The sequence below is a fragment of the Mercenaria mercenaria genome, chromosome 11 (genome assembly GCF_021730395.1).
Source record: "Mercenaria mercenaria strain notata chromosome 11, MADL_Memer_1, whole genome shotgun sequence".
Lineage (NCBI taxonomy): Eukaryota > Metazoa > Mollusca > Bivalvia > Venerida > Veneridae > Mercenaria > Mercenaria mercenaria.
The window spans coordinates 15,648,872-15,772,379 of NC_069371.1; the positions used below are offsets into that span (position 1 = coordinate 15,648,872).

A 123,508-nucleotide genomic window follows, 5' to 3' on the forward strand; every position below is an offset into this window, starting at 1 on the left:
AAACAAAATAAGAACATAAAAGGAATTAAAATATTTGATCAGGTATTTTTACTGTCACAATATGCCGATGACACTACAATTTTGTTAGATGGTTCGGCAAAGTCACTGAGAAATACGGTAACATGTTAAAGTTCTATGCAGAAATTTCAGGTCTCCATGTAAATGTAGATAAAACTAAAGCAGTCTGGATTGGTGCTTTAAGGAACAGTAGCAACCGTATTTGTCCAGATTTATTGTTGCAGTGGGAAAGTACCTTTAAGTTGTTGGGAGTAAACTTTACAACAGACTTAGAAGAGATTGTACAATTGAATTTTGGCCCAAAAATTGAAGAAATTAAAACTCTATTGACAATTTGGTCTAGAAGGATTTTAACTCCTATTGGAAAAAATGTAGTTTTGAAAACATTAGCATTACCAAAAATTAACCATCTTTTTGCTAGTCTTCCTACCCCGTCCCGTGATATAATAAAAGAAATAGAAAATATGTTCTTTAAGTTTTTGTGGAATAATAACCCAGATAAGGTAAGACGAGATACAGTAAAACAAGACTTTAAAGGGGGAGGCTTAAGAGTAATTGATGTTGAAAAGTTCATAATGGCCATGAAATGTTCATGGTGTAGAAGGTATTTGACCAGTAACTCCTCTTATTATGATTTAGTTAGTAGCATGTATCCATGGATTCATTCTATTGAAAAATATGGCACACATTTTTTACAAAAGAAATTTTCAGAAGTTAAAAATCCATTTTGGAAAGATGTTTTCTCAGGAATACACCAGTTAATTTTTGTAAAGACCCCAGCAAATTGGGAAGATTTTCTTTCAGAACCCATTTTTAATAGTCATAAATTTCATATAGGCAGAAAGCCTTTCTGCTTTAGAAATTTTATTAATAAAGGTGTCTTTTTAGTAAATGACTTTATGGGCAAAGATGGAAATCTGCTATCATTTGATTTGTTTCAAGAAATATATGAAATAGAAGGAAACAATTTCTTGTTATATAATAATATTGTATTGGCAATCCGAGCTTACTTACAAACCTTGCATGTTTCACATAAGGCGAAGAAGGAAAACTTTCCATTACAACCTCTTTTGTCTAAAGTTATTCTTAAACAAAAACAGGGATGTAGGTTTATGTACGACTCACTCGTGGTAACAAAACACAAACCAATATCTCGGCAAAAATGGATAAATGAGATAAATATGGTTAACTTTGACTGGCAAAACACGTATAGTCTACCTTTTAAAGTTACAACAGATCCAAAACTACAGTGGTTACAGTACAGAATCAATCACAGAATCTTAGGAATTAATCATCTTTGTTTCAAAATGGGTATTGTACATGATAACCAATGCTCCTTTTGTCATAGAGCTTCAGAAACTATTTTACATCTGTTTTACGAATGCCTATTTATAAACACATTCTGGTTAAATGTTAGAAATTGGATTCAAAGTAAATGTTCATCAATCATATTAGGTGCAAACTGGACAAATACTGATATTTTATTTGGTAATAGACTGTTTCCAGATGTACTTAACCTTGTCCTTATCTCATGTAAATCATATATTTATTACTGTAAAATGAAAAATGTTTTGCCAAACCTGGAAGGACTGAAAAAATGTATTAAATACTTATTTAAAGTAAATAAATACAGTGCAGTTAAAACTTTTAAGTTACAAAATTTCGAAAGTCAATGGAGACATTTCCTCCCGCTGATAGATTAGAAAATCTTTGAAAAGATACTGTGGTTACTGTTATACCAGTTTTATATAAATGCTCCTTTTTATACCTTTTATGCGCTTATATAAAAAGATTGAAAGTTAAAGCGCTTCTATATTATTTGTACCAGTTTAAAAATATGTTCCCCACTCCCTCCAAATAAATACCTGTCACACAGATAGAAGACTCACGCGCTAAACCCCCTTGCCTTTCTACTTCCTTTTCCTTTATTTAATTTTTTGTTGTTGTTGTTTTTTTTCCTGGAGTAGTCCTATTATATTGTTTTTAAGATATTACAGTATCAAGTAACAACCTTGTCTTACAAACCAGATTCTGCTACCTTTTGCGGTCTTTTTCTTTTTTTCTCTCTCTCTCTTAAACTCGGCGAATATTTCTATTGTCTTAAACAAATTGAAGATACTGATATTCACTGTACTTTATAACCTGACCACTGTCAAAATATTCTTTCTTAGTACATAGTGTTAGAATGGATTAGGTAAATTAGAAAAGGCATGAGTAAATTGTTATTAAGAATTAAGAAATATTATAAAGAAAATTTAAAAGAATAAAATTAACAAATTTTGTTATATATTAATCTTTTAGCTTTTAACACAGCCCTACAAAGAGAAACAACTTAGTCAGAAAATATGTATCGTTAACAATACTAGTAGCTTTTATCTCCCTTCAGTTATCTTGTTTATAAGTAGGAATAACTACAGCATTAGATATCTTTGCTGGCATTAGAATATTCACGACTGTTGTTGTTGTTATTCACTGACTTTGTCACTATGTATTATGTGCAGTCATCTGTTTGTAATTCTACATATCATGCTATTGATTTACTGAAAAATTTATGCTGTATTATGCTAACATGTAAAAGGAGTTTCTCTGGAAATAAAATATAAATTACAAAAAAAATTCATAATATTGAAGCAAGTGTAAATTCATGCCAAACTTCTAATGACTATATACAACAAAAGTCTTCTTATGCAATGTTAAGTGCATCAGTTCAGTTCTTTGCAGACTTCTCCATTGACTGAAAATGCTTGAACTGGACTACATCTGTTAGTCACTCCAGCACACGTCGAATTCTCCGAGTAAATAGAAACAGCAACATCCTTGTTAGTGGGAAATTTGCAGCTTCCGTTCCAGTTTCGAATAAACAGAACTTTGACAGGCTCTTGGTGACCATCGTATTCAATTTCGCATCTTTTGATAAAATCTCCATAGTTCGTATGACAACTACAAAAAAAGGGATATTATATAAATAAAGAATGCTCTACAGTTAAACACGTACAGTGTACAGAAGGAAAACACCCCTCAGCAATAAAAGGCAAACAGTTAAAGGAAACCAAAGATTCTCATATTCGCAGATGCATGTGCATGTAAATACTTTTCTAGGAATGCCAGCAGGATTTGACCTTCGGTATTCTCACTTTGCATATCACTTATTAATATTAAACAAGAATTCAAAAATAATTTTCTTTATTGCAAAATGTTTACATGCTTACTTTACATTGATAAAGATCTACACTGCAGTGTTGGAGTAAAATGCTGATCCAGAACGGAGATAATTGGTGATACCCGTTTGTTGTCCTGATATCGAGTATCAGCCGTTCGTGCCAAATGTTGCTTTTGTTAAAAAAAACTTTTGGATTTAATTTAGATCAATCATCAGTTCATAATGAATGTATGACTGAGAAACCGTTTCGTTTTACCTTTTCTTTGGTGTTTCAGTGGATGTTGGGATAGGTGTTGGTTCCGGTATGCAAGCGTGTTTTGATGTTATTGCAAATTTCTGAAAGGCAAATGGCACGGTAAAGTAACATTTTACACCATAAGGCTAAAGTTTTTTTACGAAAATCTCTACACGTAGTCGAAAGCTCGCATCGCTTCTATGGTTTTGTTGATATTTTAAGATCCAATTTATACGCAGTAACAATTAGCGTTTATTTACATTTGTTTTGAAAGTTCAATACACGTAAACCTATACATTATGTTTTTAAGTATATGTACATTTTGAACAGCTGAAATTTGGGTGGCAATGTTTTTTAATTTTCATTTGAGTGAGACAAAAGTGTAATTTGTTTTTTCGCAACTGTATTATTAATGCAAGTGTACATCAAGAGTCTATAAATACAGCTGATACTGTCAAAATGCATTTTAGGAAAAGAAGATACATTTGTACATTAATAATTGTACGTATGTGTAACTGTTATAATACTTACGCTATTAAGGACATATCGTAAAGTTATAATCATTATGTTTTACTGGGACAATCTGGGAAATTTTGTCTCGATTATAATGTTGCTAATCACGCTGTTCAAAGTAGTAACACGTACGTATGTAAGCTCTGGTCCTTCCCCGAAAACCTCTAGTTTGGGTATATCTGCAGCAGGGTCACAGACAAAAGACACTATCGAAGTCCTATGAAAGAAAAACACAACAACTTTCGAAATTGCATCTGTATACGTACGAGTTAATTCGTAATTGTTTTATCTTGTCTAATGATAATCATTCTACTATTTTCATCTTTTAGTCAAGATGTCATATTCGCAAAGCGCACTCATAAGGTCGTAAAGTAATGTAACAGAATATTTCTCACAAAAGAATCCTGAAGATAGCATTTTTCTTCATTAACCTTACTGCTCGAGGCTAATACGAGGCCAAGAGTTATTAATAACCTAAAACAATTAAAGCAATTGTATCTACCTCGTTTTACCAAAGTCGCCCAAACTGGTGTATACGCCAGCTAAGATACCTGAGGAAGCAAAATACGTCAAGTTAGCGCTGCTGGCGTCTCCGATGGCATATACATTGCCGATCCCATCATTCTGACAAGCCTGAAATTAGCAACAGCGAACGTTTACAATAAAATATATTTTCTCTGAGTGCAGTTCCATAGAACAAAAACAATTTATTATCAATTTATTTTTTTGTTTCCGATATATGTGTTTTGAACATTACTTAATGTTACAACCAGAATTATACTGTTAGTATAAATGTTTATGATTAGGTTATTATTTAAGTTTCTTGTTCTTAAATCTTTTCACAGGTGTATATTCAAATAAATAAAAAAAGTTAAAATGCCATACAGAACCTGATTTAGTCATTGATACGTAATATGTAGGCCGAAATTACTTTTTTAACTTGGTAATGTAACTGTTCCTATTCTTTGCGTGTCGGTGACTGTAATCAGTCCGACTTTACGGTGACTGTCATCAGTCCGATCAGTCCGACTTTACGGTGACTGTCATCAGTCCGATCAGTCAGACTTTACGGTGACTGTCATCAGTCCGACTTTACGGTGACTGCAATCAGTCTGACTTGAACTGAATCCATATTTATAATATAATTATATTGTGACTATATCAAAACGTATATGAAAATGATTAAACTCTGAATAACCAATAAGAAGAAGCAAGGAATGTGACAACGGGGACTGAAAATACTCCATATAAAGCAACAATTGTACCAAAGTGAACTGTAGACAATGACTGCGAAAATGTGACTGCAAACAGTACACAGGAAGCAACAAATGCGACAATATAAATTGAAAATAGTCCTTTAGATGCAAGAATTGTCACATGTAAACTGAAAAAGTTGGTAGGAAGCAAGAATTGTGATAATGTTTACTAAACAGTCGTTCGAAAGCAACAATTGTGACAATCAATGCCAACTCAAAGGTCCGTTAGAAGCTAGAACTATTTTTCTCTAATCTGGAATATATATCGTACTTTGTTAGAAAGAAAAGTATTTTAAATTCGGTCGCAAAATAAACATTGGATTGTGCGTGAGAGGTGTTGCCCTTTCCATTAACTCTCTGGGACAAACTTCATTAAACCCAGTCTGATATTATTAAGCAAAGCTGTGTTCTATACATTCAAATGTCTTACTTTCTAAGTTTTGTTTATATACAGTTTTCAGTGAAGAAATATACATACCGCTACATTTATGCATTTATCCTCGTTAAATGGGTAGCACGGGTTGAAGGAATAACCATACTGTCCATATGCTATTATATCTTTGATTCTAGGAAATAAAACCGTATTAGGTTACACATGTAACTTATTATCAAGGGAATAATAAAAATAAACATTATAACATTTCATCGTAATTTATGGCTATAAACGAACAATGAATGTTATACCCTTACGATGTGTTGCAATTACAGAGTAGTACTTTAAAAAATCAAATTATATAAAAATCCGTCTTGAGTTTTGTGTTCAATTTTTAGAATTGTTATTACAGTTTTCACTACTTGAGTGGTGTGATTAAATTAACTTACAAAGTGTAAATATATGGTTACCTCGAAAAGTCAAGTTAGGTGAGTGAAATAAGTAAGTAAAACAATTATATATCATATATACTATTACCTTAATGAAAGAAATATAACATTTACATGGTTTATTCTTATGTACGTTTACGTTGCAATTTCTACCAACGAAAAAAAATAGACCTGAATTTCTTTTAAATAATACGAAAGCTTTAGGCATTAACGTTACACGAAAGAGAGTATCGAATGCAAATTGATTTTGTTTTCATTCAGTATGTATGAAATAAGTAGTACTAAAATAATGTTACTTACAGAGGTGTTCCATCTTTATTCCCAAGCAAGGATAAGTCTATCTTGCTTCCGTTTTCAAACACGCATGCGCAGACACCCTGTTGTTCACAAGTGGTACTCTCAACAGTTGCAACTCCACAAAGCAACACGTATACCACACAAACAGAAAAAAACATTGACATACACTTCCTACTGAAGGGTACCGTCGATACCTCATGACTCTCCATATTTTCTTGATTTTTTTCTCTTTTCTTTGGTTTCAATTTTAGTGCGACAATAGATTAAATCTAGAGTTTATACCATACATATAAATATGGATATCTCTTTATCGTATTTAACAATATCTGGTATCAGTTTATTTTGTCCTAATTATTATATACGATACAAGCTGTGAGATGAATAAAATTATTATGATAATGAAAAGCACATGATTTCGACATTACACTACATTTTACAGTATTACATAGAATAGCTGAAATATGTTTAGGACTTTACATGACTATTTGCACATGTTGATTTTGATTATTTCAATATTTGTTCAATGAAATTTATAAATCACAATATGAAACAGATCAAATTAATCTAGAACACACGTTCAATATCAGTGTAGTACTCCATTGTAAACGGGTTTTTCAAATATAATTCATCTCTAAACTCTAAATTAAAAACAATTTTGTAATAGTAATTTATAGGCTAAGGTAACTCCAAACTGTTAAATTTTTTATTCATTTTTACGAATATGCAATCATATTTCAATGTTTAAGTAAGACGTCAAAAATCGACAGTCAGTGCCCTACTCACTTTAAAGGTGTACTTGACCACAATTGCATATTTGAAACATGAACAAATACTACATTTTATGCAAACATAAAATATGAACAAATACAACAGTTTATGCAAACATAAAATATGAACAAATACAACAGTTTATGCAAACATAAAATTAACAAGTTTACGTGAATTAACAGTACTATGCGTTTAATTAAAAATAGTACATGTTGTATACATGTATGGCTGAACACAGTATAAATGTGTATTACCACTAAAATCTGGAATCTTTTTTTTACACGATCGACTGTTAATGCAAGATATTTAATTATGAATGAAGCTCCACATACACAATTACTTTATATATCCAGTAAAGTTTAATATATTTGATGAGATTTTCTACATTTTGAAGTAAATATCTAAATGTAAAATATTTTAGTGAAAGCCGTTGGATCAATAACTAGTTTAACATTTTTCAGTTCTATTAGGAAGTTCAGATTTCTTACGCGTATCGGGTGGTACCTTGACGTTGCCTTACATAAGGTAATAGCAGACCAAAATAGTGTGTCTGAAGGCGATTGTTCCTTCAAGGGTGATTATTGCTCCATGAAGCTACAAACGTTTACACTATATGTGAATAGCGCAAAACAAATGCAATCTTTACATTGAACCGGCTAATTAATATTCTAATATGGGCCGATTTATTTCCATATTAAACAATATGAAAATGATTGAAATTGACACACACACATAGGCCTATAATACGTCAAAATTATTACGTCATAGCGTCAAACGTCACGGGTTTAAAGGTAGGAAATACTTGCTTATTTAAATTTTCCTTGGAACAACTACGGATCCGGGATCAAGACAAGTTTAGTAACTGCACCAACATTCGGCATGGCGACCATCGGAGGTGACGATTTTGTTAATACGTATAAATGCGTTGTCCGTAGCGTCACGATAAATTGCCCGGCTGCCGATTACGAGGAGAATTCATTAATGCCGGTCCGTATGAAATATAGTAAATAAAACTATTCAAGTATATTGCTAACACCATTTTCTCAAAATATTCACCCTGTTTACCCTTAACAGAAACTCACTTTTCCATAACATGAAAGTCGCAGAGTAGCCTACCCTTGGTATACCATGCAGACATCGATACACTGTGCTATCAAGGACGTTTCTGGAAGCCACGCCCAGTCAGCATTTGTTTTGGGCAAAAGAAAGCGAAAAACATCACATAGACTTAGGTCGGGCGAATATGTAGGGTGCTTGACCTGCTTGTTCTGTAATTACTGCTACACAATATTGCTCTTGTGTGCAAAGGGAGGTGCCCCGTAAACCAGTTGTGAACAACATTAAAAGTAGTGTTTATTAACTGAATTTAGAACTTTGTCCCTGTAAAACTTTCCAGTAATAGATATGCCGGGTGCACTGTGTATTTGCAGAACAAGGCCTTCGGAATTGAAGAAAATTGTAAGAAGAATCCATCTGCAACTTAGTCCTCTCTATGAAAACTGGTCGTTTTTGCCCTTTCCTTACCCACATTTTGTTGTTTATCCGCCTTTGAGGTGCAAAACCATACCCTGTGAAATATTCATCAAACCTCTTCAGCGATATATGACCATTTTGTGTCGATTCGCCGTAAAGCCCAACTCACTCACTCACTTTTATTTTGCGTTATTATAGATTATTAGACGTTATAAATCTTACTATCGATTTATAAGCTAATTTGATATTTCGCCTAGAAATTAAGCTTTCGCACTAAGTAATTTTGGAACGTATATTAAATGTAATTGAGACATAGACACTAAAAATCTAGATCTCATGATCTTTATATAAGCAAATGCAAATAAATATGTAAAGCTTAAATAAGAGAGAGAGAGAGAGAGAGAGAGAGAGAGAGAGAGAGAGAGAAAGAGAGAGTATCTTTATATAAGCAAATGCAAATAAATACGTAAAGCTTAAATAAGAGAGAGAGAGAGAGAGAGAGAGAGAGAGAGGGGGGGGGGGGGGGGGGGGAGGGAGAGAGAGAGAGAGATTCATATATGTAGTCGGTATAGAAACGTCAGAAGGAGACTGAAAGCATATTGGATGAAGTAAAAGAATATAAAAGAATATAAAAGAATATGCATTATGAATAAATTGATTACGATTTTAATCACTGTCCAGATACGTTTCAGCAGAAAACGCTTATCTGTAATAAACAAAATACAATGTACGTGTCTTTCCACATAACATTTATTAAACTCGTTACATAGGAAAGAAAGGTAAAGTCTCACATTTTTTTTAAAGATTTATTCAACTCGTTTAATAAATTCAGTATAAAAAATCTCACGTATAATGTCCTCTATCTATATCACAGGACGCTAGAATATAAATTGTCATTGATATTAATTTGGAACATAGCGAGATATGTTTTAACAAACTGGTATGTGTGTCGTTTATCAATCACTAAAATCTGTAATATGTTAAATCTGAGTGGGTTTAAAAGTTCCTCTTCATGGTTTTGCACTTTGTTTTGGGAGAAATACACTGTGGGGAATCACACGATCAAAATAATCTCTAAACCAAAGTTATATTTTGAAGAACATGAATAAATTTCCTGTCATGATAAGATATGAAATTTAAACGTAGTCTATCATGTGACTAATGAAAATTTTTAAATTAACATGTAGTTGACAATAATGATAGATGTCCTGTAGTTACAAACACTAAGGAAAATAATAAGTATCAGTTTCTTGAAGTGTTCCAGATAATCAAAAGGCTATTGTGATTGAAATCTATGTAGTTTTAGGATACATGTATATTGGGATATGATAGGCTATATTTTAAATTTACAGCAAAAGATTCTTGAATATTATCCAATATTATTCATATTTTTATTTTGGTTTAGAGATTATTTTGATCATGTGATTTCCCGCAGTGAAATACCCCCATCGAAATCTTGTGTTTTTTTAGGGTGTATGAATGTCCAGTTTAAGAAACTACATAATCAAACGAAACTGTGAAAACGTCTTGCACGCTGTTTTGATCAGTCATATAAGGCTAGTATCATAACTTTTAGAACACCCCTCGCTCTTTTAACCGTCTTTCGATGACTGTGTCTTTTTTCAAATTAAAGTGCAGCTGTTTACTGTAAAATAATATAACACAACACAGGTTTTTCCCCTAAACTTTGGGTGTACAATACTAAAACCGATATGGTTCTTTATTTAATAATTTTCGATTTATAAACCGATTACTCAGTAATGTTGAAATATGTAACAAAATAAAATTAACATTGCTATTTTAAGATGGTTATCAAAACAAATGCCTAATTTGTTTCCATTCGAAGTATTCTTCCTTGGATCAGTCACCGCTTTACAAACGTAACCATTGACCGAAAAGGCTTGTAGAGGATTGCAACTCGTCATGACATCATCACATGTAGAGTTATCTGTATTGTAAAGACTCAGAGCGACATCTTCGTTAGCGGGAAATTTACAGCTGCCGTCCCAGTCGTCAATGATTAAGACTTTTATTGACCCATCAGTACCATCATATGATTTAGAACATTTCTTTGTAAAGTCACCGAAATTTGTTAAACACCTGTAACAAATATATGAACTTTTAAGCGAAAATATTTAGAACTTTTTTCACTACAGCTAAGTCAAATTACAAAAAATGCATATTAAAAAGTTGTATTGCATTAAAATTGTTATTAGATAGTATTGTCACAAAAATTAGAACATAGCAGGAAAAGGAATAAAACCGTCATCTGCGCATCTTTCGATGTGTACCAACGTTGAATATTTTTCTCATTCACAATTATTTCTGACTCGAATATTTCACTGTAGTTTTTACAGATGTTGATTGATATACCACAAGCTGACTTCGAATAACACCACCACATTCGAATTTCCGTTTCTGTCAACGATACATACTCTTAATCAAAATGGAGAAAAACAAACACAGACTGACACATAAAGTCTATAAGTAATCGTATCATATGAGAGAAGAATGCTGTGACAGGGCGCAATATATCAATCATTTTCTATATGTAAATAGAAAATACAATCAAATACTTTTCGTATTTCAATAGTTTTGATATTAAAGAATATGCATATGTATCTTTTGTAATACATCTACAAGTTGATTCATCCCATCAGGGCTTAAAGTTGAAAGTTCGCTTGATTGGTGGTAAAGACAATTTTTGACTAGCCTGAATGCTATATACTAACAAACCTTAATTATATTTTTACAAAGCGATGATAAACACCTATTCATTCTTTCACAAATGTAGAATTAATTCATTTTAGCCATTTGTCTCATTGTATAGTCGTGATGTTATCGTAAGAAAATTGTAATTGTGTGAATTGTTGAAATAATACGCGGTATATTAATAAAATAAACAGCGGTAAAGTTTGCGACTAATTAATGAATATATGCTTAATATAACTGGGACTACAGTCTACGACACATAAAGTGGATTATCTAATATTTAGAAACAAGAAAACATCGGTAAAATCAATGGATGCTATCTGAACTATGATTCATCTCCAGCAAGTAGTTGTTGAGAAACAGTGTGAACAAGATATGCGAATCTCCTCACCGGAATCAAGATTCCTGTGAAGTTTTGCTGAATATCAGCCCAGGGTTGCACAGGAATACTCCAGACATGGATGGTGCTAGAGTATATTATTTTTGAATAATCAAAGGGCAATAACTCAGTGAAAAGATTATCTGACAGGAATGTGAAGGCAATATGCTCATCTCCTCTTGAGAGTTAAGCTTCCTATAAAGTTTCGCTTACTTAAGCAAACGGTTGCTGAGAAATACTCAAGACAAGGATAGCACTATAGTATACTAATGTTGAATAATCAAAAGGAAATAACTCAGGGAAAAATCATCTATCCGGGACATACAGCCATTATGCAAATCTCCTCTTATCAGTAAAATCTTCTGAGAAGGGACAAGAAATGGTACTTTAGTGTACTGATGTTGAATATTTAAAGGCCAATAATTCAGTGAAAAAATCATCCGACAGAAACACGAAGAAAACATGCGAACCTCTCTAAGAAAGTAACTGAATTCTAGGCATATACTCCGGACAAGAAATTGTGCTACAGTATACGTATGTTGAAAAACCAAACTAAGCGAAACATTATCCGACCAGAATATGAACATAACATGCGCATCTCCTTTAAATAGTGAAACTTCCTATGAAGTTTCGCTGAATTCGAGTCACTGGTTTCTGTGAAATACTCCAGACCGTCTGAAAGATGACGACAATACGCGCATCTCCTCTTGCGTATGTAGTTTCGCTAAATTCCAGTCAGTGGTTGCTGAGAAATACTCCGGACAAGAATTGTGGGACGGAGGTATGGACGGACTGGCAGATGCACAAAGCGGCGACTATATAGCTTAAAAACAATGGAAAGATTTATCAACTTATCTTATTATTAAAACAAACTGTCGCAAACTGCATTTTTTTGACATATGCACCTTCAGACGAGCTCCATTAACTGTTGAAATATAACAATCTCATTAGTACAATTTTAAAAAATACAAATATATGTATCAGACCTTCACCTTTTACCAGACTTCTTCTGTCACCGTTCATGCCTTACGCATGACTCAATATACATAGGTTAATCATTTTTCCTACCTTTCTCTTGGTTTTGGTGTTGGTGAAAATGTTGGTGTTGGCGTAAAGGTTGATGTAGAGGTTGATAGAGATGATGGACATGCGTATTTCGAAGTTACTGTAAATGCCTGTAACAAAATTGTAAGCTTCATAGAATAGAAATGGTGTTCTACACAAATTGTATTGCTATTTATATTGTTTACATTGTTTCAAATATATTCAAATTCTCGTGTAGCAATTAAACTTGTAGTTTCAATTCTTCAAATAGAATGCATTATTTTACTGAGAATTTCATGTTGACACCAATTAACCGTTTCAAGATCCTTCTGTTGAGACTGTTCCATGAAATCATTAACTGAATAATATTTAAGAAGTTGAACATTCAATAATTTAGGAAGCATTTAAAAGTTAATCTTATTTTACACGGAATCATACTCACATATGTTCCAGTAGAAACTTCTCCCGCAGCAGTATCTGTTGGAGGGTCTGCATTTGGATCACACTGAAATGTTACAGTACTTGACCTGCAAACAGTAAAAAATTAAGAATGAAAATTATCAGTGCCTTTATGATGGAGTCATTCAGAGCTTTTTTCACTTTTATTATTTTAATTGCACTGACATAATATAATATTCCATGATTAAGTTCTTTAGTATCTTGATAGTCTGTATGAACGATGCTAAGGCCGTTTTTCCTACAAGATAAAGTAATTAATGACTTCGAAATCAGATGCCACACATGAAGCTCATTTTTAACCCTCATCATGTTCTTGAATTAATCCTCGTCAGGTGAATCTCTTGCGCACACAACAGTAGGTTTGTATTTTAAAACGACATAAAGAAAACATACGGATGAACATACGTACCTAGCCCTGTCGTCAGAAACGTAAGTCCCTATCACGTTAGTGCCATCATATGATAGTGTGACTTTTGATGAATCTCCAATGTTATAATAAATGTTGTTGCTAGAGTCATACTGACAAGCCTGTTAAATGTGCAAATACATATATAGAGTTCGGTATTTAAAGTGACGTGATTAGAAGTGGTTGACCTTAATCAATTGGAAAAAAGGAGGCCCTTTAAATCCGTGTGAAATTATATGACAATTATACAAATAGATACCATTTTGGGCTGATATCTTGCATTTCAACAAAACATGACTGCTTAACATTTTTTTTGCAAGAAATATACACATATAATTTGGCTTAATCATTTTTATTTATAAAAACCGACGACGTTCCGATATATATTTTATGAATGCCTATCGGTATGAATACTTTAAAGTTTTTTATTCTTACCGCTGCGTTGACACATGTCCCTTCAGTGAATGGGTAACAGGGATTGAAGGAATATGCGTAGTTGTCCGGGGCAAACTGATCTTGCATCCTGAAATCAATACATCGTTTTTTATGTTTTCTTTTGTTTTGTAGGGTTTAACATCGCACCGACATAGTTGTAGGTCATATAACGACCTTCCGTTAGCCAGCTGGATGGCTTCCTATTATGAAGAATTCAATGACCCGAGTGTGGCCCGAACCCACATCGGTGAGGGACAAGTGATTTGAAGTCGGCTCCCTCACCACTCTGCCATGGAGCCCCCATTTTAAATTGTTTTGCTTTAACATGAGAAATACCACTTGTTTTCACCTGAAATACAACGACGTATTATTCAAAACAAAATCCTCAATAAAATACAGTTTTATTCTAAGAACATAAGTCAGTTCATGCAGGGACATTTCAATCATTTTCAACGTGGTATTAGCAATATACGAACCCGGATCACCACACTGCACAAACAACGCTGTTGTAAATATAAATACTTCAACATTTTCATCAAGTTTATTGCAATGACTGTAGTAAAATGATCTTATGATAAAAATATTTTAGTGATGTTTAAGAAGTTTTGGCCTTACGGGCTCGGGCACCAGCCGATTTCTCGGAATTCTGCAGACGTTATAACACGAACAAAACATGCGTACTACAGTTTTACATGAACAGTAGCTGGCTAGAATATGTTGAAACGGGATGTTAGAAAAAAATGAAAAGCGACCTTCAGCGACTCTTCTAATGTTTTCATCACGAGCCTACTAGACTAAAATTGCCAGCCAAGGTGAGTGTGATTCTTTTATTATGCATTTCAGAAGTTAATGTTACATTGTTTAATTAAATTAAAACATTGTGCGAGAATTGGCGTCTTGACTAAAAAGGAGAGTGAAAACATAAAGTTAAACTTTATCAAGTAGCATAAAGTAAAACAGCATTCTTTTAAATATATTTATATAATACAATGAAAAAATCGCAGCTACAAATGTATTGATTTTAATATTCATACCATTTGCTAAACAAAAGAAATAATACTACGTAAATCTAATTGGATAATACAGCTTGTAATATATCCGGCTAGTACATCGATGCTATGTTAACGGCTAGTAGCTGTAAAACTGCGTAACGTTTCTTTTACAAAATACAGCTGTAAACTGCATAAAACCAGATTAAAAACGTTTCTTTTACAAAGCACAGCTGTAAAACTGCATAAAACAAGATTAAAAACGTTTCTTTTAGCTGTAAAACTGCATAAAACCAGATTTAAAAACGTTTCTTTTAGCTGTAAACTGCATAAAACCGGATTAAAAACGTTTCTTTTACAAAGTACAAGCAGTTAACATGTTGATTCATGTTCACTATCATGTCTTTGCTTCAACAAAACCAAAGTATTAACGTATAAATTTGAACTTACAAAGGTGTTCCGTCTTGTCTACCGATTTGGGTTAAATCAACTGTTCCACTTCCGTCATCAAATCTGCATTTACATTGTCCATCTTGTATACAGCTTTTTCCTTCAATGAGGTTACACGTAAGAAGCAGAAAAACACATACAAACAATCTCATGTTATACGATTTGAATGAAGTAATGAGCTATATGTATAGCGTATATATACGTGTATGTCAAGCAGACTTTTATCGGTAGTTTATTTTATCAGTGTACTGATACAGTAACATTGATAACAGTATAAATATAGTGCGATGTATATTTCAACATCCATCATAGTAAAGCCTTGCGCACCCCTCAGAAAATGCAGGAGGATATTTTAGAAGAGAGGAACGCATGGTAACTTCCATAGTTAAATACAGTATAGCTATTTGTCTATTACATCTTCATTCTTTTTATACGATTTATAACGTTATCCTGTTGCAAAGGTTCATATGTTATTCACTTACAGGTTTTACCCCAAGTAAACTACTTTTAACTCGACATTTTTATCGGACTAAAATGTATTGCCTTCACCCTTTTGTCGGCTTCAGCGACTGCATCTGTGTCAGTGACTGCGTGTAGCTGGTCTCTATGCAAGTAGTGCCATCTGCGGGATTAAATAGTTTTGCGGCCAATATTACAACTTTCAAGGGATAGAATATGATCTTATTCTGACATAGGGTATTATTCTGCAAGTGTGCATTAATAGATTATCAGATTTTTATTGAAAAATATGCACGAGTTCTGCAGTTGAAATTTTGCGCTATATTAGCGGTGCAATATTAATCTACGAAAACACGAGTGCATATTTTTCGATGCAAAGCTTATCATCATTTTGTTGCATATTTATTTTACTTATAAAATCATTCTTATTTTGCTTGTTTGGCTGAGAAAATTTGAAAATTATTGAGGTAAATATACTTTTTGATTCCGCGTCATCCATTAATGTGGTGTCATTATTGACATCACAAACCTGATTTCAAATTCTACTATGACTAACAATGCTTTAACAAATTCTGTGCCAAGGGCCGATTTTGGGCCGATATATAATATTGTTTACTACGTTGAGTGCCAAGGGCCGATCTGAACTGAACATTAACACCGTTCATTTGATGTAGCTGTAATCATCATTTTCGAGCTGACGTCACTTTAACGATATTTAAAGTATCTGTCAAAGTATTTATACTATTAGCAGAAAAATAAAAAAGAAACATTATCTTTGTGTGTTGTGTACGGTGCCCCTAAAGTGACATGTTACACACATTTTTTCCAATTAAGTAATGTGAGACTTTTTTTTATTTCGTTTAAACGAAATGATTTCGTTTAAACGAAATAATCATTTCGTTTAAACGAAATAAGTTATTTCGTTTAAACGAAATAAGTTATTATTTCGTTTAAACGAAATGATTTCGTTTAAACGAAATGATTTCGTTTAAACGAAATAAGTTATTTCGTTTAAACGAAATCATTTCGTTTAAACGAAATAAAAAAAGTCTCACATTACCTAATTGGAAAAAAAGTGTGTAACATGTCACTTTAGGGGCACCGTAGTTGTGTATTGATAACGGTTGTATATAAGAATGCGTTACTTCCAATAAAATCTGAATAGATCCTTTCTTTGAACCAGCATATTCACCTGAGTGCTCTTTATTTAGACATCCGGGCACATTTAAAAACTGCAGATATTCAATGAAATTGGCATGTTAGTAAGATAATAAATCAATGTTTGTAACCTAAGGTGAAACTTGAATCTTACAGTATGGTATTTAAAGGGTTCTTTCTAGTGTGTGTTGTATGCTAACATGCTTATATTAAAACTGTTGAAGAAAGATGCTTTAATCCCGAACGAACAAAATATCACTATAACGGTATCAACCAAGTGGTTTATAATTTGTACAAGTTCTTTAACGGGTCCCGTCTCCTCTCTATTCACATTACTAACATTTGTATTACGACTACATTCAAAGTATTTCGGTGAAACAAATTATTTAGTAAGAACATTTTGAGAGATACATTATTTTCTTGTCCCCATTTTTTGTACGAAGTACATGAATGTACTTAAAATGTGTGGATGCCTTCATGGGTTTCAAACCCGAACGTTAACCGACATTCGCCTCGGTAGCCTGGTACCACTAGCGTCCGCTTCGAACGCAAGTGGTGGGTGGGTTTGTTCCCTGACTGCCTTATACCAAAAATTATATACAATTCATGAATTAATAAAGTGATAAATGTAACAGTTAGACACTAGCGAACAGGACGAAGGAAAACAACAAGGCTTCTCACTTAATCAGTCAGTGGAAATCCCACCACTGGGCGAGTCTAAATGCTTAAGCGAAACGGATTTAGGTAAATGCTGGAAATTGTATATACAGACACAGAATTACTTTTATTGACAACTGGACATTATGTATGTACAAGTATACCAGAAAACGTGTTCCATAAATAGTCATTGGTAGCCAGGTAACTTTGATATATAGATTTTACATAAACGTTTTCATTAGATTTCAAGACAACAAATGTGTCACTCGAGTAACATGTATGAAAATCGTTGTCAATGAATCGTCCTCTCTTTACTTCTTCTGTACCAACCATGATAGCGTAGTACGTATTCTTGCCAGCTGGAACACATAGCTGTAACGAAAATATGTATGTCCCTGCAATGGGAGCTGTAAATACACCAGTTGAAATGTTATAGCCGTTGCCATCGTTTAAGGGTGCTGTCGTGAAAACGAGTGTTTCACCACTTGTTGGAGTTAAATTAGTCAGGTTTGTACTACGAAAAGCAACAGACGGTCCTGAAATAAAAACAAATTACACAGTGTAATATTTTTAAAAAATGGAGATAAAAATTATACACTTATAACGTATCGCGCCTGTACAACATGTTATATTGTATATTCTTATTAACGGGGCCTCCGTGGTCGAATCGTTATACCGCTGACTTTAAATTGCTTACCCAAATTCGCTACAGGTGCGAAACCTTACTTGGCCTTCAACTCTAGTACCGGTTCTTGCCTGTAATATCGCCGACTGACATCTAAAATACTTTATGTAGTCAGAAGGTATTCAAAGAGACGTTTGCCAAATTATTGAACACTTTTGTTCCTGTCATTCTAATGAAACATGTCTAGGTTCTTGACTTGTGCTGATTAACAATACCTTTGCATGCGTCATTACTACAAGCTGCAACCTGCATTGAATCGCCTTTACAATCCTGACCATGGGGTGATCGTGTAAGTTTGTGCATGTCCTTGATCTTGAATGGAACCCATCGCCGCAAGTAACACTACGGCTGCGCCAAGCTCCCCACTCTGACCATCCGCCCTCTTACGAAACGTAAAATAGTTTTATATGCAACAAAAACCTTGTTAAACATCGCGTCAATGTTTCGTGCCAAAGGTGGCCAAAAAGAGGATTATATTTTATAGATATCGCAAAATTTAGATAGATTCCTTTCAAAAGTTTCAAGTAAATTCACTTATGGGGTTAATTCTTACGTGAAAAAGTCGAGTTACGCTTCTTGTGCACTGCAATATCTGTCAAGGTCCCTTGTCATTTTTAAATGTTTTAACAAAATCCCTCCGATAGACTTGTGTTATGCTCCGGACAAAGTATTACACGTAAATTAAACGTAGGAAAATTATTCAAAAACGTAAGCCGGGAAGAAGATATTGAAATAGTAGGCAAGACATATGAGCGCTGTCATTGCTAAACATTTTGAAAGAAAACTTTTAATAGTTTTGAAGACGATGCAATGAGTAAATCAAAGATAATTGCAAAATGTGCAATACACAAATGTGCAATACACATTTATAGTTTGAACACACATCACTTTCTCTTAGTGGCCCCAGTCATTGTTTGAAATTTGAGCAAAATCGCCAAACAGCTGTGGAGCTATGCTCTAGACAAATGTGTTCATAAGGCGGCTAGCCCCTTTATGGAACATACTATTAACATGTACAAAGTCATTATGCTTCAGGCCTCAGTAGAAGTGTCATCTTTGTAACAATTACGAAAAATATTGGATTATCTAATGAATTTCAATATACAACTGTACTATTTTCACTGAAAATACCCTTTTTCAAAAAGATTTGTTATAGATTTTTGTACGATTTTGGGACCAAATGTTTGGGAGTTCAGAGCATTTGTTGTCCCCTAGGTCTACTCTAAAACTTGCTGCGAGACCCCCTCTCACTCCACTGCCTGCTCCTACGTACACTATTAACTAATTATGAAGTAATCAAGTATTAAAATTAAACATTTCACTGGATGTTCCATCAATGTCGAAACTAGAAGATGCTTTTGTAGAAAAATGACATGTCTCCCCCAAACCATAATGTTCTGAGTCAAGTGGTTCATAAATTATGGATCGGAAACGATTTTCAATGTTATAGCCCCTGTAACCTTGACCTTTGATCGAGTGACACCAGATGCTGTCATCTTCTACTCTGTATATCCAGTCATTCCATGACGTTTCAACGTTCTGGGTCAAGTGGTTCTCCAGTTATTGATCGGACACTAATTTCCATGTTCAAGCCCCGTGATCTTGACCCTTGCTCGAGTGACCTAAAACAATAGGGACCATCTACACTGTAAGTCCTATTACCCTATGCTGTTTGAAGGTTCTGTGTCATATGGTTGTCAAATCTTTGATTGGAAACCGCTTTCCATTTCTGTCCCCTGTGACCTTGACCTTTTATCGAGTGACCCCAAATTCAACACGGGTCGTCTACTTTGCAAGTCTAGTAATCCTATGCAATTTAAACATTCTGGGTCAAGTGGTTCTCTAGATTTTGACTGGAATTTTTTTTCCATGTTCATGTGACCTTGACCTTTGGCGGAGTGACGCCAAAACAGCAGGGGTCATCTACTCCAAAAGCCCTATCACCCTTTAAAGATCAAAGGATCAAGGTTAAATGGATCTCCAGTTATTGATCGGAGATGAAGAGTTTGAAGGACGGACAGGGAAATCAATTCTTTCTTGAGAAAAATCTTATGGTTTTTCAATAACTGTTTCAGGGGGTGGTATAGAACGCCATCAACAGGTGCACTTAACACTTCCCGATGCGGCTTTTTTTATGTCAAAACATCCCGCTTCGGTTAGTAAACTTGTAAACTTATTACATTGATAACGAATAGATTTGGAAATGACATATAATCTAAAGTACCCGCATGTGTCTCGAGTTTATCACTGGCGTTTGCATTTTTAAAAACGCCTTCCGTTTAAGAGAACATTCGAGCACAATGCACTTCGTGGAAACACTTCCTCATCCACTACAGTCACTACACCATATAATATCGCACAGAAATAGTTTTCATGCATTTCTAACGACTCAATGCCTTGACGGGTGTTTCTTTATTGCAAACAGAGGTCAGTGATACCTTGATTAATTATCGGAATCTATAGTTTCCAAGAAATCAGTAATATACAGGTCAGCCTTCCCGGTTCACCAGCTGAAACGATGCACTTCTCGGCTCAACGTGTTGGACATAATTGTACTTGAATAACTTTTCAATTCATTTTGACGCACGGTATCAGCAAAACTAATATTTAGCAATGAATGTTTATGTCAGTAATAAACACTGTTGGATGGAAGCATTTCATTTACCTTGCAAGGGCTATGTTTTGACACATTAACTCTTTCTTTTTCAGATCACAACGGAAACACCTGAAATATTCCGTAACTGTTTATCAGAATTAAATTATGAAGCTAAACACATGGGGTTCAGCAGTATGATATCCGTGGACAGATGAACATAAACTGCACATATTAATTCATTCATTCCTCGGGAATAAATTACACGTCAAAAACATCAGAATTATAGAAAGAACAAAACCCGCTTTTAGTGAATGTTTGTGAAAAATGTCAGAAATGAAGACCACAAAAGTAGATCTAGTCGTTGTTTGAAATTTACTCACTCCTGAAAGTATGTGGCAATATATGCAGACACCGTTTAAAACAGCTCACTGTTACGTTTGACCACTACCGAACCATATTACGCATAAACAGCTTTTGTAGACGAAACTGAATGTGATTTTGCGTGACTATGGTGCCCTTAAAACAATTGTGATTTTTCATAGAAACATTTTTGTCTCGTCTGTCTGTGTTGAAATCGCAGAGTCTTTTCAGTGCTTCTCCTTTCTTCTAAATACCATTTGACAGATTTTGATGAAAGGTAACAGCAGTATTAAACTTTGTATGAAATATAGTTGACAGCACATGCTCATAACGGATAAAACACAACAATGTAAATATTCTTGTTATCTGTATGTTTCGGTCAATAAACGTTCATAGATTATACTAAGACGTTGCCACTGTATCATTTTTTGTGTGATTTTAATGAAATGTCGGAGTTACCAGTATAAGAAATGTAGTTGCGCAAAACCTCAACATTTTCCAGTTCGATGGTTTCAAGAGAGTTATTACATTCTGATTTTTGTTAATTTTGAAGCATAGGGAGTGCATCTCCTCTTCAACCTTTTTATAATTTTCATAATACAAAATCATGTACATGGCAAGTTTACTCACCGAATCGAGGTGTTTGACATAAAAAAGCCACATCGGGAAGTGTTGCGAGCACCTGTTGATGACGTACTATATCACCCCTGTGTTTGTCGTACTTTGAAGAAATATAATGCAAACATACTAAATCTGTTAGCATTTCTTTACAGTTATCATAAGATAAAACTAACCGGCACATGGTCCAGGAATACATAATCTATCATCCAGGTTCACACCATAGCAGTGGTCCCCAAAACGTGCTGGTACAGGATTCGTACAGGAACGATGTCGTCTTTGTATACCCATACCACAGGTGACAGAACACGTTCCCCATGACAGCCATTCGCTCCAGCCTCCGTGGACTGTTAGAAAACAAGGCACGAGACAATGCATTATACTTTAAATAACATTTCATAGCAATGTCATTTCTCAGTGGAAATGCATAAGAAATAAAGAATAGGAAAGTCCAACATCACTGACGTAGTTGCTTTATCACAACTATACGAGTTATTAATTCTTCTGATAAGTTATGCTTAATTTTATGGCTCGGTCTGGTACACAAACTTATTATGTGATATAAATCGTCATTTGATAAAATGGTATTGCCAAATAAATTTACATATGTTTGTATTTGTCGCATTATTACTATATGTTATGGTTAAAACGTGTGCATTCTTAAATGTCTGAGTTTTATATACATTTTGTATTTTATTTTTTGTTTTATATACTTTAAAATATCTTAATAACCTTGTATGTATATGTTTCCATTTTTTTGAAACCATACCCTGTCACTGAATGCTTTCTTTCTTGATATATATCTATTAAATATTAGTGTGATTCAATTTTATACCCTTGCTGTATGAATTTCGAATTAAGCATTACCGGGACAAAGTAGCGACTTTTCACACTTCTCATATTCTGCGCTGGTACCAATACAATCCAATCCTCCGTTCTTAAGCTGAATATCAAACTTAAGTAATAAAATAGTAAAAGAGACGTTTTAGTGAATACCTTATTTAGAAGTTCATTGACATAAATGTACATAAAACAAAGTTAAGAGATAGTTTGAAAACTTACCCGAATTGGGAAAAAACAACTCTGATGATAAAAAGGTTTTGTAGATGTAATTGCAAAAAAACAACAATTCTTAAATAGATAACTTAACAACTCGTTCATTATCATTGATCTTTATAACATTTGCATAAAGAGTTAAATCTACAGACATGATTAAACGAGTAGTGATTTTGTTTGTATCGCGGTTAAAATTTACTTACGATGTCGACGGGCACACAAAATATCATTACAGCGATCTGTAGCGCAACATTCGTGACATTGGTTATCTTGTTGCTTGTTAATGTCCCGTCCTATCAGAGTGGCTTGGCCACTGGCTGCTACTGTGCATTGCTGAATATAAGAAGCGTATTTACTGCTTATTTTGATTACACATATCCACAGGCTATGAGTATCATAATTGTTTTATTCCTTTATCACGAAAATGTCAGAAATGAAGACCACAAAAGTAGATCTAGTCGTTGTTTGAAATTTACTCACTCCTGAAAGTATGTGGCAATATATGCAGACACCGTTTAAAACAGCTCACTGTTACGTGTGACCACTACCGAACCATATTACGCATGAACAGCTTTTGTGGACGAAACTGAATGTGATTTTGCGTGACTATGGTGCCCTTAAAACAATTGTGATTTTTCATAGAAACATTTTTGTCTCGTCTGTCTGTGCTGAAATCGCAGAGTCTTTTCAGTGCTTCTCCTTTCTTCTAAATACCATTTGACAGATTTTGATGAAAGGTAATAGCAGTATTAAACTTTGTATGAAATATAGTTGACAGCACATGCTCATAACGGATAAAACACAACAATGTAAATATTCTTGTTATCTGTATGTTTCGGTCAATAAACGTTCATAGATTATACTAAGACGTTGCCACTGTATCATTTTTTGTGTGATTTTAATGAAATGTCGGAGTTACCAGTATAAGAAATGTAGTTGCGCCAAACCTCAACATTTTCCAGTTCGATGGTTTCAAGAGAGTTATTACATTCTGATTTTTGTTAATTTTGAAGCATAGGCAGTGCATCTCCTCTTCAACCTTTTTATAATTTTCATAATACAAAATCATGTACATGGCAAGTTTACTCACCGAATCGAGGTATTTTGACATAAAAAAGCCGCATCGAGAAGTGTTGCGAGCACCTGTTGATGACGTACTATATCACCCCTGTGTTTGTCGTACTTTGAAGAAATGATAAATTTATCTATTTCCCTTGCGTTGCATTTCCCTTGCGTTGTTATGTGCATTGGTTCAGATGTAAAAAATGGAATGATTCAAAAGTATTGTAAATGATTAATTACAACAAAACATAAAAATATTGAATATGTTAAGCATTTACATTAAAGATCGTAACACAGATGTCAATTTGTCATATTTGGTTATGGGCGTTGTTAAGCCTGTCACTGCCAAACGATAACATAAGATGTACATAGTGAACTTTGTTTGTTTAGTTTACAATGGAACAGTTCCGTTCATATGGCAACTTTCCGGCATTAATGGTGACGGAGAACCTATATATTGCATTGTTCCAGAAATGGACCGTCACATGGGTTGAATAAATGACCTTCCATAAGCCTGCTTGATTGTTATATATATTTTATATTAAAAGATAAGCTATTAAATATATATAATGACCATTTACCTTGTTAGTAATACATCCCAGAGAAACCATTGTTATTCCTCCTGACAAAAGTGAATCTTGGTAACAAGACTGAAAAAACATGACAATCGGCACATGGTTGGGAGAAATGAAACATTTCAGATTAGTTTCTCCTTATTAGAACAAAACTGGAATTCTGAACTTTTCTCTGAAAGTTTCTGAAACGCAAGAAACAAATTAAATTATATTACAAAATCAGTATAATCTGTAATGACCGCTGGAAACACACATTCTACTGTTATATTAGATTTATACAGCTGCGTTTCAAATAACGTGTATATATGCGTTTAAAGCAAACTTAAGACGTAAGTCTATCGACACAGTTAGCTAAAAAAAGCAACTAGAATCCTTTCTGAGGTAGAAAATCCGGAACAGAAAGTTGTAACCATAAAGATGTAAACAATAAAATGAGTGTTAAAAACGACATAGAAACTAGCACGGTAGTCTAGCATTTACAAGTAGATCATTTCTTTAAAGTACTGGCTCATCAAAAGAAAGAAAAGTTAAAGTTACGTAATCTTATTACACTATGTACATACTTATCTAATTACCGTAATATTACGGATTACATTTCACATTTAAATACAAACAGGCATAGAAACAAATTCCGTATTGTACTTTGTCGAAAACCAATCCCGTATCATGCACCAAAACAGTTACCTGAGACTAGATATACCCATTTGCATATATAAGCAGTTGTACATTATTTTTTCTTGCATACCAAAATTACAAACTATAGTATAAGTAAAGCGAAACAAAATACTTCCTTTTAGCACCCTTTCTTACAGTAGTGTATTTAAACAAAACGCGTGAAATTAACATCGGACTCTGTAAACTGAAATACACGAAATTGTTTCAAAATTGTACAACAACAAAGTTTGTAGCGCAAATCTTTTTACTCGTAAAATAGCTGTTTTGATTCGTGAAATAATACAATAGTCAGAGCGCAACTATCTATCAACATTTACATAAACCAAATATAATTTCTGAACGAATCGTTAATTGTCTTTCATTAACAGCACGAGAGTCATCTTAGCTGGTAGTGCCAGATGGGGTTTGTTAACATGGGTTAAATCACTGGAAACGGCAGGCCTTTGCGGAACAAATGCATTTCCCAAACACACAGTGCTTACCTCGCCATGACTGCATGTTATCATGGAGTTGCACGCAGTAGGGTCACTTATGTTTAAACAGCTGAAACACTCAAGAGCCGCTGAAAGACGTATAAAGTATGTAAATATAAGACAAGAAATAAAAATCATGTACTACGTCATACCGTAATTGTTGTTGTGCAAAAAGGGATATTAATATCAAATATAGCAATTTTATAAATTTTCTTTCGGTATTTCTTTTTATATTTCTTTAATTTTTTTTTCTAATGTGGAGTCCATTTTCAGCAATTTCTTGCGATGTAGCACGACATGTCAGCTTTTCGTCTACGAAAAAAAAGCAACCCACAAAATCCGTAACGGAGCGAGGGTATGTGGAAGTTTTTGGAAATTCGTCAAATGGTTCAAACGGTTCTTTTTGGTGTTGTCTCAGAAGTGTCAGTATATGTTTTGGATGCAAGATATTTCCGTATTTGAGAACTGCAGAACAATGTTTTCAAAATAAATTTCGCTTGATAAATGTTGATTATACTGAAGCGTGAAAGGGTCATCGTACGCTAATTTAATACGTTTTAATACGCTACAGTCACGGAAAGGATATTAGGTGTACTTACCTATTTGATTGCATGTCTGTAACACCACCAGGGGTACTAAAACGAAACATTTATATATTTACATGGATTCATTCAATGCTCAATATCGTAGTCTTAAGATAAATAAATAAAGATTTTGTTGGCTATTCTAACGCTCTCTACAGTTTCTAAAACAGCTCGTTATTTTCTTATCTACAACTATATATTTATAGTCCCTTCCATTGGTTTAAACCGAAGTCAAATGATAAACTAGAAATCGTGTCCATAGGGCATAGGCCTACTGTCCCATACTGCACATCAAGCTTGTTCATCTGTGAACGTTTGAGCAAAATTAGGCTAATAGTGTGGGAGGAGTTGGACACACAAGATTTTTCTCTATATTCCATATAGCAAAAACTATCAAAGGGCCATAACTGTGGTTAAAAATCACTATAAAGTCCTGCAGGCGGAGGCAAAACAAATATTGTCCACAATGACAGCATAACATGCTGACGTCATAACAATATGACGTTGTAGGCAAATGCAGACCACAGTCCTGGAAATATTACGAACCGCTGCAAATGTTTGAATTGGATTACCTGCCAATTGCCTTTGATTAGTTTGATTTATTAATAAAACAATTTTTCAGGTTCGGTCAATATGATGGTTGGGACATCCTCATTATACACTTCTCGAAAGGAAGTATAATAATGATTAACATTGTTCTTTGATATATCATGATAGGCTTTCTTTATGGGACTTCACGCAATGCATGAACGCAAATATAATACACAAAATTTACCTGCACAAAACGTAAAGGACACCATCGAAGCGCTGACTGTTTTTTCACTGTCCTTTATCTTCTGTCTTTAATGACTATGGTGTCAATTTAGATAAGCATGGAAACGAACATATCAATGACCTTGATATGTTTACACGGCATTGCACTGTCCGCATACACACTCACAACAAAGCATCGTTAAATGCAGAAACGGTCGTAAGAAATAACTATTTATTGGTTCTGCTCACAATAATTGTAACTTCCACATATGCAAAAAGTTCAGGTAATTATAAAGATGTCGTTATTCTGCAACTAAGCTGGCTTTCAATTTGTTTTAAGAGAAAAACCAATAGCCAAGTACGTTGCAAAAGTGCATGCGTAAGACGGCCTATAATCTCTACAAAAGTTCAGAAATTGTAGTTTGCGACATTCTCTGTGCAAAGAAAAAAACTGCACAAAACTTGGTCAGGTGTGAAGCACCTTTAAAGGTTTGATTGGGCAATTAAACGCAAGAAAGTTGCTTGCAGCGAAATGTAGTTTTAAGAAATCATTATAGGAATATAACACATGTCGTCTAGTATATCAATACATTTTAATTATATTATTATCGAGCCAGATTGTAGAAAATACTATCCTTAATGTTGCCACCAGTTATAATTTTCACCAAATTTTCATTGGGGTTTTCCAAAACTGATGACAATAGAATATGCCTGATCGTAGTACTTAAACCTTTTTATACGCCCGTTTGAAAAACGGGACGTATTATGGGAACGCCCCTGGCGGGCGGGCGGGTGGGCGGACGGCGTCCACAGACTTTGTCCGGAGCATATCTTCTACATGCATGGAGGGATTTTGATGAAACTTGGCACAGTTGTTCATCATCATGAGACGGAGTGTCATGCGCAAGAACCAGGTCCCTAGGTCTAAGGTCAAGGTCACGCTTAGAGGTCAAAGGATACAAGAATGAAAAATTCAAGAATGACGTTGTCCGGAGCATATCTTCTTCATGCATGGAAGGATTTTGATGTAGCTTGGCACAATTGTTCACCATCATGAGAGGGGGTGTCATGCACAAGAACCAGGTCCCTAGGTCTAAGGTCAAGGTCACACTTAGAGGTCAAAGGATACAAGAATGAAAACTTTGTCCGGAGCATATCTTCTTCATGCATGAAAGGACTTTGATGTAGCTTGGCACAATTGTTCACCATCATGAGACGGAATGTCATGCGCAAGAACCAGGTCCCTAGGTCTAAGGTCAAGGTCACACTTAGAGGTCAAAGGATACAAGAATGAAAACTTTGTCCGGAGCATATCTTCTTCATGCATGAAAGGACTTTGATGTAGCTTGGCACAAATGTTCACAAGCATGAGATGGAGTGTCATGCGCAAGAACCAGGTTCCTAGGTCTAAGGTCAAGGTCACACTTAGAGGCCAAAGGTCAAATACAAGAATTACTTTGTCCGGAGCATTTCTTATTCATGCATGGAGGGATTTTGATGTAACTTTGCACAATTGTACACCATCATGAGACGGAGTGTCATCACTGGTCCCTTCTTTTGAATTACTTCCCTTTATTGTTACTATAAATAGCTTATATTGTAACTTTTTCATTACTAGTCGTAGGGAAAAATCGAGACCACTTTTCTTTAGTACAACATGCATGTTACATCCAATTTTGAGGTGTATTTTGAGCTATCTCTACCTGGTAAGGATTTTTGTACGGACTTGCAATTTTTTTTTCTTTAAGATTAACTTCCCTTAGGTGTTACTATAAATAACTTACATTGATATTTTTTATAACTGACCATAGGGAAAAAACCAAGACCACTTTTCTGTGGTACAACATTGATGTTACTTTCAAATTTTGGGTGTATTTTAAGGTATCTCTACCTGGTAATTTTTTTTTTGTGGACTTAGAAAAATAAAAGAATTACAATAATTTCTAAAAAAAACATTTTAAACAACTACAAAATTAAAATTCCATGTGCAAATACAGGTGCTAGTGTAAAGAAATTTGCTGTGACGAGCGTATATTGTGACATTCTGGCACTCTTGTTAGTAAATTAAAATGCTGAAACCCTGGCGGTTTTCTGTCTACTTTGCTCATTGGGAACATGAATAGATTTTGATTAATAGATAATGTTTAAGGTAGTTCGTCACGTTTGGTAAACACACAAAAAATGATGTGATTTCATTCATTCAAATAACATAGAATAAAGTCCATACGAAAAGGGTTATCAGACAATGCCTAACTGACAACTTGTTCGTAATATCTTTATAGAAATGTTGACAAATAAAAAATCAAACGAGATCCTAGTATCTAAGTTCTAGATCATTTCTATACGCGAAAATGTCTTCAATAAATTGAGATTTTCCGAAAGAAATTGCTTAAGGTAAAGTCTTGTAGCAAGCACACGGCCTGAGTTTTTATTGGTTTCATTTGGTTTATATATAATGAAATTTAAAAACTCAAGATTGATTCAAAGTCTACATTGTCGGAATATGTATTACGGCACATTTCAAAGAATAGACCACGTAGATCTTGTACTGAATTCTACGTGTTCTACGTCGTTATTTTAAAAAGCTAGCATGTAATACATACTTGAAATTACATGTTGCTCAGATTGCGGATGTTTGCAAATTTAGTTCGAAAACTAGTGCAATGAACTAGAGTGTTACTTTTGAAAAATATGTTTGAGAATTAAGTCCGTTTGCTAAGTTACAGTAATTCCATTTTTCTTTATTCATCCTAAATGACCTGTAGATACGCATTTCGAAATTAGTACATAACTGATTACATCTGACCCATTTGAATGACGAGGACCGTGAGCTGACAAGACACGACTTTTTAAATCACGACTGAGCTTAGATGAAACGCGTGATTATTCTTTTTGCTGGTAAAAGTTTAGTTTCTTTTTCTATTTGTTAAATATTCAAAAAGTGTTGAAAAATCGTATTTGATAAATGTGTTAGATAAATCGTTTGTAGGCATAGTTATGTAGGAATTCGAGGTTCCTCTAAGAATACATAGGGACGTTGCTAAAATAATTAATGTATTAAAACGTTTATGCTTATTCTTCAATCTGAACGGGTCTGTTACTATTTTTTTTTAATATTAATTTTACGTCGTAAATCAGTATTGCAATGAACAAGTATGTGATATTTAATGTTTTATTTTAGTACATACCTGATTATGTCTCATTCAATACATGTATTTTGATGTTACAGTTTTAGGGCTGGTGTTGTTAAGCTTCGGTAGCACAGGTAAGTATCGTATTATCACTCAGTTGTACACGAACATGTCCTCAGTTAATATTTAGTTGTTATTTACCAAGAGGAACAGCCAACCTATCTGTCAGTCTTTTTTTTATTTTTTTATTTTTGCGTGAGGAAGCCATCCAGCTGGCTTACGGAAGGTCGGTGGTTCCACCAAGGTGCCCGCTCGTGATGAAATAATGCACGGAGGGGCACCTGGGGTCTTCCTCCACCATTAAAGCTGGAAAGTTGCCATATGATCTATAATTGTGTCGGTGCGACGTTAAAACCAACAAAATAAATAAATAAATAAATTTTATTTTTGCTTGCATCTACAAAGAGTGCGTATAACAAGTACAACTGCAAATTGTGTTCACGAAATAAATAGAGAAAATCAAGAACTTTCGGAGGACAGAAACGCTCGACTATTCAACAGCCTTGTTAACTGAATGAATATAAAAGTCGACAAAGGGGCATAATTTTGTAAAACATGCAAAGTAGAGTTATGAAACCTGTGCACTGCACACCAGATCATGCTAGTGAACAAGTGTGTGAAGTTCCAATCAATTTCCATAAGTGGGTACTGAGATACTAGCTTACATGCAAAAAGTAAGCCAAACTAAATAGTCGAGCTAAAAACGCTGTCAAAGTATGTCTGAAAAGTCTTTGTCATGAATAACTCAATCATATGGCAAATAATTCCCGGCAATGACGGCCATGTTCCCGTATGAATTATGATTTGTTGTTACTTCTCATATTTATTAACATGATAATGCACGTAGTGTGGGCCTAAATTCCGTTTTAATAATGCTTGTCACATTGAAACCTATTTACTTTCACTTCGCTGCGCTGATTGACATCGGGCACATTATCATTGGTAGAATTTAATGTTTCGCAGCTGTTCCTGGAAGTTATGATTTCAGGTGCCATTATGTTTGTTAATTTTTGTTAATTTTTGCGAAAACTTTAAAAAAAAAAAGTGAATATTACACCATCTACTGTAGTATTAATTTAAGATAAGATATTTTGTATAAGCTTGCTTTTAAATTTTTCAGAGGCGCTTGAATGTTTAAACTGCTTAAATATCAGTGACCCAAGGGTATGCAACACTACAATCACATGTGGCACGAACGAGGTATAGCAGTTACAATCACTAGTTTTCATTTATGGTTCTCATCCTTACGTCCTTCGTGTATAAAAGCTATCTAGCCAAATATGTTTCTTTTACCTAGTAATTTAAATCTGGTATAATTCTAGAAAACTGTTTTATTCATATCCTACCATCGTTTATCACCTAATTATCAAAGCGCGATTGAAGAACGGCAACATGATAGGATAGTAGGATAGCGATAACAGGCTGGTAGGATAGCAAGTGTAGGATAGCGGAAGTAGGATGGTAGGATAACGATAACATTGATAAGATAATGAGTGTAGGCTAGCGGAAGTAGGATGATAGGATAACGATAACAGGATGATAGGATAGCAAGTGTAGGATAGCGGAAGTAGGATGGTAGGATAACGATAACATTGATAAAATAATGAGTGTAGGCTAGCGGAAGTAGGATGGTAGGATAACGATAACAGGATGATAGGATAGCAAGTGAAGGACAGCGGAAGTAGGATGGTAGGATAACGATAACATTGATAAGATAATGAGTGTAGGCTAGCGGAAGTATGATGGTAGGATAGCGATAACATTGTTAGGATAACGAGTGTAGGATAACGGAAGTATGATGGTAGGATAGCGATAACAAGATGATAGGATAGCAAGTGTAGGATAGCGGAAGTAGGATGGTAGGATAGCGGTAACATTGATAGGATAGCGAGTGTAGGATAACGGAAGTATGATGGTAGTATAGCGATAACAAGATGATAGGATAGCGAGTGTAGGATAGCGGAAGTAGGATGGTAGGATAGCGGTAACATTGATAGGATAACGAGTGTAGGATAGCGGAAGTAAGTTGGTAGGATAGCGATAACAAGATGATAGGATAGTGAGTGTAGGATAACGGAAGTATGATAGTAGGATAGCGATAAAAAGATGATAGGATAGCGAGTGTAGGATAGCGGAAGTAGGATGGTAGGATAGCGATAAAAAGATGATAGCATAACAAGTGAAGGATAGCGGATGTAGGATGGTAGGATAGCGATAACAAGATGATAGGATAGCGAGTGTAGGATAGCGGAAGTAGGATAGCGCTAACATTGGTAAGATAGCATAACATCGATAGGATAGCGATTGTAGGATAAAGGAAGTAGGAAGGTAGGATAGCGATAACAGGATGATAGGATAGCGAGTGTAGGATAGCGGAAGTAGGATGGTAGGATAGCGATAACATTGAAAGGATAGCGAGTGTAGGATAGCGGAAGTAGAATGGTAGGATAGTGATTATAGGATAGTGGAAGTAGGATTTTAGAATAGCGATAACAGGATGATAGGATAGCGATTGTAGGATAGCGTAAAATAAAGTGTGTGTTTTATTGTTTTCTGAATGATGTACTCCTATATGGATTTATTAATAGTGGATTATTTTTACTTTGCTTACATAGATTTCTATTTCAGGCTTGTTTTCAAGACTCTGTTGTGTTGGGACAACAACTATCAGTCTCTTTGGGATGTACAAATCAAAAGGTAAGACAGGGGTTTTACTGCAAGAAATCATTAGTTTTTATACGTCCGTTTGAAAAACGGGACGTATTATGGGAACGCCCCTGGCAGGTGGGCGGCGTCCACAGACTTTGTCCGGAGCATTTCTTCTTCATGCATGGAGGGATTTTGATGAAACTTGGCACAATTGTTCACTATCATGAGACGTCATGAGTGTCATGCACAAGAACCAGGTCCCTAAGTTTAAGGTCAAGGTCACACTTTGAGGTCAAATGTCAAATTCAAGAATGACTTTGTCTGGAGCATATCTTGTTCATGCATGGAAGGATTTTGATGTAACTTGGCACAATTGTTCACTATCATAAGGCGGAGTGTCATGCGGAAGAACCAGGTCCTTGTCAAGGTCACACTTAGAGGTCAAAGGATACAAGAATGAAAACTTTGTCCGGAGCATTTCTTCTTCATGCATGGAGGGATTTTGATACAACGTGGCACAAATTTTCACCACCACGAGACGGAGTGTTATGCACAATAACCGGATCCCTAGGTCTAAAGTCAAGATCACTCTAAGAGGCCAAAGGTCAGATACAAGAATGACTTTGTCCAGGGCATTTTTACCTCATGCATGGAGGGAGTTTGATGTAACTTGGCACAATTGTACACCATCATGAGACGGAGTGTCATGCGCAGGTTCCTTCTTTAGAATTACTTCCCTTAGTTATTACTATAAATAGCTTATATTGTAACTTTTTCATTACTAGTCGTAGGAAAAAATCGAGACCACTTACATGTTACATACAATTTTGAGGTATAACTTATGTTGACACTTTTTTTTATAATTGACTGTAGGGAAAAACCAAGACCACAACATAGATTTTATTTTCAAATTGTAGGTGTACTTTAAGATATCTCTACCTGGTAAGGAGTTTTTTTGTGGACTTAGAAAAACAAAAGAATTGCAATAATTACATTGATTAAAAAATTAAAATTCCATTTGCAATACAGGTACTAGTATTAAGAAATTTGCTGTGACGGGTGTATATTGTGACATTCTTGCACTCTTGTTACAGTAGTGTATATTAACACAAGGGCCTTTTTACTATATTGCACAGCTGTATTACCTTATCTTGTAATTACATTATAACTTATACATAGAGACCACCTAAATAAAAAGGCAATAAGTTTTCTCTCAGCACAACTTGGCTTAACACTAAGTCTGAATGTAAGTATTGCATTGTATTGTATTATATTGTATTGTATTTCACACTTAACCTAAAATCAACTAGTTAAAAGTTTTTTTGTTTTTTTATCATCTGACGATAGAAACCAGTATGATACTTTATTATATGCCTATATAAATTCTGTAAAAAAATCGGCTTGTATTTCACAAGTAAATATGAACAGGCAGAAAAAATCCGGACTACTTTCATTAATATGCATGACTTGACTCAGTTATATAAATAGCGCACATTCAAACTTCTAACATCGATAAACATTGAAGACTTCGTTCAATAACAAAACACCAATCACAAAGGTGGAGGTATATAATAAAAGGGTCTTTATAACAGCAGCTCGATCTAGGATGTTGTATTCGGCTCTCATGGATTTTGCAAGGGTCGGATCACACTCTGCGCTTGCGCGCCTGCAAAAATCCCGGCATCCCAGATTAAGCTACTATTATAATAACTCAATTGCATTATTTAATATTATGTAGGCACGGCCTATTAAGTTTATATTACAGTTTTCGAAACCTATATATAACTTTCTTTGTATAAGTTGGAGCATTCACTTTCTTAAAACGCTTATGGTTTCGGTTCAAAATTTAATGAAAAGATGTTTTCGAATATTTTGTCGTTGGGATCCTAAATGTTAGAACGGTCGTGTGGGAAATAGGTTGTTTTTGGAGTTATGAGAATTACATTTTAGGTGTTCATGCATGTGAAAAAAAGATGAATATCTAACAGGGAAAGCCAACACAGCCTCCCCACTCATGTTTGACGGAGGCCGAGAGTTTAGCATGCATAACAAACCCTGACTGATAACAAATACATTAAACATTAAAAAAAAATATTATGAGAGAAGGAAGTGAACTTAATATCATTTGGAAATGTTTCATATCGTCAAATAAAATTTTACAAGTTTTTTTTCCTTTCATTTGTTTTACATGTTTTTGTAATTTCTCATTGTTACGATATACACTTTAGATTTTAATATATAAAACTTTGTTTAAACCAATTTATCATAGTTTAGTACAAAAAATACTTTAGCTAAAAGCCAAAATTAAAACACCTGAGGTAACGTTTTTCAATGTAAAATTTCATGAAAGGAATTTATGCATCATTTCTTTTTTACTTAATGCACTACTAAACTTTCTAGCAGGGCCTCAGTTGTATGCATAATTATATTCTTCCCAGTACAAGTCACTAGCGTATTTATTCAATGCAGTTCAGCTGTATCTCTTTCAAAATGACTGCCTAAATTAACTATTCGTATTTTTGTCTTACTTCAGCGCTGTAACATTGATTCGAATGGTGCAGGAGCCATCATAGGCCGGGATGTCACGAAAAGACAAGATACCCGATGCCTTGAATGCTGCGCGTCAGATCGCTGTAATGACATTCTGTGTGCTCGCCGAAATCGTAAGTAATAAAACTATAGTGCTACAAGAAATGTCTTTAAAAAACGGCGTAGAGGTAATATTTGAAAATTAATATTTAAACAGGATATGCAGACAGAAAAGATTTACATATATGATTCATTTGCAACTATTTCAACTAAGCAGAAAATTTAAATGATCAGTAGGTATCCTTTCAGTGATAGAAGGTCAAAATGATTTTACGCCCTGTGCTGATTCTGAAATAATCAATAATAGTAAAGTTCATGTTGGATCAGGATACCCCATAAGTAATCCACTAGCACAATATCCCGACTGGCATGTAATTAGTTGGACTAGAAGTAAAAATGAAACCTTAGAAGCTTTTGAATAACTAGTTACCTCAACAATTCTAATTACTCGATTTAGTTCTCAGTTACAATCAGCTGAACATTGACTGTGACTAAAACAGATCTGGCGCACCTGTGATATATTACAGACTCTAGTATATAACGGTATCGAGCGACTAGTATCTTTAATGTATATGCTTTGTAACCATGGTAATCCCAACACTAACCTTTAGTCAGTATATTATACACTAAATGCGTCCGGACGTGCAAACATTTGCGTAGTTTTGCCATGCGCTCAAATGGAAAGGATTTTATGATATGCACAGAATGACTCCACCTGATCAGTAATGAGAAAGACATGAAGGGGGCAATTCGCCGGATATGCCTCCGTGATAGACCATATCAATATATAGTGCAATTTTCCCGCCTAGTAAAGGCCATTTTCATGCCAGATATAAGCTTTATTTATGCTTGATTGTAAAAAGGAATGTTCGCAGATGATTTTAAGCTACGTTATATGCTTCAAAAGTTGATTGGAAGCTGCCTTGTAAAATAAAAGTGAAAGTAGGTATTTCCTGATGTCTACCTACGCAATATTAACGTTTTCATCACGTGTCTCAGTCACGTGACCATGGTTTCACTGCATTATGGCCACCCCCATATTTTTTGGGTATATTTTGATTGCCTAAAGACAGACCTTCAAGACAAGGGTAGTCTCGCAGGAAGTGAAAGGCTAGAAATCTTGATAAAAATATGTTATAAAATGTTAAATTTATATAGAAAATAGTAGCGGATGCATTTAATACCTTCATACCTAAAAAAACATCGTTGAACATTTGCAGGTTGGGAGAACCTCAATAACAGTGTTTTTTTTTTATTCGGGTAAAGTAATAGGAAAATACTTACATATATGATGGAATAGTGATTTTTCAATTTAATTTGCACATTGTTGTTTGCATAGCCATTATTTTCATGAAATTTGAATTTTTCAGCTTACCTATGCGAGGTACGCACGGGGGGGGGGGGGGGGGGGGGGGGGGGGAGGGGGGAGGTTTTCTTTCGATTTCTCTTGCGGTGATGAATTACTAAAGACTTAAAAATTAGAATAAATCATTTTAGTTTTGGGTAACAAACGTACTAAAAATTCTCTATTTGGTATGTCCCTTCTGATATCCAATGTCATTCAAGACTTAGTAAAAATGGTTTATCTATTCAGCGCGCACCTGTTCCGTCACTGATTACTATAGCATATAGGTTAAAAATGTTAACCTAAAAATCCATGTTATACAGCTTATGCCGAAAAAGACACAGATTTTTATTTATAGTCCGGTGTTAACAACATTTCAGTATTAGCTATGAATAGCTTTTGGACGACGTATCAAATAATACTATTAAGCATAAAAGACACATTATATATAATACAGCTGCAGAACTTCAGATGTGAGATGTATTTGCTTATCTTGACCAAAGTCAAAATACTTTGTAGGATACATTTAGAAAATTGTAGAAATAAGACTGAACTTTCAAAGAGGATGTGGTGTAATGGCATACTTTGAGTGAGATATCATGTTAGTTACTAAATCGTAATTTGTAATAGCTCATAATGATAAAAACTAATCAAATCCTATGCAATAATTTCAGCCGCTTTGTGCATCGATGATGAGTCAATTGATTGTCCAAGGTTAAACTCTCTGTTTGGAGTATGTAATGATATACACCATGCAAAATCGGTTTGTCCGAAATTCTGTGGACTTTGTGATGTTGGTAAGGAATCGTTTGTTTAAAGATTATAAAAAGTAATTGATACATAGCGGTAAACAGTTAAAATTGCTTTTTTGACAGCAAAGAAAAACTGAATTTGTTATTGAAAGAAAGATTGTTTCAGTGTCTAAATGAAGCCATGCTAAGAGCACACCCTATAAACGACTGTATTCTCCTCTTCCAATTGCGACTGATCAAGTACAATAAACTGACAGATAAAAGTTGAAAAGTACCATTTTAAAGTGGCAGATATGCTTTGATGGTATGTATATTTAAATTATATTGGAAGCTGGACATGATTTGTTCCTGTATATAATGTGTTAGTCTGATTACAGGTAAATGATATATAATATATATATATAAAATATCGGCTTTTCCTATGCTCCTGTAGTATTTCGTTATAATTATAACCCGCAAAGTTAACGAAGTTGGAAGGAGGGCGGTATATAGGAGTCACCATGCGGTCTGTCTGTTCGGTCTGTTTGTGTCATCGTGCAATTACTTGAATACTATTACACCTACCTCTCTCAGACTTTACACACAAACATCGGAAATACGTAGTTAATGCCCGTCTTATTGTTTTCCTTTTCTCTTTAATGTGACAATTAAAGGCAAAACAGGGTCTATTTTTCGTGCCCGTGCCATAAATTATTTATGCATTAAGGAATTCTGAAATAACTTGGCACAAATGTTCGCCATCATGAGACGATGTGTCGCATACAAGCCTATGCTTTCTAGAATTAAAACCTATTGAAACCGATATATCATCGCAAACTACAATTGATAAGCTGTCAAAATATGAACAGTAAACGGGGTGATTTGTAATAAAACGGCGCCAGATTGAACCCACTAACTCTTTGTGGATCGCTTTCTTGACAGTGTCGCACAGTAAACTCCTCTATTTTAGTTTTGTCTTTGCCATAAACACACGAAATTTAACATGAAACTTGTATTTTACTGAAAATACATTCTGCGAATGACATAAACCCCCATTGTACAAGCAGAAGTGCCAAAAAAGAAGAAAAACTGAGGGTTAATCTTTTAGGTACTTCTTTCAACGGAGGCAATTATGATGAACTACTACAGGGGGTCCTTTTCCTGAAACCTTTATGTAGTGTATTTTACACTAATTTACGTTTTTACCATAATTAATAATACTTTTACTGTTCTTCATGTGCATTTTAAGGGGGTCTGTGATACAATCTTACTAAAGTGCACAATCTTTTTGCTACACGATAATTTAGGATATGATTCTTAAGCAGATTGCAGGGGGACGGAAGCGCGCATTCCTATAGTCACCGAAACTGGTTTTTAACCAGTAGGAGAGTAACAAGGAGCCCAACAGCGGGGAGGGGGCAAATGTTCCATACCCGTTGAATGTTTAATACGAGTACCACATAAGTGGATATATGGGCCCGAAGTGTATGCTTGTTAGCACAGGAATGGGTCCAGTGTTTATTGTTTGTTTAAACAAAAAATAAACACTGGACCCGCGCCTGTGCTTGTTAATGGACAAGTGCTTTACAGTCGGACATCTTGGATATGATCCAGATAAGAATTACACGAACATTAACAACATGCTGCCGTCTATGTGTGTATCGAGTTTGAGAGGTAGGTGCAATAGTTTTCAAGAAATCACAGGAACATATTTGTATCCAAAATGGCTGCCAGTAGGCCATCTTCAGTCCCACCGAAAAAATAGTTTACGTGCGTTTAGTACATATTGCCCTCTAATGTGAGTGTGAAGTATCAAGGTACATACAAATACAAGTACCATCGCTGCGCCTGGACATACAGCCGCCATGATGACTGTCCACCATGATTTGACCCATTTATACTTACCAAATAACACACAGCTTTCGATTTAAATGATTTTTTAAAATATTCTGAATTTGCCGATGATATTAAAACAAATACGAGGTAGAACTCGCCATTTTTAAACCAAACATGAGAAATAACGGTCAAATCACGACAGGTAGTAAACACGACGGCTGTATGTCCAGCCACAGGGTACTTGCTGGTGCAATACTTTTTAAATCAAAGCCTTGAAATGTCTGATGGTTGCGGGGTTTTAATAGATTTATTTTCTGTTTAAATGCCAGTCTTTGAATATATATGAATGAGAAACAAATACAAATATAATGTGCCTCATATCTAAGATGAACTCTGCCTGACCCAGCTTGTAACTGCTTGTTCTTTGATATATCATCCGCATTGCTCATGAATGGGACTATTTTGTGTAGCACATGAACATCCTTTGGATGTGATTTGAAATCAAATAAAGATGCTATGATTGTCAGAAATACACTTTAACTTTGGTAGCGGGATAAACCCGCAACCAAAAATCGGATGATCATTTGGTTGGCAGACGGACAGACAGACACACGGACAGACGGACGGGGGTCAACCCATAGCCCCTCCTGTCTCATCTCATCGACATTTTGAAGTCGTCAGGGTAACATTTCTTCGCGTGACTTCCATAGGAAATCGACAGACGGTTAATTTCTTTCAAATTTCTTGACGTAGCAGGGACCGGGACCATCTGTATACTTTCAGTTTCTAATTCTGCATTTTGTGTTAGTATATGTCTGTAAAACCAACATGGAATACTTGCATGTAAACGATTCTGAAGCATTCAATTTATTATATAATTAGCTAGGATAGCGAGCCATAGACCCCCACCCCCCGCCGCGCCCCCTACGGATTAGTACATTAATTGCACGAGGAGTTCGAGCACACAGCCCGCCCGTTAAGCTCAGTTGGAAGAGTGTTGGTCTACGGATCGCGGGGTCGTGAGTTCGATCCTCGGGCGGGGCGTATGTTCTCCGTAACTATTTGAAAAACGACATTGTGTCTTAAATCATTAGTCCTCCACCTCTGATTCATGTGGGGAAGTTGGCAGTTACTTGCGGAGAACAGGTTTGTACTGGTACAGAATCCAGGAACACTGGTTAGGTTAACTGCCCGCCGTTACATGACTGAAATACTGTTGAAAACGGCGTTAAACCCAAAACAAACAAACAAAAACATATCGCCTACTGTAGTCGCAAAATGGAATACAGTGTCAGTCGCCAATATGAGTTCAGGTCAAATATCAAAATTTGCAATCAGGCACACAGTGAATGTTTTCTTACCGACTAGATAAAAAGTAATTTCTTTCAAAAACTCAACAGATAAGCAAAATGTTATTTACATATAGTTATGGAGTATACATGCTTATTTCAAAATACATTGTCGATTATTGGATTGCAAACTAATTTGACGTGTTATTCATCAGTTTCGAGACTTGGTCGAGTGAATTTTCATGCAATTAGTGTGTTACATTTCTGTTTCATCTGTTATATCACCATCCACACATATTTATGTTAGACTTATCGTTAAACTTAAATACACATACCGAGTAAAGCAAAATAATTATTTTTAAGACGATTTCTTACCATCGGCCCGTCTGTTTATTGTTTTGATCAGCCGCAAGAGGAAAAGGGGGCGTACAGTCGTTTATGGGATTCGAAAAGGGCAAAACTTTATCGTAATGTAAACGACACATGTTCTACCAATTCGAGTGGTAATTTTTGTGAAAATTTTGTCTCCTGATATAGTGAGAAAAGTGATATCAAATTAAAAGTTTGCCCAATACTGTAGATTTAAACTCGGATATTTTCTCCGGAAAGGATTGCGATTTTCGTAATTTTTAAATGTAAATAAGGGACTATTATACTTCCCTGAATCATAGATAATGTTTGTCTAATATCAGACGTATTCTCCTGGTAGAGAATTGCATTTTATAAAAGAAATAAATCAATGTCAGTAACTGAGTATTAAACTTCATAGAAATATAAAATGTCAGACTAAATAAATTCCTTGTTGTACATTTTCTTAGACAATGCTCATAATAAAAATCGAGTAATAAATTTTATTCATACTTCATTTATACTTTTTGTACATTCAATATGCCAGTATTTGCGGAAACTGCAAATTGTATCCGATTGTCTTAAACATGGCTGCTGTACACGATCGATTACCATACGTGTTCTATATTTCCTGTTTAAATTCTGTTTAACTTTAGGTTGAACTAAGTTTGCAAGATAATGACAAACGCGAATTTTGCAAAATCTAGTCACTCGGGTACTAATGATTTCTTCATATAAAACAGTGGATGGTGCTTGGGCAGAATGGTCATCTTGGTCTACATGTGACGTGACTTGTGAGGACGGGACCCAGTCACGGTCAAGAACGTGTACGAACCCGCCACCCGCACATGGTGGTCTGGACTGTGTAGGCGACAAGATGGAAACAAAGCAATGCCACAAACAACTATGTCCTGGTAACATTAAATTGTTTTAATATGTAGACAAAATAAGTGGGTGTGCACGTATTTGTATGGTGCGTATATGTATTTGTATGGTTCGTGCAGGTCTTCATGTTTGTGAGTGTGAGTGTGAGTTTGAGTGTGAGTGAGAGAGAGTGCGAGAGTGTGTGTTGACGGGCGGGGGCGTTAATTAAAGTGATAATGAATTCGTTATACTTTATATCTATTTAATTAATGCGTATGTATATTTTGCATTAATAAATTATCTAAAATAATCATTCTACAGGAAATCTTCTCAATGTGTTTTCGTAAGAAAAAATGGCATGTTAATTACCAATATATATATTCTCAATGAAAATTAAACAGAGACTTAGCTTAGTTCGTGTTTCTGTAGTTTGTTCCACTTAAAGCATGATGGGATTTCGATTGCAGCAGCTGATTGTTACTTTTGCAAGGTCGAAATTTAGTTTAAACATATTCCGAAAAGCATGAAATATTTACAATACAACATTCCAGGAGATGGACAGAAAGCTATATTAGCTTACAGTTGTCCTCTCCTTATAACATAAAATTACATGTTTATTCATGGCACAATTATTTACCAGTTAATACAGTAGTATATATAATACATGAAAAGATGACATATTTCAATCTTTTGTAAATTTGATATACACATCATTCAAAGGGTCTCTGGAAGTGATAGCTGGATCATGTTGAGTTTTAATAAATATTTTTATAACGAAAATTGTAATTTTCCCTATGTCTCATTCTGAAAAATAAAACGTTTTCAATATACTCCAGGATATTTTTTAGTTTTTTTACGTGGTAATGTTATTTTTATGCTTACTGTAGTATACTGAAATTAATAGATATCCTTCGACAAATAAAGTCAAAATGAAATATTTTGCTACCAAACTGACTTAATTTTTCCTTGGAAAATACACTGTCAAAATCGTTTTGTGACGATAAATTCAAATCTAATCAAGATAATCAAGGTTCTAATACCGTTCTTATGAATGGTGGATGTTATGGTTGGTTTGGTTTCATTATGAAGAGAACTTGTTATCAAACAATTGGTTTATTCATTAACGCTACTAATAACATTCAAGCATTCAATGTTCATACTGGATAAGACAAGTTTATGCTATCTATCATAATTTAATAATTTGATGCCATAAAGTGTAAGTTAAAATTTATAGTCCACGGGAAATGGAGTGGGTGGTCTCAGTGGGGTACATGCTCTACCACTTGTGATGTCGGTATCCAAAACCGTCAACGTACCTGTACAAATCCGGCACCTCAACGGTTTGGCAACCACTGTTTTGGTGTAAACATTGACAATCGGCTGTGTATGCCCAGAGCATGTTCTAGTAAGTAATTTTAACTTTGCCCCTTAGAAATTGATCTTCTTACTTACCCTATAAACGTTACAATTACGTTTTACCGGGGAAAGTATTTAATCTGTTTACATGGTAGAGACGTTGGGTGCTTTACATTGATATATACCTTGCTTGCTATAAGTAATTACACATTGATGTTATAATTACACAACTGATACTGGCACGTGTGCCAATATAATAACATGTTATTAGCATAGTCTGATACATGGCGGAATTCAGGGCGCTTATACGTCAATTCGTCATGTCGCACTTCATATTATAACAATAGAGCCAAGCTATCACAAAATACGCTTTTCAAAGCAATATACCTTTGACTATGAAATAATGTAATTCAGAGCTACTAAGACTATCCTGCCGGTTATTGAGTTCGGCCAGACTAACATGCCTATAAACATTCTGACTAAGTTTGTGAAATACTGGATAAGAAGCGTTTATGTTATTATTCAGACACTGTCAATTTCCACATTTCTTTTTTTAATTCAGGGGTCATAACTCAATACTAACTGGAACTATCCAGTTGATTTTTGAACTTTTCAGGGTTGTTGTGCTAATTTAAAATTGCTGTGACTAAGTTAGTGAACACTGGATTATGACTATTTAAGTTAAAGAGCGGACACTGTCGTTTTAGCATTTTTAAGTAATTCAATGGTCATTACTCTAGCAATACTGGTCAGATCTGGCTAGTTATCATGACCTTTATTTCATAAAGCTTCACACTCTGTTACGTGGACTCTAAGAAAAATACTTTTTGACCAATTCAAGGTTGTAACTCAGAAGTTCGGAAGTGAGAGGAAACTGTCAATTATGTCAGTTTTAACCAATTCAAGGACATAACTCAAGACATACTTGTTCAAACTGGCTTGTAAAAAGTATGGTTGACATCAAAGAAATACTCTTGTTTTTATCGAGCGGACATTGTCACTTTTGGCAATTTGACATATTCAAGGGCCAAAACTCTGGAAATATTGAACCAATCTGGCTGGTTATCACTGAATTTTGCCTAGATTTAATCGAAATACACACTTTGTATAAGTTACGTATAGGTCAATTACAACACACTCTAGATTTTTAGTTTATAATGAATAACTTTTGTGTCTAGGGCAGTCAAACGTGGTCTAACATAACAATAATTTCATGAATATCTAGACATCTGTGCAAAGCATTAAATTGTTTAAAAACTTGGGAAAACACCGAAAGACACATCTGATTTTCAAAAGATATCTCAAATTTCCATTAGTGTTGATCGATTCTAATAACTTGATAAGACATAATGCAATATGTGTTATTAAATGTTCCGTGGGAATCTGTCTGATAAAGAAGATTCAGTTATTATAGCATTGACACCTGGGAATCAGACAGAGAAAGAAGGTTATTTAACATTGTTCCTGGGAATCTGTCTTTCTACATTCCCGTTAGAGGGTAATTAGTTTTGACCTTAACGGTTCCATGTGCACCGCCGTTTGAAAACATCTGTGGATGTCTCTAAATTGCGTTTATGTACTTTAAGCATGCGTAAATGTTGAGTTCTGCTCAACCCGGGGCTAGAGGGAGTGGACGGCAGCATGCATTTCCACTACCGTTCATGAACAGGTTCAATCAAACCGGGCTTGCAACGTTTTTGTCGTCTTGAGCGACCTGTGAAGTTTCTATTTTTTTCTATTTTATATATATTTGCAATGTCTACAGGCGGAACATAAAGTCAAAGGGTGTTCCTTTCCTTCTTTACGTCCTTGACCATCGAATGAAACTTTTAAAAATGCTTTTGATGAACAACAATATATAGCCTGGAAGCCTGTAACTTCAAGAAGAAAAGACTTGTATTCTCTATAATCACGAGGGATGAAAGTGTTCTTGTGTAAAGCCTTCACTTAGAGATTCAGAAGCAAAAACAAACATCTTCGCAGTCTGAATCCGTCATGCAAAGTTCACAGAACGCAATGTTATTACATGTTGAAGTCGATTACAATCTCATTTACACGATTTGTGTCTGTAATTTCATGATTTTTATTAAATTCAAGGTTTATTTCTTAAAATCAGTATTTACTATTCTTCTCAAATTTAAGTGTTCCTCAAACGCTATAAAGCGACAATTTTAAATACCATCTCGTTATTTCTGTATATTAGTACTGCGCAGGCTGAGACTCTATGATTCCCTTTTCTTATACCACTTCGTGGACGTCAACGCAACCTTCTTTGGCATTTTGCAAATTAACAAAATAAAAACCAACACGTTTTATCATCGGAAAAAACTGATCATTTCTTTTTTGTATCTTTTAATGGTGCAATGCCTTAATTGGATATGCGATAGTCTTCCGACGACGACAAACGTCTCCTCATGTCCGAATAAAGCTATTCCGAAAATGAGCTTCATGCGTGGTAGTCACGCTGCATTTAGCACATACAAAAATATTACGTTAATACCTTATTTATTTTGCTTACAATCCGTGTATATGCATTACGTAAATCTTCTTTGAGAACATTTTTCAAATGCATAGATGGGTCGTTTTAAAGTCCTTGAATGTATTTAGATGGACATTGGTCTACATGGGAAGCATGGGGAACTTGTAGTGTCACATGCGGTGGCGGTTTCAAGACACGGACAAGATCTTGTACAAATCCTAGACCTTCACTCACCGGTCGAGACTGTGTTGGCGAACCGTTTCAAGCTGGACCTTGTAGCAACAATGATTGTCAAGGTAAAGTTTAATGCATATTATCTTAAAGATTAATTATCTACAAAGAATAGCGATACGTTTACATAGGTTAATGTTACAAAGGAGAGTGTTTGCGAGGTTAAGATATACTTATTTTGTTTACAGATGTATCGTTCATGGCAACGTTTAGCTCTAGCGCATCTTGTATTTCCCATGAGAATCTTATTTTTAACGGTGTCAAAGTAAATGAAGGTCTCGCCTACAACAGCAACAACGGAAGATTTCGTGCTCCAATAAGTGGAATTTACAAGTTTAGTGCAACAATTTGTGGGAGACCAAACAATATCGTTTCTATCGCATTTGTTAAAAACATTAACACAAACTATTTAGGATATTTATTTATCGAAAACAGTTCTCATTGGTTCCAATCGAGCACTTCTGTAACAGTTCATCTTAATGCTAGTGACCAGGTTTGGACAACTTGCTTAAAACGTAGTTTAATAAGCGGAGGAGAATTTGCAAGTAGAGAACCTGCATACGTATATAATTCCCATTTTTCCGGATTCCTGATAAGAGGGGATTTAAATTAACCTTATTTACACTCTAGAAATGACGCGAAAAAATAGGAATAATAATAATCTTGTGGTTGCGGAGCAACAGATAAAAATGTATCTTAAATGTAGACTAAGAATAATGGATGACATTCACGTAAAGTAATCGCACTTGGATTAATAGTTTTTAATCAGTTATTTTGTTGTATATTATGTTATTGTCCTTAAGTATTGACCTGGCACTCATTAATGTTCGCCAATATTTTATGTGTTTTCGTTAATCTACGCAAGAGTTGTATTCTTAAGATTTCTAACTTGTTATATACATATCATTTCCTCTTATGATTTACTTTATTACCATTTTTTATTGATTACTAATTATTAACTGTAAAGCTTGACCTATTCTTGAGACATTATGCATGTCAATACGGTGTTTATATTCTATGATGTTCCGAAATGTTCTTCCACAATATTGATATTAACAGGGTGTTACAACAATTGTAGTCTTGATTGATTCCGGTTTTACTTTAAATAAGAAGCTGTCTGAGGACAGGGTGGAACCTGAAGAAAGATCAGATTGAAAACTTTTTCTGTCTTTCTTAGAACGAAATGTTACCAGTTTGGAATTTAACATTTGAAAGATTACATTACTAGTACTTCTGTGGATTTTAAAAATTTATCTTTGAAGAAAGGATTTATATTCTTTGGATGTACTAAATTCAGTTTGGACTGTGTGAAATATTTTGGAATTTATATTGATTAGATTTATATTTGACTAGGATAGGATTTGGACTATTCTTGCATATTAGATTAGACAGGGTATTTGAATTGTTACTTTTATAAATAGATAACTGTTGTTGTTAGTAATTGAGTAATTAGTGGTTTGTTTTTTTGTTATTTGGTATTTTAAGTTACAACTAAAATATCGTACATAGTTAATCGATGACGCCGTGGCATAGCGACAGTTTCTCCGGCTTTCACTAACGTAATCTTTGATTCGAATTCACTTCAAAACATTTTTTAAATTCAATTTAATGCGAGTTTAATGATATTCCGTTTATTCTAACGCAACTTTATGTCACGTATTTTAACTTTTGTTAAGTGTTTTCTCTTGTAGTACTTAAGATTTCTGTATTTTTTACTGCCGCTAGTTGCTTGAATTGTCAGTTGAATGAAGGAACACTTGTTTAGACTTGGATTGTCCTGAAAATAATTGAAAGCGGTGGTGAAAAGTAACTTGTCTTTAGATCTCATATGTTTCAACGATTTTTAATATTTTTGTAAATAATAATTTTTAAATAAACAATAAAAAATCATGATAAATGATAAGACAATTGTGGAAAAATTCTTGCCTGTTAAGATAGGGAAAATGTGTAAGAAATAGTATGGACAGACGTAGGACACGGGCCAAAAACCTCTACATCAGAAGCTAAACGTTTTTCCCACACAGCTTCCTGCACATACGACATGTTTTCAGTTAAGAAATATATATCAAAAAGTTGTATCTCTGTTTTGGTTTGGACAATGAAAATTTATATACGGAAATATACGGAATATTCTTTAGTGCGAGGTCAATACTTAGAACAATATCATTGTAATTATGACAAGTGTTATCAATACATTAAACCGTAGTCCCACTCCATAGTTTGTGCTATTGGCTGGTCTTTAGTTTAACACTAAATTTTGCTGTCCTAAGAATAAAGCTTAAAGAAATATAATTTATACATGTGTTTATGAGGTCATGTAGTAAAACATTTATTGAATGTTTACAATTGGCCGTTAAGCTATTCAACAAATGTATTCTTTTAAAGTTGCTTATGCATGTACCCTTTGTGTGACATGAATACTTTTACTCAATAATGAATACCAAATTAGGTATTTGCTATGTAATTTTATAAAATATCAAAGATATAAATCATTCAAAATTTGAACTGTTTGCCAGTTTATAACAGCTTAAAAAACATGTACTTAATTCCTCACCCCTTTTTCTGGAAAATCAGTTTTACCGCATTGTACTGATAGCTTCTATCTGTATGACCATAAAGACAAGCATGATAATTTGTGAATATCAATGGATGTATCTTAGTACTCTTTATACCAAAGCTTAGTTTTGCATAGTTTTTTAAAAGCATTTTTTTCTATTAACATGAGGTTATCTCTTCCCATATACACGGCTAAGGATGACTTAATTAAATGTAGAAATCAATTTTATTTTTGTATTTAATCTATGTGTTTCTCAAATTTACAGAGAAAATTTCCATATCATTCTTAGCAACATTACGATATTCCATCAATTGTTCATCACATCAGAAAGTTATTTTCGACGTGGTCAAATTAAATCAAGGTTCACCATACAACAGCACCAATGGGACGTTTATCGCGTCACGAAATGGAACTTACCAGTTTAGTGTAGCTCTCTTCACAAATCCAAACCATCATTTCAGCATCGTGATTACTAAAAACCGTATATCAAACATCATAGGATATTTATACGCCGAGAGCGTGAATCGTTGGCAACTTGCCAGCACAACTATCCTAGTAAACCTAAATATGGGTGACTACGTTTGGGTGTCCTGTCTAACAAATAGCTCAATATTTGGACAGGACACACTTGATCCAGTACACGTATATAATTCCCAGTTTTCAGGATTCCTCATTTGAGAGGAATAGATATAGGCATTTTATCAAAGTGTAAATATGTATTCTATGACATGCCATAATTTTCATGATTTTCATCAAGATATAACTTAACAGTTTAATTTCTAATCTTGATTCTTGATTTTAAGTAGACCAGCTTCAGCTGTCTTGTAAAATGTTATTATGTCTCCCCCAGGAGACATATTGTTTTTGCCCTGTCCGTCCGTCCGTCCTTCCGTCCGTCCGTCCGTCCGTACGTCACACTTCATTTCCGAGCAATAACTGGAGAATCATTTGACCTAGAACCTTCAAACTTCATAGGGTTGTAGGGCTGCTGGAGTAGACGACCCCTATTGTTTTTGGGGTCACTCCGTCAAAGGTCAAGGTCACAGGGGCCCGAACATTGAAAACCATTTCCGATCAATAACTAGAGAACCACTTGACCCAGAATGTTGAAACTTCATAGGATGATTGGTCATAAAGAGTAGATGACCCTATTGATTTTGGGGTCACTCCATCAAAGGTCAAGGTCACAGGGGCCCGAACATTGAAAACCATTTCCGATCAATAACTAGAGAACCACTTGACCCAGAATGTTGAAACTTCATAGGATGATTGGTCATAAAGAGTAGATGACCCCTATCGATTTTGGGGTTACTCCATTAAACGTCAAGGTCACAGGGGCCCGAACATTGAAAACCATTTCCGGTCAGTAACTTGAGAACCACTTGACCCAGAATGTTGAAACTTCATAGAATGATTGGTCATGAAGAGTAGATGACCTCTATTGATTTTTGGGTCACTCTGTCAAAGGTCAAGGTCACAGGGGTCTGAACATGGAAAACAATTTCCGATCAATAACTAGAGAACCACTTGACCCAGAATGTTGAAACTTCAAAGGATAATTAAACATGCAAAGTAGATGATCCCTATCGATTTTGGGGTCACTCCATTAAAGGTCAAGGTCACAGGGGCCTGAACATTGAAAACTATTTCCGGTCAGTAACTTGAGAACCACTTAACCCAGAATGTTAAAACTTCATAGGATGATTGATCATGAAGAGTAGATGACCCCTAATGATTTTGGGGTCACTCTGTGAAAGGTCAAGGTCACAGGGGCCTGAACATTGAAAACCATTTCCGGTCAGTAACTTGAGAACCACTTGACCCAGAATGATGAAACTTCATAGGATGATTGATCATGCAGAGTAAATGACTCCTAACGATTTTAGGGTGACTTTGTTAAAGGTCAAGGTCACAGGGGCCTGAACATTGAAAACCATTTCCGATCAATAACTAGAGAACCACTTGACCCAGAATGTTGAAACTTCATAGGATGATTGGTCATAAATAGTATATGACCCCTATTGATTTTGGGGTCACTCCATCAAAGGTCAAGGTCACAGGGGCCTGAACATGGAAAACCATTTCCGATCAATAACTAGAGAACCACTTGACCCAGAATGTTGAAACTTCATAGGATGATTGTACATGCAAAATGAATGATCCCTATCGATTTTGGGGTCACTCCATTAAAGGTCAAGGTCACAGGGGCCTGAACATTGAAAACCATTTCCGGTCAGTAACTTGAGAACCACTTGACCCAGAATGATGAAACTTCATGGGATGATTGATCATGCAGAGTAGATGACCCCTAATGATTTTGGGGTCACTCTGTGAAAGGTCAAGGTCACAGGGGCCTGAACATTGAAAACCATTTCCGGTCAGTAACTTGAGAACCACTTGACCCAGAATGATGAAACTTCATAGGATGATTGGTCATAAAGAGTAGATGATCCCGAACGATTTTAGGGTGACTTTGTTAAAGGTCAAGGCCACAGGGGCCTGAACATGGAAAACCATTTCCAATCAATAACTTGAGAACCTCTCGACCCAGAATGTTGAAACTTCATAGGATGATTGTTCATGCAGAGTAAATGACCCCTATTGTTTTTGGGGTCACTCCGTTAAAGGTCAAGGTCACAGGGGCCTGAACATTGATAACCAGTTCCGATCAATAACTTGAGAACCACTTGACCCAGAATGTTGAAACTTCATAGGATGATTGAACATGCAGAGTAGATGACCCCTATTGATTTTGGGGTCAGTCTATTAAAGGTCAAGGTCACAGTGGCCTGTTCATGTAAGGTCATTTTTTGGAAATAACTTGAGAACCACTTGACCTACAATGTTGAAACTTAATAGGATGATTGGACATGCAGAGTAGATGACCTCTATTTATTTCGAGGTCACTTGATCAAAGGTCAAGGTCACAGAAGCCTGAACAGTGACTTGAGAACCACTAGGCCAAGAGTGTTGAAATTTAGCGGGATGATTGGACATGCCAAGTAGATGATCCCTATTGCAGCCAACCATCAGTGTCTCTTTGACTTTCGCTCCTGACCCCTATTGACTTCTTGCCTATAGGACTTTGCATTGGGGGAGACATGCGCTTTTTTACAAAAGCATTTTCTAGTTATATTGTGCGATTGTGTTCAAATTATAGATTCATTGTATACGAGGGGTGTTCCAATAATAATGTCATTTGCCTTTGGTTTGCTAAACTACAAGTGTTTTCGTCATTTTAAATTTCTCTGGCCCTCAAAATACTCTCCACCTGCCTGAATACACCGTTTGAGTCGCTCAGTCCAACTTTGAAAGCAGAGTTCATACTCTTTAATGGGAACACCCATTAGGTACTGATAAACTGCAGACCCAAGGGCATTTCGAGACTTGTATCTCTTTCCAGACAGTTGGAATTTGAGTTTTGGAAACAAGAAAAAGTCACAAGGGGCCAGGTCTGGTGAAAATGGAGGATGCGGAAGGCCAATAACTTTTTCTGATGCCAAAAACTCGGTCACAAGTCTAGCCTTATGAGCGGGGTCATTATCATGCAAAAGCCGGACGTACTTGAGTCCTGTGCATGGGCGGCGGCGTTTGTAGCAGGACTTTTATTTTTTCAGAACAACATTTTTGTAGAACTTTGCTGTTACCGTTCTGCCTTTTGGTACCGGGATTTGCATTACTGGTCCCTTATTATCAAAGAAAATCACATACAAAACTTTCTTTACCGTGCGCTGTCGCTTGGCAATACGTGGACGTTTTGCATTTTTAGTGGCCCAAATTCTGTTTGAACATTTCCGCTTTGGCTCAAAATAGTATATCCATGTCTCTTCACCAGAAACGAGGTTGTCGAACGCTTTTTTGTTATATTCGGGATACATTTTGAGAAGCTTTTTAGCATTTGCAACACGGGTTCTCTTCTGTTCGTCTGTTAGCAAATGGGGTATCCATCTTGTATTTATTTTCCTGAGTTGAAAAATACCATGAACTCGTGCTAAAAAAATGTTCGTCAACCGTGCTAAATCCTCACGGTATATCGGGCATCTTTTTTCAACATATTACTGATTTTTTGTATGTTGCTTTTCGTCGTTGTTGTTGCAGGACGACCTGGACGAGCAGCATCTTTGACTTGCTGCTGACCGGCTTTAAATTTGGCAACCCACCTACAAATAGATCTGTGAGACATTTGACCCTCCCGACAAATGTCGCACACCTCACGATGAATATCCATAGGCTTTATGCCCAGTAACGACCGACCTTTTATATAGGCCCTAATTTCAAGCACATTTATAGCTCTTCTACCAGTCATTTCATGTATAGTGTAATGAATACGCTATAAAGCAATGTACACTGTATCAATGTTAGTGGAATTGTGAGCGAGATTTTCACCTGTGTAATGTTTCAGTAATTATTCTATCGTCCCGTTGTGGTTTAGAGTACATAGCGCACGATATTCACGAAATAATGCACAAATGACAATATTATTGGAACACCCCTCGTAATTGTTAACAATTACTTCATTGCACTATTCATTGAGTAGATATTGGTGGTTATGTTAATATTGGATATTTTGCAATCATGTTTCCTAACCAAGACATAATATTTTAATGTAAGAATAAATCATATATTGCCTTGAGAATGAAATATCTATATCATCATACTATTTGTATTTGTTAAACATTTAATGTGTCATTTATAGATGTAGAGTGTTTCGATAAATATACAGATTTATCATGTTAACGTGTATCAACATTTACTATGGCATATAGAATATGGAAATAACAACCTAGGTTGATTTTTTTGTTCAAAAAGCGATAATCTACTGAGGTTCTGAGATTCCAAACCAAGGATTAGATGCCTATTTCTTTTGTTATTGATGTGTCATTGCTGAACTTGGGCGCACTCAGTGAAAGGGCTTTTTTAATTCAAAATTATCTGTCTGACAGTCGAGAAAGGATTAATCCACCTTTTTTTACAACTTAGGTCTATTGTAAAGAGATTTTTAAGACGACTCGTATGTTTCATATGTTTGTCACGTTAAAGTCGTTATAAAATAGAAGATGAAATAGCAAGCTGTGTAAGATGTTGTGTATAGCACATGTTACAAAGTGTTTTAGGATTTGTCTAGTTGCTGCCTACGATTCCGAAGTATTTCCCCGTAGACTTTGCTGCGAAATGTAATGTGAAAATAGTTTTGAACTGTCTTAAAGTGTCGTTTTGTTTCTGCAAATGAGCATTGTACGGATACACATTTCAAAATAATTTCATAAGCCATATGATACGAAATCCAAACATATATATTATATACATGTAACAAAATCGCGTAAATAAAGTGTGATTTAGTCTGTTGATCTAGAATTAAGTGTTTAGTTATTTATTGTGCTTTGTATCTACATTTGATTGTATATCTATACACATATAATGTAGTTGTTTTAATCAAATACATTATAATTGGTGTTGGTAGATTTCGATGAAAGATACTGAAACCAAATATAAAATAATTGACTAACAAGTTAATTATTTGTGTACAAATAAAATATGCATTTTCACAGTGATTGTTAAATTTGAATTATAAATAGTTTTTACTAAATACTGATCGATGTTACAGAGCAATTGAAGTTCATACTTTTATTATTATGTTATGTGCATGTGTTTGTCAGCGACGCTACCAAAGTGCTTATCGCAATTTACAAATTTGTGTTTTTCTATACATGGCATATGTACAGTAACAAACAACATCAATATTATTACATGGTACTGGGGTATTACATTTGAATAAAGATATCTTTAGCATTCACGTGTTGTTGCATTTCCATAAACGCGCCAGAAAATGTTCCATAGAAGCTAGTATGATTTCATCATTATCATATTAATTGCCTTGTCTTAGTTTTACAAACTGATTATATTACAAATTGTAATAAAATTATGAAAGCCTACACGTATGCCTCCCTTTACACACACGAAATGCACAAGAAATATACCGCAGTATCTATATCAAACAGCCAACAATTGGAATGATCCAATGCGGCTGTCAACTGTAACGACTGCTTTAGTGTGATAGGAATCGGAACAAACTGTTAAATCGGGATGTTTGCTGAATATGACTACTAAAGGTTGCTCTGCACGGTAGTTCTGGACGTTTGAAAAAACGCATGTAATGACGTATCTTCTTTTATCCGGATATCGTAGAACAAAGCCCGGCCTTGGCACACGGAAATGGAAATCATTTTATAAATTAATGGCAACCCGTAATTAAACTTATGAAACTGCAACGTAGCTATCTTTATCAAGATGAAACATGATACTTAAACGTTTAACACGTTATATCATTACAATAAGTTCTTAAAATCAGCTTGAACATGCGGATATCTTTAATTATTGGCAAATATCTAAAACAAAAGGGCCAGTGTGACAATGAATCGCTCACCTGCGTAATCAGCCACATGTTTAAAATGGCAAACCGATGCTAAAATATTAGAAAGTAGGTCAGTAGGTCACAATCATGGTCACTGAAAGTCTGTTTTAAGACTGGTGTTCAAAACTGTACATGTCATCCAATTAAAAATCAGTATCTTAAAAAAAAACACAAAAAAACAGCGGAGCCATTAGGTCAAGGTCAAAATCAAGTTACCTCCAAAACGCTTGGGTTCCTCAGAAAATTATAATTAAACAGTCTAGAAAATATTACTTGATAATTTTGGAAGTATGTATTTCTATAGAATTCATATAATAAGTGACCCTCAGGGAGGGATCTCTTTCAACCAAGGGACATAATTTGAACAATTTTGAATTTTGAACTAGGCAAAACTTCATACCAAATATCAAAGGTATAGGCCCTGACCATTCTGACAGAAGACTTTTATATTTTCCCCTATATAAGTCTATGTTAAATTTTGGACCCCCAGAGCAGGACTTTTTCCCAACCCAGGGGCATAATATGAACAATTTTGGTAGACGACTACAAAGCAATGCAACATACCAAATATCAAATGCCTAAGCTCTGCAGTTTCAGGCAAGAAATTTTTATGATTTTCCTATACAAGAAAGTAGGTCAGTATGTCACATTCATGGTCACTGAAAGTCAGTTTTCAGATTGGTGTGCAAAACATGTCTTCCGAATTTCATGGCTTGAGGGCGTGGACGGTAGCATGCATTTCCACTACCGTCCATGAACAGGCTCAATTAAACCGAGCCTGCAACATTTTCTTTTTTGTCGTGTTGAGCGACCTGTGAAATTTCCATTTGTCTCTATTTTATCTTGAAAAACAAGAAAGTAGATCAGTAGGTCATGTCTCTCAGTGGAAGATATTGTTTTGGTGAATCGTTGCAAGTAGGAAAATGTAGTACCGGCCTTTGTGGTGGTACCTTTATTTTAATTTTTAGTTTTAATTCCGATCTAACTGCATATCTTGCTTTTAAGTTCCTTCGCATGTTTTAACTACCGTATTTTCCGGACAATAGGCTGCTGCACCGAATTGGCCGCAGCCGTATATTTTGACTATATCAGAAATAAAATTAATAAAATTTAACGTATAAGCCGCTCCGGCATATTGGTTGCGGCCTATACACCGCAATGCGGCGAACTTGACCATGTCGTATAAACACTGTCCTCGATAAATAGTCATTGAAGTCGGTTGTATTTACTGGTAATCACACTTGTTAATTCGCCGAGTTTTCGTGAGCTGTTTTCAAATGCCTGCTTGAAAAACTAAGCCACCATGTTTAGACTGAGGGTTTAACTTTTATATCAATCATTGTCAACAAATTGTTAATGGAAAAGAGTGACAAAATTACATGAATTATAATATTTGTCACAAATTGATGTACGGGCCTTATTTTATATGTAGTGTAAATGCAGGTATTGCATCATCTTTTTGTAAAGTTTTGAGTTATTGAGGTAAATGTCAGATTTTACGTATCAAATACATCTTATGTTTTTCTGTATCTCATAACTAAAATTTCCATGTACATTTCATTAAATTCGGTTCAGTAATAAGAAAGTTGATATTTTATAAACTTCAGTAATTTATGTTTTTATCTCTAAAACCCCTATAACGGGCCTTTAATTGTCAATTTCAATCCGCACCAAAGTAGTCAGATTTCCCGGCTATATCGTGAATCCCGTGAAAGTAACAATAGTCGGAGTTCACGGCTAAACCGTGAGTCCCATGAAATTTAGTATTTGACGGGACATTACCCTTCAAATAGACTGGACTAGATACGCCTTGCGCACATTCACCTTCCGACATGATACTAGACGAATCTATATCTGAGTAATATTTTTTATCAGAAATTTATGCTCGATCGAGGTAAAAAATTTATTTGTTAGATTTTTGTATGATTTTTGCATTACGATTTTTATCTGGTAAATTTTTGTGCTTTCTAAAGAATTCCACAGACACTTGGGGCTCGGACCTCCACACACCCCATTCTCCTCCGCCCCTGGTTAAGTTTAGCCAATATATTTTAGCATTTCACCATGTATTAAGCATATATGACGATCATAAAACGCATTTTGTAACATTTCAGCGTGTTTTTAAAAAATGTATTTTTACCATCAATGCTCTCAATACTACAAGATATGAAACATCGCACGAACAATGGGAACACTGGCTTGCGCTGGACCCTCGCTTTGTGTAGCGCATGTCATAAACCGGGAACCAAAATTGTTACCTTTACGGCTATGTTAAACCAGATCATCCCTTCTTTATGTAAACAAACCTCGAGTAACACGTGCTGAAGCGATAATCCGGTATAATGCAGTCGAAACGGTATCAATTTTGGTACCCGGCAACGATATGCGCAGTTCAAAGCAGGGATCTATTCGCAAGGAAGTGTTCCATAGAATTTAGATAGATTGATTTATATCATTTATTGATTTTACGTTGGAATACAAATGACAGTTGTCGGGACCGGTGTCATTTGACAGAATGGTAACAGATCTGACGATTGATACCAGTGATTCATTGGTAGGGGTTCATTTAAACGTTTAACTGGCTACTGTTTCCCTAGTGGTCTTGAGATGTTTCATATCTTGTAATATTGAGAGCATTGATGGTAAAAATGCATTTTTTAAAAACACGCTGAATTGTTACAAAATGCGTTTTATGATCGTCACCTATGCTCAATACATGGTAAAATGCTAAAATATATTGGCTAAACTTAACCAGGGGCGGAGGAGAATGGGGTGTGTGGAGGTCCGAACCCCAAGTGTCTGTGAAGAATTCTATAACATTTACTTTTCGGCAGGTGATTTTGGCTAGTTTCGGTTTGTCAGGATAATTTAGTAAATTGTTTAGACTTTTGTACATTATTTCGAAAGAGGAATCTAAAATGTTCGTTTATATAAGATGTAACATTTGTACTGAAATTTGTAACATGATATTTATAAAGTACTCTGTTTCAAAAAACATATGTCAAACATTTCGTTGTTATGGAACGCCATTACTGCATTGTATTTTTATGTATAAATCTATATGGCAAGTCTAGTACCATGTATGTACTATATTATAGTAATATGAAATTGTGTGCCAGTCTATTGTATGACATTAGACATTATATTGATACAAATTATTGTATAACAATTGATTTACATTGACTTTCAAATTGGTTAATTTGTAGTTGTAAATAATAGCTGCAGTTTATCATGTCCGTATCTATAATGTTTCATCGTATACTTATCATATCGTTTTCATACTTTAACTTTAGTCTTTTAAGTAAGTAATTTGTGTAATAATGGAAGTAACTAGTGACGTATTTTAATCACGTGACGTCTAAACGTAGTAGCACATATATTTTGTGTATAAGTAGCACGTATTATTTATGGGAGCCTACGGAGGTATGGTGTACCCAAAGGAGCAGTTGTATGCCCTGACTTATTTGTTTTGCTATGGTGCTTACCATATGTTATATATTTTAGCTTCTTCCGCCAGACGATTTTTCCTGGTGATGTCATAACCCGGAAGTACAATGCCAGAGGTTCACTTATCTTCACTCGCCTGGATGTGATATTCCCAGCGCAGAGCTATCATCCCATGGTTGTGCCGTAAACCGCAAAGACGCTGATTTTTGTAATCCTCTGAAGTCAGCTCAGGGATGCAATCACCTACCACCATAGGGAGCCAATACGGAATCAACGTATTCACGGTTTAAAGGGACTTGATTTCAAGATACATTTATATATTGTTTGTGCTACTTAAAGTTCGCAATTATATTAAAGACCTGTGCCACGTCATATTAGAATGGACCTTTAAGAACTTTGTATCTGGTGATACTGAACTTTTTTTTTCTCTCTTTCTTATTTTCAGTTTTTTTTTCATATCATCTATTCATTGCTAATAATCATTTTATGTAAACAAATTTGTAAATATTGTAAAGGGTGTTGATTTGTTCTAATAGTTATTGTCGCCGGTACGGCCTTTCCTGTCACAATATTATTATAGTCGAAATCTACCTACCAAGAACAAGAGCGATTTTCTTCATAACTGTACTTGTAAAATACTTCTGTTTGTAATTTTCGCCATCTTTATCGACGTCTATACTTGTATCTCAAAATGTTTGACTGACGCGAAGTAACGAGTAAGGTTACTCATCCCCGACTTTTACGGATGTTTTGTATCCTCTTTAGCCGTTCGAATATCTTTATATCCAAACAAATTCAAACCGTTAACCGAACAGAAGCTTTACCGGAGTTTTACATGTAAGCCGTCCACCAGTCTGACATAATTTTATTTTCTGGAGTACTGAAGAAATTTCAACGAAAGTTGAAAAAATGAAAATACATACGCTTTATAACCATGACGCTGTCTTTACTAAATAGAGGATAATTGTTGGTTTCGGTGTAATATCACGTTATAATTTCACCGAGTGGGCATCAAAAGTGATATTTTCACGAGTGGCGCAGCCACGAGTGAAAATAACAACTTTTGGTGTTCACGAGTGAAATTATCGTGATATTACATTGATACCAACAATTTTTCTGTTTATTTTATGTCTAAAACTCTACTTTTGTTGTGTTTATTTCAATAAAATGTCGAAATTTGCGGGAAATTTTATCAGGAAGCATCGCAAAGATGACGTCATTTTAACGACGTCATCGTCATATTGTTTCCGGCTTTCAGTACGCTTGGTAAACTTTTTGACGTTAATCCGGGTATCAGATTTGATAATTTTCACTGAGTGGCCAGTGAGTTTATCATGATATAATTCACCGTTATATTTCGATAAACCACCGAAAAACATAAAATAAAGCTTCCTTATACTGCACTTTAATTCTGATTTAAATCTCTTCACTATGTGTCAATTTATGATCTGGATAAGGAAGCTTTATTTTATGTTTATATATATATAAAAGTTCAATTTGTAAGGAATAAACAGCAGTAGACTTCTGTGTTTTACAATTATTTTAATTCTTCACTGCAAGCGCTTTCAATACACATATCTTCAGGCAGTTTACATTTTGAAATAATGTACAATGACGTCACGTCATAACAAAAATTACGGGAAACGTCGTAAACAGACGTTGCGGCAAACTTCAAGAAAAATGTATTATCCACTCAAGAATACCCTGTGTATGTATGCACACAAAACTTGAAACACATATATTTGTACCATAAGAAATAATATCAAAATGATTACTTAAAAAGTAATAATAGCTTAAAAATCAATTATGGATACAGTAAAGAGAAAGAATTGCTCAAATTACCCTCACGTTCTTTATGACAAAAGTGGTATATAGCCAATTATAGAAATAGCATCAAAAATTAAAGGGAGGTAATAAAATTTAAAGCTAAGACTGTATTTCAGGAAAGAAAAGAGATAAAAATTTAAAAACAAAGCAATGTAGTACGTTAAATGTACACAGTTGATGATACTAATTTCTAAACAATTATGACCAGTACTATTTCACGTGTAAAGATAGATGAGCAAGCATACAAAAGATTTGTGCTTGAAACACAGGTATTGAAATTAAAGGGAGGTAATAAGATTTAAAGCTAAGACTGTATTTCAGGAAAGAAAAGAGATAAAAATTTGAAAACAAAGCAATATAGTACGTTAAATGTACACAGTTGATGATACTAATTTCTAAACAATTATGACCAGTACTATTTCACGTGTAAAGATAGATGAGCGAGCATACAAAAGATTTGTGCTTGAAACACAGGTATTGAATATTTTTAAGATATATCCAATTTTTGTTTCCCTTTATTTACCTACTCTTAACTTTTCAGGAGCATAACCCCCAGACATATCATTTCAAATGATAACAACTTTTATTATAACATTTTGTTTTGCTCAAGCCAGATAATGACTTTGCAACTAGTTTACTTGTCAGGAAGTGCACAAGACTGTAAATCAAGTTATTGCAGTCTTGTGTCTTATATATTATATTTTAAAAAGTAGTCGTAATAAACAAAAAAAATGTCGGCGAGAATCAATCGGTTCCGTCAATATCCTTGCAATAAGAGACATTGATAACATTTTCAGGAATAAATTCTTTATTATCTCTATATTGGACGTATTTAAGTACATTTTCATTTGCTTAACTAAAAGTTGTATCATAGCTCGGTGTTTTTTCTTAACAAATTTGGTGCAGGTAATTCGTGTACTCTGAATACCGGGTGCGGTAACGAAAAGTGTGAAGGTATTTAATACCCGCACGCTAGTTACCGCACTGTTGGATAGGAAAGTATGCTAGCGTGTCTGGAACAGTAGACAGCGAAGTGTATTTTATTGATTTTCTACTCTTGCATTGGTTTATTTTACCTGGGCTTTACACATTTGTAAAGCAAGGATTTTAAGTACTCACTGAACTGCTGTTTATGGCACTGTGGAACGCCTACAACTACCATATATGGATGGCTATGATACAAAACAGAAAGAACATTAAAACTCTCGGGTAAACGATTTATGCTCGGAGGCTACGCCCCCTCGTACAAATCGTTTACCCTCGAGTTTTAATGCTCTTTCTATTACTTGTACTAATGAAATAGAATTTTATAACATATGCTATTTAGAGAGGAGCAAAGGAATATTTATTTTTGTGTTAATATTTTCAAATATGTACTTGTGTTTAGGCTTAGTAGTAACGTTATTCGTTGTGTGAAAAGATTTGGTTGATTGCATTGCTCAAAATGTATTTACAGGTGTGTCATTTCTGGTAACATTATCTCATTCCGTGACTGGATGTTTACCTGGAAAAACAATTGTTTTTGACAGCATCAAAATTAATCATGGTTCTGCCTACAACAAGACAAACGGGAGATTTACTGCACCAAGAAGTGGAACGTATCAAATCGGTGTCACACTTTGTGCTTCGCCGCACCATGACTTTACTGTGCAAATTGTGAAAAATGTGGCTGGCAGAGGATATGGTTACTTGTTTCTGGAAGGCGGGTCTCACTGGGAGCATAGAAGTACATCCAGTATGATACACTTAGATGCTGGTGACAGTATATGGATTTCGTGCCTAAGGAATAGTACAGTACATGGACAAAATGATGGAAACGCATACGATTACAATTCCCACTTCTCCGGCTTTCTTATAGAACATAATTAGTGAAGAAACCCCACATGTTCAGACGTTTATAGATTCCAAGACTTATTGTGTATATGATTTAGCCTAAGACTTATTGTGTATATGATTTAGCCTATGACTTATGACTTAATGTGTGTATGATTTAGCCTGTATTGGAATTAACCTATTATAATTTCGTCTCAATAAGCATCACGATCAATAATGAATGTAATACAATACATCTGTAAATCCAATAAAAGTAGAAATAGTATGCGTGATTATGTATATATAGATTATTGTTGGATAGAATCTAAATAAAATAGAAAAAAGTGGAAACTTCACAGGTCGCTCAACACGACAAAAATGAAAATGTTGCAGGCTCGGTTTGATTAAACCGCATATGTAATATTAGTGGATCTCCTTCATTTTCTTCTTTTCCCTATATTTATATCCGTATTGTTGAATTACAATACATTTGGGATATATATATATATATTAATAACCACAAATGGTGATCATTTGCTTAGTATACTGATTATGTTAGTTACACTGGTAAATTATTCTATTGTAAGTACAAATTAAGTATATGTGATTTCGATAACAATGGAAAAATGTAAACGGAATAAACTAAGCAAATAGTTTTTCCCATCTCCTGTACTTTATATGAAATCAACTTTTCCTATATAACTGAACTGACCAGTGTGACGTTGTATTAAAGTTACTTAGGTCGTAGCTTGTTGCCGTGTATGTAAGCAAATAGTGAATACGCATCTTCAGGTACATGCAACTAAGATAATGTCATCTACAAAAGGGAATGTCACATTATAGTTGAGATAAAGCGAACAGTCGAATACTATTCAGTTCCGAGTCCCATGACGTCCATTTCTCTCTTCATTTGGCATAAAGCACACGGACCACACAAAGAAGACATTAGGCAGTCGTTGCAAATTGAACCCTGCAAAACAACAGTTTGCATTTTGAGAACCCTATTTCTATATTTTCGACCTTATTTCCTACGAATTTGCTGAAGACCAGCTGACAAAATAGAACTACTCAATATTCAGAAGGCACAGCATATTAAAACTACTTCATATCTGAAAAGAGATTTAATACTTAAAAAAACAACGACATAATCTATCCCAACGAAAGTATCAATATGTTTCTATTTCAAAAGATACAATTATTGCCAATAGAAAACAGGAAATTATTTCAACACTTCCATGTGCAAAATGTTCAAATAAAGTTCAAGACGTCATTATGGTCTAAAACTGTTTTTGTTTGAAACAACATCACATATTTAAAACAAGTCATTACAAAAAAAACTATGTATTATATTGAAATCAAGAATAAGATATAACATATTGTCAACTCACTGAAAAGTGATGAAAATCACAATAAAGCAGTTGACCTTTGCATTGAAGTGACAAAACGTAAATTTCGTACAATATACAAGATGCAAAAACAGATGGTTTTCATCACTTACTAGCATTTTCCCAGTTTAGAATGTTTACTATATGCATTTACACATCAAAGGGAAAGAAATACATGTAGGAATAAAATCTTCGAAAAGAAGAAAATATTTTGGCATTACCTGAATTCCACCAAGGGTCCTTAATCTAGTTCTCATTGTTAAGATGGCTCCCGGTACAAATAATGGCATAAACAAGCATTCACCAATTCTAGTACCAAGTTGACATGTTACACATGGAGAACAGAAGACTACAAATAAGCCTGAAATATTAAAATATATTCATTTATCTTAAACGTCACCTTTTGGTTAAATTTGTATATAAAATTACAGTTTGATTACACAGATTCCCATATTGCTGATAACCGCTAATTTTCAATTGTCATTAACATGGCAGTGCTTCAAGTATGAATAAAACATGTATACTCGATTCAAAGACATTTCTTAGATATTTTTCGCGGGCAGATCTTTTTAATTTTACACATATCTACTTCAATATTTACTCTAACCATTTCAGCGATAGTTAGGTCATGTCACTATGCTTATTTTAAAGTATAAACAGGATGAATGAATGACCTTCAACATGAAGAATTTATTAATAAAATTTCATTAAAACTAAATTTACTGAAAATTTTTATTTTTTTTACTTCCGTGCATTTGATATTATATAATTGATACAAATAATTTCATAAACTCAAAAATTAATATGAAATACTTTTTTAACCTTTTATTTCCGAGAAAATACCTCGTGTTACATACTAAAAGTACACGTTTTGTTTAAGTGGCTTATATTAGAAGCAATAAAACGAAGACAAGAAAATTATAGGTATCCATGCTTTTTCTGAGATATATAGATAAAATACTCAGGTTTAGACTGATCTAAACATAACTCATACCTAGAGAAGATATTTTTCCTTATTTTTGATAATCTTTATTGTAAATAATGATTTCCCATACTAATAAATATAAGCTGTCGCTATTACATACACATATCTTGCTAAAAGTAAACAGTAACAATCATATACTGCATTTTCATTACTTTTCCGTCATCCTGTCTGTAAACAGACATCTATATTTTTCATTGCATTTACCTTTCCATTACATATATACAAACTTTTTTAATTTTACCTTTTTAAACATTTTCATTCAATCATGAGAATTGTCCGATACCGTTGGCAACTAAGCAATTTCATATTTAACCCAAAAGGAAGATTAGTAAGTAACAGATCGGCAACTGCGCAAAATGACGCGCAGTAAAAAATTGAGGAAATGACTTTAATTCCATTTCTAAATGAAATAATGCATTATTTACAGTTCAATTTGTCCTGCATACAGTCGAAAAGGCTGGATGTCCAGTCTCTGTTACCATCAATGGAAGTAGTCACTAAAATAGTGTCCATTCCAAACTTTGAGTAAGATTGACTTGAAGGCGAGGCTACTACAGATCCTTGTCCAGATTCAAGCTTCTCGTAGTCAGCTTTATTCTTGCTGGGCTGCGATGTTATCGGCTCTTTGTCGCTCATCTTAATATTACTTCAAGCCTTAAATATTGCAATATAAAACTATTCGTTTGACTAGTTGTCATTTAGTATGACAATCAATGTAGTAATCTAGTTAGCTAATGACAGCCGGCCATCAAAAGGTAAATAAATCATTCTCCAAGTTCAAAATAGACTGACACCACGTGATATATTCATATTTTTACACTTACCATTTGAATGTTTTAAGCACTTCAAATGATTTTAGTCTTCCATTGTTAGGCACCATACATTTTCAGATCATCTCAAAATGTTTATTGAATAATATTCTCCAAAGATTTGTTTGTAAGATTTGTCAAAGATAGTGTGCATGAAAAATTGAAAAAATGTCGAGAAGCCAACAAAATTGCCTCACATAATATTAGTTTCTGTTTATATCATACAGTGTTTTCCTATAATGTCTAAACATTTTGAGTACCTCTTTTTAACGACCCTTTCATAATCGGCCCAACGGGCGTTCTGGGCATAGCAGAAGTTTATAAAAGCAATTGGCTATTACGAACAAAATTTGAATAAACCTTTTCAATTATCTGTACTACTTACAAACTAAGGCAAAACGTTTAGCTCACAATTATAAACAAGTCTACAATTTAAATTGTCAGCACACTTGTTTACATATCTACCGTCTGATGTACCTCATCCTAAAAAATGTTTTTCCTTTATTTAAATTCTGATTATATATACGTTTTTGCTTGTCGGCGGAGTTTTATAACACGTTCAAGTTATCATATAATCCATAAAATAGTTCATGCAGTTCTCGAAACACACTGATACGGATCTTGCGAACCAGACAGTAGGTCTGCAGGAATATATTGCTGTAAGGTAGTCAACCTGATATGCCATACTTAGATATGACTTCCTGACATAGACCTGCTAATTGAATATTGAGCTTCTTAAGGTGATTTTTCTATCGACTATGCTAAATGTTGTTCGTTAAACATATAACATATAAAACATATATATATACAAATATGCTGCAATCATGTAGTAAACAATGAATAATTTAGTAAATTTGTTAATTTTAATAGAATTTGATATATGAAATATACATACAGTTTTCCGAATCTTGAATGGAATCGGCAAAGATTGGAACAAACTACACACGTAAATTAATACACACAAGTAGTAATATGCTTCTAGTATGTAAATAGAAATTAGATCTGTCAATGGTCACATATGTTCAGCGTTTTCATTATGCCTTCCTGTGATTAATCATTTTGATGAAAATAAGCAAATAAGATATATGTAAGCTGCAAGCTGTCGTACTAACTGTTTATATAACGGGAAAATGTATATCGATAGAAACGATTGACATGTGTAAGGCTGTATTATCTCTTATAGAGGATTGTATGTGAGTTGATACCTGAATAAGGACAAAATGTTGGGGGTTTCTCAACACACACTTAAGTTATTGTAAATTTGCATGACTTTGTGCAGACCTGCAGTTGTGTTATTTTTGTGATGCATGTATCACTATGTATCACTTACAGGAAAGTGTATTTCATCTAATAAAACATCATCTGAACTACTTATCACTTGTTCCTTTAGAAATCTACTGTAAGCAAACCAAAGCATCCAACAGTATTTTAAATGCTCTATGTATATTTTCGATGTCGCCACTAGGTAGTCTGACAGTTCCGGATAGTGGGGGATGATAGTATAATCCATTTCCACTGCACATATAAGACGATATAGACAGATAGCACTTTTTTGGCATTACTTCTTGATACAGGAAGTGCTGTATAAAAAGCGTTGAGATTTTAAGGTATAATTATGGTCACCGATAACAGTAAGACGTTTTATTCTTCTTAAAGCTCTATACCTTTTTGTAGATATAAAAATTATGACCAACTATGTTTAAACTGTTTATTTTAAAAACATTTAAACAATGTACAAGTATATATACTTTATAAATAAAATAAAAATAATGCAGTCTTTGAAAAATTTAAGATATAAAATTTCATGAAGCGACATTAAGAACCTCAAATTCAAAGATTTTAGAATAATGATACTTTATTAGCAACTAACAGTAAGATCCCTATCGATAAACGGGGTTCAAACCAAAGCATATTTGCTGTCAAACCTCACAAAATGCCTTTAAATTCACATTAATTTCCTATTTTCTAATATGATTTGCTTAGTAGCTACCGCTTTAACTATCATAAAATAACTGACCAAGTTTCAATGCATAATACGGCCAGTGGTTTATGCATCTCTATATATGATGTCATAGATTTGTTTTTGGTATACAATTTTCTGTTTTTTAACGTTTTTATATATTTGTGAAAATTATGTTTGTCTTACCTTCCCCCTATATTGTATATCACCACTGTTCGTTTATATGATGTATATGTGTGCCACCGTGGGCTTAGAGCTCAGTGAAATATCCTTAGGACGGCCAGCACATATTTATGCAATCTCGCCAGGCATACGTATGTTTTTGACAACACAGAAAATGACGTCACTCGACCTTCAGCTATTTCCGGAAGTAAATAAAATGAAAGTAGAAATGCTAAACTTGAAAACGAAAGCCGCATTTTGATTCGTAGATAGTCAGGGGTCACGCGCAGGGGTCACCCCGTCTAAATGTATGCGCGTGGACTTCTTTTTTTTTTTTTTTTTTTGCTATTGGGGAGCCAATTTCCAGCACTTTATTACGAATTGAATTTACCTGGGCTTTAGTACAGCATGTCAGCTTTTAATCTATGAAAAAATATATGAGCTCTGGATAAACAGAAATCCCACAGGGGTCCGTAACGGACCAAGGGTACATTGATAATTTTGGAACTTCATCAAATCGCTCAAAATGTCATTTTTGATGTTGTCTGAGACTGTCAGTATATGCCTCAGATGTAAGATATAACCGTATTTGAGAGCTGCAGACCTAGACATTTCAGAAATATTTTCAAAATAAGTTTCGTGTCATAAATGTTGTTTCTACGGAAGCGTGAAAGGGCCATCAGACGCTAATACGTTTTAGTACGTTAAGGCTGCGGAAAGGATATATTTGAAAAACTTCAATAAACTTTAATTTTAAAAGAGTGTGCAACGAATTCATATTGCAAATGTGGCGTGATATTTTAAAGTACTTCTGGTCCAGTTGTTACTTCTTTATTCTTAGTTACATCAAATCCATGTCGGATTTCTGTGTCTTGAAACTTGAAACATTTTGTATTGTGTATAACATATAACTAAATCAACAGCTGTCGCACGCTCATGGCTGTTCCTGATATCTTTACAGTACATAGAAAGTAAAATTATTAGCTGTCACTATCACTGATTATTTACATGTATTCATCTAAAAGATTAAAGTTTTGTTAATCTTAATAAAACTTAATTGCATAATGTTTTAATTCATAACGATAAATTATCCTTAAGTTAATGAAAGATGAGTCAGCTGTATCAATTTTCAGTGTTGACATTGAATTAACTTTTTTGCCCAAGTCTTGAAATAAGTTGAAATAATTCTTTACATTTACAGTCAGTCATATTTGCAAGAGCCAAATGGTGTACAAAACCCTAAGAATAAACCTGATATGTCATTTAAGGAAAACAAAGATCCTCTTTCATTTCATTATGCATGTACATGTACTGCGTACAAGCTTGATTGTTTTCCTAGATATGTATGAAAAGTCGCTGTTAATGGGAGGCAAACGTGCGCGTACGTATGTAAATCTCCTGAATCGATTATATCACTTTATTCTCGTAGTATCATTGAAAATAATTTGAAAGTAATTTTACTTAAAATCAAATTACTGTCCATACCCTGGTTGGTATATGTACTTAATAAAATTTGTAAGAAGTTTTCCTGGACTGACATGATATAGGTATTAAATGTTTTTTTGTTGTTTTTTTTTTCATATACACACGTAATGTATGTATCAAGTTAATGACCATGATAAAAAAACAAAATTTGATTTACATTTTTTTATATTTCATTAGGATATGAAATAAAGTTAAGAAACCAGTAAACAGTAAAGTGAACATTATACACATTTAAGCATTACAGCAAAACAAAGTTTGCCTCGTGACATAATTAATAATCAAGACCAATATGAATTCAATCAATAATTTCAGAAATTAATCACAATGTTTTTTTGGTTAGTGGCACATGACTTCCACTGATACAACATTTTCACACGGAGAGGATAGTTCCGAGGCAGACTGGTAAGACAGACACTATGGTGTGATGTAACGCAGTTGTAATTTAGACTCCAATTTCAATTACATTTGTGAACGACGACAAAGACATTTAAACGTTTTAATTTTATTTAATCTGATGATATTTACATTCTCCCTATTTGTTCCATCGAAAATTATGATATCATTTTGTATAAACTGCACAAGGAAAGCCACCAAATTTACGATAAAGCTGCTTATTGATAACGTCAACGGCCGCCACCAATTGTTTTCCCATAGACTTCCATTACAACATTTTGGCATCTACGGCATTCCATAAATCAAAATATTCATATCTAATCAAATTTTGTTCAAGAATTCTCTTAGTTCCACCAAAATGATGAAAAGCATATGAAACGTGATACTTTATTTGAGTGATTTTCGTGTGAATGAGCTGATTCCCAGTTTACATCGTTGGCATTCGTTTGATAAAACTTTTCTTTCAATACCCACAAAGTGTAGCAAATATTGTCAAAATGTGTAATAATATACTTTGAATGCAGTAAAGAATTAATTGCAATTTTGAAATAGATCACTTCTTGGGTTTGTTTGCATTACTGACCAATCAGAACGGACAAAATTTACCTTATTCCCAGGTATACGATCACCTTATACCGAGTTACTGTTTTATTTGGTGGTCTCTGTTGCCTTAGATGACGTCGGAACTGGCTTGTCTGATGAACAGAATAACCGGGAAGCAGATTCTACAATATGTGTAGTTCATATTTAAAAAATAAGAAATGAAAAGGCAATGTAATATAAATAGTTAAAAGAAATGAAATTACTTTTTTCAAAGTTTATGAGCAATAAACGACAGAATATGGTCGGAATATTAACCATGAATCACTAGCGCAATTCATGGATTTGCAAATCATATTCTGTCGTTCATTTCATATGAGCTCTGAACAATAAATTGATTTCTGAATTAACGTCCAATTTCTGTTCGGTTGACATGCGTATGTCAAGCCTTGCATCTGTACAATAAGGTTCAATCATAGATGTAGCCTCTAGCAGCTTTTCACATTTGTTAGGTTGTTATCTATGTATTTGCAAAGAAGTCAGTATTAAATGTAATACAGGTAATGAATTTTATTCGTGAAATCAGAAAACTCTGTGATGAAACTGAACCATATACATAAGTTTACGTTGTATATAAGTGAGAGGCTAAAGGTCCTCTAGGAGAGAAGAAAACATACGTGGACGATATGGTCCGAGAGCTCGCGGACTTTTATTGCAACAATTGAGGCCAAAAGAAGTTTATACTTTTTCGGAAACAATATTTCATATCCTCCATGAAAACCCATTTCTCTAGTGTCAAAGCCGTGCCTGTCTATATTTTGTTCACTTATGTTTGTGATTGGGGCGGTAAAACTAACTTGTAAACATATTAGGGTGTAGGGTAAAGTTTACGTCTACAAGATTTTTCACTGTTTAATTACAGTAACTATTTGATTGTCAGTAAATGTATATATGTAAAATAATGTCAGCAATAAGAAATTCATTAAAAAGGAATGAGGGGCAAACTTGATATTCAAAGTCAAAAGTCAAATTTATGTAAAAATCACAAAAATTGGCATATTTAAAATTTATTTTTATTCTTAAAAATTAGTTTGTTACCATAAGTCTCTCAACTTTATTTAAGTAATATGTATATATCAGCTAAAGTCAGAAATGCAGATCTTATTGGAAAACGTCAAGGTCAAACTGATAAATATAGGTCAAAGTTCATTTTCATGCAAAAAATGGGGAAAATGTTACCTTTACTTTTTCTAATCTGTTTAATATGTATTCACATTATCAGACACTGAAGGTAATTCGTTTTAATGTTTGTTTGTCAGACAAAATCAGCAGTGCAGATATAACCCCAAAACTGCCGAGGGTAAAGCTAATATCAAAGGTCAAATTTTGTGTGAAAAATCGTGTGAATAGCTTCCTGTTTGAAATATAACAGATATCTTTAATCATCAATAGTAATTGCTTGTGATTTATTTTAATATATATATGTCCAACAATGTCAGTAATAAAGATATCGTCTGAAATCAGACAAGTTCAAATGTGATATAAAGGGTCAAGGTCATTTCAAGTAAAAGAATGAAAAAAAAAGCTCTTTAACTTTTCTTTTTGTTTATAATATCTTGTCTATATTAGTCAATGATATCAGTTCATTTTAATATATAAATGTTAGGCGATGTCAGTTATGCAGATATAATTTCAAATATTCAAGGTCAACCATTATATCAAAGGTCAAAGGTCAAAACAATGAGTAAAATGTTGCAATAATATCACCTATATTTGTTTTGTCATTCTGCTAACTGATCGTTGTTCATTTCACTGTATGTATGTCAGACGATGTCATGGAAGAGAAAATAAGTCAAAGTCGAACCTAGTATTAAAGGTCAAGAGTCATTTTTGTGTAAAAGATCAAAATATAGCATAGTTACTCATTACTTTGTTTAAAAATGGCTTGTTGTAATAATTTACTGTTAGCAATTCATGTTAATGTATACATGCAAGCAAGATCAGCAATGACGGTCTTATCGCAATAAGTCAAAGACAAACCTATTATCAAAGGTCAAGGGTCAAATTTGTGTGAATATTTGCAAAAACAGCATTTTTGCAATTATTTTTTCTTTATTGTTTTGGGGTATATTTGTCAAAACTAGTAACTGATCATTATTCATCTTAAAGTATATATAACAGATGATATCATTCTTGAAATAATAATGAAAAATTAGTCAAGGTCAAACCTGACATTGACACGACATGATCATCTCCTTCAGGACAGAGCTATCTCTTACAATAAAAAAGTGAATAAGTTTACTCCCGAACCTTTTTCGGTACATATTTTATTTCCAAATGCATTGTATATTTTACAGCTATCTCACGCCTACTCGGTTTGCTTCTTAATATTAGTTAAAATGTTAATATTTGACAATGAAAGTGCTTTCATGACAAAATGGCCAAATTTACTGCAAAATCAGCTTGTTGGTAAACATCACGTGGATGTTGATGTTCTTTTATCGCGACGTGCACTACCTCGGAAGTTGCAACAGAGCAGTTTACCGTATACCTCTTAAGAGGTAGCTCTGTAGTTTACCAGGCGTGAAATAATTATGATAGTAACGTTGTCGTTTTAATGAATATGCTCACAGATTATCATTAATCCATATTCTATATGTCAAGTCCAAGTTTTATTCAACATTATCCGGAGTAATGACTTAACCCCATTCCTTCCAGTTTACCATACATTCAGAACCACCTTAATGCCAGCAAAGCGAAATATAATTTCCATTTTACTGCAGAAGATTGCTGTTACAATTGTAATAAACAAATAAAAAATGAATTATATACATTTTTTCTGATTTGTTACATGCTAGCTAAATTTGTTTGGTTGCATATGTGGAGGGGTGGTTAAAGCCATTGGCATTAAAGTAAGTTCTTTATGTGAGGAAGCCATCAAACTGACTTATGGGTGACCGTGGTACTACCCTGACTTATGAATTGACAGTGGTACTACCCAGGTGCCCGCTCATGCCTGAAACAATGCCCACAGTCTTCTTTTGCCATGAAAATCTTGAGAAGTCGCAAATTGACCTAAATATGTGTCGGTGCAATTCTAAATGCAGCAAAAACTATATACGGAAAGCTATTGTCCGTGATGTGTTATCTGACCTTGCCACTCACTGTTTGATCCAGTTATTCTATATACAGTGCAGTGCCAACATAATATGTAGATTAGACTTGTGAAAGTTAATTGTTCGTGATTCGTACGGGAACAAGATTTACCATGATTTAGATAAAATCAATGGCAAATTGCAGTGACAATTTTCACAATACGTGCATGCCGTGAATATCAATTCTAGTTATCAAAATAATGCACTCACTGTCATTGGCCTTCAGTCAGTTGGTACGTTGGTCAAATGTGTAGGTTTTGTTCTTTGATATAATGCTAAAGAAAGAACAAATACACATTTATGATAACAGCTTTGACATTCCTGTTGTATATGAAATGATCATGCGTCTAAGCCCTAATAAAGTTAAATGAGGAACATTACTCTTTAAGAGAGTAGTATAGACGAGGACATTAATCCTTATCATTTGATATAGACCGCGCAGGTCAACATGTTTTGTTGATTGAACTGTACAGCTCTTTGAAGGACATCATTAAACAAATCTAGATGGGAAATCTATATTTTCTTGGAATATTCTTCTGTCTGCTTAACCGCGGTAAGTTATTCAAATAACTTTCTCCTTTATCACATTTATTACGTATTAATATAAATTAGTACTTTCCTAACGGCTTAACGATCAAGTTTCAGATCAATGTTGTTTTAGATAATGTCGGGGAAACATCTTGTATGACATGTACATTCTTTAAAATGTTAATGAACATTTGGTATAATAATTCAACAACAATTTCCCGAGGGAAGGCTAAACTATCTACGTAGATAAAATATATTAAGATTTTCGTACTCTGTCCTTCTTCAATGAACTTTAAACTTATCTTTAATGCAATTTAGGTCGAACTACGACTTTCAAACTGATGTAGGACGACTCATTTTGCTCTTCTAGGCGGGGTCATGGGTTCAAAGCAACAAAATATTAATGATTACGAGCTATCGATGACGGGCGTCCATTTTTTTTAAGTGAATAGGGAATGTACTTGTTTGAACCTTTTTACAAATTCATTGATGAAAATTAAAATCAATTAGTAGTCAATAATAATGCATTATTACAATAACAACCTTTATGGCATTTTATTAAATCCTTTCATAGGTCATAATGTCAAATGAGTATTCAGTATTCATTTTACAGTTCAGTCGGGAGCTAAGATAGTTATTTCCCAGCTCATTGAATGAGAACCTGAAATAGATCGTTTCTATTTACAAAAGACTTCTGAATTTTGACGTTAATGCCAAAAGTACGTTTATTTTTCTGTTATTTTGGAAAAACATTTGATATTTTTGCGACACAAAAAGGCAAAACTTAGAAAATACGCATTTATTATTGTAAATTGAATTTGTTAATTAAAACAAATCAAAACAAAGGGTAGATGCTTAGACTTTAATACAAGAAAGATTTTATGCTCGGCATTAATACAGTGCCACTTTGACTACTAATGTTCATCCTGGTACAAAGGCCTAAACAAAGGTTTAAAAAACAAACTACAGATTATGCAAAACAAGGTTATTAGATTTATTAAAGGTGACTCTCCTAGAGAGTCTATTACAAGCGAAGACTTTGCTGAATTGAACATGCTGAATGTTAAAAATAGAGTTATACAACTAAGACTGAACCACATGTATAAAATTTTTCACAACAAATGTCCAACTTATTTAAATGATAATTTTGTAAGGAAGTGTGATTGTATAAAACATAATACTAGATCTAGTGAACGTAATTTTACTGTTCCTAGGGTCAGCAGTATAAGTAAACAGACTTTTTATTACAGCGATATAAAGGATTGGAACTCCTTACCTAGTATCATTAAATCTATTGAAAGTTTTAAGAGGTACAAATCTAGAGTTAAAGAGCATTTAATAAAAAATGTAGTAACAGAATGTAACAGTGATTTTGTTTACTATTGATCTCTGTTGGAATACATATGTCTGTAATATTATTTTAAGCATACTTTTAATAATTCCGTTTTCCACCTAAGTCTTGACCCCCATCAATCTTGTCCTAATATTTTTGTGTGTTAAATGGACCCCATTGGAAATAAGCTTTTAGCTTAATGGGTTATCCATAGATCCCTAGCATTTTAATAACACAGTTTCTTTTTTAGTAATGACATTTGGTATTATCATATTAAAAGTATGCAAATTGTGATACTGTGCTATTTAATGTAATAGAATTATGATTTTTTTAGAAAATATGTTTTATGAAGTCTTGTCTGTGATATTTATGTATTGTAATGTGTTCTTTTATGCTATGACCTAAATGTAAATAAATAAAAATCAGGTTTGAGCTAATCATGCATGTCACGCTTTCAATTTAAAACGACCGAGGTACATATTGTTGCCATATGAGCCGCGCCATGAGAAAACCAACATAGTGCATTTGCAACCAGCATGGATCCAGACCAGCCTGCGCAGTCTGGTCATGATCCATGATGTTCGCTTTCAAAGTCTATTGTAATTAGAGAAACCGTTAGCGAACAGCATGGATCCTGACCAGACTGCGCAGGCTGGTCTGGATCCATTCTGGTTGCAAATGCACTATGTCGGTTTTCTCATGGCGCGGCTCATATAATTATTTTTAGGAGAAGCCATCCGATGTTTTGAGTGTCGGAATATTCCATTCCCGCGTGAATGTACAAAGGTTGTAGAATGCAGTTCCGACGAGGTGATGGTCTTTATTGTATTTCTTAAAAATAGTTGCATTCAGTTGATAAGCTGTAGGAAAGCATTTTATAATAATAACTCTTTGTTGGATATCTAGTGTTGTAAAACAAAGACATATACGAAAAGCATTGTTTATACTGTATAATCAAGCACACGAAACAGCCAATATTGATTTAGAACCCGAGTGATCGCAGCAATATTTGTATCAAAAGCAGAAATGATGTGTTTTAAGACCTACAACATGCTGCCATGGCTTTCTTCAGTATTGTAATATATCCTATAAATCCTGACTGGCTGAATAAGAACATTTCTTATAGTGTATTTTGATTTAATATACTAACTCTTGAAACAAACAATAACTCTGTTATAAAGGCGAATTAACCTTCACATTTCAGTATTGTTCCGTAGAGCAAGTAGTTGTAGCGAGTGGAAATGTTGTATTTAACTCCGGCTGTCTTCACAATTCGGTATGAACTTACGTCTTATATTGTATTTAATCTGACTATACAGTTTCTGTTATCACTATAACGAAGTTTACAGATAACAATACTTACAGTGCAGTTATAGCAAGTTGATTTTAATTTGAATCACAGAAAACCAGGTAAAATCGTTTCATCTTAGGCCTAAAAATGTTTTTTTTCCGGTATCTCGACCGCCCCTAATTTTTTGGCCCAACCGTAAATGTTGCAAAACTGCACTTTTTATGTTTAAACATGGTGAACTTAGATATGAAGTAACGTTTCTATACAGTTTACATTCTCTACACGTGCTTGTATAAATATATAGATATTGTATGAATCTGAATCACTTTGTTTTCAATTTAAATTTACACTTACTCACTCATGGTAATTTCAGTTGTTTCAATTTTGATAGGATACCAAGATATGTGTGATAACTTTGCTATAGACATGCCGTTATATCTGTTATAATTGAAGGTGTCACTAATGGTAGTTCTAATTCGTTTCAAATTCCATTAGACTTCACCTTTTTTTGTTAAAGTAGTCAAGACCCATGTCTTTATTATGGAAGATCCACTGTTAGTCTGCCAATATATAAGGAAAATGTGACTTCTGATGGCATTTTTTGTTAATGCTCGGATATTATTATAAAAGTGTTCCTTAGGATCAAACATGAAATTTAAAGGGGGCTTTCGCCTTCTAGGGTTCCTCATTACAATATAATGGGGTCAAAGGTCAAATGAGTGCATTTACAAATAAACTGTACCGCTGTGCACTCGTTTTATTTTCATATAAACATCTAAATTGGTCTAAATATTGTTTTTCAACGCCCTTTAGTATTTTCTAAATAAAACTGATGATAATATTAAAAATATATATTATATATTATTTTATATAGAATAATATATATCTGGGAAAAGTGGCATACGATGGCAAAGTGTGTTATAATTGACATGTTTGCAAACCTATATATGTGGATCAACTGCAAAAATATTTTCGGTATTGTCGTATCCAAGGGTTATTTTAAGGTAATTTTAAGGTCACAGACATGTCAAGGTCAAAAATGAACTTTTGAAAATGACTTCTAAGGTACTAAAGGAAGCAAAATGGTGCGTTTATTAATAATATACTCAACGACTTTTTTAACTCCACACCTGTTATTTTTTTCTTTTATCGTCAAATTTTGACGGATTTGAGTGAATGTTCGACACAATGTTAAATGATTACTTTTTTTTATAATAAAACATAAAAACGATCATAGCCTGAATTATATTTATTTAGCCGTAAGGGTAACAATAAGGTAACCCTTAAATTAATTAGTAAATTCATCATAGCAGAAATTCAAAGTATCATATTCTGAATGTTCAGCTATGTTTAGTTGAAATGGAACATCCGTCAATATTTTCAATATGAACATGTTGATTTTATATCAGGTTTGTGACGTCATTAATGACACCAATTCATGACAATTAATACTGAAGATGGCAGTACTTGCCACATAGAGACCATCACCAAGTTGCATCTATTCTGTGACGTTTTAATTTTAGGTTTCCTTATTTGAACTGTCATGGCTCAATGAATGTACGCACAGTTGATATCGCTTACATAAACAGTTAAAATCACTTTACTGTCATGTACACAACCAAGTATTTTAGGTCAATAAGGATAGCGCAGATCTAAGGATCGCGGGTTCGTGGTTTCGATCCCCGGGAGAGATGTATGTTCTCCATGATGATTTGACAATAGACATTGTCAGGAGTAATTTCGTCCTCCACTTCTTAATCATATGGAGAAGTTGGCAGTTACTTGCGGGGAAAAGGCTAGTACTTGTAGAGACTCCAGAAACACTAATTAGGTTAACTGACCGCCATTACATGACTGAAATACTGCTGAAAGTAACACTTACATATATGGAATGCTTCTCCAGCTCCTAAAGAAATGATTTCAATACTGGTGATAGTTCATTATATGATATATATTTATGTTAATTTGTCCACGCGTTGATGGTTAAATAGGACCATTTTAGAGGAATAACTGAAATATTGGTCACATTATACTAGTAAGTGTACACAGTACATGTACGGTAATAAACAAAACAGCACAGATCTGTAGGAATTCAACTAGTTACTCTATACACCATGTCTTTGATTTGATGTAATTTCTTTCCTTTTTTTCTACTATCGGTCAGACATTTATCATCATATTTTTTTTTTGAATTTGTAATTAAGTAGAACATTTCAAGAACTATCACCGAAGCTCTTAATGCGATATTTGCATTATTTTATTCTGAAAATTCAGCACGCTATTTCTTTTTCGAATCTTATAATATTTGGCTTTGTTTCCAAACTCTCACTTCCTGTTCAAAACAAAAGTTGAAGATGGATCAGATCGTAACAAATGTACACATCTGACACCTGGTTTCAGACAGGATGTCCTTGATTACGTTGTGAAAAGAAAGCTAGCATCTTGGAACTGACACATTAGTCTTTCGGATGTTTTACAAATTAAAATGTAAAAATAAAGATATAATAATTTTATAATAGTAATATTAAGGCACATGCAGTGAAATATTCATAATTACTGACAGATGATGGTTCAGCTAATCAAAATGATAAATTATGGTGGTTCGATAGTAACTAAGATGTGTAAAAACTTCCTACATGATGAGAAGAGTATGAAGAGGAGAATTAAAATATTCAAAACGATGGATTTACAATAAACAAATACTGTCGATTGAATATGTCAGGCTAAGACGTCTATAGCTTGTGAAGTGGGACTATTATAGGGTTTATTCATTTTTTATATAAGGGTAAGACGTTATTTTTATATAAGATTAGTTCATTCTAGCATTCCGCACTGAATTTAATTAACAATGTATCTAGTTTTACACGTTTAAGGCTAAAATAGCATTAGCTCACATTTGTTTCATTTCATAACACCAATTCCTTCGTGATACATTGGTACGTTTGCTCTACCCGGTTCTATCACCAAGCAAATACTCGGAAATCTAAAGGCGTTGTAACATGAAAACAAACATGCTTACCCCCATATTCACAGCCATAAAAATAATACAAATAATATTCGATATACTTTCAAATTCACTGACAATTATTAAGCCTTTTTGAAGTTATGACATTTATAGAACCAACATAAACAAATACCGGTAGTTACAAAATTGTAAATATTGAAAACACTTGAAGAGCGGTTACCAGTCCTTATAATAGCCTAACGTTAATGTGCAAAGAAATATATTTTAGCTGATTGAAAAATATGAAGAGTACCATTTTCATGCTAATGGAATGAAAATAAAAACAACATAACAGTTGGGGTTATCTAATATCTACATTTGAACTTTGATATCGCTTAATTTTTGTACTTAGATGGTATTTCTAAACGCCCACATACATTCCTGAAATTACTACAGCACATGCGTAAACCACTGGAATAGATTTTTAATTGACAGTATAGACCATTTTAGATAATGCTTGAGAGAATTTGCACATTTCATACTATCTCACAAACAGACTTAATCAAACTGAGTTTGCTATTTTACGTCCTTGAGTTCTATGCTTCTGAAGGAATCCTCTTTAGATCTGTCAACAGTTATTACAGTCAAACTATGTTTGCTAGAGCTCGACGGGACAAGCAACATGTGTTTAAGTTATCAGTAGGACACGCCAACGTGAAGTACACATTATATAGAGCTGAGTTCGAGCCAAGAGTAGTAAGCGAATAATCCGAAATCTAGTAAACAAAGTTTAACTGTACCAGTCTTATAATACGCGCCATAGATTTTTTTCTACCTGTACTGTTCATACAGACAATCAAACGGGCAATCAAACAGCCTTTTTAAAAAGTGTTAGCCTGAAAACGGAAGTTTTAGAAGATCAAACATGAAAAAGATCGCTTTTATAAATGAACAAAATATCAGAGCGTACGAAAAATTAAGCTCATTCTATAGAAATAACTTTAGTCGTTTTGAATTTTGCCAGTCTCAAATGCAATAAATCTACACGAGATAATTTATTTTACTTTTCAAATTCATAATTATCGCCGAAACATTACAGGTTTGTATTAAAAGGTAGCAAAAATGGCGAAAATCTGACGTTTATAACAAAAATGCACTTATTGAGCTTTGACCTTGTGCTGCGACCTTACTATGACCCTGAAATTTTTCCAACTTTTGTAAAGTTAACAATGAACATGGCTGTCGGGCATTAACAAAAAATGCCATCAGAGGCAATTTCTATGCCACTTTTCTGGATATATAGGCAGACTATGTTAACTGTATAACTATGACTCAGGTTTATAACTAAGTCCATAGTATAACTGTTAGCTCAACATGTAAAACACGTCTTTCAAGCCATAGGTCATGCTTTAAGGATGAAGGGCAAACTCTTCGTATTAATAATTATAATGATGATAATTATGATGACAGACTTAAGAGAAGTTTGATTTATGTGGAGAGGTTGCCTGTTACTTGAGGTGCACTGGTTAAAAATCTAGAAACGCTGCTTCTGTTTAATGACATACGAATATAACTGAAATTCTGAAGAAAACGGCGTTGAAAAATCATCAAAACTAGCTAAAGAATAATGGCGACTTTCTAGCTTTTCATAATGGAGGAAGACCCTATGTGGGTGTTAGCGTCGAAAGAAATTATTCTGCACAAACATGATGTATGTGTACAGTAAATTTGTAATCCTTTAACGAAAGAAAAAGTAAAATAGACACTAAACCCAACAGAAAACAAAGAATCATTCTGGTACTGATAGGAGGCTCTTGTCATTCCAACTCATTTTAACTATATTGTTAACCATGTTGTAGAAGATGTGGATTCTATAGTTAGCAAAATTAACATGTGTCAAATTAGGTAATGACATTTTCGGGATTGTTCCAAAGCAGACTTAGGTAGATGTATTCCAGTTGTACCGAACACCTTTTTAGGAGTTTAGATGGTTTCCTTTAGGAAAGAAAAATGTCCTTTCATCACTATTTTGATATAATCAGTTATGCATCAGAAAATTTGCAGTCATAGTTTATTTGCATTATTGATATACCTAACGTTAGATACAATTATCGCAAAATCAAGTAACCAAGAAAAGCAAAAGTTACAATGCCTATATGAGAATGTAGAATGCCTAAACAGATGACTTTATAATCAAAACCAAATTGTATTTTAGCGCTGCTCTTCGACTGGTATATCACTTATCGGAAAAAGGTCGGCATACATATCAAATCGTAAACGTTCTGCTGACGTCACAATATGCAGTGAGTGCTGCAAGGACGATTTCTGCAATAAGAATGGTTGTGGAACAACTGGTAAATCCCAAGGATGTTATTTCTATTGTATTGTCTGAATATAAAGTACATTTACAATGCCATGTACTGCTACAGTAAATGTAAATATTTATGAATTAGTTTTTAAGTTACGGAGCTTTGACAAGGAATGTAATTATTAAAAATGCTATTGTAACTATAGCTGTATAGCTTGATGCATCTGCATGATATCTTTCAGAAGTTCCTTTCGGACAACGAGGTCCGTACTGTTTTAACTGTGATGCTGCGATTGACGCTAAGTCTTGTAGTGATGTAACTGTCTGTGGTAAAAACGAGGTAACAATCATAATATCTCAGTGTATATGATACTGTTACGCTGTATTATCATACTTTACTTTTATTTGATGTTACATTATGTAATAATTGTATGCAATGTTAGCATTTTAAAGAGAACATGCAACAGATATTATGTTAATAGAATGTAAGTGAATTATCCCGTGATATATGTTTTATTTTCAAATATAAAAATGGTACATCATTTATTTTCTTAATAAACAAATAGTACAGAATGCCGGAAACATACCCTCAGAAAGTTGTAACATGTATATTTCTTGTATTTAATATTATGTTAAGTAGGTTTTCACCATATACTAAACACATACTTGAGCCGCACCATTAGAAAACCAACATAGTGCATTTGCGACCAGCATGGATCCAGACCAGCCTGCGCATCCGCGCAGTCTAGTCGGGATCCATGCTATTCGCTAACCGTTTCTCTAATTGCAATAGGTTTTGAAAGCGAACAGCATGAATCCTGACCAAACTGCGCGGATGCGCAGGCTGGTCTGGATCAATGTTGGTCGCAAACGCACTATGTCGGTTTTCTCATGGCGCGGCTCACTTGTTTTTCCACTGAAACAGTTTGTATGATAACGTAAACAACAAATAGACTGCTTCCTTGCAATGATCATGTAGCTCATGTTACCGATGTAGTAATATATTTATCATACAAAACAAGTCATTACATATCATGTTCTTCTTTTTGAAATTTAGGTGAAAAGGCTTGTCAGCGATAGTACATCATGTGACCAAAAGACGAGTTCAAATTCTCCACAGTTTATTACTATATCACATGATCAAATATAACATACATACAGTTCTTTTCTATATTCCAAGCTTGATTATTCGCTGTGAGTTGAGAGTAGCACAAACCCGTCGTTATTATTTTACTGCTGTATGTATTATTTAAATGGGTATTCATCAGAACATTTAAAAAATAATGTTAAGAAGCATTTTAAGTTGTAACTTACCATTTTATAAGAATCATAATTACATCATAATGTCGCATTATTGTTACATAAATCGTTGTTTATCTACTCTAATTGATTCTCTATGCTTGCAGTTGTGTATGTTGTATTCCCCAGTTCTGCAAACAACCTACAAAAGTCAATGTGAAACACAGTTGGTAATAACCAATTATTACTTATTACTTTAATTCACAGAGAACATATCTCGTTGACTGTCAATCATTTACAGACGTTCACGATTTGCAAGATAATGGTGGTATCAACATCGTAAACGTTTACTAATAAAACCAGCAGAAAGATAATTTCATTCAGTGTTTTTGTCGGTGTACATAAAAGTCTTTAGATATTTCTGAAACGAAATTTATTCATCTATCCTACACTTTCTAAATATGGACTCTATATAACAAAAATAGCGTATCCAAAACGTGCATAAACAGCGCGTGCTCACGAGAATCTCCTTATTTGTACATGTTTTCCCCTCTTTGTGCACGCCCAAAATTCTATTTCATACAACAATAAGAATAAATTGAATATGATGTGATAATGTGTCCCATGTACAAGCATGACAAAAAGGAATGTTTTCTGATGAATCATTTTTTTTAGGATTTCGAGGTGAATTGGTGTATTTTGTCTAAAATGTTTGATTAAACTGAGCACGAATTCAGACTTTAAAATAGCTCGAACGTCGAAAATAACAATCAAATGAAAATGAAACGCAAACGCAGTCTACCAAAACCAAAACTCTGAAGCAGTTTATATATGGATTCAGAGTAAAGCTGGTAGACAAGGACAAAACAAACGTTTATTCTTCTCCCTGCTAAATTTCTAAAATGGAGTGGCCCATCATTCGATTTGGACAGTACCACTTATTATCGAAAGGGGTGTTCACTGAAAATGTACTGACTGAATAGCGAACAGTGCATACCATGAGACTGCACGGATGTGCAGGCTGATCTTGGTCTGCAATGGTCGCAAAGCCTGAATAACTTGTCGCCAGCAGGCTAAAGGTTATTAACCACTGGGGACAAATGTATTTAGGCAATGCTCGTTTCTGTGATTGCGTTATCGCTAATAAAATGTCGCCTATACATGACACGGTGAATTATCATACAGGTGTCCTCATTTATTTATAAATATTACATGGCACTCTAAAAAGTGCTTCCCAGCTGATATTTAAAAGATTCAGTCGAATAATAACTGAAAAGACAGATATAGACTACGCTTGACAAGCGGTTAGGAGAAGAAAATAAATGGTGAGTTTGCGACGTGTAGTTAAATGAACTTGGCTTTGAACGTATATTTACACGAAGTGAGTGTATTGACACAATATTTCCATTGTCATAGTGAATTTCTTTTCTTTAACTGTGCAATAAATGCTAAGAAAAGAATAGTTTTGACACTAAGTGTTGTAAACAGTTCAAAATTGTCAGGTAGGAAAAGATAAAATATGTTATTACATACTCGTTTCTATTCCCCGTTAAATTCCACTGGTACCGGAAACGTCAATATTTATCCATATACTGGCTCCTGAATTTCATATCGGGTACGTGACGTCATTCAGTGTGTGTTGTTGCACTATTTTTCTATTTAGTTCAGTATTGTCAATCCTATTCAGATTATTGAACATATGTATGATATTTACATAATATTTATACGTAGATGCATATATAATAAAAAGGTTATTATCTTTGCATCAGGAAATATGCACTCGTTATTCAGCGGAAAATTATTACATACTCGTTTCTATTCCCCGTTTAGTTACATTGGTACCGGAAACGTCAATATTTTTCCATACACTGACGCCTGAATTTCATATCGGGTGCGTGACGTAATTCAGTGTGTGTTGCTGCACTATTTTTTATATTTAGTTCAGTATTGTCAATCCTATTCAGGCTATTGAACATATATGTGATATTTACATAATATTTATACATGTAAATGCGTATGTAATAAAAAGGTTATTATCTTTGCATCGGGAAATATGTACTCGTTCTTCAGTGGAAGAATATTGCGCTCCTAAAGTCGCGCAATATTTCCGCTGAAGAACTCGTGCATATTTCCCGATACAAAGCTAATAACCTATAAATACTGCGCTCCTAAAGTCGCGCAATATATCCGCTGAAAAACTCGTGCATATTTCCCGATACAAAGCTAATAACCTATAATCATTGCACAGAAGTAAAATCCGTGTAAGGAAAGAACTTATTCAAGGATAATTTAAGTTCGACAGTTCTGAAACTTCACAAACTTTACTTTTAAAATCTATCTTTGTTGTGATTCAATTTTTATTTGCCATGTGTTCATATTATTCAATTTGAAAAAGCAACATATCTTATTAACAATTATTAAGTGAAGTGTTAAAACATGTTGTACGTTGAAGCAAAATTATTTCGATTGAACAACAGAAGATTTTATATTTATATATAATGCTTATTGTAGCTGTGTGACGCACTATCTAAAGTACCAAGTAGTCATAAGTGTGCTCCGATATGTTGTCAAACTGATTTCTGTAACAATCAATGTGGAACTCCTTCAAATATAACCATGCCGACAGTAAATCCACAAACAACAAGTCAAGTATTGCAGACTTCAGAAATCCGTACTACTTCTACAACACAAACAAAACACCCTACTGTAGGTTTGTCAACACAATCAAGCTTCACAACACAAGGTATATTGTCTAGTAGAATTCTGAAACAGATCAACCTAACGTTATTCATTGTTCACATATGCTTTAGGCGGAGTATAACTGTCTCAATAAAGCAATATATCTAGTTTACTTTATGAAAATGTAATACAACACTGCATTAATGATCGGATATCTTAAATCAAGATTGGGTTTGGTTATAGTCAAAATAGTGTCCATCGGTTTATACCTGGTTAGTCGCACGCAGGCTAAAGAGGCAACCATAATAATAATGATAATAATAATAATAATAAAACGATTCCTCTATGACTTCAATATGTTTTTTCTCACGGCAGGGGCTACAGATCGACCAACAAGCAATGTACATTTTCACTGCGATACCAACGGACCCTACATACATTTACAGAATTCAAATGCGCATTTATGCGTAAACATTGTATTTAAACACGCAACATGGCTTGGTGCTCGCCATGCATGCAATCAGGAAGGAGGGGACCTGGTTGTGCTAGATACGCATGAAAAGTCGTTGTTAATGAGAAACAAACTTTCAGGTAACTTTCTTGAGACCACTTACAAAATGACAACAAACTCATATACCGGTATCTCTAGAAAAAAAGAGAAATAAAGTATTTCTGTTTTGACGAGGGATGCTTCCATTACAGGCGTTCAATCAAATTTAAACAACAGTTTCTAACATTTGCAAATTTATTCTAATACATATTTTCCAATAGGACGGAAGATCCAGTACATAGAGTTGGATCACTACTGTTTTATAAATTTTGTTACTGCCCTATCTCCCTCCATCTTCCTTCAGTAAGAAAGTATTTGATAAGAAGAATATTTCTTTTGATTTCAATATAATTTCAAGTGTTACACTTCCATATCATAGTTACTGGAATATTTTAACTTCTTTAACCAAAAGGCAAGTTGTATATGTATTGAAAATTTATATATTTCCATTCTATCTGGGTTGTGCAACCAATAGTGGCAAGGGGAGGTGAGAATAATTTCATTACGCTGTTCTACATCACGTAGAGTAGCATAATTTTTTTATCATTTTGTTTTAGAGTGTGTACTGTATGCTGAGCTGAGAAAGCAATTTATACCATCATACTTTTGGAAACGCCCAAACATGTTTAAATTTTTAGAGCTAATGAAATCTGAAAACAAACGTTTATTAAAAAATTTAGCAGCTTATGTTAATAAATCATTTTCCATTAGAAACGACTTATTATATAGAGAACAAAATTAGGTTTATGTGCTCGGTTATATGTTAAATAGTGTTTAAGTTGAGTTTACCGCCACACACTAGTAACCCATAAAAGATCTGAATTTTTATGTGAGTTATTAACTATGTTGGTGTCTTTGTTTCGTTTCGGAAGATATCAACATAATGTACATCTATTGTATATTTTATGTATATTTAATATTTAAATTATAATTGATTAATATATATTTAGATAACTTATTTCGGGTTTAATCATAATTAAAGGCACTAACTGTACTCCAACCATTCCCCTTTCTATACATAAAAGGGCAATACACAGCTGGTATTAATTTCAATAACACTAACTTATGTTTTCTCTGTTATTAGTAATTACTGTTATATATAATTTGGTCTTTTGTATTATGTTCAATATTGAACGTTTCCGAAGGGTTGATACTGATATACATATGTTATAAAGTTGTATTTCTGTCCCTTTGTGTTTGTTTATTTACATTATATATTTAATATTGTTATATCACCATTGTTGCATTATCATGCTGTTACTGTAGCAATTTAACATAAATAAAGTACTGTCCGATTTGTGGGATGATAGAGGTTAATAACAATAAAAGTTCATATTGTTATATAGAGGATATTGCATGGGTGTCTTATCATATTGCGTTTGTTAAACGGGTTGAATAAGATAATAAAACGCGAGGCTCTGCCGAGCATTTTGTTAATTTTATTCAGGAAGTTTGATGGAGTCAATGTGGAAGGTCACGGATGTAATATTCTTTTAATCACATGTTAGCTTTTGCTATCGAAACATCAAAAATTCTACTTTCTTTTACTATATAATCAAGTTAATTTGACTAACGTCTCCTTTACTATAAAGGACGTCGACGTCAAGGCTTTATTACACTAGTGTTTTATCATTTTTAAATAATGGCTCTATTACACTTCCGCGACGTCAAACATGTGATTAAAAAGTGTTACATAATGATGCTAGTCTCTGTCTGTTTTCATTGTTAAAAAATCATTATGTATCAATATATAAATATATATATATAATATCAACTACCCATTACTGTCGCCATATATGTATATGTATGTGTTTGCCACATGGGTCGATGACCTACTGGTGTTTATAAAACAAAATCTAAATCTAAAAAATCATAATGGGGCAGGTATCCGAAGTATAAATTATCAGATCAATTATTTGATCAGTACATGACAAATTCTGATTAACCACCTCTAAGTTAAATCATTGGTATAATTTAAAAGCCGTAAGGTGGCGGTAGTTTCATAATCTATTGCCTTAATTTTCTATAAAATTATATCTTTTTCTAAACAGACATCTAATGGTTTCTGCAATGTTTCGTACCCGTAACACATGAAAATCAAAGTTGTTACATGAACATAAACGTTATTTTGTATTCAGTAATTGCACTTTTAGTATATGTTCACATACATGGTAATTGAACGTAATCGTCTGAAAGGATCAATAATCTGGCAGTGTCCGAAAATAAAGCAAAATACAAGTCAAAATATTATTGGTACTACCCTTGGAAATATTTAATCCTCAATGATTACACGAAAGTTTTCAATTTTACCGAATATTTTCAGAGTATGATCACAATGGCTTCTGGATTGGGTTAAAAGACGAGCAAGGGCATGGTCAGTTTACATGGGTGCATCATCATCAACCAGTTGGTGGTTCTAATGTGGACTGGGCATTTGATCAACCTGATCATGTACAGTATGGAGTGGATCAAGACTGTGTTATAATGCTATCAAGCAGTCATTACCAGTGGCACGATACCAATTGTCAGCTTGATCATTTCTATTTTATTTGTGAACGACGATGAAGATATCTTAAAGTTTATTCGTTAACTGTTCTTCAAACTAGTATATGTACTGTCATTCCATTTTGTTTATGTCGACAACTCTTATCCGATTTTCGTCTATTGTCTAAGAAACAAACTTTAAGTGTCAACCTATGAATTAGATTCCTTTCTTTGAATACACTTTTGTTTCCATGTTGAAGGACTTTCCTAAGGCAGTATGTTTTTATCTGTCGTATGAGAAACAAGTTTTAATTATCAAGTCATACTGAAGTTTTATTTCTATGAATACGTGTTTTGTTTACTTTGTTTAAGAACTTCGCTAAGGATGAAAGCTCTTACCCCTAATGAAATTAAAATCAAATACTATGTTAGAGAAACATAACTTTTCAATCATCATTTTCTTGCACTCACGAGCCATGTTTCCCGCTACAATTCACATTACTCATAACATGGACGTGGGTAATGTCCGTGAGTATAGCTATTTTGATTTCATTTTGTAAACAGATTCAAAGTGCCCGAACCGAAAACAAATTGCATCATTGACATCCCAGCAAGAGAATACCCTCATTGACCAATACAGACGGTGTACAATATACGTACAAGGATGGTTAAAGATAAATATCCTGTCAAATAATATGGGTGTTTTCTTTGTTAATACTAATCCGCTTTGTATTCCTTTTTAAATGTGAATAGAACTGTTCATAACGTCCATGTCAGTTTTAACTACATTTTTCGTGCGCGTAAGTAAGTTAGTTGCCAGAGGGTCATGACATATAAAGATCACACAATCGCTGATCTAGGTAATCAGATGTTTTCAAGGTCGTGACAGAGCTGGTCCAGACTGTAAAGTAAAATAAAACAGTAATGCAAAGCTAATCACAATTATGATGTTTTGTATGACCAACAAACATACAACGAAAATAACTTAAAAGTAACTTATAAGGAGTAATCATCGCACCCCTTATGATATAATTAATATTTTAAACATTTGTACACATTCTTGAAAACACGGCAAGATTTATTATCATTTTGTTATTGCTTTTTTTAGACTAATTTTAGATTAAGCTTTGGTAAATACGCAAACACATTACGCATTATCAATAATATTTAAGGTAAAAGTGTGTTGAAATATCCAAAAACGTCTATACTTTAATACTGGATTACCGTTTTAATTAAAAAAGAAACACGAAATGCTGCAGTTGCGCTATAGTCCACATTTCGCCTGTATGTATATTGAACTAGGCAAGGGTTTATGTTTGTTACTTATGGAAGTTCCAGTTCAGCTATGTCTTGTAAAAGTAAGCTTGTTAACGTTTACATATATGCACATACATGTTTCGTTTTAGATACTTAGCTTGATGACAAAAAATATTTTGATAGTACGGTGGCTGATTTTTGTCATTTCGTTATTTTGCTCTGTTGCCCCGCCGAATGCCATGGCACCCCGGCAAAGTCCCCCCGCCGATTGTCGCCCCTACAAACGTCGTCCAGCCGAACGTCGTCCTTTTGCCTTCCGAAATGACACGAAAGTATGAATCAAATTTATTATAAAAGGTAGTAAGATTTTAAAAGTTATGATATATATTTGTTAGTCCCTAATTAAGTGTTAGCAGAGGAAATTCCTTATTTTTTTCAAGTATAATAACAGCTAATACAGGTACAAGAACCGTCGGACAAACCAATGTCCAATGGTTTCCGAACTCTTACAAACAATAGTAACAAAAGTAAATAACAAAACAAAATATTTCACTAAGTTATACCACATTCAAAAATTAATAGAACGACGTTTTCTCAATTAAAACAAAACGCAAGGATGAATATCTAACAGATATCGCAACGTTTTAAAACCGCAGCTTCTTTAAAGTTCAAACCATAGCAGATGGACACAATTAGCACACGTACACGATCACTTACACAGACAAAGCAAAAACAGGAAGACAAAACAAACAAAGGATGACAATGTTGTTACACCTGCCTTGGAACGGCCAGTTTTTTTTAATTAGATAAAACAATTAAGGTTGCTATAATTTACCTCTTGAAGTTGCCTCCATACCATTAATATAAATAAATCAAAAGTTGTGGTACATTAATTGTATATTCAAATCTTGTTTTCTTATAATATGGAGTTCTTAACTAAAGCGTGTATGCATTCATATACTTTCTTTTTGCAATTAAATCAGCAGTAAAGTTATTTCTGGACCTGTTGATTGTAAGAATACGTATTATGTTTGGAACTAGGCAACGGTTCTTTCTGTAGGATATTTACTGACGAAATATATTACATGTATTACAATTGTGAGAATGCTAAACGAAGTTTGTTTCTAAACGTTCCTGTAAAGTATTCTTTGTTGTTGTTGTGTGAAATACACCAGACATGTCTTATTGATATTAACAGGATAGCTGACATTGTCACGTTTATCTGAATTTAATCAAAATGATAATTGATATACTAGCTTTCCTTTAATTTAATACTTGTATTAGATAAAGATAGTAATTCGTACAAAGATAACAAACGAAGAATGTAAGTTTATTAGCTAGTTTTAACTTACAGTGTGTCCTATACAGTTGTCTTTATTTACATCAAACATAAATATGATGGAAATGTCTGAGGTAAGTTTGTTTGAACTTTACATTAAATTCTAAAGTATAAACGAGTAAGAAAATATTCATTGTTCATAAGTGTTGCATGTATTATCAAATTCATTGTTTCATTTTCTTACGGCTTGTAGTTCATCCGTTAAAATATGTATGTACATGGGTTCAACTTTTCTTATGTTCCAACCTGAAAAAAAGAAAGATTTGATAATGTACTTGATGTTACAGTTCACTGGTAGTCTTTTTAAATTTAAACAGTATTTTACACGTTTAGACATGTCGTTGAAACCTTAAAGGTCAGAGTTTAATAAACAGACAAACTTTAATAAAAAGAATCAGCATTATTACTGAAAATATCTTGAACTATTGCATTTCAGTTCCCAAATATAGTTCAGCTGAACGTTGGTGGACAAACAATGGCAACAAAGTTAAGTACCCTTACAAAAGATCCAAATAGTCTGTTAGCAGCCGTATTCACAGGAAAAGCTACAGTCGAGAAGGACAATGAAGGGAGATATTTCATTGATTGTGAAAGCAATATCTTCGCGCTTATTTTAGAGTTTCTTCGTTTCGGGACGGTACCACAACCCGATAAAGCTGTTGATGTGTATAGGTATGCTAAAATATTTCGACTTCAAGGTCTTATGAAAACGATGGACAAATTTTATCCAGTGCAGTTGGAGGACCGCATGAGCAAGATTTTCGAACAGTTTGAAGGTAAAAGAAGCGTTTACGAAGAGCTGAAGGACAAAGTATTAATTGACATCTGTGACGTAAACTGTTTTGACAATACATTGATACCAATTGTATTTATTCTAAATGATGAAAAAGAGGCCTGTGGGAAAGATCATTCGCTTATGGTTAGCTCCCAGCTTGCTAACATTGGTGAAGTGAAAACATTAAAGGGACTATCAGACAGGTGCATACCGATGCAAACTCTATATATTAACGACGCTAGAGATATTTCAAAATGTCTAGCGTATGAACTGTGTGGACTAGGTTATTGCAAGCAGGGATTTTATTTTGAAGCCCTTACTGCTCAGAGTTGTAGAAATCGTGCCAATTGTGGTTTCTCATGGAAATTAGAATTTGTTTATTTGTCAAGACATTATTATGTAGAGAATATTAAGTGGCTTAAACGACCATAGAATGCAAGAATATTCAAATTTGGTACTGAAAGTGATATGTAGAGAACTATATCGATTTCTTTGTTATGAATGATATACAATGTATTTAAATATTAAAAATCGAAAGGATTTAAGCAAATTTGAAAAAGGTCGTTCTATCAGCAAATAAACATGATAATCACATTTCCTATCCTCGGACAGTTGTTAACAAATGAGAAGAAAACTGACTAAAACTCAGCTTATTTACCTTGTTATTTTGTTTGGTATATGCCATGTCAAAACTAATGAAGTACTTAATATATGTACAGAAATGATATCAAATATACTTCCAGTATCAGTTCAACTTATAAACTATATACATATCTAGGTATGATATCAAATACACTGTCAGTATCATTTTAAAGTGTAAATATCATTTAAGGATGATATACAGGATATGAAGCTGTGCACCAATGTTTTTGTTTGGGACGTTAGTCAGCCAGACAAGAGTTGTTGCCAAAACCATGCATTTAAAGCCTTAAACTTTAATTGTTTCATATATATCTCAAAAGCGTTTAACCAGGATTCATGAAACTTCATAGGAATATTGTCCAGCACGTTGTGAACCTGGGGTTCCTTTCCCGCCCCCTCCTTACAACTTTACCCCATCCTTACCTTTGGTTATATTTGTGATTTACCACCCTTCTTCCCCACACAAATTCCTACAGTTTTTACTCTTTCATTTTTGTTTTAGTTCTCTTGTATCAAAGATTCAGGGTGATTTATTTGTATAGCAGCTGGTTCGGCATCAGGCATCAATTGTCAGCGTTGTAACTGAAAAATCTTCCGAAACTACAAGCCATAACTACATCTTCTGAAACTACTAGCCATAACTACACTAAGCAAGCAGGAGTTCAAGATCAATCATAGCTATCCCCAATGTGTATTTTCCCGGTAAAGAAAACAGTTGACATAGCAGGGGTGTAGTTTGGCAAAATTCAATGTAGCATTCATTTCATAGGGGTGTAGTCCGGTGCATATCCTCTAGGAAAATTTTGAAATTCTGTATCATTGTAGCTGCATAGGTCTTTTAATCCTTTTGTTGCAAAAGTGTTTTTACAGCACACCCTGCATATTTGCACTTCAATTTTTATTGCAGTTTTGGCATTTATATACTTGTCTTTATTTAGCAAAGTAAAGGCACATGTCGACAGTGCCTATAACAAGCTACACCAATGCATAGAATGGCTAAAACCCGAGTTTGTACTCGGAAGAAAAATAAAGATATAAATATCAAGACTATATAGGTAAGATATTAAATGTCTACACTAGCTACCACTTTATTACAAAATTCACATATCTTTAAATATTTCTAAATCGTACCACCGAGGTTCAAGCAACTATCCATTATAAGCCGAGTTGGAAACCAGAATTTGAGTCTGCAGACTTGAGCATTTGGTTGGTTTATTCAAAACTCAGTACAGAAAAATGACTGCCGGTCATGCGGACCTCGGGCAATAAATTTGATTGTTGATCGGTAAGCCATTCAGTAAGTTCATATGATATAAGACAATATGCCCCGTCGACTTAGCTCATTAGCACTGTATGCTGTCACGTGACCTGGTGTACGGCGAGAAAAAATGCAAGATGGCGGACGGGGATATCGGGGAAAGGTAGGCTCCTCGTTTGTTCATTGATTTCTCTGTTAATATTTCCTTTAGGGGAGAACGTTTTGTCGTATAACACAGCACTGACATTTGTCTTTCGTCGGTTCTATTCCATTACCTCCGATAACGGCTTGAATTTCTAGATTTTGCTCGGTTTTTCGAATTTTCCATCCCTTTCTTCCACGATTTCTGCCAAATTATGAAGTACACATAGGCTATGTACATAGACAAAACGTGTGTATCAGCCAGTTCACTGAAAACCGCATATTTCCTAAAAAATATTCGTTTTAAAATTTGCCAAGTGGACGATCAGAAGGCCGAGGTTATACTGTCGGTGTACTGAAGACGACTGCCAAAAGTGTACGGTAAGCAGACAAAAATTCAAAGATTTTGCTACGAAATGATGTACGGAAAGAAGACAAAATCCTGACACTATCACCAGGTGCTTTACCCTAGAACTTAGAAGGATTAATGTGGTCTATTTTTCGACATTAGTGCTGCCAGTTTTCAATGTGTTTCCAAAGATTTCTCCAGTCTCTCTAAACCGTACAGAATTTTAAAGATTATTGAAAAATTAGAATGAACTTGTTTCTGTTTTAGCTCATTTGAATGATGTTTAATATCTGCATATAATCTGTAAGATATATTCTTTCATGCATTTGCTTTTATGCGACCTTAGTTTGTTGGGAAGCAAAGTATGGAGAGATAACAGTATTGTGGTTTACCTGATCATGTGAGCTAACTTGAACAAATGAATATACAAGCTACAATTTTCTTTCGATTTATCACTGTATGTCAAAAACAGATGCCTGCATAGCAATTTTTTTTCAATTTAATAGTGATTCTATCATATTTTAAGTAAATAAGAGTCCAGTCATAAATAGACTTATGATTTGAATCGCGGACTCGGAATATTTCCGTCAATTTTGTAAATAGTTATTCCAGAAACATTGTCATAATTTAATAAAGGCCGAATTTAGAGTAAATAATGGTCAAAATGTTCACAGAAAACATCACTAAAATTTCCAAAACAGCTAAAGGCACAGGTAACATAAACCGTAACACAAAAGTGTTAAAGGTATTGCATGAATAAGGGTTCTGTTTTTGCAGTCAGAGCATACACCTAATAACATTAAAAACAACATAACGCAGGTATATACTCACATTTTCCGTTACATCTTTTATATTAAGTAGCCAAACTTGATGTTTGGAGCTCTTTACTCTTTAGTGACATACCTACTTAATCAATACTTTATACTTTGTATTGTTGTAAGTGTATTTTCTCTATTACGAAATACTCAAAAACATTTTGCATCAAAAGGCGCTAAAAAGCCACTTTTTGATCTCTCTCATGTCTATGTTGATTTTCTTAAGGATGTACGAGCTTTTTTTTATGATATTTGAAAAATGTTTCTTCGAGCATTGAATTTGAACAAAAGTTTTGCCAAGAATTAACGCTAAATAATTAAAATTTGACTAATAATTTACCATTTAACGAAACAGATTCTACTTTTTGTAAAAAAAAACACCCTTATTTTTGGCTGGCAATTGCCTAAAATTAACGTAAGATTTACAATAGGGTAGAGGTAGGTAATTTCAAATATCTACGAAAGTAGATCAGGTTTGGTTTTGATATTTTCCTGACTGATACATATAACAGTGAGCTATGTTTGAAATAAAAGTTTTCAAGATAGCGCTTTATTTTATCTAGAAAATATAGATTAAAGCAAAAATAACAAAATGATATCAAAATTCACCAGTTTTTAACAGTTTTTCTTCATAAATTTCTTAGATACACGGTAACCCCAACCTTTTTTATTTCCGTTTTGAAGCATTTTAATGTGTCATAAAAGCTGCAAAATATTTTGAAAATCTTACCGTCAGAATTTTTCTGTAGATCTAAATACATTTTTCCATTGAAAATAAAGTGGGTGGGGTAATTATGTCAACATGTAAAAATGAAAGAGATGTGTTAGTGACATTTATGCTTATCTAATTCTGACATCACATTGTATTCATATCAACCTGTAAGACATGAAATCCCTATAGCATTAAATGGGATATTACATTTTCTGTCCAATATGCGACTACGAGTAAATATCCGAGCTAATCATGGTCTTAAAGTAATCAATGGTTTATAGCGATGACCTATGCTGCGAATTTTATCCACAAGAAAGTGCTTTTTTGTAATTTTTTACAATTGACTTGTAGTGAGGACACCTCAGAGCACGCATATCGAAAGTGGTTGAACAGGAATAGCATTAAAACGAGAAGGGTTTGGTGGGGAAATCGTAGTACCGGGGGCAGCACTTTCAAATAGGTTTCGAATCATGTGCATGATATTTATACAATATATTGAATAACAAACTTACGCCCTGATTTATAATTTTGTTTACCTTTTCACTTTCACTTTCGAGCTTGTAGCGGGAACAAAATGACGTAGCGCGATCACGTGATTGGGCACACTGCTACACGCGTAACAATTAACACCACCGAGGTGGTTGAAATATTCAAACATTTATGGCGCTGACATATTTTTGAAAAACAGCACGAGACAAATCTTACTTGCTAAATCTGATCTATTTCTGAGTACTTCCGGTTTTAATGACACTGCTTTCAATAGAGTATTTCAGCTTTTTGTAGTGTGGTTTATTGCTAATTTGTTCAAAATTGTGCGTATTGAAGGCAAAATTATGCATAGAACATTGTTTGTACCAACATATGACTTTTTGATTTTGAATATTTCAAGTTCGACATTGTAAACTCGAAGGAAATCGCTATGAAGGGGAAAGGCATTGAAACCATTCACTTACATCGCGGACCCCTTTTTTCTACGGATTTCTCAAAAAAGGCTACTTGGTTAAGAACCCATTATTCCGCTAAATATCACGGCTAAAAGTTTCTCTGACTGTTTCATTAATTCTATAGATAGATAGTTATAAGTAGGAATGCAGTGCTTAAAACAAATATACTAAAATAAGAATCCCTAGGTGCAAATGTTTTTATCCATTTTCAACATATGATTCCTCCAAAGCTATTTTTAAAACAAAGACTGGTTCTAGTTATTATTTTTATTCTTTGTTATTTGCAGCATTACATAAGATCTATACAGTGAATTGACTTCAAAGTTTGAATACTGCTAAATGCTAATGAGAGTGCTGAGCATAATAATCATAACACTAGCTCAATTAATTTCTAATCATGCCTCGTTGTTATTTTCCTTGTTCGCCCATTATGTCAGTTATTATGAAGATAATCTAACCATATATATACATGAAATTAAAGAACGATCAGAAGAAGTGTGGCGCACAATTACAATAACAAATACATCGGACGAGTACAAGAAGCTGTTCAAATCCCGGTTGGGACTTGCGGTCGCTGTTACTTAAAACAGGACAACGCTTTCCGCATTATAATTCTTCATGTACACAGGCATAAAGCTCCTCTATAAGTAGCTTACAAGAAAATTAAGCTTTTCCGTTGAAATAAAACGAAAATGTCCTGCTTTAACAAAAGTTAGGGTTAATTTTCATTATGACTGGATACGGTTGCACTCTGGTAGACTAGTTCAGTACCAGACACCCACTTTGGGCACATATTTACATGTATTCACAATGACAACCGCATTAAAATGACAAGAACTTTCAACGAAGGTATTATATAATATCACAAATATTTACACATAAATGTCAAACATTATATTTCTTTATGATGCAAGTGTGTGCCAAATATTAAATGTATAGTGAATCATGGTTTTCGCCAACCTGATTTGTCGATGTCTAAAATATTATTGTTTCCAAGCAGCACGTATTCAATTCTCCCAACAAATCTGCTACAGCGTTTGCATCGAAGAATTTCCTCACAATCTAAATAGTATGTATACGTCGCAAATCCAAGTTCACGCAAGTCAAATGCCAGGCATTTAGACCAGCCAGTGTAGGTTTTACTTGTGACCGAAACTGATACTTTGGTTTCCGCACTAGCCTTTGAGGCACCGGCTTTTGGGTTGCCATAAATAAAAGGCTGACATGGGATTACACCCTGAGGACAGTTAACATCCAATGGTAGTTTAATTGAAATACTAATAAGAATATTCTCATTACCGTAGAAGGCTTCAATTTCTTTTATGGTTTTCTTTTTTAATTCTTCGTACAAATGAAAATCATGATTCAAGTGTGCTTCATACGAACGTTTTCTTAGAACACTTCTAACAGCAGGAAATACTTCCAGTTCCTTAATCAAGCCATTTATTCCAAAATATTCTGCATAACCATACACGTTTAACGCCTGCTCATTGGCTGGAATTGTACCGAAACGTAAATATTCTAAAATATGCTTAAAGAGAAAGCCATCACAGTCGATGAAAAAGCGGCCATCATTGTCTCTGGAAACAACGTGACGTCCGCTAAACATGGCTGCAAGCATGCTGTCTTCATCCTTGACCAAAGTGCTATGATGGGTTGTTACAACCGTCCCTCCAACATTCAGTTCGATTATATCTGGAAACTGAAAAAAAGTGCGCTTTTTCTCTTAGGAGTCAAAGTAGATACATAGTACCAGTATATTTAACAGAGTAATGAATTAGCTAGTTGTGATTTAGGATTTAGCGATAGTAAACTTGAAAGAACCCTCGGGCAGACACGTTTGGAAATATCAAAATCAATTGGAAAATGTTATTTAAATGTGCAGAAATAGTTCAAATAATTAACAGCAAATTTTACTTTGAGAATAACGCGGTAGTTATTTTTCTATAATATATATTAAAGTCTTAAACACGATTTTTTTTACATAAATATACCTTACAAATCAATACATTGCTCTCAGACTGTTTTTATATTGTTTATTCTTTATTTTGTATATATAATTGCTGTAGCCTTTTCGAAAACATATAATAAAACCTGAGTGTTTCTCTATTTTGTTTCATGACATTTTAGTTGCAATTTATGAAAAGAAGTAAAGTTACTGTCAATCCGGATAATTATACACTGTACATTTCCTAATTTAACTACGGTTGTGTCATATACACTCATTCGATATAAACAGGAAGTTTTATGTCGATTTCAAATTAGATCAAGGATATGTTTTATACATCAGGAAGGAAAACGATTAAGCAATGGTTACTAATTTAACTCGTTCTTTTTAAATATATTGAAAGCAGAGATACATGGACATGTATTAACTTTTAAACCTAAATCAATAAATCGGTCCAATCATTGATATGCATTCTTTCGGTTTACCAGACAAGCGATCAATATGGATATAAAGTATGAATCATAGACATATACATTTATATAAAAAATCTCATGTCACAAATACATTAAACTTGATACTCACATCATTCATATTTCCGCATTAAGAGTGAAACTTCTGTTTACTATTCAGTGTATTGCGTATAAATCTGTATCACGTGCGCCGGACATCCCTGTTAAACTGTTATTACTTCAAATGATATCGAGTGCATGATATTAGGCTTGGATTACTTTTATCATTTATGTAAATCAACGTCTGATATTTAAGTGAACATGCAGCTAGCCCAAATTAGAAGTTTAGCATCAACATTCATCCGATGTGTTTAAAACCTACTTATAAAACCCAAACTTCACGATTTTGAACTATAAACCCAAACGATAGATGTTTATTTTAGCAGACGCATATATTATGTATAGAGATTTTCTTTATGTACGCGTACACATACAGACAAACAGACATTCCGACAGACATACAGACATAAATATGATATACATGTATAAATTACGAAATAAGCACCTAACGTAAAATCTGCTGCACAATGACAGTGCTATTCTAAACACTGAACATTTTAGGTAAGTGCTCTTTGTTATATGATTAAACTTGTTATATACGGTAGGGTGCTGGCCAAGACTAAGCTGGTCCGACCCGGGAAGCCGTGAGAATTGCTCCAATGGTGTCATTGGACTCAGTGAAGGTAGTGTTTGGGTTTTCAGGACTGTCTTGACTGCTCTGACAAGTTCATATTTTGAGATTACCTAAATTTGACCTTGAACCCTAGCCGACCGGGTTCGAACCTGACGTGGCCTCTTTTCTCTAGGTACTGGCTTGCCCTTTGCAACAAGGTATCATTTATTAAAATCGGACATCAGGTTATGAAGATATGGCTCTTCAGACAAGGACCACCCCTCATTTTAATATATGAAGAAGTATGCATATTTTCACGAAAAATGATACATTTTGAGACGGTCCTCCGACGAAACCGTCGGCGGTAAAATTATACAAGTTACATATCCATTTAGACAATGTTTTAATTTAATTTATAAAGGTTATTTCATTAAAATATCTTGTGTTTGTAACATTCTACAATTATTTGAAGTTAATGAAAATCATGGACATTTTACGTACGGAAAAGTACGGAAATACAGCTTTTTATCTTACCCTTTCACCGGTAGACGGGCGACATGCGATACGACATTATGAAAATGTCGCTTTGTATTGTCGAGTGTCACTTCGCGTGTCGTATATCGTTTGGAATTGTCGCGCGTCGACCCTCACCAAAACCCGCGACACGCGACATACTATACGACATTTGGAAAATGTCGCTTCGCATTGTCGAGCGTCGTTTGTGATTATCGCATGTCGTTTGATAATGTCGCCATCGCGTTTGCAGGGTCGACACACGACAACGCGAAGTGACATCGCGACATTACGAAGTGACATAGCGACAATGCGACACGACGCTCGACAATGCGAAGTGACATCGCGATATATCGTGCTTTTGAAAGGCGACATTTTAAAGTGGATATCACGACATTGTCGTTTGGGATTGTCGCCGTCGTTTGCGATTGTCGGGTGTCACTTTGTAATGTCGCTATGTCACTTTGCGTTGTCGTGTGTCGACCCCACAAACGCGACGGCGACATTATAAATGGCCCCAACAGGATTCCGTACTTATCAGATTATCAACTGCACGTTGTATATACGTATAAAGGTGACATTATAGCTGATATCAGCTGCAAAGTGTTTAGTATCCATACTTTTCTTCTTGATATAGTAAAAATGCTTTAGAGGGTAGTGTACTTCAAACGTGAATGAAAAAATTGCTTGAAGAGACAGAGACAAACAAACATTAGATTTTAGCATCTTAAACATTTACTTCAACAAAGTAGAATGAATTGCTGCAGTTCAATAAATTTGAACCAACCCCAATGACAAGGTATACAACATCCTTAACGAAGCATGATAACAATTACATAAATAGATAAATCCCGACCAAAATCAAGACTATATCAGTTTTCACATAAACGGTCGGTCCAGGTTGAAAATTAAGTCATACGTTACAGGCTTTATCAGACAAAACTTTATTTTGTTTCACTTTGTCATATTACTGTATTGTTACTCTGTCTCTAAACCAAAGAAGAACTTTTTTTCGGTTGCATTGTGATTAAAGCTAGGCCTTTGAAATATAAGCCGAACGAACTCTGGCGGAAAATAAAAAAGTTTAGAACCTCAAAAGGACAAATCAATCTCCACTGAAATTGTAGATAACCAGAAGAGACTTATCCGCAATGAGAACACGTTGGATATATTTTCACGAGCTTGTACGATCATGAGGGCCACTGCGATTTTGATGAGACTCATTACAATAGATCAAAAATAAATAAACAGTTGCTTTAATATACAGGATCTGTTGTATGCACAGTAAACAGCTGAACGATAACATCACGATTAAAGAAATATCAAAGATACTTACTCATGCAAATTCGGGCTCAGTCTGCGGTATAGACAGGATTCGGTATGATGTACTTATTATGTGTACGCCATTTACAGCGGTAGTTCAAAACATTTACAACACGTGTTCGATATAAACATAATCCCATATGTATGTAGAAAATCGATCATATGTCCTATACTTAAAGACCCTAACTTGGATGGAAAGGATACCGTTTAACTATAGAGGGATTATCTTAATATCATATATAAGAGAGTTGTTTAGTTCTATCTTAAACATGTATTTGACTGCATACCTGGAAAACAACGGATCTTTAATAGACGAACAAAATGGACCGTTTGTAGATAACCAGAAGAGACTTGTCCGCAATCATCACTCACGTTTATTTGAAGACTCGTATTGAAAACCATGAACAAGATATTTATAAAATGAACAATTTGATAAAATCATCGAGCTACTGGACAATTCATGCTAGCAGAGCATATCGCTTGTCCGCTTTGACACGTGCACTTATGACAACCATCTCCCTGCATGACATCACCATCATGGTAAAATTTCCCAAACCACTCGCATGTATAAGGTACCATTGCTGTAGATAATTAAACAAAGTCTTATTTTAACATCATATATGTATCATAACTCCTGTTTAAACATATTTTATTGCCAATATATACATATATATAATAAACAGAAAACTTCGTCACTTGTACATATAGTAGACAAAAAGGGTCGACCCACAAGTTCTTGCAACATTAGTAACGGGTCTTCCCTAATGCAAATATTTACATATTTAATTTACAACAATGACAACTAATTAAATACATGTGTGGTAATTGATAAGCTTACAACATTACAGCTACAAAAGGAAAGAAAAAGAAAAAGAGTTGAAATATGTATAACGTCCAAGTACTTTTTTTTTTTTTTTTTTTTTTTTTTTGTTATTGTTGGGTTTAACGTCGCACCGACACAATACAGGTCATATGGCAACTTTCCAGCTTTCATGGTGGAGGAAGACCCAAGGTGCCCCTCCGTGCATTATTTCATCACGAGCGGGCATCTGAGTAGAACCACCGACCTTCCGTAAGCCAGCTGGATGGCTTCCTCACATGAAGAATTCAAAGCCCCGAGTGAGGCTCGAACCCACATCGATGAGGGACAAATGATAAACAAACACATTTGTGACTAGTGGCAATGCATAGATAGATGTAAGAGTAAAAAAGATGCAATTAAATTGCATTAACATAACTCTTTTACATAAGGCCTACATTAATCAAGGCCCCACATCAGAATGACAAATTTGACCACGACCTTTGAAATGCATTGTATTCGCACATATGCTTAGAAGCGTGGTTTGTCAATTACGATGAAGTATCAAACGAAGAAGTCAGAAAATTGTGTGTTATTATGCATAAATATATTTTCTGACGTCACAAATATTACGTTATAGCGGCAAACGGCGCACTACAAATGTGCACATTGCAGAGCCGGAGCGGTCTTCTGCGCATGTCCGGAAGTGATTATCAATTGGAGCGCACGACAAAAATACGCAAATTATTGCGTGTCCGCACGCATTTAGTGTATAATATACTGACTTAAGGTTAGGGTAAGTATTACTCTGTTAACAAAATATATACATTTAAGATACTTTTCATTCAAATTGCTTAAATCCGGTATAAACCGGAGTCTGTGATTTATACAGGCGCTCCAGGACTGAATTGTGTCACAACCGAAAAGAAACATGGTCAATTCATGCTAGCAGAGCATGATATAATTCCTTTGAATCTGAACTTCCAATAATGGTTTTATTCACCAAGAAATCACAAAATGAGATGCATTATTTCTTAAACAAAGTCTTTCAGAAATCATTTTAAAGGATTTTGTTTGGTACTACAATTTCTTTCTTACTTGTTGTTGTCGTTGTTGTGCACGTAGGTGCAGTCGTATGCTGGGGTAGCTGAAAATATTAAGATAGAAACATAAATCCTAGCAATTTAGATAATACAACATTTCAATACTTCTTGAATTTTACTATGCAACCGGATACATTAACATTAAGATGATTATTAACGGTAGTAAGGTAGAGAATAGATACCTTAGACATAAATATTAACGGTAGTAAGGTAGAGAATAGATACCTTAGACATAAATATTAACGATTGATAGGCATGACATTATGAATCTTGATAACTTGGAAGTCAAATATCTCAAATTCAGCGACAGTTGCTTCTTTTGGCGAATATAGTTTACAGTTACTAGATGGAATATACATAGTTACTTAGGCACAACATTGAGTCAGTATTTGAATTAAGGAATCGGGGGTACTCTCTACGTGTGCCAGTTTCTTGCTTAGCCCAGCTCAAAAGCATGACGGTTGAGTTCACGTCCTTAGATTGTAGAGTTTACTCCCTGGGCGAAACGTACGCTTTCCGTGACGATCTGCTACGAAACCGAGTATCTGATTTTTTTAGTTTGTCTTCGCCCTCTGATCAAAGTAGAGGAAAGGCGAACATAGTAGTTCTGGTACAGATCCAAAGCACACTGGTTCAGTTAACTGCCAGCTGTAAAAAAACCTGAAATACAGTTGCAGGGAGCCAATTATAAAAAAATGAAAAACACAAAGATCACTTACTTGGTTTGCACGCCGCCGCGTCCGTACATTCTATAGTGTTCAAGCCACATACACACTTGTTGCACCCGTCAGTGTGGTAAAAAGAATCCCCAAAATTGTAAGTCGTTCCTGAGTACTTACACTTGTGATAATCTGAAAAATATGACAATAAAGTTCAGTCTGTGTCGACCTACGAGGTTCAGATACGGATACCGTAACAGTTTTTTTCTATCAAAGTAAATCTAGCCTCAGACAATATTAAAATGCTTGCACGTACCCAAAGAGATGCCATAAAGGGTCATGACATTTATGTCATATTTCCAGATATATGCAGTCTTTCAGAAACGTTCTAAAATTAGACATACAAATTTACAAAATTAATTAAGGTAACGGACTCGGCAATTTCCGTGTGATTACGCCTTCTCGTTCGGAAATTCCGCATTCTTCGGACGTAAATGCAGCTCAACGCGCACCTGTCCTCCGTGTGGAGCGGGGAATGCTGAAATGGCATAAGAACACAGAATTTGCCGTTGTAATAACAGGTCCTCATAATTTCTGTGAAAGGTGTTATAAATAGGTTCAAAATTGCTCTTAATATAAAGCCTGAGCCGAAATATTGATAGTATTCTTCAGAGGAAATAGCTTGATGGAAAATTCAGTGAGGCAGAAAACCCAATGTCATACCCCAACTTGCGTCAACTCAATAAGTTCAATATCGACAAATATTTAAAATAGAGTACCATAAGGTGCTATCTGTTGAAAGGGGCCCAATAAGGCATACTGCTTTCTATGTAAATACATCTAGGGGTACACATTATAAACAATTTAGAACAAAAACTTACAGAGTAACAGATCGGCCAATGGCGCAATGAATACTAACAAAAAGAAGTAAAGTGTAGTTTTGATAGATCTAGCATTTTGATTTATTGAAACATTGTTGTTTGTTTAGGAGTTTGAGAAGTTAGATTGTATATTATAGTATTTTCAGGTGAAGATTTTCTAACACATACCCTTTTCAAAAAGAAAAACTACTTGTAAAAACACAACATAACTCGAAACTGATCATTGGCCTAAATGACGGACAAGATCAATCGGTGTATCAATCAATATACCGTTAGAAATATCCGAGAGTGACTTTACACCAGAAACAGGAAGAGGTAGATCTTTGGATGCTTACACAGAGGAAGTAAAGAATGCGGTCATTACTGGAATACATGACAAATGCAACTCAAAGCTATCCAATTCAAAAAAGAAGGCAAATAAAACACCCCATAACGACAAATGCGTATAGTTATTAGACCGGTGGAAAATGGTTCAGGCATCGTAATCGTAAAGAACTATGATTCTTATACTGAAACTGAAGGAGGAGCACAACGTTAAGCGGAAAATTGAATTTAAAAAGATAACCGGCAAGATGTGCAGAGAGACGGTCTTATTTCCCCAAAAAATAAAAGATGATTTAATAGCGAAGTATCCAGTCACTGGAAAATTGAAAGAGAAACCGATATTCACAAACATGAGAATCAATACAGAACGATCGTAAGTGGAATTGACACAGCAACAGAATTCATGGCGGAAGTAGTGGAGAAAGGACTAAATGAAAATGTTGAAAATAGCCCCAGCTATGTAAAAGATACCACAAATTTCTTAAACAAATTAAGGCTGGTTCCCTATCTATCCCAGAAGGACTGACTTTGTTTTGTTTTCACTCATTCAGATTATACCCATCTATACCCAGCGTAGGCGGATTTGCAGCATGTGAAGAAGCCCTACAATGTACAACTTACCAAAAGGTCAAAATAAAAACGGTTATGAAAATAATAATTACATTATTGACAAACAATGTCTTTGAATTAAAAAATATCAGTATGTCAAAAAGGAGGAAGTGGCGATAGGGCCAAAATTAGGTCGCATTTTTGCATGTTACATATTAAGCAAGTGGGACGATAAGCTGATGAAGAAAAGTACTGATGTTTTATAAGCGTTATATTGATGGCGGATCTAAAGTCTGGCACCATGGGCTAGAAGAGCTGTTAAAGTTTAGATATTTTGCAAATCCAATACACCCTAACATCAGGTAGATTTAAGGTGGCATACAAGTGAGCTAGTTTCTTGATACGATCGTCAAGATTGAAAAAAAGATCTTACAACCGACTTCTATTCAAACCAACGGATAAACGCCTATATGTGAACTGGAAATCGGACCACCCTCATAATGTAAAAAGGCAATTATGTACAGATTTAGAGTGACGCTAAAAGGAATACTAGTATGCATGAAGGAAGCAAATTATGTCAAGCACAGGCAAGAACTTAATAGTCAACTGAGCAGGAGAGATTACAGTGGGAAATTTGTTGAGAAACAACTACATAGAGTCGACAACCTGGGCATGACAGAATTTTTAACACTACGGAGACACAGGAAGAAGAAATTGAAGAGTGTGCATATAGTACTGACACAAGGTTGTACGTAAACACATGGACACCTTGTACAAATAAGAAAGAATGAAAAACGTATTCATTGACACCCCAATAGTGGCATACCGCAGGAACACAAACATCGCAGACCTGTTGGTACATGGAAAGACAATCAGGGGTATGAGAAGACATTAAGCGGGCAGTATGAAACACATACGTAAAAGAAAATTTGTGAAAAGTGATATTGTGGGCAGAGTGAAGCACAACAACGACAAGGCCGTAGCAGCGCGAGCAGAGTGGATGCAATTTTGTCAGGCGTGGAACCTGATACGTGGGATAGATTGTATTAAGCGAAAAAATGTGTATGTTGGTTAAATGTTAAGATCACTTAAAATGGGTAACGAGAACATGAAGTGGACAAACCGGTCGCAAGGCATTTGAATATGCCTGATCACAACTTGGACTTGATGTCGGTGTATCAATTTTAGAACACATGAAAGAGAGCAGTAATTATTACCGACAAATCGAGAATTGGAGAGGTTCGGCGAATTGCAGACAGACACCAAATAGACTGAACATGGAAGCCGGTATTCTATGGAGAGATCAAACAGTCAAGGGATTAAATAACACTGAATTTGCCAAAGTGAGAACTGGTTTAAAGCACATTTTTATTAGTTACAATTATCGTATTTCGATACATCTTTGACCTCAACGCAGTATTACTCGCGTTATAATTTTTATTAAAAGTTTTGGAATTACTTTCCTTTATCCTAAAACGTTTCTTATCTTTTAGAATTCTTAGTTTGTTACATCTCATAGCCTGTACGAAAAAAGGAACAATGGAAAATGACCAAAAATACAGTTGAAATTTACAGGTGTAAAACATGCAGTTCTCAAAAAATACAGCTGTAAAAAAGTACAGTTGAAAGTTACAGCTGTAAAATGTTCATGTCTCAAAATTACAGCTGTAACTTTTTTGGAGGGAAACATGAGTACTGTCAGCCATCTTTAATTAAATTTGGCGGGATATAACTGAAGTTCACAAAGAAACCACATTTTCTAAAATATTGGAATTTTTACCATTATTGAGTAAGTGCAACTGTATTATTATTTAATGTAGTTATAAAAGGACATATATATATACATGCATTAACTATTGACACTATATTTGAAGCTGATAAGTTTAAGTGATTTAATTACAAAATTGTCATATGTTTTCATGAGAAAGAAAGAAAACAAGATTTGAGGGCACATTATCTACTTTGACTATCCTACTCTTGAATTTTGCAAATGCTACACTGTAAACATATTTCATTACTGTTTTTATTTACTTACAAGATCATTTATTTTGCCATTTTTTGTAGTAATTGCTACCTTTTCTAGAAAATTACAATTCATCCTAAAACTTTTTGCACCCCTGCTTTCGTCCCTTAAAATAATGTCTTCTTTTTCAACACCTGTAATATTTCTACAGCTGTAACTTTGAGGCATTTTACAGCTGTAACTATTTCATTTTTACAGCTGTAACTTTTTCATTTTACAGCTGTAAGATTTTTTTACAGCTCTATCTCATTTGCATAATTCGAACTGTTTTACAGTCGTTTGACAGCTGTAAAATCAATGTGTTAATGAAATCTACAGGTGTAAATTTGAAATAATCATGACTGTAATTTTGAACAAAAATTCAGGCCTTTTACAGCTGTAAAATTTCATACAGGAATACTAACCGGCTTCAATTCTTTCTTTTAAAATAACTTCTTGATGGTTAAGAGTAAATTTTGACACTATTTTTGTTTGCTTTTGCCTATTTTCATATATATATTTAAAAATTTCGTTCCGAAACGACTCAGAACAGATTAACTACATAAAATAAACAAAATGACGTCGTCTCATATAATATCAATATATCATTTTTAGCACGAGGCCAAAGCAGAAAGCCCTGAGGAGTATTCTCCCTTGTATTACTGAACTTCCAATGTGAAAACGAGTTTCGAAATAAAACATTTGTAGTACATAAACTTATATCAACTAAAATACTTGTTTTATTACAATACACATTTACCCTTATAACGTCTATACAAATTTGTTCTTTAGTCGGAATAACATTGAAAATAATTTAAACGCGAAGATCCAAATAATACTAATGTTACAAAATACATCACGCACCGATTTGACATTTTATAGTCAATATGGTTTGGTGCTCCATCGTAATATGCAAGTTTAAAAATTAGTATGAAACAAAAGGCACTGCTACTGTGTAACATAGATATACATTAAACTTGAGACGTGATTTTGCTTTCCATACTTGCGTGCACAGATCTTATCAGGCAGGTGACATACTTCAGAAGAGGGACGTCACCTTAAAAAGTTCATTCCAGGACATTTTTAGTTTTGCTCACTGTTAAGAACAAATTCATATCATTTGGATTATACAGTATTTTTTGATATATTACAGTTGTTATAAATTTACAAATATAAACATAGAGGATTGAGCAGGAAGCTATAAGCGTTTTAATAAACTTTCTCCCTTATAAATGATATTTCATATCATTTGTTTAATATAATAATTAACAAGAGCTCTCCGTAAGACAGCCAAGCTCGACTATTCGAAATATTGTCACAGAAGCAGGAAATTATTACCCAAAATGTTAAATATCAAAAGAGTTTTAAGTTCGAAAGGGGACATAATTTGACCAAAATACATATCAGAGTTCAACTAGTTTTATAACCCCGAAGAAACATGTTAAGTTTCAATTCAATATCTGCATTAGTTTTGGTGAGAGTAACTTGCATGTAAAACTTTAACCAGAAAGTCCAAAAGGGGGCATAATTTGCTCAAAATACATGTTAAGAGTTATGGAACTTGACCCAGTGAGGATGGTTATTGACCTAGAAAAAGAATAAATAAGTTTCAAAGCTATATGCCTTTTGGTAATAGCTGTATGTACTTGCACGCAAAACTTTAACCAGGATTTTCTAAGTCCAAAAGGGGGCATAATTTGCCCAAAATACATGTCAGAGTTATGGGACTTGGTGCTATCAACTAGTTTTATAACCCCGAAGACACATGTGAAGTTTCAATTTAATATCTGTAGTAGTTTTGGAGATAGTTACTTGCATGTAAAACTTTAACCAGAATTTTCTAAGTCCAAAAGGGGGCATAATTTGCCCAAAATACATGTCAGAGTTATGGGACTTGACCCAGTGAGGTAGGTAATTGATCTAGAAAAAGAAAAAATAAGTTTCAAATCTATATGCCTTTTAGTAATAGCTGTATGTACTTGCACGCAAAACTTTAACCAGAATTTTCAAAGTCCAAAAGGGGGCATAATTTGGCCAAAATGAAGGTCAGAGTTATGGGACTTGGTGCTATCAACTAGTTTTATAACCCCAAAGACACATGTGAAATTTCAATTCAATATCTGCATCTGCATTAGTTTTGGAGATAGTAACTTGCATGTAAAACTTTAACCAGAATTTTCTAAGTCCAAAAGGGGGCATAATTTGCTCAAAATACATGTTAGAGTTATGGAACTTGACCCAGTGAGGTTGATAATTGACCTAGAAAAAAATAAATAAGTTTCAAAGCTATATGCCTTTAAATGATAGCTGTATGTACTTGCATGCAAAAACTTAACCAAGGTGTGACGCCGATGCCGACGCCGACGCCAGGGTGAGTAGAATAGTTAGACTATTCTTCGAATAGTCGAGCTAAAATGAATGTGTATGTAATAAAGAGACCATTAGCGTCGCATCGAAAATTATTTACTTGTTCTTTTGCAAAATGTAACAGCTGTTAAAAACTAGATTAATATTCACGCTGATTACTGTTTCAAAAAATAACTGGCTATACAGGCTTCGAAAATGCGCAGTTTGCTTGTAGTTTTCATGAAGCGAATATTACACTGAAACCTTAGAGACCCAATTAGCCAATGACATAAACTTTCAAGAACTGATGAAAAATCAATCAATACCTTTTTGTACTGGCTGGTGACCAAGGCACGTCAGTGAACTACAAGCCATTCCCGTCTGTGTACAAGAACATTTGGTACACCCGTCTGTACTAATGTATCCCTGTGGTAAAAAAAATGCAAGATAAATATCCAACAGAGGAAGCCAAACTCTAAACCAAAGCGTCCCATAACCGCAACTCAAAGCTCGTGTACAAACGACTAACAAACACAACTTAGCAAACACACGAGGAAAACGTGCAGTGGAGCACTGCCGTGCAACGGTCAGTGACAAATACACCACTGGCGAGCATAAACCGGTTTATGGTGCACCTAACCCAACTCTTACCCCACCATACATAAGTCACTGGGCAGTGTAAGTAAAACTAATCCCCGCCAAGCGAATCCCTTCATAACATAATTCCGCTTAAGCCGGTGCTAGGGGGGCGTAAGGGGTATTGTACTTTTCGTTACCTCTCATGAACAGACTCAGTTAAACCGAGGCTGCTATTATTTTGTTTGGGTGCGTTCTATGCTTTCAAATGATCTTCTTATAGATTTTATCAAGTAATGTAAAACACAAAAATGCTAATGTAAATTTATATAAAAAGAACAAAAACACTTATACTCAAAATCTTTGTAGAAAACAGAGCAATAAGGGAAACAGCCTTAATAGTCCGACGAAACAGGCCAGAGGATAGATATTAAAATAACTCAGTACAGGTTCTGTTGACAATATATTAGCAAAAACTGTGATCTGGCATAAATTCTCACTAATCATGCATTCTTTGTCTTAAAAAAGACAAACTGAAATACTTGGTACATTTCTGGAGTACCTATGTTGTTGTTAAAGACCTGCCAGTATCATTATATCCCGGATATTACTAATGGACTGATTCAGATATAGATACAGTACTTATCGTTCAGTTTTCTTCTGTCTTCCATCAAGTTGAATAGTAAACAAAGAGGTATAAGACAACTGTTGCGTTATGTGACAGTCATATACAAATGTAATACTGTTGAAAAAACGGAGTCATAAGACTCTTGTTGAAGTTGAAAAAAGGTTACCTGGGCATGTCTGTAAACCACACCATTTACATTGCATGTCACAGTGCTCGCAGCGGTGATAACATTTGATGTTACAACAGTGTTGTAATTTATGTTAACGTTGTTGTTGTTGTTATTGTTGATGTTGTTGTTATTATTATTATTAGTGCTGATAAATCGCTTCCCAACTGCAGGAGGAAAACAATACAATTAGCATTACTGTCATGTTGATGAAAGTGTTCCCTGACTTTATATAAATTTGATGTAATTGCTGAATTGTATATCAAGCAATTTCTTTTCTAAACGCAAATTTTATTGGTATTTGTTTACTTGGAATTGTAAATACAGTGTTTTTAAAAATGGATTCTAATACAACTTTTATTAAACAAAGGAGACTGAAAGTGTGACATTTTATGCGATCAAATAACGTGTTTGTATGGCATTGTCATAGTAAAACGAACGTCATAGAGGTGCATTTAAATTAATACGCACAGAACGTTTTTTTTTGTATTCTTGTATTACTTCTTTATATACATGTAATTAAAAACAGTAAAATACCCTCAGGCTGTAGGCACAAACACTTCGTGCATGTAACGAAGGAGTAGTGACACGTGCAGTTGTTGCATCCGTCCTTTGCGGGAAATTCGTCACCCGGTCGATAGATTGTATTGTTATAGTAACAGGTACCGTCGGGTAGACCTTTCTCAAAATTAAAAACGTGCGGTTATTCAGAATGATCCAGGCAGTAATGCCTCTTGAAAGATGACTTAATTAACTAATGCACTTAAACCGGATAATAGATTTTGTATTAATGTGACATTGATTGTTTGACATTGATTGTTAATGAACAAAGCTTCTTTGCCTATTTAATGAAGATCTATCATTTATAATATAATTTCAGCCTGCATCGTCATGGTTAACTTATTCATTGTTGGACAATTTACAAGAAAGTTTGTGAAAGCCTACTCTATTCAGTTTGGTACAGCACGTATTTCGTATCAACTGTGTTAGATATTGAAAGGTATTTCTCACACTCCGCATCACTCCACACTCAGCTACTACCAGTATAAAATTTATACTTCCTGATGACACTTAAAACAAAAATGGTAATCTCCAGCCGAGCAGAAGAAGTGTTTCAAATCTTTAAACTCCGTATTAAAAAAGAAAAACAATTGGAAAAGCACACGAAATGGTTTTAATTAAAACCTTGACAAGAAGGCTTTGAAATAACTCTTAAGCTAAGTGGGTGGCTATTGTTCTATTCTTTATTCCTGTAGGGTGCGCCAGCGTAGCTTTGCATAAATGTAACCAGTGAAATATGGGTTTGTCACACACACTGCACTATCAGACATAGAAAGAAACCATTATACTAGGTTTAGCATGGTTTTAAAACTAGATCGTGATGACGTTTTGGACTTAACGTGCTGTTTGTGTACTTTCAATCATAGAAAACAAACTGTTACTTAAAAATTGTACATGATAACGTTATTGCACTTACCGTGCACCTTATAAACTGTCAGATACAGGAAAGGAAGAAATAGAAACACTAACACGGCCATTTTCCTTCTATATACTGAAATACCGAATGAGAGACAGCAGGTGCTTGCTAGAGATAGCAAACGAAAGGTCAAAGTAAGTCAGTCACAGATCCTCGCCTTTAAATCTAAGAGCATTTAAGGTATCAAGTCCATAAGTTAACTACACGATCAAATGACACATAAAATTATTAGCTTAAACCTTTTAGTTGCATATTTTGAAGTCAGCAGAAAAATAATTTACATATACATTCAAATGTGTCTATAAAGTTCATCCTTGGGAAATGACAAAGGGTCATTTTTATATACAGATGATCTCTAAATACGTATAAAGTTACACCATTTTTTTTATCAAAATAATGAAAATAGTGGTATCTGTAAGCTGGTTTTACAGTAGTGACCTTTATTCGGAAGTTGTCTTCACTATGGAGTATACTATTACACTGTCTAGATTTCTCTCAAATGGTCATGACTTCATCAAAAAAGCCATTTGTTATTATGCTAAAAGAAACAGCGTTTTGACTGCATATGATATGATACAACTTACGTTCTGCCTACCCATAGAAAAAGTATTTCAAAAGCTAAAGGTCTATAGTCCTTACATTCATTTCCATTTGCCTTACTGATATATCTAGTATTTGGTGTATTATATGTACTAACACATAAACTAACTGTACAATATGCATAGCATTTCGATGTTTGGATTTTTTTGTTTTGTTTTTGGTAAAGGTTTAGGTTAAGCGCCGTTTCTCAACAATATTTTTAGTTAAGTAACGGCGGGCAGTTAACCTCAACAGTGGTCCTGGATTCTGTACCAGTTCTTACCTGTTCTCCGCAAGTAACTGTCAACTTATACACATGATTCAGTGGTGAGGATAAACGTGTTCCTGGCACAATATCTTTTACTTAAATCCTCATGGAGAACAAGCGCCTCGCCCGGGTATCGAACTCCGTAGATGCTCGCTGTCCCTAAGCTAAGCACGCGGGTTTCATCACAGCTACACCACAGTTGAAAGTATCATTGAAAAAATACAAGTATCATCACAGCACACTCTTAAATTCTTTAATCTTAAAGTCATACTTGGTATATGTTTTGAAGTTTTTAGCTGACGGATTTTTTCGTCTGCGTCCATTAGACCTGTAAGGCGCCACCCTGTCATGACTGATTCTTTTTTCACATTTCTGTGACTTTAATCAATCATCAGATATTTACTAGTAGTAAGAAGTATTCACAATACGTTCACTGACCAAATATCGCATTTTCGAGAGATTTACGGTATAATACTTAACAATATAATTTCAAATAAATCGTATTTTCTTTAGCCCTCTAACAGTGAAAGAAATTGATTTCATAATCAGTATGTCTTATAATTACAGCAGAAACACATTACATAAAAATTGCCGACGGTTAAGTTTATTTCCGAAAATCTTTGTGAATTTCCGTATATCTCCGACAGTCTCATCTCGGACAGCGCTAAATTTAAAAATTAGCGGTCTCGCGAGAGCGCTAATTCACGTCCACGCATTAATTAGATATTTCACCAAAAATTGCGTTTGCGCTAAATTTTTGCCGCACCAATAAATGTACGCATACAGTATTCTGTTCTGGCATATAAGCATAAAAGAAACGTTGAATGTCATGATCCTTGCTCCCCATTCAATTTCTTGAGACTCTTTCAAAACAATCTCATAACAAGAAAGAGGGCATCCGTGGCCGAGTGGTTAAGGTCGCTGACTTAAAATCATAGCTCCTCACCGATTTAGGTTCGAGCCTCACTCGGGGTGTTGAAATCTTCATGTGAGGAAGCCATGGCAACTGGCTTACGGAATGTCGGTGGTTCTACCCAGGTACCTGCGCGTAATGAAATAATGGACGGAGGGCCACCTGCGGTCTTCCTCCACCATCAAAGCTGGAAAGTCGCCATATGACCTATAATTGTGTCGGTGCGACGTTAGACCCAACAGAACAAAAACAAAATCTAGCAAGAAAAGTCAAATGATGAATTTGCCGATGTTTGTTGTTTGAAAGAAATGTGTAAATAAGGATACAGAATCACAGTTAACTAAAACTTCACAATATGGTTGTAGCCTGCTGCATTTTAAAAAATTAGATTATGTAACTTTTAAGACACCGCAGAAACGGGTCGTTGACCCCGTGAATTTCGTGTAGTAATTAGTTCAAGTTCAATCAGCAAAACGATCACACAAATGTTCTTACTTATAAGCTTACCTAGTCAAATAGTTTACCACAATTTGGGTTTAACGCCGTTTTTCAACAGTATTTCAGTTATGTAACGGCGGGCAGTTAACCTAACCAGTGTTCCTGGATTTTATACCAGTACAAACCTGTTCTCCGCAAGTAACTGCCAACTTTCCCACATGAATCAGAGATGGAGAACGAATGATTTCAGATACAATGTATTTTATCAAATCGTCACGAAGAACATACGCCTCGCCCAGGGCTCTAACTCACGAACCCGCGATCCATAGATCTACGCTCTCCCTATTGAGCTAAGCGAACAGGCAGTTATAGTTAATAGCCAAAAAATAATAATAAATAATATCTAAAACAGGAACTAGCAAATACCAAACAAGAGGACATTAAATATCTGATATTGCGCCCATAATATCATTGTTCTTTATAATAACCAATATCGATATCACAGGATCTGTGAAGAAATGAAGCTGCTAGAGTGTCAACATGATAATGAGATATATTTTATTGTGATACGTCAACGGCTCCCAGATCATGCTACAGTTCGATCTTGTCGTTAAACAAGCAGGATCAAATCCTTACAGATACACACATTCTGTGTAAACATAGAGCAATATCCCAATTGTTGAAAAATCACAAAACTCTGAATTTTTTACTCTGATTTGTTCAATAAAGACATTTGAATATTCATGTTAAATAAATCTGTGTCAAGAAAAATATACTTTTCTTCCTCGTTTAATTGAAACTCTTTAAGAAATGCGGACGATGCAGTCATCAAACTTATTGTGGGCGATGGCATAAGGACGACCCTTATAGCTCAAGATAACAATAAGAACAAAGTGACAATTTGTGTCTGTATTAATATACAGACAGATACGCAGAATATTATAGAAAATGGATTAATTAAGGAACTTGTATTAGGTTTTCTAGTTGTGAAAATTGTCTCAGAGACAGTTGCCACGTAGTGCTTGTTGGAGTTGGGTCGTGAGATTACAAACTTTATGGCCTCTAAAACGTACTCAGTCAACCAAATTCTGATATGTTGTCTATGCCTCAAAAAGATCTTATACACATAAATAAATCAAGATCTCCATTTGTATAATGCATTTCAAAGATTATCCATTCAATAAATAGAAAGCTACATAACTAGAATATAAGATTTTTTTTAATTTTGTATGACAAATAAGATACCACTGGACAAAACCTCTCCTCAGAGCCTACTAGACAAACTCTGTATAATTATTTATTATGTTTCATCCCCATCTACCCATATGCAAAGTCAATACCTCGAATGGTTATTGAGTTATGCTCCTAAGACGAAATATGACGACGGACAGACAACGGACAGACACACTCGCTATCATATAAAACAAACTCTTTCTTTCCAAACGGGCGTAATAATACAAAAGCCGGAAAATAGCGTTCTCGTGTGGGCTAGGGTTGAGACCGAAAATTTCCGGTAAAACATACACTGACTAGTCAAATTGACTTACATTACTTTTTTAATAAACTAATTACCAAGTCGTACTTTCCCTCAGTCTGGAAGACAGCCAATGTTACTCCAATTTACAAAAAGTCTAATCCATCAGACCCTCAAAACTACCGACCAATATCTCTTCTTAGCTGTGTTTGGGAAGCTTATGGAACGATGTATACACAAACATTTTTTCAATTTTCTTACACAAAATAACATACTCAGTAGTTATCAATCAGGATTTATACGTGGTGATTCCACAATTAATCAGCTTGTGTATATCTACAGTGACATTTGCAAGGCTATGGATGACTGTAAAGAAGTAAGAGTAGTATTTTGCGGCATCTCCAAAGCCTTTGACCGAGTATGGCATGAAGGTCTTCTTTTTAAATTGTCCACAATTGGTGTCTGTGGTAACCTACTTCAGTGGTTCAAATCGTATCTCACTCTTCGAAAGCAAAGAGTGGTATTTGCCAATACCTCGTCTGATTGGTCATCCATCAATGCTGGTGTCCCTCAAGGCTCATTCCTCGAACCTGCTCTATCTCTTGTCTACATAAACGACATTATTCTCAATTTACGTTCAAATGTGAGGTTGTTCGCTGACGACACTAGTATGTACATTATTGTCGATGATCCTGCTACGTCGACAGCAACCTTAAACCAAGATCTCGAGACAGTTCGGAAATGGTCTAGGACTTGGCTGGTCACTTTTAATCCTTCCAAAACTGAGACTCTCACCTTCTCTACAAAAACGACAAAACCTGTACATCCTGACCTATATTTTGATAATGTCTTGTTAAATCCTGTAAGTACACACAAACATCTAGGTCTAACATTGTCGGAAGACTGCAAGTGGAATGCACATATCACAAACACAGTCAATAAAGCCTGGCAACGGTTTATTCGTCCTCTACTTGAATACGGCGATGTCGTCTGGGACAACTGTTCCGACTACTTAAAATCAGAATTAGAGTCCGTTCAAATTGAAGCATTAAGAATAATAACGGGAGCGACTAAATATTGTAACTTAGATAAACTTTACAACGAATCAGGTATTGAGCCCTTAGTTAAGAGACGTAGAAAACATAAACTTTCCCTTTTATTTAAAATGAAAAATGAACTAGTGCCGAGCTACTTGTGCAATTTGATTCCTCCCAGAGTAGATCATAGGTTTGAATTTAGACACTCTCAAAGGTTACCGTTGATACAATGTAGAACAGAGTTCTATAGAACTTCTGTCTTACCCTCTGCTATACGGGAATGGAACAGTTTACCAGCTTCTATTACAGACCAAACGACCATCCATTCTTTCAAAAACGCTTTAAATGATAGAAGCAATCTGAAACCCAACGCTCTGTTTAAAATTGGTCAGCGCAAGCTCCAGATGCTTCATACTCGCCTAAGACTGGGTTGTAGTTCATTAAACTTTGATCTCCATCGGCGTTCACTAATTGACTCTCCATTGTGTAGTTGTGGCTTAGTCGAAACAGTTAGTCACTTCTATTTATCCTGTCCAAACTACACCCAGCACAGGCAAAATCTTTTGACTAACCTCCCTTGTCCCGCTACGATTGACAACCTTCTGTTCGGCAACGAGCATCTGTCTTTTGAACAAAATAAGCCTGTCATAATCAAAGCTCAGCAATTCATAGCAGCGAAAGGTCGTTTTGATCCGAGTCACAACGGTTGATGAGTGGGGGTCCCCGAGTAGCTGAATATATATATGTATATTTACATTACTTTCTTCTATTTTCGTATTTGTTTTCATCCGTCTACATTAGGTTGAAAAATACTCAGTTTTTACCAGTTTCTACTTCAACTTTCTTCTAAGTTCACTTTTCTACGACGTTAATCATTTAACAGTACTAATCTTGTTGCAACCTGTCATAACAAAAATTTATTTTTATGTATTAGGAAATGGATACATATAAGTTACCTTGTAACTTTTTTCCTAATCCTAACTGTATTTGTTACAATGATGTTTATGTTATGTGTACTTGATTGATTGAAATAAATACTGTTTAAACTAAATTGTCTTACATTAAATTTGCAAATACTTGGCTGCGAACTGCTCACTTCCTGAGAGAATTGAATCTGTATTACTCGATGGTACTAAAAATCTAACTAATTCTAAGTTTACAGACATGATGATTTCAAGACTTTTGTTAACGTCACAATGTCTTTTTGTCGTCAATCAAGTATTTAACGTCGTCCCTTGAGTTCTATACAATGTATTCTTTTATCTAAGCCGTTGTGGTGAATTAATGAAGAGTAAACTTGTTTCGTCTTTGCCTGTAGATATTTAAATCCAAACAAAATCGTCCATCTTCGTACAGGTAGCGATGATAGGGTAGTAGGATAACAGGATAGCGGTAGAAGAATAGCATGATAGTGATGATAGGATGGCATTCTTGCTATGCCCTTCAAGCCATTTGTAATACCTCCTGTGTAATCATTTTTTGTCAAAGTTGATTTCTACATTTTTGGGCAGCCAGAGCTTCAAACTCGAATTCCTGTTTGTAATAACCTTGTCACAGAGGACATATGCTATACATTTAGGTATATCTGTAGCGTCGTTAATGTATAAGTTTTCAACGGTGTACACCTTCAACAACCTATTTTAGATGTTGTAAGTTCCCAAACAGAAGATTTTCAAAAAACAAAGCGCGAAATATACACATTGCAATCATTTGAACGTTTGTTTTTTTTTCGTTGCCCTTCTTGACTGTTTCTTTGCCTGCCAGCTAGGACGTCTGCTGCTAACATATTACTTCCGTTGCTGAAAAGTATACTTATATTTAGTTCCGTTGAACAGTGTTAGAAGTAAGGAAAAGCCAACTTGATTTTAGTTGTAAAGCTGATTTCTTCTAGCTGCCGATTCATGTTAATATTAAATCTTTATTTGTTGATAAAGATGCAAACTCTGAACTTGAACTTCTAAAGTTCAAGCAAAGCCGTGCTTAAATTCATATCAATAAACAAAACCAATACATTGTTCTTATTACATAAACAATAACGAATAAAATATCAGTCAGCTGATTTAAACGGAATAATGCCTTATCCAGAACCCTCCCTATGGTCCCGGAAAATTACGATTTTATAATAATCCATATTTTGGGAATCTCCATATGCATTCAACTCGTGAACAAGAAATAATTGAATTACAAAAATGTCAAATAAAAACTGAAAAACACACGGACTTACACAGCAAGCTGTGTCAAACGTACTTCTGTTTGCAGATGAACATATTCTAATCTTTTGTAGGTTGTTTAGGATGTAATTTAAAACTGAAACAAACTTACCTCATACCATTCACATCCACCAGAGGTTCGTCTTATTCCTGAGACGAACATCTTAATACTTCTTTCGTTTATTCTGGTTAGCATGCACACTCGAGGTTATCTCCGAGGGTTGTTCAAGTCAATAAATGTCTTCCTTTACTTAACTCGCCATATTGAATATTCAAGCAATATCTAAGAAATTACTAGCTAGCAATAAAGACATACAAAATAATTGCGATCAGTAAAGTTTTAGTTCTCTAATGAGCATTTAGTAATTACTTTGAGATCAAATTTCTTATATTTACATTATATTTCCTTTCCATTTGTAAACAAGATTATAATATAAATTGCAAACATTTTGTTGCATTTAGCATTAAAATCAGCTTCCCGGCCATTCTGTTCACCAGAAGGAACAACTGCGACGTCATCTAAAGAACGTTCTCGATGACTAGGCCTATACGCGGACGTCGTTCGTTAAAACAGCGGTCCATTATCACATTTTATCCTACCTTCATGCAAAATAAAGGCAAAAAAGGGGTCAGATAAATTTTTCTTGCATACCAGACGGGGATTTCCGGTATTTTTACCGGTGCTGGAAAAATCCATCTTACACCCCGGGGTGTAAGATGACTCCCGTGCTTTAAATGACGTATTACGAACTACATATATGAAGAAGATTTATGTAGTTATTTATATTTTATTTCGAAAAACGGAATAAAATCCAATACCTTGACAGTTCCTCTTTGTTCCTGATAGTATATTTCTCGATTCAAAACACGTTATTTTATCAAAAATTCATAACGTTACGCTGGAACTGATAAAATAAAACCGGAACTAAACATTGTTATTTGTCTTTGAAACGCCATGACGTCTTTCCTGTTTACGGACGTTGATTTCCCGCGCTTTGTTAAAATACGCTACTTTAAGAAATAGTTCTAAAAAGAAAGCCGTTCGACTGAATTTATTTTTATTATTATATCTTGATATCGGTATGCAAGAAAAAGATTCTGTCACTGGTTATAGGTGCAGATGGGAATATCCGGCTCTCGGGTAACTGTTTAGGCGGTAACTCGGTAGGAACCTCGTAACCGCCTAAACAGTTACTCTCGAGGCCGGAAATTCCCATCTGCACCTATAACCAGTGAAAGAATCTTATATGCTTTATCTAGTCAGTGACTAAATAAAGCTTGGTGGACTACTTTTTGGATTTTTTTTTTAAAACGACGCCATCTTGTTTTTGAGAATAACTGCTAAAAGACATATTTATGCAATTATTTTCATAAACGCGCTTTTATTAGGTATGTGAGACCATCACAAATGTATAGTGTATGCATACCGTACTTGCAATTACTACAAAAAGTTTTTATAACGGAAACGCTGGGAGAAACGGAAAGTGACTCATGTATAGCGTTTGTTCAGAATTTTAGCTTTCTACTCGTCAATCTAGGAATATATTGCATCTGTAATGGAGTGTTATTGAATAAAATCATCGAGGAAACGGTTTGCCTAGTATTCGTTTTGTCAAGCGGCGATATGGCGTGTATATAAGTCTCGTCAATCGTTTGCTTGGTGAGGATGGGCAATCCGACATTCAACTGAACTTCGGACAAAACTTCACTTGGCAGCAAATTAAAAATATTCTTTAATGTTCAGCAGAACAGAGAAGTCAGACACAAAGCAGAACAAGGTTAGCCTTTGTTTTTCGGCTCTAATTTTATAATATTTTTATTTTAAAGACCTGTTTGTTTAATGGTGGGGCGTATTAATTTCTGTGCAAGACAGACTCAGATCTAGTTGGTCGTAAATTTTGAATTTTAATTAAAGAATGATTTTAGATCAGAAGGTAGGATAAATAGAGCATTAGGTTACTGTCTTACAAATTTAAATTTATTAAGTTCGTCTACGAAATAATAAAAGTCTCGGCACAGCCTCGACTTTTATATTTTCTCCGACTCACTTAATAAATTTAAATTTATAAGACAGTAACTTAATATTCTCTTTATCCATTATCACTAAGCAGCGTAACAAGCAAAATGTGCAAGTGGTTCAACCAGGGGACTTTGGTCCACATCTGTTATGCGAGAATGGCCTCATGTTTCTTCTCTGTCATATACAAACTGTGCGAAACGTACTTTCAGTTATATGTAGTAATGTGCATGAACAGGCTCAATCACACCAACCCTGCAATATTTCCATTTTGTCGTGTTGGACTGACAGCCAAGAACCCTAGTAAGTACTTCCATGTACGCTGAGTAACCCAAATAAGAATACGTTATAGAGGCGATAATAGAGAGTTTGAGATTTCAACCTTCGCCTTCCCCTTCAACGTCTCTTGCGAAGTTAACGTATGAAGTTGAAGTTCGATTAAAATTCCTTGAGATTTCAAACTTTAGAATGAACCTTACTTCTTTTAATCCGCCCATTCAATTTATCCGTAATTATGATCGTTTTTTTCGTGCATTTTGATACCAATCGTCCGAAAGGGCAGGAATTTTACAAGAGGTTTTCAAAAATGAAAAAAAATGAAAATTAAATAAAAAACATTTCAATTAATATAATCATCGCATGGATATTAGAGCGATTACCAAATAAAAAAAAAAACAAACAAAAAACAACAAACAAAAAACGATAACATAAAACAATGTGAACAATGTAAAAACTCGTAGTGTTTGCTCCAAACATTTAGGTTCTTATAATAAATTATTTCATATAGTCATATCATTCACATTGTAAACAGAGATAAATAAAAATGATAATTTGCTTTACCTAAAATCACTTTCCCGGTTTTCCAGAGGGAAACACTGCGATCGTAAATTAAGTTTTTTACATTTGATGATATATCGCGACCGTCATTAAAACAGCGTATTAAATTTATCAAACTTCAATGCAAATGAAAAGGTAGTAAATTCTCTTTGGCATATCAGACGTAGAATTTGTTTCTTACGTGTAATGGAAAAATTGCTTACCCCGGGGTCCACGCGCACTTTACAAAATTGACGTATTTCGGAATATATTAATGCGCGCAAGTTTGTAGTTTTTTATTGCTTATTCGGTAAATATTTTTTTTCCTATGTTATTTGTCATTCGAAAACGATAATTTGATCAAAATTATAACTTACGTGGATATGTAAATAAAACGGAACAATTGTTATTTGTCTTGGAAAACCAACTCATTCTTTCGGGACGTTTATTGCGCTTTAAAATCGCGCAACTTTAAACAGCTGTCAGAAACGTCGACTGATTATTTATTCATATACAATGGTTAAAAAAAATTTGATCATATAAACGTGAGATAATTTGGCCACTCTGTAGGCGTCTCTGAATTAACCGCCTAAACATACTCTCAGGAATCCATCGCACATATGAAATTATAGTTATACTATCCAGTTGTTGAGACAAAATTAAAGCGTGGACTCCATTTAAGGCAGGAGATAACGGTCAAAACCTATTTATGCATTTTTTATAAAAGTTATATATAGGAATTGAACCACACAATGTCCTCGTGCCAGCTCGTACCGTGCATTATAAAG

At 34.4% G+C, this 123,508-nt stretch overlaps 10 protein-coding genes across 13 annotated transcripts; 4 read left to right on the forward strand and 6 right to left on the reverse strand.

Annotated features, from left to right (window-relative positions):
• Window positions 1–2,442: 2,442 nt before the first annotated feature.
• On the reverse strand, window positions 2,443–6,586 carry LOC123532950 (uncharacterized). The gene is made up of 6 exons (XM_045314571.2): window positions 6,305–6,586; window positions 5,661–5,748; window positions 4,429–4,559; window positions 4,059–4,143; window positions 3,435–3,514; window positions 2,443–2,958 (listed from the first exon to the last, which is right to left on the reverse strand). The coding sequence occupies exons 1-6, from the start codon at window positions 6,508–6,510 to the stop codon at window positions 2,721–2,723; spliced, it is 828 nt and encodes a 275-aa protein (XP_045170506.2). The 5' UTR covers window positions 6,511–6,586; the 3' UTR covers window positions 2,443–2,720.
• A 2,688-nt stretch (window positions 6,587–9,274) lies between these two features.
• On the reverse strand, window positions 9,275–15,616 carry LOC123532543 (uncharacterized). The gene is made up of 6 exons (XM_045314000.2): window positions 15,417–15,616; window positions 13,978–14,065; window positions 13,546–13,664; window positions 13,120–13,204; window positions 12,702–12,808; window positions 9,275–10,642 (listed from the first exon to the last, which is right to left on the reverse strand). The coding sequence occupies exons 1-6, from the start codon at window positions 15,566–15,568 to the stop codon at window positions 10,297–10,299; spliced, it is 897 nt and encodes a 298-aa protein (XP_045169935.2). The 5' UTR covers window positions 15,569–15,616; the 3' UTR covers window positions 9,275–10,296.
• A 2,188-nt stretch (window positions 15,617–17,804) lies between these two features.
• On the reverse strand, window positions 17,805–26,446 carry LOC123532144 (collagen alpha-2(VIII) chain-like). Of its 2 annotated transcripts, XR_008366182.1 has the most exons (7): window positions 26,390–26,446; window positions 25,800–25,879; window positions 24,649–24,717; window positions 22,817–23,338; window positions 22,126–22,296; window positions 18,591–18,757; window positions 17,805–18,226 (listed from the first exon to the last, which is right to left on the reverse strand). XR_008366182.1 is itself a non-coding variant. In XM_053518248.1 (4 exons), exons 3-4 carry the CDS (start codon window positions 22,238–22,240, stop codon window positions 17,835–17,837), a joined length of 507 nt encoding a protein of 168 aa, XP_053374223.1. In that variant the 5' UTR covers window positions 22,241–22,296; window positions 22,817–23,338; window positions 24,096–24,639; the 3' UTR covers window positions 17,805–17,834. The 2 variants fall into 2 exon arrangements, 1 of the variants encoding a protein (XP_053374223.1); XM_053518248.1 differs by lacking the exons at window positions 18,591–18,757; window positions 24,649–24,717; window positions 25,800–25,879; window positions 26,390–26,446 and adding an exon at window positions 24,096–24,639.
• A 3,515-nt stretch (window positions 26,447–29,961) lies between these two features.
• On the forward strand, window positions 29,962–54,312 carry LOC123532460 (thrombospondin-2-like). 2 transcript variants are annotated; one of them, XM_045313904.2, is made up of 10 exons: window positions 29,962–30,025; window positions 30,357–30,392; window positions 31,439–31,518; window positions 32,947–33,015; window positions 35,501–35,630; window positions 37,576–37,698; window positions 41,849–42,019; window positions 43,204–43,374; window positions 45,933–46,100; window positions 48,858–54,312. In XM_045313904.2, exons 1-10 carry the CDS (start codon window positions 29,998–30,000, stop codon window positions 49,268–49,270), a joined length of 1,389 nt encoding a protein of 462 aa, XP_045169839.2. In that variant the 5' UTR covers window positions 29,962–29,997; the 3' UTR covers window positions 49,271–54,312. The 2 variants fall into 2 exon arrangements, with proteins under 2 accessions (XP_045169839.2, XP_053374601.1); XM_053518626.1 differs by lacking the exon at window positions 48,858–54,312 and adding an exon at window positions 46,224–46,827.
• Window positions 54,313–59,973: 5,661 nt separating this feature from the next.
• On the reverse strand, window positions 59,974–66,323 carry LOC123532131 (cornifelin homolog A-like). Its single transcript, XM_053518627.1, has 4 exons — window positions 66,165–66,323; window positions 64,886–65,114; window positions 63,697–63,836; window positions 59,974–63,060 (listed from the first exon to the last, which is right to left on the reverse strand). The coding sequence occupies exons 2-4, from the start codon at window positions 65,094–65,096 to the stop codon at window positions 62,959–62,961; spliced, it is 453 nt and encodes a 150-aa protein (XP_053374602.1). The 5' UTR covers window positions 65,097–65,114; window positions 66,165–66,323; the 3' UTR covers window positions 59,974–62,958.
• LOC123532130 (heavy metal-binding protein HIP-like) lies at window positions 60,479–62,147 on the forward strand. Its single transcript, XM_053517967.1, has 2 exons — window positions 60,479–60,566; window positions 61,735–62,147. The coding sequence occupies exons 1-2, from the start codon at window positions 60,479–60,481 to the stop codon at window positions 62,145–62,147; spliced, it is 501 nt and encodes a 166-aa protein (XP_053373942.1).
• A 7,010-nt stretch (window positions 66,324–73,333) lies between the features above and the next one.
• Window positions 73,334–88,426, forward strand: LOC123532071 (uncharacterized). The gene is made up of 9 exons (XM_045313426.2): window positions 73,334–73,517; window positions 75,553–75,635; window positions 76,030–76,101; window positions 81,276–81,414; window positions 81,611–81,708; window positions 82,775–82,837; window positions 85,119–85,350; window positions 85,662–85,877; window positions 88,160–88,426. The coding sequence occupies exons 1-9, from the start codon at window positions 73,469–73,471 to the stop codon at window positions 88,399–88,401; spliced, it is 1,194 nt and encodes a 397-aa protein (XP_045169361.2). The 5' UTR covers window positions 73,334–73,468; the 3' UTR covers window positions 88,402–88,426.
• Window positions 88,427–90,702: 2,276 nt separating this feature from the next.
• Window positions 90,703–92,482, forward strand: LOC123532239 (uncharacterized). The gene is made up of 2 exons (XM_045313629.2): window positions 90,703–90,990; window positions 91,353–92,482. Exons 1-2 carry the CDS (start codon window positions 90,973–90,975, stop codon window positions 92,121–92,123), a joined length of 789 nt encoding a protein of 262 aa, XP_045169564.1. The 5' UTR covers window positions 90,703–90,972; the 3' UTR covers window positions 92,124–92,482.
• A 4,322-nt stretch (window positions 92,483–96,804) lies between these two features.
• LOC123532444 (BTB/POZ domain-containing protein KCTD21-like) lies at window positions 96,805–99,235 on the reverse strand. 2 transcript variants are annotated; one of them, XM_045313877.2, is made up of 2 exons: window positions 99,083–99,235; window positions 96,805–98,254 (listed from the first exon to the last, which is right to left on the reverse strand). In XM_045313877.2, exons 1-2 carry the CDS (start codon window positions 99,089–99,091, stop codon window positions 97,496–97,498), a joined length of 768 nt encoding a protein of 255 aa, XP_045169812.1. In that variant the 5' UTR covers window positions 99,092–99,235; the 3' UTR covers window positions 96,805–97,495. The 2 variants fall into 2 exon arrangements, with proteins under 2 accessions (XP_045169812.1, XP_045169814.1); XM_045313879.2 differs by lacking the exon at window positions 99,083–99,235 and adding an exon at window positions 98,712–98,761.
• Window positions 99,236–101,809: 2,574 nt separating this feature from the next.
• Window positions 101,810–113,074, reverse strand: LOC123532794 (GATA zinc finger domain-containing protein 11-like). Its single transcript, XM_053518249.1, has 7 exons — window positions 112,969–113,074; window positions 112,029–112,169; window positions 111,492–111,658; window positions 110,448–110,547; window positions 104,080–104,211; window positions 103,356–103,404; window positions 101,810–102,039 (listed from the first exon to the last, which is right to left on the reverse strand). Exons 1-7 carry the CDS (start codon window positions 113,027–113,029, stop codon window positions 101,994–101,996), a joined length of 696 nt encoding a protein of 231 aa, XP_053374224.1. The 5' UTR covers window positions 113,030–113,074; the 3' UTR covers window positions 101,810–101,993.
• Between the last annotated feature and the right edge of the window lie 10,434 nt (window positions 113,075–123,508).

Bases quoted from the DNA above. Each gene is read 5' to 3' on its own strand.
- LOC123532950 (XM_045314571.2), bottom strand. From the start codon at position 6,510: ATGGAGAGTCATGAGGTATCGACGGTACCCTTCAGTAGGAAGTGTATG. The intron at 5,749-6,304 runs GTAAGTAACATT...TTTATTTCCTAG, and splicing joins AATAAAGATGGAACACCTCT to AATCAAAGATATAATAGCAT. The intron at 3,515-4,058 runs GTACGTGTTACT...TTTGCCTTTCAG, and splicing joins AAGGACCAGAGCTTACATAC to AAATTTGCAATAACATCAAA.
- LOC123532543 (XM_045314000.2), bottom strand. From the start codon at position 15,568: ATGAGATTGTTTGTATGTGTTTTTCTGCTTCTTACGTGTAACCTCATT. The intron at 13,665-13,977 runs GTAAGAATAAAA...CACATTTAACAG, and splicing joins GGACATGTGTCAACGCAGCG to GCTTGTCAGTATGACTCTAG. The intron at 10,643-12,701 runs GTAGGAAAAATG...TATTTGTTACAG, and splicing joins ACACCAAAACCAAGAGAAAG to GTGTTTAACAAATTTCGGTG.
- LOC123532144 (XM_053518248.1), bottom strand. From the start codon at position 22,240: ATGGGTATACAAAGACGACATCGTTCCTGTACGAATCCTGTACCAGCA. The intron at 18,227-22,125 runs GTTAGTTTTATC...TTTTTATTTCAG, and splicing joins TATTCCTGGACCATGTGCCG to GACCGTCTGTTGCTTTTCGT.
- LOC123532460 (XM_053518626.1), top strand. From the start codon at position 29,998: ATGAAACGCGTGATTATTCTTTTTGCTG. The intron at 35,631-37,575 runs GTAAGTAATAAA...CAATAATTTCAG, and splicing joins TCTGTGTGCTCGCCGAAATC to CCGCTTTGTGCATCGATGAT. The intron at 43,375-45,932 runs GTAAGTAATTTT...GAATGTATTTAG, and splicing joins TATGCCCAGAGCATGTTCTA to ATGGACATTGGTCTACATGG.
- LOC123532130 (XM_053517967.1), top strand. From the start codon at position 60,479: ATGACCAGTACTATTTCACGTGTAAAGATAGATGAGCAAGCATACAAA. The intron at 60,567-61,734 runs GTAATAAGATTT...ATGTATTTACAG, and splicing joins GGTATTGAAATTAAAGGGAG to GTGTGTCATTTCTGGTAACA.
- LOC123532131 (XM_053518627.1), bottom strand. From the start codon at position 65,096: ATGAGCGACAAAGAGCCGATAACATCGCAGCCCAGCAAGAATAAAGCT. The intron at 63,837-64,885 runs GTAAATAATGCA...TTAATATTTCAG, and splicing joins TATGCAGGACAAATTGAACT to GCTTATTTGTAGTCTTCTGT. The intron at 63,061-63,696 runs GTAATGCCAAAA...GTTGTTTTGCAG, and splicing joins GGACCCTTGGTGGAATTCAG to GGTTCAATTTGCAACGACTG.
- LOC123532071 (XM_045313426.2), top strand. From the start codon at position 73,469: ATGGGAAATCTATATTTTCTTGGAATATTCTTCTGTCTGCTTAACCGC. The intron at 73,518-75,552 runs GTAAGTTATTCA...AATTATTTTTAG, and splicing joins CTTCTGTCTGCTTAACCGCG to GAGAAGCCATCCGATGTTTT. The intron at 85,351-85,661 runs GTATATTGTCTA...TTCTCACGGCAG, and splicing joins ATCAAGCTTCACAACACAAG to GGGCTACAGATCGACCAACA.
- LOC123532794 (XM_053518249.1), bottom strand. From the start codon at position 113,029: ATGGCCGTGTTAGTGTTTCTATTTCTTCCTTTCCTGTATCTGACAGTT. The intron at 111,659-112,028 runs GTATTTTACTGT...TTCCTCCTGCAG, and splicing joins TTTGTGCCTACAGCCTGAGG to TTGGGAAGCGATTTATCAGC. The intron at 102,040-103,355 runs GTAAGAAAGAAA...AATTATCTACAG, and splicing joins CACAACAACGACAACAACAA to CAATGGTACCTTATACATGC.